At 41.9% G+C, this 144,179-nt stretch overlaps 2 protein-coding genes and 1 long non-coding RNA gene across 11 annotated transcripts; 2 read left to right on the forward strand and 1 right to left on the reverse strand.

Annotated features, from left to right (window-relative positions):
* Window positions 1-2,583: 2,583 nt before the first annotated feature.
* On the reverse strand, window positions 2,584-33,228 carry YES1 (YES proto-oncogene 1, Src family tyrosine kinase). 3 transcript variants are annotated; one of them, XM_083450157.1, is made up of 13 exons: window positions 32,563-33,228; window positions 20,436-20,708; window positions 17,454-17,537; window positions 15,463-15,562; window positions 14,102-14,200; window positions 11,651-11,754; window positions 11,402-11,551; window positions 11,063-11,218; window positions 10,492-10,671; window positions 8,706-8,782; window positions 8,192-8,345; window positions 7,487-7,618; window positions 2,584-6,432 (listed from the first exon to the last, which is right to left on the reverse strand). In XM_083450157.1, the coding sequence occupies exons 2-13, from the start codon at window positions 20,698-20,700 to the stop codon at window positions 6,224-6,226; spliced, it is 1,710 nt and encodes a 569-aa protein (XP_083306283.1). In that variant the 5' UTR covers window positions 20,701-20,708; window positions 32,563-33,228; the 3' UTR covers window positions 2,584-6,223. The 3 variants fall into 3 exon arrangements, with proteins under 3 accessions (XP_083306283.1, XP_083306281.1, XP_083306282.1); XM_083450155.1 differs by lacking the exon at window positions 17,454-17,537 and having other exon boundaries at window positions 32,563-33,224; XM_083450156.1 differs by lacking the exons at window positions 20,436-20,708; window positions 32,563-33,228 and having other exon boundaries at window positions 17,454-17,730.
* LOC310682016 lies at window positions 22,653-26,396 on the forward strand. The gene is made up of 2 exons (XR_014513730.1): window positions 22,653-23,708; window positions 26,207-26,396. It is a non-coding gene; the product is annotated as an uncharacterized lncRNA (long non-coding RNA).
* Window positions 33,229-63,789: 30,561 nt separating the features above from the next.
* ADCYAP1 (adenylate cyclase activating polypeptide 1) lies at window positions 63,790-79,164 on the forward strand. 7 transcript variants are annotated; one of them, XM_083449948.1, is made up of 7 exons: window positions 63,791-64,682; window positions 64,924-65,031; window positions 69,987-70,124; window positions 70,800-70,895; window positions 72,685-72,819; window positions 73,402-73,516; window positions 74,622-75,235. In XM_083449948.1, the coding sequence occupies exons 2-7, from the start codon at window positions 64,931-64,933 to the stop codon at window positions 74,679-74,681; spliced, it is 645 nt and encodes a 214-aa protein (XP_083306074.1). In that variant the 5' UTR covers window positions 63,791-64,682; window positions 64,924-64,930; the 3' UTR covers window positions 74,682-75,235. The 7 variants fall into 7 exon arrangements, with proteins under 7 accessions (XP_083306071.1, XP_083306074.1, XP_083306075.1 ...); XM_083449950.1 differs by lacking the exon at window positions 74,622-75,235 and adding an exon at window positions 77,550-79,164 and having other exon boundaries at window positions 63,795-64,682; XM_083449945.1 differs by lacking the exons at window positions 73,402-73,516; window positions 74,622-75,235 and adding an exon at window positions 77,550-79,164 and having other exon boundaries at window positions 63,790-64,682.
* Window positions 79,165-144,179: the final 65,015 nt, after the last annotated feature.

Genomic DNA, 144,179 nt, shown 5'->3' on the forward strand with positions numbered 1-144,179 from the left:
TGAACAACCCCTTTGATCTGCACCAATTAGCAAGTGATCATGTTTCTCTCTATATTAATGAAAACTTCACTTGCTAATTCTTGCACCCCAAGCTCCTGCTACAGGTGCCAGAGCAGGTAAGGCAGCGATTAAAATGACAGACTGTTAAGTCAACCCCAATGTTAGAACACATCCTGGGAAAAAAACCCAAAACTAGTTATGTTGAAAGAGCATCTGAAAGGCTAACCAGTGCATCAGTTGGGCCTTTGCGATTATCTGGTATTCCTGGTATGCCTTCTGGTGCCTTCTCCTTGGTCTTCCTGTAGTTCCTGTGCTGACATCTTCCCAGCTCTTGTAAACTGCCTTCAGCCCTCAACATTCCCTGTTTCAGTGGGAAGGAATTGTACGTGGTGACAGAAGTCTCAAACCTTTGCTTAAGCCCTTATTTACCACCATCACTGATTGAACAGCTTTTGGCTTGGGATGAAATTGGGCCATTTTGAGAAGGGTTGCACGATACGCTTATATAAAAAAAAGACTGAAATAAGTGGTATTATCCTTATTTAACATGTTTTCCTAAAGAGGCACAACAGGCCCCATGAAACTGCAGAGCTCCTATGATACTGTGTTTGAAGCTGCCTCCACTGTAATGTTTTGCATCCCTGAAATGCTTTATCGGTATTGTCGCCAGACTCTGTAGAACAGCTCAGTACACACTTAGAAGTCTTTGAGAAGTATAATACTTGTGTGTTGCTTCTGAAAAGAGTGCCAATAGATAGAAAAGCAACATGATCATTGCACCATTTAAATGGGAGGGCGTAGAGATCTAGCAGTTGGAAATGACAGTTTTATTTTATTTACGTATTATTTCATAAAATTTATACACTGCTTGATCATAAAAACCCCCCTCAAAGTGGTTTACAAAAGAGTAAACAATAAAATCAAGGAAAAAATTCAAACATACAAAGTTAAAATGCTACAACAGATTAAAACTATCTTAACTTTCTAAGCATCTGGGGTAGTATCCAAGTCATACTGAGAGCAGACTCATTGAAATCAGGACTGAGTACTTTGTAAAGGTGGTGTTTTATGAAAAGTTCCTACTTCTCTGAAATAGTCGAATGAGATCAGTGACTTAGTTGGATGCCAACCTTAGAATTTTTGGAACATGCTAATTGTGGCCACAGTCCAGTTGCCCTGCTCAAAATTAACTGTACAGTATTTGCAAGTCTATGGTTTTGAGGAAATGCTTCTTAAATTCACTAGTCATTTCAAAAACAGAAAAAACTATTAAGTTTGGGTATCTGGGTTTCACACCAGTTTATGTAGACCAAATTAAAAATAAAATAAAATACCTTATGTCAATTATTGGGATAGGCAAACAAATCAGTAAGGAGACATAATTGGCAAGTCAGAAGAGGCTGACGGGTATAAAATGGACTAATGGAGGAAAATGCATAAATTGCTCATAAAAGCACAGTAAAGCCAGGTCACAAAACATATTTAAAATCAGAGAAATAGGAACTGACAATATCATACCTTATAATGTATGTTGTTTGTTACTGATGTGAAAGGCTGTGTGCATTTTCACACTCAAAATAGGCCTCAAGCTGATTTCATACACTTGCTATCTCCCCCTCTCTCTCACACACGGACAGAGAGAAAGAGAGACTGCAAATAGATGGTATAAATAAGACATAGGAACAACCCCGTGGATATTTGTCTCTGCTGAAACTGCACATAGTGCTGCTTGATTAGCAGGAAGCAAAGCTGTGTCTCTTTCCCTTGAGCTGTGTGGGAGTTTGTCTACTGTACTTCTGAAATTAAGGGGTGAGAGTAGAGAAAGATCATCCCTGCATCTCTCTCCAATTTCTAGTAACTGGTTGTAGCACTGTTATCCTGAGATTTTCCCAAGCCTGTGTGTTCTCCGCAAGGAAACTGTTTTTTTTCCTAAGGCTGTTTTATCCTTGACAGTATTTCACTTGCTCTTCATCACAGACAAATGACTGGCCGAGAACAAATGCAGCAGCTGGCCAAGGAGGCAGCAAAACCAGGGGTAAGAGACGTTTGGGAGTTATCAGTGGAAGTAGCAAGTTTCAGGAATGAGCATCTTCCAAAATAGTAGGGAGTTGTTAAGTGGGGACTTTTTGGATCACGGTTCACTACCTCATCTAATAGGATACATATGCAAGATGTTTTGATATAATTTCATAGGAATATGAAGTGCTACTACAAATTACCTTAATGCTATAGCCTACTTCAATAAGATTCAGAGGCAAATAAGTGGCCACTTTCAATAAGTCTAGGTAAAAGTTGATTTAATCCAGGAAACTTGTATGGGGAAGAGTGCCCTGGATATTGTCTGAAAATACAAATTGTCAATGTCACAGCTATTATTTTTTGAACTTTCATATCAGACATTTTTGAGGAAAGGGCTGTGGTTACGAATTGACATACATCTAGCAAAATATGACATTTAACAAATAGACTGTAATATAAATAAGCACCACTGCTGAATAGAGGAATAATGAGTTATGCTTAGATTTCCACAGATGTTAAACCATGGTTTGTTTGTTTTTGTAAACAGTATTCACTACACAATGATTATACTTTAGGAAGTTTAATTATGCAAAAGTAATAAAATATTAAAAATATTTAAGCTTGTGTACACAGCATGATAGGAAAACCAAACCAAAATTTAAAAATGAAAAGTTACCACACAATGTAGCTTCAACAAAACAGATGGGCAAGGTTTGCAATACAGTTTTGATCAGAAATGTTACATAACTGTTTCCATTAAAATATCAAAATCATTCTTAAATGATTGATTACAGTAGCGCAAGTGCTGAAAATACAATAAATGTAGTAGTTGAAAACATGTAAAAAGTTTGCATCGTCGTTTTGTTTTGTTTAGAAAACAGTATACTAGGATTTCTACAGTCATAATATACAGTGGCACTTCTGTACACTGGAGATGTGGGATTGGCTGTACAATATTGAATGAAGAATGAGGTTGTGGAAGAAGACATGGGAAACAATGCACAAAACTAAGCTTTTGTGTCGTTTGCATTAAAAACGAGCTGAGATGGCATGGAAGTAGTGTCTGAGAAATTAAAACCAACAGCACAATCTGTTGGGAACTTTCCCAGCATGGATCCCTTTGAAATGAACAGGAGCAACACAAGGAAATGGTGGCATCCATTCTTTTCAGCTGGGTTTTTGCATAATTTTCTTAGTTAATTATGTTTACCACTCCCAGTCCACTGAGGAGCAAACCACAACCACACACACACACACACACACAAACACACACAAACACACACACACCCCACTCATGCAAGAGGCTGCTGTGGGGTGCAAACTCCCCAACATCTACCAATGCAGCTCACACATGTGGAAGGAAGTGGAGGGGAGAGAATCCTGAGATCCACACACACACATAGCAGTGATACTATTCAATTCATGGTACAGTTCAGTCTCTGATCTATTTGGCAAAGTACTGGAGCAGGGAAGATCCACAAATACTGCTGCAGTCCTGGGACTGTAGCCCAAGAACCGATGCGAAGTATACAAATTAATAACAAAACATTCATAATATCACAAGACGCCTCATCCACATGGAGCAAAGTAGTCGTTAGTGTTTTCTTATCGTTAATTGGTAAGGGGGAACCGTTCAGAGCGTATCTTAGAAGGGTTCACTTGCTCACTGATACGGAAACAGGACCGACAAAATAATTTATGAAAAGTACGTAATTAATATTCTAGGGGGGAGAAATTAAGTAAGCCCTGACATCTGCAAGATATAGTCTATATGGACTGGAGAGAAAAAATGTTTAGAAGAATGCAAAATGAAACGACAACAGAATAGTGATTCTTATAATCCTCTACAGTTCTAAAGCGATGTTCAAATTATTTGTTTGTTTAATTTATTTATTGCATTTATAGGCCGCCCTTTTCAGCGCAAGGTGGCACACATAGCTCTCCCTCATCCCCACAAAAACCCTGTGAGGTAGGTTAGGCTGAGAGGCAGTGCCTGGCCTAAGGACCCCCAGTGAACATGAATCCCAAGTGGGGATTTCCACCCTGCTCTCCTTGGCACTCTAACCCCTGTGTCATACTGGCTTAAGAAAGCAGCTCAGGAACCTATCAGGGTTTTTCTTTTCTTTTTTTAAAAAGATAAGCTGCTATAATTGGGGTGAATTTAATTTAAAATCAATCCTGTTAAAATTAAAAACATACTTTATAAAAATAATTAAATCTTTTAGTGTATTGTATTACTTTTAATAAAAAAAAAGTATGTCAGTGTCAAGTTCTTATTTGCCAAAACAGCTTAATTACATCAAAGATTTGAGGTAAAAGACTTATCACAAAGAAAGTTGTAGATACTGAGGGCATTCTTTTTAAAATACATAATCGTTTTTTATGAACTGGCTCATAAAGTTAAGTGTTTTTTTATTTCCTCACTATACAAATGTTGTTACAATGAATTGTTCCATTTGTTAATAAACATCCAATCAATATCAGAATAATTTACTGTGTTGCATTATTACATAAATGTAATTGCATTACCCATTCTAACATACAGGAAAAATCACAATCCCATAATTTATTTTCTACATAAAACCCTTAGAAAATTTCATAGTTAGGGATGCATAAATGATAAGGGAAAATGCAACATAATTGCACCGTTTTACAAAAAATATTGTAGGAGCAGAATTCAAAACTCCCGATGCAACAAATGTAACCATTAAGAACTAAATCCACACGATTTGTCTGATATGACAATGATGTTGATCATAATTTTCACAGAAAAAGTTTGTTGTGCAGAATTTTTTTTAAAAGTAAAATTGGCAAATTCTAACAATGCCAACGGCACATTATTGCTTGATATGTCAGAGGTTATGTTAACTACTATTACTTCCAAATATAACTAAGGACAATATGCAGGTGGAAGAAGGCTCCTCCACGCTTGCCACTAGCTGAATCTAGTGGAGTGAATATGCAAAGCCCGGGTGGTGGGAATGGTAAATCCTACCAACCACTCCCCCTTCCACACACAGCCACTTATTGGTGGGAGTTTGGCTTTTCTAAACAGCCAATCCATGTGCAAACCCTGCTCTGTATGCATGCTCTGTTTGCTTGGAGCTTGAATATAGTATGCAACAGCTGGGCCAACTAACCATCAATAATTTGCTGTAAATAATCTAATACTAAATATATTGGGCTCCTCAACTTTTCACACTTTTTCCCATAAATACTCTGTTAATGATACATAAGAGTATCTTCTTAAGAAAAGCAGAAGTGCAATTTTGTGAATCCCTGAACTAGCAATGTTTTATAGGAAGCATTTGTAGCTACTGACCACCTCTCCCTCCCTCCCTCCCTCCCTCTCTCTCTCTTTCTCTCTCTCCTGAAAGAAGCTCACAAAGATTGAGGCATGTTTCACAGGGCATTTCTCTCTGAAAGGCTACCTCTTGAAAGAATGATGAGACTTTCTCTTTCCCCCTGATTGCATTAATTCAACTTGTGGTTAACTTTATCATTTATAATTAAAGTATAGCAGGAACGGGGGTGGGGTGGGGGAGATCAACTTGCATATACTAATTTCCAGTTACATTAACATAAAAGTATCTCTACAGTGCATTAATGCTCTTCACTTCCACTACTGAGGTCTACAATTTAATCAAGTTTATCATAAATTGTCTGGTTTTTAAAAGAATACTTTCCTATCCTAATTAAATCAATGTAAAATGGGGCGGGTCTCAAGATCACAACTGTAGTGCTATCTCAGTTTTTGGACACAGGGCATTTTATAAAATTGGAACTGAATTGTTTGGTCCCGTAAACCTCCTTTCTTATTCTCAGAACATTTCCATTCAGAAGTTTATCCAATTGCTGGTGTTCCCTTTGCAGTACAGATAAGACGAGAGAAAAAGAAACAGATTAGCTGTGCCACTCTTATAAACTGTAATGGTAACGCTCATTTTACCACCAATTTTAAGGTATGCTTCTTCTGGACCCTGACAGAATAAGGAAGGAAAATATCACATCATTGGTACATTTGGGTATAACACTTTAAAAAGTGGTTTTGTGCAATTGTATTATGGAATTCCAGTTTGCTAGCCATCAAGAGCATGCAAATGGCAATTTGCTTTCCTCTGAGTCCTTCCAATCAGCAAGGATTTTTTTTTTTTGGAAGTATTTTATATTTGGCAGATTTGTGCAATGAATGTAGGCCAAAGACTTATAAATTATCTCCAGGCTGGTACTGTGGTTCTGTTGCAGTAAAATAGTCTTCTAAGAAAGATTGAATATACTCAAATGTTGGTCTTTCATCAGGATCTTTCTTCCAACACAGTTTCATTAACTCATGGAGAGATTCTGGGCATCCTTGAGGACAAGGCATTCTATAGCCACGTTCCACTTGTTCCAAAACTTCCCGGTTTACCATGCCTAAAATTATACAATATGGATTGAAGTTTATAGTCAAGAACATGGAGAGCTTTTAAGGAGTGGCCAGTGATTTTCTGGCCTTTTGAGAATCTATGAATAACGGATGTATCTGAAACAAGATATTGGCTGGGTTCAGATGTAATGCAAACCCATGATTTATGTCGCTAAGCTATGATTGTCTGAGTTTTCAAACCTGAAGTCAGTCCTAAGTCTTGGTTTGTTTGGGGGGTGACAAACCAAGATCTGAAACGAATAGACACTGTCTTGTTAACTACAGTTTGCAGTTTTGTCTATAGTTAATGTCAAGAGCTGGAGTCAGGGGCAGGTCACAACAAAACAACCAGTGTAAGTGAAGTTAACTCCAAAGAAACCAGAACAGCTCAGGCCTAGTGATCAGAGCAACTTTCCCCGGTAGGTCTTGCCCCAATGAGGCAGTTGCGAGGACTGAGGGTCTTCACCTTCCCACGGCTCTCCTCACCCAGGTTCTTCCCCAGCAACCTGAGGCTCCTTCATCTTCTCTCTCTTTGCAACAACTTTTATATAACCCCAGGCCTATTGATATAATTTTCATATTAGTCTTTGCTGATAGGTTGGTTTTAGCTCTTTTATTTGTGAAATGTTCTGTTTACTGTGATGGGCATTTGTTTTATTTCATGCTGGGACAGCTTTTAGCATTGAATTTATTGTATTATTGTGGTGGTGTAATCTTGTTTCACATATTGCTATGTACACTGTCCAGAGAATTGATTTTCTGAGGTGAACAAAATCAATAATAGTATAATTTGTAGGCTCCAGTCCTTTCATAAAGCAGAACCACCTAACTAAACTAACAAATTAATCTTCAGTACTTTTAGTTTAGTGGTGAACTCTTGTTCACAAGTGAAAACAATGCTGGAGACAAACCAGTTTTGAATACTATTGAATAAAACAAGCTATCTTGCACTGCATAATTTTTTAAGCAAAAAACACAGCAAGAAATAGAACAGTGAGTTGGCTCACACATTCAAGATACCATATAAGCAAACAACAATATTCTTATTCTTTTTTTTTTTACCTGGATATGGCACACGACCCTTTGTTACAAGCTCTGTCAACAAAATTCCAAATGACCAGACATCAGATTTAATTGTAAACCGACCATATAATGCAGCCTCAGGTGCTGTCCACTTAATTGGGAATTTGGCCCCTAAAAGTGGAGAGAAGTATAAAAAATAGTTTTGGTGTAAACTTGCAAGATTGACTCTGGGGAGAGAATTCATAATTTTACAATGAAAAAGGCCAGAAGTATAAACATTTAAATAACCTTATAATGTAAAATGTTTGCAGGCCCATAGATTCATGGGGAGAGGGGACTCAAACACTGATGGGGTAACACCTTTGTTAGGACCAACTCCCCCAAATTGCAAAATAATGACGTTTCTGAACTTCAAGCTAGATTTAATGTTAGATAAATATAGCAATGATAGGGTTCAGGTATTATAGAAAAGCCCCGGTGTAGGACACGGTGTAATTTCAGAAATATAGAAAATGCAATTTCAGAATTGAAATAGACATTTTTATTTCATGGTTCATGAGACTGCAAGGATGGTATGCAACTGTAATATGTGTGTGAGAGAAGCCCATGTTACAAGTGTGTATTGGGCCCCAAACAATTATGCTTAGGCCTTGCTGATCATGAACCCAGATGTGGTTCTAGATTTTAAATCTCTCAAATTAATTCTGTTGGTTAATAAGAAATATAACAAAATAACAGATATACCTTGTCTGGCAGTGTACTCATTGTCCTCTATTAACCTTGCTAAGCCAAAGTCTGCAATCTTGCACACCAGGTTGTCTCCTACAAGGATGTTAGCTGCCCGAAGGTCTCTATGGATGTAGTTCATTCTTTCAATGTAGGCCATGCCATCTGCAATCTTTAAAAAATGGTATATTAACAAAACAGTTCACAGTCTCCCAAATACTTAACATAAACTAATAAACATGTTTGCTCTTGTTTAGCTGCCTACGTTACATTTTACAAACATAACACTGATACTAGATCTTTACCATTTTTAGATTTAAGATTTTTAGACTTAACTATGCATATATTCTATTCAAGCTTGTAGTAATTATTATTTTGCAACAGAATTAAAAGTTCTTCATAAACTGAAAAAAACTATACACTAGTTAAAGCAGACTGTTGTGTTCAACCTTTTCTACATGTTACCCAATACTACCATGTTGTAACAAGATAATAATCTAGCAAAATGACCTCTCTTGATTTAAACAAGTACCTGAGCAGCCATATCCACCAACTGCGGAAGCTTTAAATATTTCCCTTCTCCTTCCTTAAGAAAGTCTAGCAAGCTACCTGCAGAAAGACATTAGTGCATTAATTTAGGTGCAGCTGGAAACTTATATGAGACATTATTAAAGTAATTTACAGGGAATGGTTCTAGGCTGTTTTCTCTGCTATGGAATCTGTTAGCATAGATAATATTCTTTGCAAAACACAGTAGTGTCCAAAACACAATGATTTTGCATAATTTTGCAAGGGACAGTTCAAAATAGGGTTGTCTCAAGCATATTGCACAAACCTAATACTGACAGAATCAAAACGTAGGAAATCGATAGAAGGGACTGCAGTGCTGCTACTGCTGCTAATGCCTTGGGTTTATCCGGATGAGAGGCTCAATGCTGTTAATTTAGAGCCGTTTAAAATTTATTGGTTGAACATGAGACTCCCCAAAAAGAAACCACCTCCATAACTTTGTGAGGCACCAATTTTACATCACATATGCATGAACAAGTGACCTGTGGAAATGGATGCAAATGTAGTATTGATTTATCTGTTAGTCACAGGCAGCGTTCAAGTAGAGCTCTCCCTCTTGCAAAGAGACTGGATTACTAGAATCTGTACAACAGCAGTTTCTACATTTACAGCAAGCAGCTAGGAAAATAATGGAACTGAAGCCAGTTCAAATTTCATCTACTACTGCTATGCACCTGAGTGCATAAGTTTTCACCCACTCATGTGCATCCACATACAGAAGGCAGAATTAATTGACAATTGTTATACTCGCACACAACACTAAGTTAAGTCACATGGTTGAGCACGGCATGGAGAAGCTGGAATGAGATTCTTGTGCCCAATCTTTTTCTCCCATGCTACTAGCATTTTGTTGTTTAAAAATCAAAGATTGTGGTTTATAAGTTTTTAAAACTTTGCATTATGAAACTAGCTTTTAAAACTAGTTCAAATGCAACAACAAGCTGGGATTCTGTGAAAATATAACTAAATGTTGCCAAAATCCTCTTCTGGGCCACGTGGAGGAGACTGAAGAGGGGAAGCACAGGAGCCTGTGTCTTGGCCTCATTTTAGCTGATGCACCAAGTGCTAAATTGGAAACAGAGCAGCATGTCTGCAGAACAAGAACTATCCTTTTGTTTCAGATGCAGAAGACTCTATGAAGTCAGACTGTATCTGACATATAGGCTGAATTTGCACAAAGCACTAAACCGCAGTTTAATGTTATGTTCAGTAGCTTTGTACTTGTGTCTTCTCCCTCACTTTTCCTTCTGCATAGCTACAAGGGGGATATTGGAAGTATTAAGACTGTTAAGACATAATGACAAACAGTGGTTAGTTGAAAATGGAAGCAAATGCTTCCAATTGCCTCATGGTGGCCACAACCAGATAAGAAAGGACAGGGGGATGCGTGAACCTGAGACTTGTGCGTGTAACACTGAATTATTGTTTAGCATTACATACAAAGCAGACCCTGTTTTAGAAAGTCTTATCTGAAATAGTTTTAAATGAATCTTTATTTTATGTATCAATAGGATTGAAGCAAAATATTGATGCCATTCATATATAGGTCCCCAGAAATTTTCCCTAATAGAAAACCAAACAGTTAAGCAGTTAAAACTGTGACAATGTAAGAAAGAAAAAAGAGAATATGTCAGTCTTTTAAAGACCAGCAGATTATTTGCAAGGGAGACCCAGCAAACCAAACAACAGAATTTACAAAATATCTCCATTTCAATCTCTTTTGTATCCATGTAAGAAGAAACAAGTACCTTTTGTCATGAATTCAGTGACTATGTAGATTGGCTCCTCAGAAACAACAGCATAAAGTGGAACAAGTTTATCATGTCTTAATTTCTTCATTATTTGAGCTTCTTGTAGGAAAGCTTCTGGCATCATTGTACCAGGTTTTAGTGTTTTGATTGCTACTTTTGTAGTTCCATTCCATGTTCCTATGGAAGCAGTGCATTATACTGTCAGTTACAGCAGAGAGAGATTTTCAGAATCTAATAAATAAATGGCATTACACTAATCAGTTACCTATAACTGCTTTCTCTTTTTTTTTACTTTGAAAACTATATAGAGAATCATATTAAAATCCCTTTATTCATGCTTCATGAACTGATGAGCAGTGTTAATCTGAATCAGATCAATGGTCCACCTTGTCCAGGGTTGTCTACATTGATTGGCAGTTGCTCTCTAGGGCCTTAAGGCAGAAGTCTTCTTAGCCCTCCTTCCAGGGATCCTTTGCAAATGGGAGGAGCCCGACTGAACCTTGTTTCTTCTGCATGTAGAGCCTATGCTGCACCACTTAACTATGACCCTTCCCTGTGCAATGCTTACCCATCCATACTTCACCAAAGCATCCTTGACCCAGCTTAACCTCTAGCCGCAAAGACTCTCTAGGAATTTCCCAGGCATCTTTTGCTAAACCTTGTGTCTGAGGTTTCACAGTTGGGCACACAGTTGTTAATTTATGACACAGGCCATCAGCATGATCTGGTAATTAGAAGGGGGGGGAAATCCCAGATAGTCACATTTTTCAACAACAAAAAGCCATTTCCATAAATTCTCTCATTAGACCAAAAGTGCTCTTTATACATCTTTTAAGAATATTAAGATCTGATTCTATATATTTTCATTGCTGCAGCTATATATGAAGCTGGAGGATTTAAGACTTACCTGTATAGTGCTTGACCAGCTTTTGCAAAGATTCAAATTGTGCTCTAGTTGTTATGTAATATCCACCATTATCAAGTTTTCTAATTTTGTAGTGTTTCACATTATCACCTCTAACCTCATCCCAGTCACGTATAGAAAGGGAATAAGCACCTTGAAAAAAAGGTAAAAAAGTAAAGTTTTGCTTTTGTCAATGTATTTATAAACAACAATAGTTGTTTGCCCTATGAAATAACAAAATTAATGATATACCTTTTGTGGTTTCACTCTCACGGACTAAGAAAATACCACGTTGGTTCCCAGGATTTAAAAGTAATCTCTCTGCATCTTTCCTGCCCATCTTACCAAAATACCATCTAGATAATTCAAAGGAAAAAATATATGGTCAAATAAGGATTCTCTTGCAACAGTCTGGATAATACTGCCGTGTAAAGAAACCATTTTACAAAAAAAGTCAATTGCATCTCAAGTGATAAGAATATGGCTTTCCACACTGATCCTACTATAAACCTGCAATATTTTCTATTTGAACAGGAAGTATGGTTTCCTTCTTTATGGACTATAGTTTAACAACCATGGAAATTGTCCCAAAGGCCCAATAATAGTCTAAGTCTTTATTCTTATTCTTGAACTCTAGCCACTCTCTCATACCCTATGGCAAACTCTTTTGTGGCCCACAGTTGTGGATTGACATAGGGGGTTAACTGCTCAATTAAAATAGTTAAAAATTCCACTGGACTAATGCAATCACTGGTTTTGCTGAGGCAGTCTTTGGATTGTAGCTTCAATGTAATTTTGTTGTTCCCCTACATTTTTCATTTAAAATTCATTGTTTCATTGTAGTTTTGTGGTATTTTTTAAATGTCAAGCATACCAAACAGTATTTTAAAGCGAGGCAATATTTATAACTATTTATTAATTTGGAAAACACATTATGTTATGTGTGACATATCATTTTGTATCCTATGATATCTTAAACACTCCTGACTTATGCAACTGAATATTTATAGATTAAAAAATAAACTATAGACATGGTTTCTTCTCATTCATACTGAGGTATGCAAAAGAGTCTTCTGCTAGTTCTAGCTTTCCCCATAACCCAGGTGGAAATAAGATAAGACTATAGATGGGAAAGCTTTCTAAAATTGTCCCCAGATTAATTTAGATATTATCCAAGTTCTCCTGGGGGGGAAAACAAATATTTTTCCAAGTCAAACCAAAAGTCCAATAAAAAAATTAGTGTCAGCCTTTGATGGTCCTATCAGTCCACCACACTCAGCACAACTCCTTTTCCCCCTCTTCTCTACATTTACCCAGAAATCTGGTAGCAGCAGTGGAAGTTGTAGAGAGGGAGAAGAGAGGGGTATCTCTTTTCTCCTTCTTTCATTAACAATGCACTGGGTACAAAGGCAGAGTGGTCATGTGCAATTTAGCTCTCCCAAAGGTTGCTGCAACTGCAGTGCCCCACAGGAGACTTTACCTGTCTCATATTTCCCCAGGCTTACTGTCATGTCAGGAAAACAGAAGGAGAGAAGGAACAAAGCCTTTCTGCTTAATTTTCTACCCTTGCCCTATGAATGCTCAGTGCTCCTGCTGCCTCCTTGCAAATGGTAAATGGAATTGCGTTAAGAGGGGAAGCCATTAATTCTTCTCCAAATTTGATTGTGACCTGAGCCAGATAAGAATTTGGGAGTTCTCATCTGATGTGGTGTTTAACAAGTTCCTTAAGTTTGCATCAAAGCCTGGGTGAGGATAACTTCAGCGCCATCATAAGATGCAATTTCACCTATTCCTAAGATCACTATGCATGCCAGAGGACTTAAGAGAGTGGATTGGTGGCAAGACAAAAATTGGTTGTCTAGTACACAAAGCCTTTTTTAAAAAGCACTTTAAAATGCAGCAATACAGAGAGAGAGGCAACTGCTTTCACCCAAGATTTAGATAACAAAGTATGGTTCATAGCAACAAACACTGCATGATAAATAAATTCTTGGAGTATCTATGTCAAAGGACTTGCTAATGCATGAGTCATCAACCACGATTATTCAATTCCACCCACAGCAAGTTAATGGAAGGTTACTTTCATAATCTACAAGTAGCACTCCAGCACTTTCCCAATGGAAGTGTAGCCATCTAATTGTGTTCCATGACCCTGTTGCCCTTAGTAACTTGGATAGAATGTAAAAAATACTGGTAAATATAGAAATCTGTTAAACAACACAAGCATTGTAGAGCATTATTCTATCAGCATTAGATTAAGCATGTGCAATAATCCTTCATATTACATGGGACTTCAGTTCCAAGGGTTGCATGCACATATGAAAATCACAAATAATCAAAACCTTGGAGCCATCTCATGGCTAGCGGGTGAGCATGAGAGAGAGTAGTTGAATCTGGCCCCAAAGCTGTTGTAAATGGTATCTATTAATAATTTAGCTTCTCCCTTACCCAATATCTGCAGGCTGTGATGGGCCAATAATTGCATCAGCAGCTACACATGCAAATACCGTTCCCAAAACTCTGGTGTATGTTATGTAAATATAAGCTAAAATATAAACAATGTTTATTAAGAGATTGGTTTCATTTAGTCCCTCAAGGCACTTGGAATGGGGCAATCTTTCATCTGCCTATAAGTCTTCTGCCCATAATTCTGTTGAAAGGTTATGGGTGAAATGACTGACCAAGGACACAACAATGCCTTACTCTTCTGCTTGAATGGAGTCTGCAGGAGCCACGTAATTGCTAGGAATGTAGCCACTCTTTCCTGTTGCAATTGATCGTGCTTCCCACCAGTCTCCTTCCCTGGGGAAAAAACGGTATTACACTGAATATACATGAACAATAAGTCACTTTGCAAAGTGAAATGACATGAATACATAAACTGATCTTCAGTCCTGGCTTAGCTAATATGGCCTTATTGAAATTTAGGAAAACGGAATCTCAACTAGGTTGCACTAGAAACAAGTAAATTTCCCCCTGTTTAGGGGCAATTGTATGCAGTAGAAAGGTCAATTTCCACCTTGCCTCTAGTAAACCTTTGACCAATAATTGGAAAGGATGAATCTAGAAAACGGATCCTGAAAGGCTCTGGTTTCCCAAGGTTAGGAAGCCCTGAAGGAGACAGAATGTCCTCTCAACTCTGGAAAATAATGGAAAGTCACTTTTAAAAACAACTCTTCAATTAGGGAATAAAATATGATCATCTTCTGAATGTCAAAAAGCAGTTTCATTATTAGAGGAGACTTGGAATCTCAGAAGACTTGGAAGTATCTTACTGCAAGTTCCAATTTGGCAAAAACTTTCATGATATATGCATATTAGATAGATAGATAGATAGATAGATAGATAGATAGCGTGTGCATGCATATATAATTAGATCTACTACCTGCCCCTTTTTTTTTATTTCTTACCCACTCTTCACTATAAGGTCACAGGATGAGTTACAAAGATAAGATTATACAATTATAAAAAACAAATACAACTATTACAATTATAAAGCACATAAAACTATTCCAAATGGATTAGAACAATATGAATTCAGCAAGACTTGGGTCCCACAAAATAAGAAACCTTAACTGTTAAAGGGCACAGAGTAAAGAACTGCAACACTTCTGCAAATGGCATAAACTATGCAATGAAGGGAGTGGCACAATGTAGGGGCTGCCACAGACAAATGCCCTCTTCTAGGCTGCCGCTCTCCACACTTCTGACGGTAGTGCAGCTAACAAGATGATGGTATTGTTTTGGAGATAATCCTGACTCCTAAAATGAACAACGGGTGCAACCCAGTTTCCCTTTGCATCTAACCCCTCCTGCATGCATGGTCTGCATAGAAGTGGCTCCTACCATTGACCACAGAACCATAGGACCACAAGGGCCATCTAGTCTAACTGCCTGTAATGCAGGAATCATATGCCCAATGTGGGGCTCAAAACAACAACCCTGAGATTAAGAGTCCCATGCTCTACCAACTGAGCTATCCCACTCAGTAGCCATCCTGTCAGCGGACAGCTACACATGCCTAACATGTGCAGTCAGGTCCACAGGAAGCTGAAAATACTTACGTGTTATTGATTATCTGGAACCGTTCACCCTTCTTGAATGAAAGGTCATCTGTAGTTCTGGCTTCATAGTCATATAAGGCCACAAAAATAGTAACACCACCTTAGGAAAAGCAAAAATATGAAAATCAGGTCTTTTGCTAAACAGGAGGCATATAAAAGTGTTCTTTCAATTTCATCTTGATGGTAAATTGAATTGGATGAATGGGCTGTATCCAGAAGAGCTTCGTTGCACCTAGGTCCTACTAAAATCCATGTGAAATGTTAGTCATGATATACCATATTGACCCAAATATAAGCCACACCTGAATATTAGCAGCTCCTTTAAAATTCAAGGGGGGGGGGGGAGAGAAAGACAATACCTGAATAGAAGCCGCTCCGTTAAAATTCCATAGGCACTCACACCCATTCCGTTTTACCGTATGTCTGTTTCAGTAGCGATATCATAAAAGCCAATTTTTAGTAAGGTCGTGAATTTAAGCCGCACTTTAACTTTTCACGGTCCGAATTTGGAAAGAAAGTGAGGCTTATATACAGGCCAATACGGTAAGTTCCACTGATTGCAATGGAAACTAAAAGCAATTTTCTTGATCTGGACCTAATGCAATGTCCGTAGGTGTTTTCCAATGGGAACATTGCCCTATTTCAATTTATTTGTTTTAAGAATTCTGGTTAGCTCCTACTGCTTTAATACTCGAGCTGAATTTCACACTATGGTTCTACTACAGGCTGGCTACATTGCATGTTTAAAAACTCAACAAAAATGGCTCTACAATAAATGACTGGGCAAGGGCTCCAGCTGTATGTTTACCATGTGTGTTCAGACCCTCAAATGTCCTTCAAACACTTCAGGAAGAAGAAAAAACAAAATAGCACAGTTGAGCTTTGTAGGAACTCCATATACACACACGTGTGTGTGTGTGATGTGCTTCAATGATTATTTCTTACTCCAACTGCCAATTGGATAGTAGCAAATAAGTTTGAAGAATAAGGAATGCAAGTGACACATATGATAGCACCCTTTCTAACTCAGCAACTCCAATCAGCAGACGTATCTCTTTCCCATTATTCAGCCCCATGTTTTCCTTTCTCCCCATAGGCAACTAAGCTCAGCACACACAGAGGCCATGTTTTTCCAGAGTACACAAGATGCCAGAACTAAACCTCCAGTGTGAATTGCAACTTTCAATAAAAGATGAAAAGAACAAAAGAGTGCTGTGATCACTATAATGGATTGTAAAGAACAATTTAATTGATTTTTCTACAGATGGTAGCTATATATTCTCTCATTGAATTCACTGCTTTGGCACAATGCTTTCAAATGTACATATTTTAATATTGCAGATACATTTACTGCAGTATGCTTTATTTTAAGAGTCTACCACAGTTCATTTCAGGAAAGGCCTCAAACTGGCATTTTGTATAGATCACATTTCAAGAAGAAGCAATTATCAGTTCAACAGAAAATACAGGCAGCAAACTCTGCCCACATACATCCCTTCACTAAAAACAAGCCACCTCTTCAATTTTGCTGGGTTTCTTTAAGAAAATTCCTGAAGTTTGGCACACGCTATGGATAAACTTCTTAGATTTTTGAATCTTTATGGTTGCAGTTTTCACAGAGCCCTCAAAGTACAGTGGTACCTTGGTTCTTGAACTTAATCCATTCCGGGAGTCTGTTTGACTCCCAAAACTGTTCAAAAACCAAGGCGCAGCTTTCAATTGGCTGCAGGAGCTTCCTGCACTCAATCAGAAACCGCAGAAACTGTGTCGGACGTTCGGCTTCCAAAAAACGTTCACAAACTGGAATATTTACTTCTGGGTTTGCTGCGTTCGGGAGCCGATTTGTTCGACAACTAAGCCTATTCAGGAACCAAGGTACCACTGCAAATACCCAATCTCAATTTAGTTTAAGAGATAACTTTTTTTTTTACCCCTCAGTGGTCTAAGGAAAACCATTGTACACACGTATGCATTTCCTCCTAAAGACTTACACTGAGTACAGATGATCATTGTTGTAGACTGATTTCCTGTTACTGCAACCATATTATCCCCTTGATCCAGCAAAACTAACATAACTGTCCAAACATAATGTGTGAGGGTGGGGAAAATTTCAGAAGATTTTTTTTATAGAAAACCCTTTGGGGGCTATTCAGTTTGGATATTTCTTTTTTAAAAAGGTTGGAACATGACAGATATTTGCATAATAATGAATGAATGAAGCATGCATTCTGAAAGGAAATATGCATACTGGAAGTACCCATAAATCCAAATTTGAAAAGAAAGCGGAACTCTAGTCTCCAGACGTTCCATTCCATGTGTGGCTTCGGTTGCTCAGTACTGGAATGTTGGCCTCATTATGAGGTAAATGTGATTGTTATGTGCAAAAAGGTCTTATTTTCAGATTTTTCTAGCATGTCTAGAAATATATATAAAATATCTATACACTTCTGTTTTCTGGATAGCGTAGAAGCAGTGATGTGAGGTTGGAAATTTTCTCCTATATTTTTTGTAGAAGTTTCCCCATTTCTAAAAATGAAGTGGTCCATATAATTAATTAATAAATAGCATAAGGAATGGATGCACCACCAGTCAAAAGAGCCATTTCAAAGTTGTCACTATCCTATGGATGCTCATTTAGCACACAAACAAACACATGCCCTAAATCTTCAGCAGGGTTTGGTTCAGACATATCTCAAGCCAAACTGGGCTGCCAGGGACAGGTCCAGTGCTGTTTAAGGTGAAGCAGGTGTCCTCTGAGGCATCCTAAACGAAGTCAGTGAAGCCTCATGGCTGCTTTGAAGCTTCAGAGGTCCCAGAGAACTTAGAACTGCCTCCTTAAAATTATAACATTTCCTCAAGATCTCCAAAAAGGACAGGAGGAAGGGAGAGTAGAGGGTGCAGTTTTGTGACTGACTAACTGGAAAATAGCTTCCCCAGGGCTCTTCTTTTTCACTTCCAATCATGGTGCTTCTGCGAGGGAGATAAGTGTCAACTAAGCAGAAATAAAAAAGAAAAGCCACAAACTGGTTTTCATCTATCACACTTCCCCTCACCTCTCCTTCTATGCTCCGTGCTGTTTTCTACATACTGACCAAAAACCCCCAGAAGGATAAGTTAGTTCTATTCTGCCAAACACTTTAATAACTGCCCATCCCCTTGTGTACCCCCCACCCCGTGCCTATCCTTATGAAATTCTACATATTATTTTGGCATCCTTTGACAACACCATTTTCAGAGAAATTCTTCAGAAAAGCCACAGGAGGGATATGCAAGTCTGTTCTTTTCCGCCTTTAAAGACATTCCTTGCACAACCTGCCCTGCTCCTATCTGTCTGAATTTTTTTTGGGGGGGAGGTCAACCCAACATAAAATTCCATCCATTTCTGTAATAATAATAATAATAATAATAATAATAATAATAATTATTATTATTATTATTATTATTATTATTTGTACCCCACCCATCTGGCTGGGTTTCCCCAGCCACTCTGGGCGGCTTCCAACAAAGATGAAAAATACACTAAAATGTCACATATTAAAAACTTCTCTGAACAGGGCTGCCTTCAGATGTCTTCTGAATGTCAGGTAGTTGTTTATCGCTTTGACATCTGATGGGAGGGCGTTCCACAGGGCGGGCGCCACTACCGAGAAGGCCCTCTGCCTGGTTCCCTGTAACTTGGCCTCTCGCAGTGAGGGAACCGCCAGAAGGCCCTCGGAGCTGGACCTCAGTGTCCGGGCAGAATGATGGGGGTGGAGACGCTCCTTCAGATATACTGGACTGATGCTGTTTAGGGCTTTAAAGGCCAGCACCAACACTTTGAATTGTGCTCGGAAATGTACTGGGAGCCAATGTAGGTCTTTCAAGACCGGTGTTATATGGTCTCGGCAGCCGCTCCCAGTCACCAGTCTAGATGCCGCGTTCTGGATTAGTTGTAGTTTCCAGGTCACCTTCAAAGGTAGCCCCACGTAGAGCGCATTGCAGTAGTCCAAGAAATAAAGTAAAGAAATAAAAAGTATATGCATCCTCTTAAATAAATTAGCAAAGTTTAATTGAACCTAGTGCAAAAGCCCCTATGCCTATCTCTAAAATTTGGTGGGGTTCATCCACTTAGAAAGTGCTATTATGCCTGCAAGTTCCATCCACTGCTGTCAAATAGTAAAAAAATACAGCCATTTGTTGATATTTTTGTTACAATGAATGGGGCCATATGAAGTATTGGATTTTCCAAGGCGATACAAGGTTTCATTTCTGAGCCAAAGCAGCTCATGTCCAAGGTGGTCCCTGTCTCAGCTCTACTGTCTCCAAGTTGCTGGAAAGTTATTATCTGTGCACAATCTTAAAAACAGAAGGGTTTCCGTATGATTTCTTCATTCAATTCAAGTCCCTGTCTTCCCCTAAGACTCTAAAAGCTGTGCAGGTCTCAACCACTCAACTCTAGCCCATGCCAAAGCACCACCAAACAATTCTGAATTCTGCAGAGAGAGTAAATCAATATGTCATTTTCATTTAAAAGGTAACATTAGATGTTTTATTTCCAATGATTTGAGTTGTAGTCATACAACACCTGCAGATCCACTGGTTCCCTATTCCAGCTCTACTGTCTCCAAGTCATGTTTTTACTTCCAAGGCATGCTTTCCATTAACATTTTCCTCCTGCCATCATTATATTTTTAAGTACAAACTCATAGTTAAGTCAAATTTATTTTTGAAGTAATGCCCATCTGTTAGATCACTAGGCTACACCTGCGTGAAGTAAAGCTGATTTCACTGGGCAGAATTAGTTTAAGCTTTCCCCTACATTGCTTTATAATTTCCAAAGAATACAATACCTTTTTGACCAGAGACCATGGCAGAGATTAGAAAATGAATGGGTAGACACATTATAGACCAAATCACATGCAGCTTTTGGTTTAGTTAATTCACTCCTAAGGGACTCTGCTGGAATCTGGAGTTAGTTTTGAAATGATGCTCACCTGTTAAACCGCTAGGATATGGACATGGCACAGATGAAAATGAGGAAGATGCTCCTCCAAACGGTGTCATCCCAGATGGCCCACCAAAAGGAGTCACGGAATGGCTGTTAAAATTAACTGATGATCCCTTTATTGCAGGTGACTGGTTTGCTTGGGTTGGATCTGTTCCATAATGGCTGGCATGGGAAGTAATGGGTTCTGGAGCATTCTCAGTCCTATATTTCATTGTAGGACTTTTATCTTCCTTACTTTTAATACACCCCATGGTCTTTTCTGTAGAGAGAAAGATAGTATCACTTTGATATGTCAATATTTAAACAAGTATTTAGAACAAATTGGAGATCTAAGTGTCTGAGGCTTAGACGATTCTAAATTCTGAAACTGAATGGCCTTCCTGGTGAATAAAAAGGTGAATTTGTCAACAGCAGAGTTCATAATTTTGAGCCTGGTTGCAATTCTATGGCCTTATTACACTAATAAAGACCCTTCAATCTCTGACATGTTATTTTCAAGCTATTGGACTCACACCAATGCAGAGTTCACCAATGCACTGGCTGGCCCCTGTGAGAACAGGATGAAAGTCTAGATAGGCCATTGGCCTGATCCAGCAGGCTCTTCTTATGTTCTTAAGTACATAGTCACACATTGCAATATTTAGCAGCCCTTTAAGTTAAAAACTGTTATAAAAAGAATACAAAAAAAATAACATTTCATTTTAAGGCATCAAAGCTGGACTATTTTAATAACAACTCTTGCAATTTTATTCTCTAAAAATTAAATAATAATAATAATAATAAACAAATCCACGCTAGTAATTTCACATCTTTAAATTTAACATCTCAGTTGTATAAGCTGCTTCTACTTGCCATTTTTACAGAGGTAATTAAGTTCAAAACTTGCTGCGGAAAAAAGTCCTCAGTACTGATAAACTGGTGAAGGTCTTTGAAGTTAATGCTAATTAGTCTGAGAAAGATAGATAAACTGAAGTAGATGAATCCTGGGCATTGTTGTTGGTACAGCCTGGTCATGTTTCTAGGATATGCTAGGTGCACAGGGTTTTTATTTATTTTTTGTGTTTTTCTTCCCACCCCAGCTAAGCACCTGTAGAATACGGCTGCTGTTTTGCCAATGTAGCAGTGGTGCAGCTCTTCTTTGATGAAATATCAGTATAGGATTGCTCTGTTACTTTAGTTACACAAAGTGTTTAATTCCATTGCCTCTGTAGAAATGGTAAGTAGTTTACAATGATCCACCTCAGATAAGCAATTTTAACAAGGTATGTTATTATTGTTTATTCTTCCAGGTTTCTGAAATATAGACATGATCAGCTATGTGATCTTACATGAATGCTGATGAGTAAATATATTGACTTGTGTATGAAGCATTACATTATTCATACATTTTACTTGCAGGTTAGATACTGTTTCAGCTTTGTTTGGGGTTTTAGCTTTTTGTGTGCAAAATTGGCAAATCAGAATGGGTTCAAGTAAGGTAGGAGATCCATGTGGAGGTCACCCATATGTAGCCTTCCACATCTGCATGTGGGCAACTGAGATCACAAATATATGATGTTTTTTTCAAATTGTTTAGAAAGATTTAACAAACAGTGTGCTGTAAATTATTATATTCACATTTCATTAAATGGGGTACTTATCAATTTAGTGTTTTCATATAGTAAGAACTTATGCCAACATTAACTGACAATGTCTTTTTACTAAACTCTTTCACACTTGTGCAAAGTTAAACCAATTTGGAACTCTCTCTGCTAGCCAATTGTCTCCTTAAAGTATGAGTCCTATTCACTGAGTTGAATTGCTTCATTAAGGGACAGTTGGCTGGCATGGAGAAGACTGAGCAGACTGACAATGTGCTTCAGTTACAAAGAAACTGCAGCAAGATTTTCTAAAAATCACACTGGGTCTCTCAATAAATGAAGCTAGCTGAAGAGCATACAAATAAAGAATGTTTCCAGGAGAGGCTGAAAGTTCTGTGGCCTTCTGACTTAAACCACATTTAAAAACAACAACACAAAATATGTATTTGATTTATTTGAAAATATGCTCATGTATATTAAATATATTTCCTCAAAAAGGGCAGTTATGAGACCCCTAAAAAAGATATCTCTAAACCTCAACATTCTGTATAATTATTGACTAAGGGCCAACGTTCTCTTCTGGGACAAAGAGCCTGATTGGGTGTTTACTCCCATACTCCAGACAAGTCATAGATGAAACATATTTACCCATTTCACTCTGACTTCCAACCTGGTTTTGGAAATTCAACTGCCCTGGTTACCCTGATGAATGACAGATGAGCTGCAACGCTGCTCATTCTCTTAACAGCTTTCAATGACCATATTATCCTTCTGATTATCAACCATCTGGGGTAAGAATTGGAAGCATTGCATTTTGTTGGTTTCACTCCTACCTGATTGATCAGTTCTAGAATGTGGTGTTGGCAGACATTTGCTCTACCCCGAGGTATTTTTGCTGTGGAATTCCACGAGATTCAATCATTTCCAATATTGTTTAACATTTATGTGAAACCACTGGAAAAGGTCATCAGGATATTTGGAGTGAATAAGTATACAGTCCAATCACAACTCATACGCAAAATCAAGCATGGCAAAAAGCAGTCTGAAGCCTTGTGTGGAAGACCTTCCTGTCTCCACTGGCTCCCTAGGTTGCAAGATGAATGGGGAAAGTAGTGAAGACAGAAAGAGGAAGAAGAAATCTGGTTCCCTCAGCTGTGAAAGGGAGGAGAAAGGCAGACAGAGAGAGAGGCAGGCAGAAGCTGTAGCTCCATTCTAGCTGTTTTGTTTTGCTTGTAGCTCTCTCTGTTGGCCTTTCCAGAAGCCAAATTTATTCTTTCTCCATCTACCTCTGTTTCACCACTTGTTTCCAAGCTGCCTCTTACATCAGCGGGAAGGTCATTGCTGCCCTCAGACCAAGTGCATATAATTGAATTTTGTGCAAATAAAGTGTGTGTGTGTGTGTGTGTGTGTGTGTGTGTTGTGATCATACTGTATTGCTGATGCTGAACTCCTTCTTCTCAAATTATGTTCTGAGTAAGTGCACAGAGTAATAAAAAGCTTGAATGAGAGCCAAGAAATGGAATATTTGAGTCTTAGGTGCTGTTGGTTGGTGAGAAACTTGTTAAATGGCTGACATGAAGCAAATCAGATGGCTAGTTTTACAGAAACGAAAATCAATTGATGTACAGCAAATGTGGACACTCATGCAACACACTTAACAACGAGAAGAAATGCGCAAGGTAGGTCTTTTCCCTTCAGCAGGTGCTGATGTGTATGTACCATGCCCAACCTAGAACAATTTTCTTTTTGAAATTTGCAAGAACGGCATTCCATCATAAACAAAGTATTATTCTGAATTCAAAGAGCTTATTGTTCCAGCCATCACACTGCTCCTGCCATAGTATCATTGGTCAGTCAGTTCACTGCCTTTAGGTCCAACAAGCCTAGAAATCTAATAATAAACAACATGATAGACCAGGGAATGAAGTTCAGCTTAGAGAAGATGAAAGAAAGAAGGGAATACGAACTCAAACCAATTCAAAGCCAACAATGAACTTTCATGACTGAAGTATAATACAGAGTTGCCCAAACCCAGGATTTTAACTTAATTTCAAAGAAACCTCAATAGTCTCACAATAGATTATTCAACGTGGAGTTTTTGTGCTACCATTTGATGGATGAATGCTGCTCCCACATGGTCCTATGTCTCAGAACAGTATCAGCATAACTATTAAGAGATTAATGATGTTTCAGTTACAACTGCATATGCCATTCAGGAGGTGGCTCTGCCCATATAAACCAAGCAAGGAAATGAAAGTGACAAGCCTTCCCCAAGTGGTGGAGATGGTATTACTGAAGCAACAATTTGTTGTTGAAAAACAAATTGAAGTCTAAGTGCAAAGATTGGAACTGAGGAACTTTGAGCAGCAAACAAGTTTCCTCAGGCTGCACATACTGTTCCAAGAGGGGTGGTCAAATAGGAATCACAGCTTAGCAACACACTCCCAAGAGAGATGTGCATAATGCAGACTCAGGGATGGCTCATGCTTTGTTGGCCAGGAATGCAAATCGTCAGCTGGGCCTTGTTCCTGCCATTCACCAAGGTGGGGCTTGAATTTACATTTCCTGTTTCCCAGTATTATGCCCTAGATTATGGACATACTCCTGTGAGGGTGCAGGTATGGCTGCCCTTATTGCCAGTCCTAGTGTAGCCTTATTGGAGTTCACCGATTGGGTCTGCGTTGCTCCGGGACAGGAGGAAGGAAGTCAAAATGACGCCGAGTTGGTTCAAAGAAAGAGTTTATTCTGCTCTCCAGATAGCAGAAGGCACTTGCGTGATTAGTCCCCAGCAAGCCCAAAGAAATGACAAGTTTCATGCAATATATATATCCTCCAGGCATCCTCTCCCTCCTTCCAACCACGTCAGCCTATGTATGCAGGTTGACATCACATATGTTCCTGCTCTGGTACTCTCAACCATAAAAGGATCTTCCTTCCTGTACTTCTGACCATAAAAGGATCTTGCTCTTCCTACTCTGGGGAAGAGGTAATAATCTCCGGGAACACGCTCTGGCGTTTGTTCCCGGACCTGGGTTTGTGTGTCAGAGTGTCTCCAGGATGTAAGATAAAGCACAGACGTGTCTTCTCTCTGTTCTACTACTGGTGCAGTGAAGGCCATAGTTGCCGTCACAACTGATAAAGGAGAGGGCTCTCAACACTTGTCTATACAGCCGGGCTTTTGTTTATGCATTGAGCTCAGAGCTCGAGTTAATGGATTTTAGCTAAGGAAAAATAGGGATTTTGGTTCAGTTTCAAACTGCCTGCACAGTCAGTTTTGGGTTTTGGAAACCCATTCCTTCACTAGTTCCTCCCTTCCCATGAAGGCAGAAGGCTCCTTCTCCCCTTCAGTAGGTATAGAGCCATGGGTACTGTGAGATACTGCCATCTTTCCTCCACTTTATGTTGTACATTCGAAGGAGTTGTTACTTTTAATGCAAGAGGCATAAAAATACTGAAATCTCCCATGTGCAATGATTTCTGGTGCTTCAGAGTTGCAGGGATCTTGTTGTTTCCATCACAGTGTAGATTGCTTTTGGGTGCCCGTGTATTAGGCTATGCTTTACATGTGTGCAGTGGAGATGGAAAATGTCATGTGCTTCTATACTGTGTACAGATCGGTTTCATCTATGCCTAACTGACAGGTGTCAATGGCATGATGCACCATGATTGTCTGAGTAATACTGACTGTCACCAATGGGGCCACAACTGTTATAACTTCTGCATTCTGCTTTTGTGCTATTCTTCTTTGCCCTTTCAACTTTTTACTGTGTAAATTTATGATCCTGATTAAGTTGCATCAAGGCCATCTATGCTCACCAAAGTAGGTGTCTGACATTGCAGGTCAATAGGATTGCCTAGTAAGTCTATAAAAGAGTAAGCTCATTGCTGCAGCAGAAGTGACAGATAAAGGATGTTAAGGAATTCTTAATTCTGGACAAGGAATAATTTGTTCATTGATTCAGAGGACATCATTTTACATACCAGATGTTTTGTTCTCAAGAGCTAACTTCCATCAGCTTGACAGATTTTTATATTTAATTGCAAAAGTTGTATGAAGCATTCAAAATGTGCTCATTTGTTAACAGTTTACTAAACTGTATATGGCTTTTGAAACACGCAGCAACAAATAATATAGTAACATCATAACAAAATCTCAGCAAAGCATTTTCACCTCTAGGGAGCAACAGAAACAAAGTCATGACAGGAAGAATAATGTTACCTAATTTCCTCTGTCACATACTACAAGAACAAGAACAGAAAACCAGATACTTGTCTGAGGTTTTTGTGGTTATTGCAGCTTCTCCATTCTCCAACTATATCCCATAACACTATGTAGCAATACAATAAGTAAACTTTTGTTCTGACAATCTGCATGGTCAGACCGTTTGTTCTATAGTGAACCTAAATGTTAAAGATAAGAACTACATAACTCTATTGGCATTCTGGGCATGTGTTAAGACATTTGCCTTGTCTTTTCTTCTTCTTTTTTTTGGAAAGGATATCAATTATTTTTTCATCAGCCCCATGCATTTTTTAAAGTTCTCCACATTATATAGAAATGTATTCAAATCTACACCAAGAAATACAGCCAGAGAATTCTACTTGTGAATGCACGCTATTTTATTCTATATATTACAAAAGTGGGTGACCCAACTGCAAATATGCTGGTTCCCCAGACTGGTTGGGGAGTGGAGGGCAAGATTAATCTCCACCAACAAAGGAACCTCTAGGTGTACAAATGCCCTACACTTTTGAACCCCACTTCCCTTGTGCAGTCCTCCAAACCATCTTAACCCAGAGCTTCCTTCATGACATCATCAAATACTGGTAGCAGACAGAGCACACAGGTACAAACAGACCTTCAGTTTCCAGTGCTGGGAGAAAGGAAAGCAATGGCTTCCTACAGAGGAAGGAAAATGATATAAGTGTATCCTCCATCATAGATACTATGAGGCCAATTGCTTTTAAATGCAGAGCAGAAGGAATGCCCCCTGACTGGGATGTGTTCTTGGGATAGAAGGTGGCCTATCTGAAGATCACCTCCTTATCATAAAATCCATAAGTTAACACAGGGGTCAGCAACCTTTTTCAGCCGTGGGCCGGTCCACTGTCCCTCAGACCATGGGGGTGGGGGGCGGACTATATTTTGGGGAAAAAAATGAACGAATTCCTATGCCCCACAAATAACCCAGAGATGCATTTTAAATAAAAGGACACATTCTGCTCATGTAAAAACACCAAGCAGGCCCCACAAATAACCCAGAAATGCATTTTAAATAAAAGGACACATTCTACTCATGTAAAAACATGCTGCTTCCCCGACCATCGTCGGGCCGGACTGAGAAGGCAAGTGGGCTGCATCCGGCCCACAGACCTTAGGTTGCCTACCCCTGAGTTAACAGAAGTCATCTCCATTTTAGATAGTGACAGGCCTATCTTGGAACAGAGAGGAGCACCAAAAGGAAGGAAGAGGGGAAAAAGAACTATCTCTAGGGGCAAATCTGGGATGGGGTGGGGGTGAGGTACTTGCTTTATTTCCCAAGATCAAGCAGATTTTTAAAAAATAATTTAAAATGCCTAACCATTTTATGTTCAGCTGTTTTCAAGTAGAATAGCATCAAGGGGGACTAGTTGTCTATATACCTCCAGAAACATGAGTACCAGAATACCATCATCTGTATTGTCAGAGACAATGAATACAAAGCAGAGGCAGTGTTTCCAAGACAACAACCTTTTAGCAAAGAATTGTGGTAATCTAAAAGTATTTCTGTCAGCTAAACATGCGCAATAGGTTAAACAACGTATCCCAAGAACTAGATTTTCATAAGACATATACAATAATGGCACAGTGGTCTTGTTGATTTAAGGTGGAAGGAAGAGCATATGGGTATGGAGGATATTTGGTGATATAATCCCATTCCTGAAAATATTTACTTGATATTTTGCTGACATAAATAGAATTCCTTTCAAGCAAAATTAGTTAGGTGGTGTAATGTTGTTCCATCCCATAATAATATACTGTTCTAATAATCCTGTACTAATATACTTGTGTTGCCAATAAATTCTAAGCAGCAAACTTATTTCTAGGAAAACAATGATCTCAGCTCTCTCAGCTCTTTTTCTTAGCTGGCTTTTATCAGAAATCCCAAACATAAGTATACAAGAATGGTCTTGGATGATAGTGAATCTTCTTCAGGGCTGTAGCCAGGTGATCTTGCGCCCCTGGCAGAACCATCCAGATTGCACCCTCTAGCCACGGACAAATAAGCTCTTCTTTCCACCTCCCCTCCAACCCTGCCCCCCTCCACCCATTCAATTCACCCTCTATTTAAAACCATTTCTTATGAGGCATTAATTGATATTTATATTTATGGACATATTTTTAGCAGATTTTGCGCCTCCCCCCATCGCCTGCGCCCCTGGCAGGGGCCCACCTCACCACCCCCTAGCTCCAGTCCTGATCTTCTTTCCCAAAGTAGATAGCTTAAATGCCTCTGAGAAACCAAAAAAAGCACATCATTATGGCAAAAAAAAAAATTCTCCATTGCTTGCTTGCCAGCAGTAGTGATTCCAAGGCATACAACAGAGGTTTTGAACCTAAGGTCTGGGAACTGAGTGTGACAGAACTACTCCCTAGGACAGTCTCCCTAGGAAGATGCCTTAAAGACTGCACAAAATCTTCAGCTGGCTCCAAATGTGGCTGTCAACATAACATGCACGTAGAAGCACAACAATCAGATCATATTGATGCTTTTAATTATGTTTTATAGATATTTATAGACAGATTTTATTGCACATCATATGCTGTAAGCTGACTTGTTAAATTCTATGAAAGCGTGGATTATAAATTTTCAAGTAAAATAAATACAACACCTATTATGAACAGCTTACACCAGCTTACTTTCCAATTTGTTTCCAAGTTAAATTTAAGGTGCTGGTCCAAATCTTTAAACAGCCTGGGGGCTGTTTATCTAAAACAGCCTTGCTCTACCTGGTGTGCTCCATATATTTAGGACTACAGGTCCAATCATCCCTGACTACTGACGGTCTGATGGCAGTTGTTTTCTAAAATATCTGGAAGTCATTAGGTTGGGGGAAAGTGATCTACAGAACTGCCTTTGCTGTTGCACGAATCAAACATTTAAGAGTGCCCCATCACAATCAGCTCTTTGGTATTCATTAAAATCAGACACATTTGAAGGGTACCAGAGACAGGCCCTTTCTTTAGTGATACCAGAATTATGGAAATCCCTCCCTGGGGAAATACAACAAGCCTCTTTCTTTGCACTTTTGAAACGCAATGCACACTGAAAACATCTTCATTCAGGGAGGCATGATTTTATTTTTTTTAAAGACATATGTGATTGCTTTTTATAGATTTTTTTCAAGTAGCCTTGTGATAAGACTTTTTAGAAGGTGGTATATTAATGCATCCATAAGATAATAAAGAGTTATTGCTTAAATATAGAAATGTTCATTTAAGTCTATCAATATATTCATTGTTAGTACCGCAACAGCTTAAAAGCAATCTTGTAACTTGAAACTTTCACCTAGCAATCTTATCAACACTACAACAGCTGGGATCCAAAAAAGCCTTTAGGCTCAGAAAATATCTCCTACATCCTTTATTCATTTCAAGACTCACCCACACCATAGTTCTTAGCACTGCACTGGAGGCTGTACATAATGCTAGTTTTCCAATCTTCTGAAGAATGGGGAAATAGCTAGTTGGTGACAACCTTATGCAGCTTTTGGAAAACTGGAAGTTGTACTGTGCACATCCTCTTGACTTTGCATCTCCACCATCGATATTTGACCCCCAAAGCTATTTTGAACTGCTACATGGTAATGCAATTGTATAGAGATGCAATCCTATAGACTGGTAGTGGGGTTAACCTTGTTGGGGGTCTTTGGGAATCAGGGTTTTTTTTGGGGGGGGGGAGAGATGATCCAGCCCATGGGTTAGGCCCCCCACTTTACCTACTTACTTGGGACTAAGTTCCTTTAAAAATATGTGCAAAGGATTAGGTTATAAATTCAAAACCTCAGGTTTTCACTCACTAGGGTAAAACTAATTTAGATAGTACAGAAAGACCTTGAAAAAAACCCAACTGTTGAAACAATTAATGCAAGTCTGACATATTTCAAGTAGTTTGATTAAAAACTAGCATATGAAAACCATGAAACATTATCAGAAATCACTTGCTCTTTGAAGACTGTATGGGTTATATTTGATCTGCAACTCTATGCTTTGCCTTTATAGTAAATATTGTCTTAACACTTGACCCTGCTAAGCAGATGAGATCTGCTTGGCATTATGCATTTCACCTCGGGGGCTGGGCTTTTTTTGTTTTTGTTTTGCAGTCAGATGTACAACAGTTGTACTGCTTAACCAAGGAAAAAAATTTTAGTCAACTAAAAATGTGCCTCTGAGTAACCTTACAGCAGCTTTAAAAAAAATTAACAGATTTACTTATAAAAAGTTCATCATCTTAAAAGAGGCATTCCATCTTTTCTCACATGTAGGAAGAAATGCCTGCTATGGTATGTGTATGGTATCTAAAACATACGCTTCTTGCTTTCTAGGTATTTTATACACATACAGCCTGCATAATCCTATGTTTGTTCTTAGATGTAGTGAGTTCGTTGATACTTATTGTCAGGTAAATGTGTATAGAATTGCAGCCTAGGGATGATATCTCATTAAGTCAGAGAAGATCCACTGGAATAAATGGAGCTACTTTGAATAGGACTAACATTGGATACAACTCAAAGTGATTCATTGATAAACTTATATGCTTGTTTGATTAAAATTTCTTTCAACGCTAAAATTTCTTTGGAACACTAAAAGTTGCATGTGTTCTTAACTAGAGAACAAGGCCTTCAATGTTGATTCTTTTATTATTGCATAAGAAGTGCTTTCCTCCTTTAAAACTACTTTTAACTATATCATTTACTCCACTGGTTTTCAAAATAAAAATTAAAACAAAATGCTATTCTGCTGCAAAGTAGTTTCAGTCTGTTTTACTCCAAGACACTTCAGTTAATATCTGAACTTGAAATGGTTTTTATTTGACAATGCAACTTTAATATTCCCCAAGTACTGACAACAAATCATTACAGTCCCTCCCTAATCAGCATACTTTAAAAATTACATAACATAGTATCAGAAAATGTGATGGGTGGACTCACAGTAAATATTATATTAACTGTTAAGAGTGAAACTGCTCATGATTAATTTAAGGTTTAAACATGCTCAGTGCATATGTAGTGTGAACATATTCATTTCAAAGAGAAATTTGTTTGTTTAGGACCTAACATTTAATAAATTGTTTTGATTGTAAATTCAAGTAAATACTAATTACACTTCAAAATGATGTAGCCTATGGATACATAGATATAATAACTGAAATGTGCCATTATCCTATACATTTTGTATACTGCCTTGTTAACTTAAACAAGTTCATTATGTCTTCATGTCATGACGTTTCTAAAGGAAGTTACTCCCCCCCCCCCCAGTGGGAAAATAAAAACCCCAAATGCTTGAAGGAAACCACAGTTGTATTTTGTTCTGTAATAAAAGCTTAATGATCCTTAGGAGTAATGATCTCTGGTATCATTGTTTGGAAAACAATATACCATATATTGGGACCAAAGTGCAGATGAGAAATCAGCTTTTAGTTTCTGAATTCGTTCTGACCCACAACAACGCAGTTGCAGTTTTGGGGGCTGAGAAACGGACTACTGACTACTAAGAACTGTGCTAAATCCTTTAAACGACGTTGACACTCAAGAGAACAAATGGTCCCGGCTTACTTTATTAGCAACATACAACATATGCTTGAGGGGACTACAAAGAGAGACTTCATCAACTCACTTCGAGACATATTCCAGGAGTTTAAAAGTTGAGAAGCCTGGAAAGGGCGCTTGTGAAGGTTGGAAAGCATAACTTGGTACAGTACTTGAGTTTCCTCTCCTATTTCCTCTCCTCCCCTTGCCAAAACAAACAAAACAAAGCCTAACCAGGAAACTTGTTGGGATCGTCAATCAAAGCAAGCGAGGGCGAAGAGGACCCCTTCTGTTGGGAACAGTTGTTATCTGGCTTTCAGGAGCAAACACAAGCAGAAGGCGCGTCTCCTGCCAGGCTGCCACCTCTACACACGAGAAGGGGAGGGAGCGGGGAAGAAGAAAGGGGGGGGGCATACATCCAAACGCCCACCACACCCTGGAAATGAAACTTTTAAAGGCAGCGTTTTTGAAATATTCCCACACTGTTGCGTGACAGACAGGCGCAAACTCTCCTAAACGAAAGGGGGGAACCCATATGGGCGGAAGGAGTTGCTTAAAAACTCTGGAAGTGGGGAGGAAAGAAGGAAGAGCTTACACCCCCCGCTACCATAAGAAGCCGAGCACTCCCGAAGGGGTCGGGGGGGACGACGGGTGAGGAGAAGCACGCGGGGCCTAGCGCTCTGCAGGCGCCTCCGCCTCCAGGGAGAGAGCGGGGAAGGCGACGGAAGCGCTCGGGACGCTCACCTGCTTTTTCCTGGGCCCGCTCCGGGAGAAAGCGCCGAGTCCTCCTCTGGGACTGAGGGCGTGAGGGCGCCCTCGCTTCCGCCTCAGGGCAGGAGGCACCTCCGGCCCGTCGAGTAAAGGGGAGCTGGAGAGCGTGAGGGGGAGGGGGAGGCAGGAAGGGGGCGCCCGACGCGACGCCCCCACCGCGCAGGTGCCGCCCGGAGCCTTCAGCCCCTCGGCATCAGCCCCGGCCTAGGGTTCCCCGGGCTGAGAGAGATATCTGGGCGGCCGCTTGGCGAGGCGGCGGCGGCGGCGGCACGCGAGCCCAGGCCGTGGGGAGAGGGAGGAGCCGGGAAGCCAGGGCCCTCGCTCGCTCGCTCTCCTTCCACGCGCACCAGGGAGGAGGCGGAGGCGGAGGAGGCGCCGGGTCCCCCTCAGCAAAGCCCGAGTTCACCATCCCGACCTAACATGGCGGCCGGCGGAGACCCGGCGAGGGAGGAGGAAGGGGGCAGCAGCTGTTGCTGAGGAGGGGAAAGTCGGGCTCCCTCGACGGAAGGCGGCGGGCTCTCCCACAGCGCCCCCTGACTCTCTCCCGCTGAGCCTCTTTGGCTTGGCGCCGCCAGGCCCAGGCCGCTCCCTGGGAATCCTGGGCTGGCGGTGCCTCCGGGAGAAGGGAGGCGGCGGCAAGGGAAGCTTTGAGAGCGGGACTCGGGAACCTGCTGGGAAGAGCAGCCCTGGGGTGGGGCAGGGCTTGTTTCGCAAGTTTATTCCATAATGACGACGACGGTGTTGTGAATGCAATGTTAATATAGGAAACTTTAAGCGCTGCCGTCCATCCTCACGACGCGCCTGGTGTCCCGTGGCCAATCCGTGTTTGCGCCGCGTCAGAAAACAAATCGGGGCTGCTTCCTCAAAAAGCAGTCGACGCGGCAGAGGGCTGTTTCTGTCAGCAGAATTGGCTTCCACTTAAAAAGTCTTGGGGTTGTTGTTATATTGTGTTCAGAGTCGTGGCTTCAGCTAAACTGAATTTTTAAAAGTCCTTGGAGACTATACAGTAAATTAAAACGTTTTAAGTGAACCATTGGTATAACAACCCTAGAAAATGCTCCAGGTCTGACCTGGCAGCGCAAGGGTCCAAATTAGTCCTGGATGTATAGGGAGGCTTTTATAATAATTGCTCTTGAGCCCTGCAAGAGTGTCTTAAGCTTGCAAGAGTTGATCTGCTTAGCAATGGTCCAGGAAAATATCATGCTCTATCACTAAAAACGAATGTTTTGTAAAATTGAATTCTGTTTGTGAAACAAAGCCAACTGATAATGCATTTTGAAACTTATTGCAGTGTGTCAGTATAATGCTTCTGTTGCAACTTAGTCTTTAAAGTCCTGAATGAAGCATTTCCCAAAGTTGCTTGAAGTTCTGTGCTCAAGTTCTAAAATTCAGTACTTGATTTTCACTTAGGCTGAGCTATGTGAAGGCTTAACGTTAGTCCATATTTAGTCCATTCATATTGAATACAAATTTTTATTCTTAATAAAAGTATATTCTTACTAAAAGTAGAGCTTAAGAAACCAAACTTTCTACTTTTATGTGTCTGTGTATAGTTATTTGCAATGCAGAAACAGAACAGAACAAGCATGCTTGCTTCTTGGTATCATTTGAGGTTATAAACATGTCAACTATCAGTAAAATCAACTTTCCCTTAAAATTATATTGTAAATTATATAAGCTATACTATATATAACTATAAAACTGTTTTATGTAAATTACTGACATAAAATCTGAGGCAACCATACCAAAAAGGGAGGGGGGGAAATGACAAAAATATATAAGAAATTGTCCAGGAGTGTATAAAGTAACCACAACTAGAAATCATTGTATTTTCATTGGAAATATTTTATTTAATACACACAAAACTACCAACAGTGTTTGCTTGTGTCATACACAGAGATACATTGTATTTTGGTCAACATTTCACCTGGTAAAAGGCCCATAAATACCTTCCCCCTTGTTAACTGTAATGGAAATGATAGGAAAGGAAGGCACAGAAAGGCAGGTTTGGTACCTCTGTTATATCAGCAGTCATTTGCCCAGTGCACACAGTTATTTTCATCATTGGAAACGCTTAATACTGATCAACAAGGAGATACTAGGCATCACATTCTAGCAATTAGAAAAGTTGCATAGCAACCAAAATACCTCCTGTTACACTAAGGATGTTACACTAAGGAAAGTGACTACATGACAAGCCTGGAAGTAGAAGAGAAAAATGAACGTTGATATGCAGAAACAAGCAACAGTTAGCACAGCCAATTGCATACAGTTGCATGAGACTTCTGAACTTTGGGAACTGGGTCTCCAGGAATTTTACAAAACAAATCTTTTTTAAAAAGGTTTTCTAAGTACTTACCTGTCCGTGGTCATGCTTTCATATGTACTGCTACCTAGGTGCACTTCTTGCATATGTAGTTAACAGAAAGTGCCAAGGTAGATTGTGCATTTTGGAAACACAAGGGAGGGAAAGCATGTTAGCAATTGCTGACCTATTGCCTGTAAATGTGAAAACTGCAAATTATATAACTTATTATCAGCTGTAGGCAAGCAGTTCTAATAAGGACCAAATCAAATTGGAATATACCACCTAGATGCTAAATCATTATTCAAACGTATCAGTTTCAGACTGTGATTGCAGCACATGAACTCAAAACGAGTGTAAGATCATATTTGTGACAGTAGGCAGATCCACACCAAATATTTAAAGCACATCCAGTGCACATTTACAGTACATACCCAAGGAACCTGGGAATTGTAGCTTTCCTCTCACAGCATCCTCTCACTTTCCTCTCACAGCATCCTTAACAAACTACAGTTCACATATAAAGAAGTCTCAGTGATCATCGTTGGACTTATTTGAAATGTGCCCATAGTCACTTTTTAGAGCTCTATTTAAAATGAGAGCTATTAGGATCAGAGTTCTACATTTCTAAAATTAGCTGTTTTAGCTCATATTAAGCTGTTTTTATGAAGTTTCTGTAAATTACTCTGAGATGTGTATGAATGGTGGTTCATAAATAAACAGATAATACATATTTAATGGCTGCTCTTCTAGTAATCTGTATGAAAGACAACAGATTAATAAATACACTTTCCTTAAGCATCTGTTGACTGTTTATTTGCTCCATGAGGTAAACAAAGCCTACATGTGGACTTGGTAAAGATTGCATTTTCATTTTGTTTCTAAGAAAACACTTGTTTAAAAAAATAAAAGCAAAATAGACTACTTTTTGAGTGACCCAAATTGTTCACTACTGAAAAGCATGTGCAAACATCGTATTAACAATTCTAGGTCTTTGCTGTTCAGAAATGTTTGTGTCAGAAACAGTTACAGCAGACAAACCGGATTACACTATATAAAGCAAACCGTATTGCTGTTCACTAATCTTTATCTCTTTATATCCTGTCTCCATTTGTTGACACATGAGTGTTGCTTATGGCTGCTTAAAATAACCACTTCCTTGTTCGCCTCTCCAGGGCATTGTGTATCTCACACTTTGATTCTTTGCTTGTTACAGCAGGATTGTATCCATTGTCAGTCTGTAATATTTTTTTTCATTTGAAATGTGTTCTTAAACCTTTTAAATGTTTAAATAAAACACTTGAATTTCATGTGGTTCTATTGCTTTTTAGTCAGATTATGTGTCCTATGAAGCAGGTAGAATTTTACAGTTTTTCAAAAACAAGATTTACAAAAACAAGAATGAAAATATTAAATAAAAATAGTTTGTAACTCTGGCCAGGCATTTCACTTTCAAGTTAATGATGAGCTTCCAATATTTAATGGATGGGAACAATTGCCATTCATGTGAGGAACTTGTATAACCAGTGCAATGATTTGGAACAAGGAAACTGGGTTACTCTTGAATTTTAAATAGATGACAGGATTTATCTCTTAATTAACAAAATAAACATAAACATGCATACGATTTAAATCTACTTAATTTGTTGTGTGAGGTCTCTCATTAGATGAGAAATCTTTTAAATTAAAGGTGACTGCTTACTTTTACATTTTGGAATCCTGTACTCCATAAGGAATGAACTCACTGGAACTTGTGTTTGAGTAGATACAAGATGTTGTAAGCTGCAATCCTAAGTGTACTTACTTGGCAATAAGGCCCATAACTCTGTGGAACTGCTTGTGAGTTTTACATGTATAGGGCTGCAATATTAAAGGATGCACATGGTTTGACATCATTCACTAGCATAGTCCCAAACTCATTTTAATTTAGCGTATGTCTAGAACAGGCATAGGCAAACTCGGCCCGCCAGATGTTTTGGGACTACAACTCCCATCATCCCTGACCACTGGTCCTGTTAGCTAGGGATCATGGGAGTTGTAGTCCCAAAACACTTGGAGGGCCGAGTTTGCCTATGCCTGGTCTAGAACATAGCAAGCTAAACAAGCAAAAGAGAAAATGCCTTTTTATAATCTATTAAAAATACATGATTTTTGTGGTCCTTAAAACTAGCAGGGGCATAGCACCATCTGCTGAACTGAAGCTGAAATTAAACTCAAGTTTGACCTAATTGTTAATTTCCAGATGAGTAGCCATGTTACTCTGTTGCAGCAAAAACAACAGTGTTGTGCCTCTTAAATATTAACAAATTTATTACTGTGGACTACCATCCACTTCATCAGAAGTTTGAAGTGTTGTCATGAGTTGCAGGCATAGATGCATGTGATGGCGGCAAAGAATTACACACAGCAAGGTGAAAAGGAAAATTAGTGCTAATTATGTTATTAACAGTGGCCATTCATACAAAATGTTAGTAATGCAGATAACCTGGCATTGGAAGGCAATGAACTCATGCAGCACAACTGAAATTTATCCTGATTCAGTATACATCAGGGGTTGCCAACTCCCAAGAGACTATGATCTACTTACAGAGTTAAAAACTGGCAGTGATCTACCCCAGTGCTTCAGGGGTGCAGGGCAAAGTTGTTGAGCTTTTTTTAGGGGAGCCAAAGTTGTTGAGCTGCTTTGGGGGGAGCCAGTGATCTCTACCAATGATCTACAGGTAGATCATGATCTACCTCTTGGACATGCCTGGTATACATGATAGCATTGAACCTCTTTATGAATTATAATTTAGCAGTTTCATATTGCAGCCTGTCTCTGAGATTTCTTTGTTCATAAATGGTCATCTTAAGGTCAGCTACAGGATGTCATGGGGTGCTGAAATGTTCCCATGCCAGTTTTTGGATGTTGCAGTTTCTGATGTCAGATTCATGCCTATTTATTATTTAGCCCGTTCTATGTAGAAAACACTGGTGGGACGCGGGTGGCGCTGTGGGTTAAAGCCTTAGTGCCTAGGGCTTGCCGATCGAAAGGTTGGCGGTTCGAATCCCCGCAGCGAGGTGCGCTCCTGCTGTTCGGTTCCCAGCGCCTGCCAACCTAGCAGTTCGAAAGCACCCCTGGGTGCAAGTAGATAAATAGGGACCGCTTACTAGTGGGAAGGTAAACAGTGTTTCCGTGTGCGGCTCTGGCTCGCCAGAGCAGCGATGTCACGCTGGCCACGTGACCCGGAAGTGTCTTCAGACAGCGCTGGCCCTTGGCCTCTTTGAGTGAGGTGGGCGCACAACCCTAGAGTCTGTCAAGACTGGCCCGTACGGGCAGGGGTACCTTTACCTTTATGTAGAAAACATATTTTTCAGTTTTGTACTGAGGTCATACTCTGTCTATAGTAACTATCTCTCCCTCCACACACACACGTTTGTGTAGACATGTGCAGTTAGAACTCTGAATAGATAAATTACATTTCCTGTTCAGGGATTTCCACATGTACAAAGCTCTTCTTGATCAAACCTGGCAGTTTTGTTCCAGTGCCTCATATCGTAGCTCAGGTTTTTTTGAGTCAGTGCTTATGCATTTGGAAGGCAGAAACATAGCCACATTAGCTCATTCCCTTGACTCCTATAGTTACAGTGGTACCTCAGGTTACATATGCTTCAGGTTACAGACTCCGCTAACCCAGAAATAGTGCTTCAGGTTAAGAACTTTGCTTCAGGATGAGAACAGAAATCGTGCTCCGGCGGCGCGGCGGCAGCAGGAGGCCCCATTAGCTAAAGTGGTGCTTCAGGTTAAGAACAGTTTCAGGTTAAGTATGGACCTCCGGAATGAATTAAGTACTTAACCTGAGGTACCATTGTACTACCACATTAGGTCAATTCATACAAAACATACCCCTCAGTGCAATACATTGGAATGGCACTTTCAACTTCAATGTGCTTCTATGAGCAGGTTAGTGATGTTGAGTCTCAGGACAACCAACCTGGTCATGTAACATGGGGACATAGATTTTCTCAGAATTACTTCAGTGTCTCTTTGTATTAGCAAATACTGCTAGAAGAACTTGGTTATTTCGGTGGAGGGGGTTACTGAAATATTTTCAAGAAAAAGATGTAACAGTGAAAAAGATGTGTGCAGGGTTGGGCGCAGGAATGAATACTGAGGTATCATCACTCTAGACTTCTTTTTCACTTAAAAAAGAAGGCACCAGAAAAGCATTTTAGATCCATTATTCTAGCAATATCAAAAAGATTGATTAAAAAAACAAAACTGATGAAATGGTGTCCACCGTAAGGATTATGCAGTAGTGGATCAGTAAAAGGTAACGGGACCCCTGACCATTAGGACCAGTCATGGCCAACTCTGGGGTTGCGGCGCTCATCTCGCTTTACTGGCCGAGGGAGCTGGCATACAGCTTCCGGGTCATGTGGCCAGCATGGCTAAGCCGCTTCTGGCGAACCAGAGCAGCACACAGAAACGCTGTTTACCTTCCCGCCGGAGCGGTACCTATTTATCTACTTGCACTTTGAGGTGCTTTCGAATTGCTAGGCTGGCAGGAGCAGGGACCGAGCAACGGGAGCTCACCCCGTCACAGGGATTCGAACCGCCGACCTTCTGATGGCAAATCCTAGGCTCTGTGGTTTAACCCACAGCGCCACCCGGATAAGTACTGAGCTTCAAATGGCCCAAGCACAGCAGCTCATTGTGCTCTCTGATGTGGATGGAACTCGGAAGGACATACACAAAGAAAAAACATGTTGCTCCTGATATTGTGGGAAATCCGCTGCAATTTTTACGGTAAGCTTACAGTGGCAGAGCTACTTGTTGGTAAGCAGCCCCAGTCTTGGCAACTTGCCTTGCTGCTTATGGACTGTGACCTGCCTTGGATAGTGCTATTGTTCCTGGTCCATCTGATCTTCAGTTGCCAGTTTTAGATTTGCCTGTCTTTCCCCATGCGACTCTTCTCCCCACCCCCACCAGAACAACTGGGAGCCATCTGGATCTGGAGATATGACCACCTGGCATGCAACCCCAACACACCCTGACAGTACCTACCTACATAAGCATATAGAAATACAGTGGTACATAGGTTCTCAAACTTAATCCGTTCCGGAAGTCCATTCCAAAACCAAAGCGTTCCAAAACCAAGGCGTGCTTTCCAATAGAAAGTAATGCAAAACGGATTAATCCGTTCCAGAATTTTAAAAACAACCTCTATCTGAAGAAGTGTGCATGCACATGAAAACTCATACCAACAACAAACTTAGTTGGTCTCTAAGGTGCTACTGAAAGGATTTTTAAAAATTATTTTGTTTCGAACATCTAAATCAGCAATTCAACATGAATGTTACTATCTAATGAGACCATTGATCCATAAAATGAAAGCAATAATCAATTTACTGTATTATAAAATAAATAAGACTGTATTGTAAATGATAAATTAAAAAAAAATAAATAGGGGAGCTACCTGCACTGAAGATAGTAATTGTTTGGATGGGAGGCTTTTATCCATTTCCGCAGTACACTATCATCAATCAATCAATCAATCAGTAGCTGGAATGGGTTCCACACAGTCAGAAAAACAAATTAACTCAAAAGCCTAAAAAATAAATAGCAAAAACAAAAGCGCTAAACTTAATCTGCTCCGGAAGTCCATCTGACTTCTGAAATGTTCAAAAACCAAGGTGCAGCTTCTGATTGGTGTAGGCGCCCTGGAAACAATAGCCGACAACCACACTGGACATTCGGCTTCCTAAAAACATTCAAAAACCGGAACACTTACTTCCGGGTTTTCGGCATTTGGGAGCAAACGTGTTTGAGAACCAAGGCGTTTGAGAACCAAGGTACCACTGTATAACCTGCAGACATACAACTCTAAAAATGTGTATTGATCTGAAGGTCTTAAATTCCTGGTCTCATTTCTCAGGACAAATGCTGGTGTTATTCAGAATATTAGAGAAAATGACTCAAAATATTTTTCTGTATTTTTCACTCATATACTTCTTGGATGATCTTATGAGAAAGCCAAGGTTTTTCTGAGAACCCAAAGATGTTTGAACAGTAAATACACAGATCATCTTATCCTTCCTTTCAATGACCTGTGCATTAGATATATAATTATTCTTTTACAGCAGCTGTTAGGACTCATTAATCACTTCTGAAAGGAAGCATATGACTCAGAGCAAGCATGCAGACAGAATAATAGGTGAGTCTTTGATGCCTAATGATGGCTGACTTGTGCTCTTGTCCCAGTTGGCTAACAAGCTAGTCTGGACCAGATGGTGCCATGACTGGAGGAACTTCTTTCAGGAGTGTTGACAGTTAAACCCACTGAAAGGCAGATGAGAATGGCAAACTGTCCAGAGTCTTTTGTGACAGAGGGCTAAAATAGATTGAACAGATTTGCTTCCCCTTCCCCTTGCTTTGCAGTCTACCTCAAAAGGTTCAAACATCCTTTTTGGGTCTGTTTTTTCTGCTTCTGTAAACTCGCCACTACCGATCCAAGCACTACAGGTGTACCTGCCCTTTTGCCCGATGCATCACTGCACTCTAGGTGCCTCTGTTGTCCTCTTTTTGGCAGCGGCTTAAAACATTTTGGTTTAGGCATGTACTGTAAATACATACCGTATTTTTTGCTCTATAAGATGCACCTGACCATAAGACGCACCTAGTTTTTGGAGGAGGAAAACAAGAAAAAAAAAAATCTGAATCTCAGAAGCCAGAACAGCAAGAGGGATCGCTGCGCAGCTAAAGCAGCAATCCTTCTTGCTGTTCTGACTTCTGGGATAGCTGCGCAGCCTGCATTCGCTCCGTAAGACGCACACACATTTCCCCTTACTTTTTAGGAGGGAAAAAGTGAGTCTTATAGAGCAAAAAATACGGTATACTGTATTTACTCAAATCTAATGTTCACCTTTTTGGGCCAAATTACGTTGTGAAAATTAAGGTGTGCATTAGTTTTGATGGCGCATTAGACTCAAGTAAATATGGTATTCTGTAATGCTTTAATCTTTTTTTACTATTAATTTTAATTATTTTAAAATGTTTTAAACTGTTTTTCTTGACAGCATTAATATTTTTGCAAATCACTTACAGGTTTTACTACAATCAAGTAGTATATACACTTTGTCAAATATATAAAACATATTGGAAAATGAGCAGCTTTGGGGCTTCAGACCAGAAGGGATTCAGCTGCTTCTGGTCCTGAAAACAGCAGAGCCATCAACTCTTTTCATCTAGTCCAGTTCTCTGCTGTGCTTCTAGTTTCAAAATCCATGGATGGCATACTTATTGTATTGCTCTGTGTGAAAAGCATGTCCCAGAAAACTTCTGACACCATATGTTCTTTTCAACTGTTTATGCAGAAACTCACGACAAGCTGAGTTAATGGTTAACAAACATTATTTCTAAAGAGGCCTGGGAGCCTTCCTAAAGTAGTGGCAAACTTCTACAGCCAGTTTTGAGTCCGCTCTCCAGGACATCTCTTCAGTTGTTTCTCTTAAAGGGTAAGTGTGCTAGATACTACACTGAGTTGATAATACATACATTACATTGGCTGGGGCGGGAAGAAAGCTGTTTAAATGTGCTTTAGATGTCTGGTGTGTACACAGCCTGCTCCTTTTTTAGGAGTCTATACATACACAGTGGTGATATTAAAAAAGAATAAAACTTTGGAATATGTGCGCTCTGTGTGTGTGTGCACGTGCATGCACACTTTAACTTGCTCATAATGATTAATTTGGCAATGCTGAGTAGAAAAATCTAATCACCGCACGCCATTTGAACAGCCCTTTACAAATGATTTTACACAAATAGCTCAAATGGCATTCTGGGATATCGAGTTAACCTTTTGTGTATAATTGAAAGAGAATGGCAAGTAAGGGCCTGAAGTAAAACAATTGTGCTGGGCATTACACAGGATCTTAAGTTGGGATTGTACAAGGGGGCTAAGAAGTGGTTTATTATCTCAAAAGACAGGGGGAAGGAGTAAATTCCACATTTCTCCCAATTGTAAACAAATGTACTGGCCTCTATCTTTTTCTCTCTTTCCACCTGATTCTTCAATCTTTTATTTAAAAGTCAATTTATAGTTTGCAGAGGCTTCATTCCTGCTTGCCAGCTGGCACCATCTCCCTGTGCATCCATCCACTCCTAGATTCCTAGTATTACTGTAATTGGTCAGTGTCCACAGCAAATGATTTATTGGTTTATTCTTGTAGGACTCTATAAAATGCCTGTTTTAACAGACTTTGGGCTGTTTTAAGCAGAGCACAGTCAAAGTCGAAGGTCCTTTGTGGTTTATGAGGAAAGACGCATGGAGGCTAAATATTTATAGTAACAATGTGATTGTCTACATCAGGGATTGCCAAACTGGCTCCTGTACGTGCCAAGTTGGCATAGCTGTCAACTTTTCCCTTTTCTTGCGAGGAATCCTATTCGGAATAAGGGGATTTCCCTTAAAAAAAGGGACAGCTATGCAAGTTGGTGGCCTTCACATGCCAGGTTGGTGTTTGAGAGTGGAGCAGAAGGGAAAGCGTGTCTGTTTGTGTGGTCTGAGAGAGAATGAGAGCTGCATATGGTGTGGGGGGTAGACAGGTGTGTGTGTTGACTGCTTGTGTGACAGAGGGAGAGATGAATGTGTGGCTGTGAATATGTGGAGTGTATGTGTGCAGTGTGATCTGTGCTGTGTGTATGAGGGACCATACACACCGCAACTGAAAATTCATGTTTCCCCTATTCTATTTGTCCTCTCTTGCCCTCTGTGGTTCTGTACGTGACCACTTTGTATACAAATCATGCCGGTTTTCCAGTTCAGAGTTTCAAGGACCATACATTGCAAATTTGCTTATTTCGATTTTTCAGCTCTCTGCCCCTGTGTCAGCCCTTAGACCCACCCCTCCTATTTTCAACAGTGCATATACATCCAGCCCCCCCCCCAGTGCATCCAGAAATGAACGTGTTTCCTTGGAAACAAGCAGGAAGGCATTGGAAACCCTCTCCTTCCTGCCCTCCCCCAACTCAATTTTAAATTAAAAAAATATTTATTTGTGAAAAAATCTGATTGCTGCTCAGTATCGCTGGCTGCTTATAGACCTCTGCCACACCAAACCAGTGATTGCTTTATACGTCTGACAATGCTTTTAATAGACATCTGACTTCAGTGTGGATATAAACAAGTGAGAACATTTACTTCCTTCAAAAAATTATGGGATAACAGATACAAGAACTGTTAATTTCAGGAATTCATGTGGCTGTGAATTTTGATGCTATACATCTTTCTATAAAGGATAGCAATTTCCTCCCAAAATTGTCCAAAGGGCATCCCAGGTTTTGTTAAAATACGTAGGTTCCAAGTGCCATCTTGTGTTCAGAGCGATAATTTCAATCCTTCTGGGCCCCAGACATGATTCATTATGAATCACTGAGAGCAAGTGTAATTTGTTGCCTATCAGACCAGAATATGATTCCAGCAGCCTGGAAATAAGTGAGCTGAGATGCGTTCATCCTTCTGAGAAGGAGTTTTGCAGAGGTAGACTGGTGCATTGGGCACACAGCCGCAGCCTGCCTGTTTAATGATCCTGTGGTTTGGATTTAGCTGTAACAGGGGCCATTTGTATCATAGCAACTAAAGCAGTGGCCTATACAAAGTGAGTACAGACATTATATTGATATCTCAGACAGAAGGGTTGTCCCTTTGTTATAGAGGAGATGCTTTTACATATAGTTTCATCAGTGATTCCACTTCTAGAGATGATAAATGCCTAAGGGGTCATTGCTAAACCCAACCTCTCTTCCTTGAAAGAATCTTATGCAACTGTATTCTCCGTGGAAAAGGAAAGAATGCAGGTGTAATAGTGTGTGGATGGTGACTTTTGTGCATGTGCCTTTGTTGGGGTCAGTTTCTGGCACCACAACAAAGGAACATCCTGCTCTCTTGCCCCACTACTTGAACCTGAACACTAAGTCCTGTATGCTGAATCAACTCTATGAACTCCTGCCACAAGTAGAGTTAAAGATTGCCAATCTATCAGAGCTTTTGGCTAACTTGACCCCTCCTTGGACTGAGTCTGGATTCAAAGAAAGGAAAAGCCACATTTTTTTTCTAGACTCCAGTTCTCTCTCCCACCTCATGGCTAATTTTATTATTTAGGAAATTAGTTTATTTTGCACAGCTTTGTGTTGCACAGGTAAGGCTGGTCTTAATACTAGACAGGGTGAGGCAAATGCTTCATGCAGCAGGTGCCGAGGAACTGTGATGAATGTTGGAAGACAGCCACACAGCTTGTCTAGTGCCGGCAAAGTTAGCTTGCTAACCTCAGGTTCAGTGGAGGACGCTGACCCATCACCAGTGTTGGAAATCCTCTCAGCAATGAGAGAAGATGCTGTCTTGTCCTTTGCCTCAGGCAGCAAAACGTCTTGTGTCACCTCTGAGTGCCCACATGTATCCTGGGTAAGGGGAAGCAGGTGAGAAACTGGTTTGTGTGTTTTGTTCGCATTTGCAGTGGTGTGTGCATAACCTTCAAAAGAGCCGAGTTGCCTCCTTTCAGCAGCAGCCTCTCTCAAGAATCGGTGCCAGATCCTAGGAATGTAGAAGAAAGTTCTGGGCTCAGCCTCACCAGGCCAAGACTTCTCTTCCAAGTTCCTACCTGAGAAGGTTAAGCCAAAGGGGGACCATGTGGGAATGAAGGGATCCCTTGCTGGCTTTTGCATGTCCCCTGGACTGCTGAGCATAGCCCACCTTGTCACTAGCCCACCCAGCACTGGTGCTCCTGAGTCCCAGCTGCTGTGGCGGCTGCTGGCATGGGTTGGGTAGTAACTGGTAGCAAGTCTGATTGGGTAGTGGCAGTCTTGCTCAAGTCATCCCATTCATGAACAGGGTAGTGGTGGCAGACATGATTGGTGGCAGCTGCAAGGGCTGAAGGCAACGATGGGAAACCAGGGGTTCTCCACATGTTGTTGGACTTCATCTCCCATCAGCCCCAGCCAGCAAGGCCAATGGTTAAGGATTGTAGGAACTGTAGGAACAACATCTAGAGGAAACTTGGGAGGGACAAGGTGGGTAAAAGAAAACATTGGATCTTCTGCTTTTGAATTAGGGTGCTGGAGGAGACTCTTGAGAGTCCCATGGACTGCAAGAAGATCAAACCTCTCCATTCTGAAGGAAATCAGCCCTGAGTGTTCACTGGAAGGACAGATCCTGAAGCTGAGACTCCAATACTGTGGCTACCTCATGAGAAGAGAAGACTCCCTGGAAAAGACCCTGATGTTGGGAAAGATGGAGGGCACAAGGAGAAGGGGACGACAGAGGACGAGATGGTTGGACAGTGTTCTCAAAGCTACCAGCATGAGTTTGACCAAACTGCAGGAGGCAGTGGAAGACAGGAGTGCCTGGCATGCTCTGGTCCATGGGGTCACGAAGAGTCGGACACGACTAAATGACTAAACAACAACAACAAGCTAATCTGTACACCACGGGAATGGTGACACTGTTGGGCCCATGGCTCCTTTACCAACTTTGGGACTCCAGCAAATGCTTGACACAGTACCTCCATTTTCAGTCAGCCCTTTCTTCTTCCTCCTACTCTTTCTCAAAGTCACCACAGTATTGAAAGGACCCCAGAATTAAGGAAACTGCCAATTAGGCAGAATAGAACATATTAACTTTTGTATGTGTGAAAGACTGTGCATGCACCGCTCCTGATTTAATGCAACTTCACAAGTTAGGATCATCATTAGTACTGCTTGCTTATAAATATTGGGGGGTGGAATAGAAGAAATGTCAGAACCTGAACTCGATGGAGTGGGAGCAATCTTGTATTATGCACATACTGAAAAGTCACTTGGTTAGTGGCATTTCACCTTGAGCAGTGGCTGCTGAGGGACTAATTTCCAGTCAGATCAAATAAGGTTTCGCTAGGTTTGACCCCTACAGATCTATTTGCTGTTTTCATAAACTAAATACCACATCTGATATAGAACCTTCCCATAGGAAATCCATTCTCTTCTACCCACATGTCATTACCTAAAATGAGATGAAGATTTGCATAGACAGCTTGTGGAAGGTAGGGAATGAGCTGGTATTATGCTACCCCTGGGAATAATACCTTCCCCCGTATAATTCTTCTTACAAGAAAAAAAAGACACCCTAGCCTTAAGTTATTCAGTTTCAGGAAACAAGATGTCTGACTTCCCATTTCCTTTTCTCAGAATCATTCTTAAATTGGAAAGGAATAACAATGAAATGTGTCTTTGATGGGAAAGGTTATTTTCGGTTTGGCAGTTTTAGACATAGAACTCTGCCAGTGTGATTCATGCACTTGGATGAAGAGAAGTGATATTAATGAATCTTTAATATTCTAATTACTGGATCAATAGGCACTGCAGAGTTGTCTGAAAGGAACAGGTGAGTAAATTATCCCCACTAATATCTAGGTGAAAAGGTACATAGGTGGGTTTATATATTGGTAAATTGGCCGATATACGGAGGGAATAAACAAAAGAAGCAATATGTGAATCAGGCAACCTATTGTCAGGAGTGGCAGTCTGGGGCAGAACAGCAATAACTCACAAGACACCAGTGAATTTAACTCTTTAGTCAAAGAAACCAAAACCACACAGGCCTAGTGAACACAGCAACTCTTCCTAGTCGGTCTTGCCCCAATGAGGCAGCTGTGAGGAATGATGTTTCCTGCCTTCCCACCACTCTCCAAGACTCCTCCCCCAGGTCCTTTCCCAGCAATCTGAAGCTCCTTTGTCTTGCCTCTCTGTGTTCCCTCTTCGTTCCTCTTCATGTTCTGGGAGACTGGAGGGAGGGGAGCTGGTCACAGCAGAATTGGAAGACTCCCTGGCCTCTTCAGCAGTCCGCCTCATCTCTGCCTCTTGCCCCCCTCCTCTCCAGCTTCTGCTTCTGCCTCTGATTCTGGACTGCTCTCTGCCCCAGCCTCTTCCTGCTCACCTAAACCCTATTATGTCTTCAGCTTGCAACATGTCTTCCTCCCAGTCTGCTCTCTCTTCTCCCTCTGACCACTCAGCACCATCCAACCACCAACCCTCTGGCTCTGAGACTTCTTCCCCTGGGGGTTCCCTAGGGAGCTCCCCAGCTGGGGAATTGGGAATATTATGCATCTGCTATATGCCTGTACTGCTTGAACCACCCACTGCTTCTTATGTAAAATTGAGTTCCTTTTCAATTGCCTTGTAGGTACCGGTAACTAGGGGCAACAGAGCCAATAATCTGTTTGGTGGTAGGAGAGGTGCTACCCCTTGCTTTCATCCTTGCTAAAGGTTATGAGCAGTAGGCAAACAGAATTTATATTAGGAGTTGCTCTGCATATCAGCATTTGTCTAACAGAATAAGAGCTGCTTATTGAAAAACCAGACTTGTCTTTTTTAGAGCAGGGGTGAACAGACATCAGGCTTGCAGGATATAATCCATTTCTGTTACTAAATCCTCAGATCCACCACACAAAGTTTAGGAGCAAAAGACATATAATTGAATAATAGCAAGTTCAGGATTTTGTTCTGAGTACCAGAACTGGAGCTCACGGTGGTTCTTCAGTCTTGGTTATCCTTTCCCTCATCTGCCAGCTTTCTTCATTTCAGCAGGTTAATTTAGGGGAGAGTTGTTTTTTTTGTTGCCATTGTTAAACAATTGGGAGTCAGAAATCATTAATGACCTACTGCAAATCACCAAGAAATCTGCCAGTTGATTCTCATCTATGTTGCTGTTGTTAACTTCATTTATGAAATGTGATGAGCCATTAATAATAATAATAATAATAATAATTTATTATTTATACCCTGCCCATCTGGCTGGGTTTCCCTAGCCACTCTGGGTGGCTTCCAACAAAACACTAAAATAAAATATTATAAATAAATAAATATTAAAATACAATAAAATACAAAAAGAACATTGGAAAGGCGATGGGCCATTAAGAGAGAGGGGGCATCATGCCTAATGGCAAATGTGTGGTTTCCCTCCTCTAGCTCTCAGATAGCTAGAAGGACAAAGCCTGAGTGTTGAGGGCAGAGTTGGCTGTGATGTGACGTAGAGAAAAATGCTACAGGCTGGAAAGACACACACACACACACACACACACACAGAGAGAGAGAGAGAGAGAGAGAGAGTGCCATGGCTGTTTTCTGCTTGAATCCAAGGATACAGCTATGAGATAAACAAGACCTTCTTGTTGTTAACCCCTCCATAGTAGGCTCAGGTTGTGTATATGTATAAATAAACCATATATCATAAAGACACCCATGTCTCCACTGGACTTCATTCCCAAAAGGACAGATGGATCTGAAACCCCTGGAATCTCTGCTGGGTTGGTGTGCAACAAAATCCTTTTTTTTTTAAAGCAAAGTTTTGGGTTGGCAAACTGCATTGCAAAATTGGGAAAATTTCAAAAGGTTTGTGTAATGTTTTTGGAAGTATGAATTAGGACCAAAATTCTCCCCCGTACCTAATAGCTTCCCACTATTATTTGTCATGGTATGTAAAACTAAACTAGAAATGAACTAAAGTTCTTACTGTTATGCATGTACTGCTCTGGGAGTCCATATGTTCTTCTTATGAACTGCTGTATCACAGCACTGAAGAGGTATTGCACAAAGAAAACTTACCAGAAGTGCCATTTTCTTTCCTGGAACCATGATAATCACTGAAAAGCAAATGTGGGAAATATTTGTCATATGTTCTTTGTTCTATAAATAACAATTGAGTTTTGGACATACTATCCAATCTTGCGGCTTTCTTTTCCCATGCTCGGAATGAGTTCATTAAATGGTGATTAAAACAGGGCAAAAAAAATTACATCTTTTTATTGCTGTGAAAAAAGGAAGACAAATAGATCTTGTGAAAAAGGAGAGAGTGATTTACAACTGGAAGCGAATGAATGCACAAAGCACTTTTTTCATCTGATAAATTCTACTTCTGCTCTGTCTCAAATACACTGAAACTTTACATCTCCCCAAAGACTTTATTTAGGACTGTGATGGATTCAACATTGCTCATCAAGTTGCTTCAACTTCCAGAGTCTTTTATGACCTCTGGGTTATAAAACCTTTAGGTATCTTTTCTTCCATATGCATGAAGAAAAGTTAGATGGGCGATTTTACAGCAACCTTTCTAGGAGGAGAAAAGAAAAATCCTATTAAATAGTTATGCTAGGGCTAGGCTATACCCATATGGTTGCAGATAAATAAAAGGAAAATGCTTTCCAAAGGTCAAAACATTACTGAATGCACCCATTTCTATTTTACAACAGTTCATGGGAACTTTAGTTCCCACTAACAGGGCTACAATTCACAGCACCCTTAACAAGCTATGTTTCCCAGCATTCTTTGGAGAAGTCATGTGCTTTGAATGTGAGTTCGGTGTGCTTTAAATGTTTGGTGTAGATCTGCCCTAGCTGGAACATGACTGAGATATCTTGCTAAACTTAAAAGACCTCAAGTCTATCTCTAACTTTCTCTCCTCCAATTCCAGGAAATCTGCATTGAGATGGGCAACTTGACTAGAACTGGGCAGAGAGTGTCTGCGGATGTAATGGATGTGAGAAACAATTAAACCTGGCATTTTATGCAAATCTGTTTTCTTGGAGAGCACAGTACACACACAGTGAATTGGGCACAGGAACACCTGTCGGAATCCCGACCAATTCCCCATCCCTGTCCAGCCATTGGTACACATACTGTTAATTTAGAATCATGGGTACACTCAGGATTTTGGTTGGGGGGAAAGGCTTTTGTTAGGTGGGAGTGGAACCTCATCTTTGTATTTTTTATTTTTTTTACTGATTGGGGAGCAGCTCCCCCTGCCCCCCCTCTTGGCTACACCCATATTCAGAATAGCACTTCATACATCTGATGACGTGTGCTCTATTCCATGAAAGCTTATGCTAAAATCGTCTTTAAGGCACTACAAGATGATTGTCACCCCCCACTCCCTTTCTCCCTGCAACAGACTAACATGGCAGGCATTTTGGATATTGTTGTTACCAAATGACACTTGCAGGGAAGGAGACAGGAGAACGTCTTGAAATTCCAACGCAACTACAGTATTTAACACAGAAAGTAAAACTGTGACCTTTACGTCTATCAGGATTCCTCTGAGGCTTCATTATGTACTGGATCTGAAAACTGGAAATAGCATACTTTTCTGTGTACTTCTGTCTAGTTCAATAAAGGCTACTTGGTATCTTCCTATCACTGCAACAGGCAAACTCAAAGGGCAGGGAGAATAATCTCCAAGGTAGATGGCAACTTCAGATGTTGAAGTCAGCCTATATATTTGGCAAGAGTTAAACAAATTTGTTGAGGAGAGTGATAAATGTTTTTATTTTAGAGCTTCCATCTACCTTTTCAGTGATGTCTGAGCATATTGTGGGGAGTAGAGGGGAAATGGAACTGTTTAGGATATTACACAACCCCACTACTCTTGAATGTCAGCTGTAACACTAGCATCCAAAAGCAAGAGTCTTTTGTGCTGGAATCCACCATTCATCACTGCATTTTCCAGAATGCTATACCTGAACACAGCTGTGTGGATTCCTAATTAACAAATTGCCCCGGAGGTACTGACCCACACTGAACTCATCTATCTCCTTGTGAAATGACTAAGCCCTGTCCTGCATTAAAGATGTAAAAGGCCACAAATTACTTTCACAGTCTGTCTAGCGAGGGGAGAAAGAGAAAAGAAAAAGGCACCACTGCTTGGTGAATAACAATTTTGGTACTTGGGGGAAAATGTTCGGTGTTAAAGGTTACTTAACTTTTAAATTCCGTTACAACTGAAAGACCTTATGGGACCATTCATTCATTCATTTATCCATGCATGCAATGCATTCATTCATCACACTGGTAGCCTCCTGTTGTTGTTGTTTAGTCGTTCAGTCGTGTCCGACTCTTCTTGACCCCATGGACCAGAGCACGCCAGGCACTCCTGTCTTCTACTGCCACCCGCAGTTTGGTCAGATTCATGTTTGTAGCTTCGAGAACACTGTCTAACCATCTCATCCTCTGTCGTCCCCTTCTCCTTGCACCCTCCATCTTTCCCAACATCAGGGTCTTTTCCAGGGAGTCTTCTCTTCTCATGAGGTGGCCAAAGTATTGGAGCCTCAGCTTCACGATCTGTCCTTCCAGTGAGCACTCAGGGCTGATTTCCTTAAGAATGGATGCGTTTGATCTTCTTGCAGTCCATGGGACTCTCAAGAGTCTCCTCCAGCACCATAATTCAAAAGCGTCAATTCTTCGGCGATCAGCCTTCTTTATGGTCCACCCCTTCATGGATCACTGCCTTGCCGTGGCGAAGGGGCTTGAAGAACTCAGAGAAGCTATGAACTATGCCGAGCAGGGCACCCAAGATGAACAGGTCATAGTGGAGAGTTTGGACCAAACGTGATCCACCTGGAGCAGGAACCGGCAAGCCACTCCAGTATCCCTGCCAAGAAAACTCCATGGACAAAGACAACAGGTAGCCTCCTAGATCCAAGTAAAAATTGGTTGCTTCCTATGCAAAGTACTAAATGCCTAAAGAAGACCCTATAGCATTTTTTTCAACAGCCAAATCCAAAGGTAGGAGGAATTTCTAGACAATCCCAAACTGTTGAAGACTAAACAGCACTGGATAGCTACATAGGTCTAGTTGTCATATTAAATCTCGAGGTAGGATAACTCTGAAGCATTGTGGGAAATTAAGATGGCATCTTGACTCAGTCACCTGGTGCTACTTGTAGGGGAACTCAAAGTTCTGCTGCCACAGCTAAGCCCTGTGGGGCCCCAGCAGAGATAATTTTACCCTCGTCATCCTCAAACCTGGAGACAGCTTTGATAAAGTAGATGCAACTGCCTCATACATTTCCTGTTTGTTCTCATGAGGTTTGTTCAAGTCAATTTCTTGGTGGGCTGTGCTTTGTAAGAATGCTGATTACAAATGATTTTGTAGAAAGCTATTGAAAAAGGGCTAGAGGACCTTGCCTGAGCTGGCTTTTCAGAGTTGCTTCATGCATGATATTTTTACGGACCTTGGTGTAGGGCAAAGAATGTCACCAATTGGTGCTACATGCAAACATAATACAATGGACTATTTTGCCATGTTAAGAAGCTTGCTGCAGGCTTTCACATTACTCTTGCTGCAGAAATCTCCACAAAATATGCATCTTTTTTGGGGAGGGGATGGAAGGGCTTGAACTAAAAAACAGGAGCAGCAAAGGTAAGCAAAGAACTGAAGCGGAGCACACATAAATCAGATGTGATGATAGTGTGCAGTCCAGTTGATCCAGGCAGGATCATACTTTCTTTAATAGAGCAATGTTTGCAATGGCTGCTCTCTTTGGTTTAGTCTTGCTACTTGATGCTCAGGTAATTAGGCTGGCTAGAGGTGCTTTGAGAAATAAAACCAGCTCCATCTGACATGTCATCTTGAGAATAGGGATCTTACCATTGTCTGCCAAGATGATCCAGCCCAGCTGAAAATAATGTTAATGTCTGTTGGCTTCACTGAAAGGTATGTAATCCCCATACCTTGCCTGTTGAAATAAATGGTGCTTGATGTCCTCTTAATTCCAGGAGCTCCTAGAGCCAGAACCAGTAATCTATATCACTATTCAGATGTTCTATGTAGTAAGACACTAGGATTACAGGTAAGAGCTACAGAACAGCGAGAGAGTGGGGGAGGGTGTCTGAGTCTAGAGTTGCCTCACTGGAAAAGTGAGGGCCTAAGCTATGGTTGGGGAACCTATGACCCTTCAGATGTTGCTTGACTAGAACTCCCATTATCTCTGGCCATTGGCCATGCTAACTGGGGCTAACTGGAGTCCAACAACATTTGCAGGGCTATGAGCTTCCCACTCCTGCTCTCAGTAGTAAAGGTTTCTGGTGGCAAGGAGTGATTTTACTTGCTCAGAATGGCCATTTGTTCTCCTCATTGGTAAGGGATACCATTCCTGTTCAGGGTGGAACTTTATCTAGGCAGTTATAGAGTTAAAGTATTTATAGGCTCTGGGTCTGAATTTAGGTCTGGTTTCTGGTTTCCGGATGACAGGTGCCTACAATTTAGTTCTGCACCAACTGTATTTAAATTTAGTTTCATTTCAACATAAACATTTGTGCATATATTAAAAGATGTATATATAAAAATATGGTAAGTTAAATAAAACATGCCAAAGTATGCTTTGCATGGAAACATGTTCGCATTAAAATATATCTATTTGCATTTATGTATTTGGTGTAATTCAGCATGAATGGGTCTTCATTAAAGTTGCTCTTTAACAAATTGAGACTTCACTTTCTGACACGAACATGGATCCTGCATTATTAGAAGACCAGACAAGGGCTTCCATGGATGACATGATGGCTGATTTCTTGGAACTGAAATGTATTTATTTTCCAGAAAGCACCTTATCTTAACCTTTTCACCTTCCCACTGATGCTGACGTAGAATGAAAGGATAAAATGATAAATAAAAGTTCAAGGAAATGTTTTTTCAGGCGTTGAAAGTTCTGAAACATTTGAAACATTCCCTGTCAGACTTCTTGATGTCCGTTTGAAAGACATTGTGGTGTAAAATGATCCTCTTAGTGGCTTTCAGAAAGCAATTATGTAAAAGAACAAGAAAACATTTTTTCTCTCCACCAGCCACTGAGTTTCCCTAGGCCTTTAATAAACAAACTGAAATGAGGCTTTGTATAACACTGAGGGTTTAGGAAAATTTGTGCTTCTGTATATGAAACTCATCACATCCCATTCAGCCTGGTAGCCCAGGAAAAAGATGTTTTTGTACGGGAATTTTATAATGGAGAATTTCCTGGATGCCAAGATCCAGATTGGTGAGATAACCCCAGCAGAGATTTAAAATCACAAAATATGCAGCAAAGTGTGGAAATATGGACTGTTAGACCTTTAAAATATGCCCTTCTAAGTTCCTTCCAAAGTTCCCCTTTTCCACTAGCATAGAAGAAGACCACACATTTAGTAAGTTAATAATTGGTTTACTTACAAACTCTTCAAAAGTCAAGTTCATGTGCTTTTCCTACATCAGTCAGAAAACACAGGGAGTAAAATTTGGCTTAATTGCAGTGGTGAAAGTTTCTAAATGATTGGTATAGGAACTCAAGAGAGGCTGGAACAACCAGCTCAGACTTCTTTGCACACTGAGCTTCTAAGGTAGACTAGGAGAGAACAATAGGCTCGATTACCTTCCTCTCAAGGTGAGGGGGAGTGACCTAGCTAAGCCTGGCAGGACAGCTTACTCTATGGTCTTAACCCCTTCATGTGTTAATTAGACTTAAGCATGTTGGTTATATGAGACTGGTTATCCCACAAAATATGTCCTTCCATCCTTCAGTTCACCAGCCAACTTTCTAGTGTCCATGAGAAACATAGAAACCTTTTCTATGTACTGACTATGGGAAATCGCTTTAGGAAGCATAGGGACATAGAAAGCTGTTTTATACCAAGTCAGACCATTGGACCATCTAGATTGGGGCCCTTCAGATTCACTGGACTACAACTCATTATAACCCTGACCATTGCCCATGCTGACTGGAGTTGATGGGAGTTGTAGTGCAATAACATTTGAAAGACCACAGGTTTCCTACCCATGATCTTGCTCCATGTTATCTACACAGACAGGGGTCCATCTCAGCCCTATCTTGAGATGCCAGAGAGCAAAGCAGATGTTCTATCAGCCCTTTGATTTTCACAGTGCACTTTCCCTTGTTGTAATAAGGATGATATGAATCACTGTGTATTGCTCAGTGCCATGGTCATGTCCGGAATCTGCTTGCTTTTGGCATTGCCTTGGTGCATTGTCATCAGCCCTTTTGAGAAAACTGTGTTGCTATACCCTTTAGTCCCAAGAATGTTTTCTAAAACCTCTCATGCAGATCCTCATTCTGGAAAACACTGCCTTATGATGACAATACCAGAAGAACATTCCAGTGAGATGACATTATGGCTTTCAGGAGTGTCAACCATGAACCCTAAATGAAAATGAATGATTTTGTTCAGTAGAATAGAAATATATCTACAGGACTGAATCACTCAAATCCTGTGTCCCAACTCACTTGTAGGACACAAGTTCACAGCTGAGTGGAATGACAAACCCGGCCATGAATCAACACTGAAAAGAGGAAGGAAGTAAAAGCACATTCAGGTGAAGGGCATCTTTACATATAGCTGAGAACTCTTTTCAATTATTCCATCCTGTATGGATGAGTAATGCAGTTTTCAATAATATTTTGTTTACCTCAATGCTATGAGATTAATCATGTTCCACAAAAAAAGTACCAATGGCTGTAAAATGTTGTGTGGAATTTCTGCTGTTCTGCATTCAAAACTTTCCCTCTCACTCATAGTGACAGGAAGTACATCTTTTGGGAAGGGCATCATTCATTGTCTGCTTTCTTAGCGACTAGGTAGCTGCTCGTCTTTAGCAACATTTCATAATGTGGGATCCAAAGGTGATGCTAACACCAGTCCATACAAGGAACTCCATGGGTTTATAGGACAACATGTTTAAGAGCTGCTTATTGGTGGAATCTGTTGAAAGAAACATGTGGATACTTGAAGGCGCTTCTGCCACTCATCCAAATGTCCTGTCACCATAGTTTGGTCCTCCCATCCTTACGAAATGTTGGGAGCTGGTAGAAGTTGATTGGCTTACCCAGACATGAAATATGGGGTATTCATCAAAGTCATCTCACTTATTGTTATGGGTAATGTAGGGTTGAAATATTAGCAAAGCTGCTATCAAAAGCACTAGGCTTTCTATGATGGCTTTATTTGTTTGAAGGAAGTATTTTATAGTCTTATAGAATGATGATTTTTGGTATCTTAGGTTGAAAACCCAGAAATGCACAATTTCACTGTAAAAAAACCCCACACGGTTTATATTCACATGGTTCAAAAAAAAAAAAAAGTGTAGTTCAGGCTATAACAATCAAATTATGTATGGTTATTCCCACATAGGTGCTTTAACCTAGTAGGAAATTCCTCTGAAAATTGCCAAGGGCTCTTATAACATCTTGTTTAGTAGCCTGCTTGAATGAATTGAGTATTTCCCAAGGTATTCTTAATACGGTTCTAAAATACAGTATAGGAAGAAGCAAATAACAGAAACCTCCATCTCAGTTTAGAACCAGGCCCCTTGAGAGAATGTTTGAACCATGGGAAACAGATGTTCACAGGGCTGTTCTCCCTGCCCCCTCCTCAAAATGAAGACCACATCTTGTTTGGTTCTGAATTTCTATTTCTGCACTGGACTGAATGTAGCTGCCATTTTTTTCTGGATTGCAGTATATGGAAAATTACGAGCTCAACCCAACCTCCAGTTTAAACAAAAAATGACAAAGTTTCCTTGGTCAATGACTGGGACAAGGGTTGACATTTTTCAAAATGGTTTGTTTTAAATAAATACCAAGTTTGCTTCACATCCAGTGGATCACACACAAAATAAGATGGGAATGATTCTGTAGCAACAGGGATTGGTTTAAACAAGAAGCTTTAATCTAGGAGGCAATATGTGGATTCAAACATCCCTCTTTTGACTTTAAAACAAGGTACTTTTATTTTAAGCATCTATCCAAAATTTTATTCAAAACTAGTAAGAAAGACTATCACACAGTTTCCCCTTGGCACTGTTCTTACTGTTATGAACCTTGTCCTGAAAACTCTAGTCCTAATTTAAATTGCATAGAGAGGCTATGGAATTTCTGCCTTCCCGGTTTGCTATAATATTTTTGGAGTGGCATCTCCTAGGTAAGTTTCAAATATCCAGTTATATATGTGTGTGTGTTTCTGTGTGCATGTGCTCTTAAGATCATGTTAATTTTGGGGATCTTTCAGGTGTACTTCTCAGTTCTTCTGCATACCTCCAGCTGGAGATAGCTTTATTTCTTTATTCCAGTAGTGAGTGGTGGTAGTGAGTGGGGAAACCAGAAGGTAAATTGTGGTTCATTGGTGGACCATAGAGCTTTTTGTGGTCTGGCTGATTGCTGGTATTCTTGCAGAGTATGTTGGACCAGGTGGACCTGATCCTGAAAGATGCGTTTACGTTCTTAAGCAATATTGTATAGTCAGGATCACTTAGCACACATGAAAAGATCCTGATTTTGCATCTTGTTCTTGCATCTTGTTGTATAATTTCAAACCACATCTTTAGACCAAGAGGATTATAGTTTTAAAAAGCACCACAATAAACCAAGCAAGACTGAATGCAGCCCTGCTTTGCATTAACCTCAACCCAGTCGTTCTAGAAGTCTGTTAAACCCATCTGACAAAAAATCCTTAGCAAAAAGTCAAGGATTTTACTATGGGGGTTTTTATCAATCCCATCTAAAATCAATGCAGAGCGACAAAAGTTTCTGCAATCAAAACAAGGACACTTTGACCCTTCGACATCTCTTTAAGTGATACCACAAGAAAAACAGAGTAAATGGTTATCCTGCTAATGATGCGTAATGCATTTTGGAGCAAGAAACCAGGGATGTCTTTTATTCACTTATCTTCTCTCCTCTGGTGAGATGAAATGGCCTTTTGATTAATTATTAAGAATTTGGCCTATTTGCTTCTCTGTGCTTATGTTTGACATTACGTATTCCACTAAGTTATACCTCAGAAATACAAATATCTCTTTTAAAGAGGTGCATCAAAACCCCCACAATCGCATAAAATGTCACTTAATTATAAATCCAATGTTCTGTTGGCACAGTTATTGGCAGATAACATTCCCATTAGTTTGCATGACATTATACAGAATCTTATATGGGAAGATCATTTTTGGGGATATATATAAATCAGAGAAGCTAAAAAAAAAAGTCTTTCGCCTTTCTTTTTAACCCAATGAGACAAACACTCTTGTGTTGTTTTTGGGATTAGCAACAGTCACTTGTGTGCCTACTTGCTGCTCATGTGCTGAACCTGAAAATTGGCTAACATTACAAAAGCAAAAAACACAACTCCCCAGTTTGCTCTCCTCATGGGAAAATGCCCCCTGTATATGCTTGCAGACCACAGGAATATGTGGTGGTTGCCATGGGAATTCTTGAGACTGGAGGTGCCAGTGAGTTGGAGAAGAATGGCCAGCACAGCCGTCTGCATGTCTACTCAGAGGTAAGTCATGCTGAGTTCAACGGGACTTCCTCTCAGGATTGCAGCCTCAGGTAGTAGGAAATGTTGTAAAAAACCAGTATGGTGTAATGGTTCAAGTTCTGGACTAAGATAAGGGGGACCCAAGTTCAAATGAAGACAGCTGGGTGACCTTGAGTCATTCACAGTCTCCCAGTCTAACTTGGCTCACAGGATTGTTATGAGGATACCAAGTAGCAGGGAAACCATGGATGGTTCTTTTAAGGGAGGAAAGAATGGAGAGAAATGGAATGATTACATGATATGGGATGAGATACTATGCATGAAAAGAAGAGAAAAATGAAGGGAAGGGACTAGGGATGAGATTAGGCTACAGAACCACTAATCACTGTGTGTACATCGCTCCGTGTCATTTCCCCCTTTGAGGGGTGATTTTATATGCCCCCTCCCACATGTCTTTCAGCATGTTACCTCTCATTTATAAAACAGAGATTATAATTTGTCACGTTACGGTCAGTGGATATGCAAGGCTGAAACAGAAATTAAAAGTGTCTGTTCTGATGGACAAGCTTTTTCATTTCATTCCATATGTGGACATAGCAGTAGAAAAATAGCTTACCAAAAATGGCTCTACTTGGGTCATTCTTTATGTGTATATCTGAGTCATCCTACCTAAAAGGCATCTGCGTAGAAGACATGGAGCATTTTGCATCATACCAGGCATCTGCACATGGACGCTGCTTTAATTGGCACCTAAGCTGGAAACAAACTTTTATTGTGAGGTCAGGCTGAAGTCTTTTGCCTGAATCCGAAAAACTGTGAAGCTAGTTCTGTGTGTCCAAGGACGCCCTGGATTTGTGAAACTTAAAAAGCTCCCTGCTTTTGTGAACTCCATCATACATGACAAACTATGTTGAAACAGATAGAAGTCTTTCTGCTTTTCAAGGTAACAAAATTACCAGACTTTAAATTCTCACTGGCTGTGCACAAGTCTTTATGTTCATTTTAACAGCACCATTCATGCTTACTCAATAGTAAGTCCCATTGTATTCACTTTGGCTTTCTCCCAAGTAAGTGCATTTAGGATTTTGGCCTTCATCCTATTCTGCCATTCATTGTTATATTCTATTGAATTTTTTGTATAATACAGTTCATACTGATCTCGACTATCCCATTTTGCTTTTTTTCTAACTATCACTATGGATACTTTATTTTATTTGTTGCATTAAAGATATTTATATCCCACCTTTTCATGGACAGCTAACAGCAAGAGATAAAAGCTATGACAGGCAAAATAGCAAATTCAAAAGCATTAGCCAATCAAAACATAATGAAGAACAGATGAAATATAAACAAATAAAATATGAACAATGTAAATAATAATGAGAACACACAAAAAATAATCTGTCTAAACACCATTGAGGGGGATAGAGGTGGGTAGCCATGTCTGGAAACACCTATCCACTTCTGAATGATTAAATCATGAGTTACTTTTTATTCTGGTCAGTAGAACAGCAAAAGATTCATAAAATGAATTATGAATAATGCAAGTCAAGAATCTGGTTGACATTGATTTACACATACTCAAGACCCAACGTCTTTCTAATATCCTATGTGGGTATAGTACTATTTCTGGGTAGGAAATACTATACAGTATTTGACATTTCTTGTGATGATTGCACATAGTGTCTATTCTACGTATGCCTCATACATGTAGTGTAAGTGCACTGGACGTCTGGGGCTAATAGGCACATGTATAAACACATGAGATATGTGTCAATTATTTCCTTGGGCAGACAACAGTTTCCTGCCCCACCATGTTAATTAGCATAACAACACAAAGGATAATAGTGTTATCACCGATTTCTGCTGTCATGAATGGTCACTTTGCATAACAGATACATCACATAGCATTTCCATAGACTATATATTTTTTTGCATTTCATTGCCGCTTGGCACAAATATACATTTGGCAGCCGAGGATAACACTTCATGCATCCAGCAAAGTGGACTCTGGTCCACAAAAGCTTATGCTAGAAACCATCTGTTAGTTCCTGAGTTTATTTGCATGTCATCTCCTAGAATAAAGTTCTTTGTAGGATTTTTATTTTTGTTTTAAAAAATGTATTTCTTCTCCTGAATTCCACTGGTCACAACAGAAAGAAGGAAATATAGGCAACAAACACTAGAGAGCTACTAGACCAGACGCTGCACATCTGGAATTATGAAAAAGTACTTCTAGGTAGGAGGATGTGCCTTTGGGGATCGTTGAGCCCCAGCACCTCTGTGTTATAAAGATTCAGCACAGCCTGCAGAACACATGACAGAGGGTTCCTTGCACATTAATCATTGTGTGAGCAGGGGGCCTGGAGTGCAGTTAACAATGCAAGATTGGAAAAGAGGTTATTTAAGAGAAAGTGCCCTATCTTTCCTAGTGAAATTCCACTTTTTCTCACTTGTACACTATTCGGAGCATAGAAATATACCATGTGGCCATGAGTGAAGATCAATGAGTGTTTGTCTACCACCGAGTAGACCAATGAGTGTGCTGCTTTCAGACTTTTGTCCAAGTAATAGATTTGGGATCAAGATGTTGGAATCATAGACTCCTAATATCACAGGCTTTGGTTGTTGTTGTTTAGTCAGTTAGTCTTTTAGTTGTGTCCGACTCTTCGTGACCCCATGGACCAGAGCACGCCAGGCACTCCTGTCTTCCACTGCCTCCTGCAGTTTGGTCAAACTCATGCTGGTAGCTTTGAGAACCATCACAGGCTTTTAATTCTGTGCTTTTCTTTCTCTTTTAGTTATGGAGGGAAAGCAACTATTTAGAAAACAGCAACAAACCCAGACACGAGAGAAACCATTTCAGATGGGCTGATTTGATTCCCCAGCGCCTTCAGCTACAGTAAAAGTATAGTAAAATGCAGGGCTGTGAAGCTTTCGTCTTGTGATACTTCATTCCCAAGTCCCTGTACAGAAGATAGCTCTGAACGCGAGTTTGAGTCACGCACCTTTTAAACTTTCCACAAGGTGGCGAACGCTGCTTGCAACAGGTTTTCTGTAGTGAAACGCATCAGAAGGTTTCAGTGATTTTTTTTTTAAGTCCATAAATTAGTTATTTGAAGAAGGGAGAAAATAAACTTTATTTGTATCAGCTCACACGAATTATAGTGGAAGTTAAAAAAGCACAAGCGAATAGTGTTCCTCGATGGCAACAGATTCTATCAGAAAAACAAACATTATTTACCCAATAAATATTATTTTCTTGCTACATGCTCAAGGAGAAAGTCTAATATTTCTACCTCTTTATAAAAAGCTAAAACACAATTAAAATTAATCGACAAAATCTGATTAAAACTATCGTAAACATTGTGTGTTCTTCAGCTGTGGAAAGCAGTGGAGCTTATTTTCTGTTAAATTATATAAACATTTTGAGTTTTGAGAACTCGATGTTTCAAAGCGCTCCTGCGTGCATGTTCAAGCCAAATAACTGAATCAGGAAGTTAAAAAAAAATCATTGTGGTTCCGCTTCTTCCTGCTTTTTTTGCTCATCAGCTTAATAATTAACATGCACGGCAGTGGCTCCATCAGTCTGCATTTCTTGAGACAATTTTCTGAAATGGATCTGGACTTCTACCTTCAAGAAGGAAACAAGAAGCCAGTAATACCAAATTACTTGAAACGGAGACCAGACGTGATCTTTTCCCCATCGCCCCTCTTCCTCTACATCATTTTCAGGAAAGTAATGCTCATGGATTGTGAATTCCCAAGGAGGGATTCCCTTAAGAATTCCCTTGCATATGAAGTTTTAATGGAAACCCTCCCCGCCTGCGTGTGCTTCCCTGCCAAGTCCAAGCTGCTTGGGTTTAGAAGGGGGAAAAGGGGAGATGGGAGGAAGAAGATACAAAAATAACTTTCCCATAATTATCAATTTCTAATCATTTCCTTGCGTCTCATTGCCTGGGCGTTTGTGTTATTTGTTGTTGAAATTTTCAGGTGGCGTCTAAAACCGAGATCTGTCCACAATTTTTTAAAAAAAGCATACAACCCCTTTCCACATTCAGAGAATAAATATGCGTATGTTCATTACACTTTCAAAATGGGCAAATAAATCACAGTGAATATGGTATGACAACAAGCCACCATCACCGTATGAATAAAACGATGACATTTCTAATTTTGCCCTGCCAGCATGGGAGCTCTGTAAATATGGAGCAATCTTGGGGGCAACATTCTTCCAAGTTCTTTGTGCAGTTGCCAAAGCCATTCAGCACCACAGTGTTTGGACAGCTCCGGTGGGAAAGCAACTGTTCGCCCAGCGGGTAATCAATCCACCCGACTGTCAATTGCCATCTCTAATTAGAAAATTATAGAGAATCCTCTAAGACTTCAAACAGCTTTGGAGGGGAAATTAATAGTAATGTAATGACGACGGCAACAAAAACAGAGATTGAAATATTTAATTGCACTGGTTAAAGAAGCACATGCCCAAGATTTCTTGGCTTCGTAAACAAATAGCAAGTCTTCTGTTTGAAAAATGACCGGAGTCCACTTACTTGGAAGCAATTTCCATTGAAATCAGTGGGGATTATTTCCAAGCAAGACGTTTAGGAAGAGGAGAAAAAAGTATATGTGAAGGACAGACTTTCTACAAGAGACATGCAATCGAACGACCCGTCTCTGAAATATAGGGGAAATGTGAAATTTGAAAATTAGCCACCTCAGTGAGAGTTTTGGTTGGGAAGGGGCGGGGGGGGAGGAGGTGTAAGTTAAAGTGCTTATGAGAAGCTTATGACTCCTGCTCGCATCATCTTGAAGTTGGGATTGTTCTGTTCCTTGAGGAATTGGGGTGGTGACGTCTTTTCTGATACCGATTATTACGTGACTGCAACAACAACAATAAAAAAAAGTCATTGGCAAATAAAAATCCGAACGCCACATCAACAGAGAAACAAAACAAGCCAGACACCCGGCAAGGCAACAAGGCAGAGAGACTGAGAGAAAGAGAGGGAGAGAGAGAGACCCCCTGTTTACAACAGAGAGCTGGGAACAGAAAGCAAAGAGAGTGCAAAAGATCTGGTAGCTAAGGTGGGAGCCGGGGCTGTCAGCATCCAGCAGCCAAAGCTGGTCAGCTTGGAAGGCACAGAAGGGGGAAGAAAGGAGAAGAAAGGAGGAGGTAGAGAAGCAAAAGGAGACAAATCGACGCTGAAGCCAGGAGCTGCTCAGGGAAGGGGAAAAGAACCGCTCTGTAGCATTTGCTATAACGCAGCCAGTTTCCACTTTCTCCCTTTCTGATTCCTTCTTCCTTCCTGCAAGGATTTCCCCTTCTTCCTCTCCTCACCCTCTCTCTCTTTCCCCTTGTCTCTTGCCTGCCTGGCAGACTCCACTTTACACCTGCAACTTTTAAAAAAATTGAGCTGAGCAACCCCCCCCCCCCAAGCTAGGCAGCTAACAAGTCGATCTGCTTGTCTGTCCCACGCCCCCTCCCTTTCTGCGGTTTCCCTCTTTGCCCATCAGAGGAAGAAAGCAAGAGACACACAGAGGGAAACCGAGAGAGAGGCGATGCTTCAGGAGGATTAACTATCCCCACCAAAACTTCCTGGAAGGAAGAGAGCAAGAGAAGGAGGAGAACATCAACATCAACAACAAGAAGGGAGAAATCCTCCTTGATTCAGATCCAGTCTTGCGCCTGGTTTCCAGAGTTGAATGGTAAGGCGAATGAGCGGAATCGGGGCGGGGGAGAGGGGCATGGCAGTGCCGGGAGGGGAGGAGGGGGGCGGGTGGGAGAGGTTGTGCCTGGGTTGGTGAAAAGTCCCACAGGCGGGTTCCCCAGCATCTGATAGCTTCAAGGTGACAAGAGCTGATTCTTTACTGGACAAAGCTGGGGAAGGGGACAGGGAGCCCCCTAGGAGCCCCTTGTGACCGCGGTTTCTCTTTCCCACCCTCCTAGAGTGGCAATGTGTAACAAAGCGCTTCTCGCCCTGCTGGTCTATGGGATAATCATGCACTGCAGCGTCTACTGCTCGCCTGCTGCTGGACTCCAATACCCCGCGCTGAGGTGAGTGAATGCCCGGCTCTCCCCACCCGACTGGGAGCCAGGGCTTGGCTTATTATACTGCATGGGATTTCTTTCCCCCACCCTTCTCTCGCCACTGCTAACCGGGTTCAGACGCTTCGCTGGGAGCTGTCCAGCTCAGATTCAGCCTTCTAGCCTCCAGCTAGAGACAAATTGTCCCTTTCCTTGTCAAGAAGGAAAACTCCCCAAGAATTCCCTCATTTTCTAACCTTGGGGAACCCACACAGCTCAAGGTTCCAAGTCCGGGATAGGTCACTTGCTTAGAGACATTGATAGCTGATGCTCTAAGGAACCCTCCAGGTTAGAAACACAGGCTGCCGTCCTTAGCGCAGCAGTGAAATTGACTACCGAGCAACTGTGCAAGTTGCGTTTGGTGTGTGTCTCTCTCTCTCTGTGTGAAAGAGAGTGCGCGTGCGTGCTGGTGCGCGCGCCTGAAAATTACTTAATTAAACGCTCGTAGGAAATCGCGATAGCCTACAATATATTCGTCTCCGTAATGTATACAATTTCATTTCACCCTCCTCCGCTTTCTCCAATATAAGCAATGCTTATCTTGGGGTTCCCATTCGCTTTCTTTTCTGTGGTATGAATTCTACACCACCATTCCATGGGACTGGGTCTGAAGCATAAACCAAAATATAAAGCCACTCATTGACATGCCAGGCTGCTATCCTAAATCTTCCTGGGCTATTAACTCCAAGTTATGCGTTTAGAAGCAGGGTGTGGGTGTGTGAAGCTTATGCGTGTTTATCTGCAACAGTTGTGAGATATGTGGAGTTTCTTTCCAGATAATCAGAGTGCCAAACATTGAGAAATACAGGCAGATTATGATAGACCAGCCATTCTGATATCTAAAACGTTGACTCCGAAATAAATGTACCTGTAGCCCAATTCTATGCACATTTATCCTGGAACAAACCCTTTTATGATCTTAGATTGTGTGCATAGGTGCATCCCTGGGCTCACAACGAAAGTATGTTTATATCTAGGACATAGGTATACCTGTATACATGTAGACGTCTAATCCCGAATTTGGCTGCCTATTACCTGCTGCGTTTGTCTGGCAGGTACTGAACCTGTAGGCAAATTGTTAGAGGAAGGCTTTGGGTTATAGCTAAGGACTCTGCTATGTTTCTGGCGGTACGGATCACAGGTAGGAAATTACATCTAGTGAGTAATATATTACAGCAGAAGTGTTACGGTATGTATGATGGGCGACGCGATCCACACATGATGCATTGATACGATTACATCCTACAGTACTTGGACCCGTTGAACTCGGTAGGACTAATGAATGTACCTGGCGGAGGCCCCGCTAATTTCAATGGCGCCTGCTGCTTAAACAGCCGTGCTTAGAAGGAAGGTGCGCATCTAGGGAAGGCAGCTTAAAGTGAATCGCCGTGGCCCAGACTGAAGCTACCATTAATGTATACGCGTGAAGTGTGTAGGGTTGGCCCCATCCGTGAAATTCTATTGGCTGGCGCAGTTTGTCATTTCGATCTTCATATTTCTCTGTAAGATTTTAAAGCTTCGATGGTGCGGGTCTTCTAAATGGAAACACTGTAGGATTGAGCCTTACTAAATTGATTTCCCGCAAGTATAACTTTTATCGAAAGGAAAATGTGAATGGACTGCTAAGATCGCTCAACTAAATGCCATTCAACTGGTATTCTTACCAAAAGGTTTGCTTCTGGAATAACCATACTGAATCTAATGAGCAGGCCTGTACCTTAAGGTTACAAACCCAAATGCATTCCTCAGGAAGTTAAATTCCAATGAATTTTTAAAAAAATCTAGGCTGTTTAAACTGCATCCCTCAGTCAACTGTCTCATACCAGGAACCTGAGCACGTTTCTTTAGCAATAAGCTCCATAGCGATTTATAGTAGATTGTTTTAGAAGACAATATCGACGAGTATAGACTATGGATTGATGATAGCAACTTTACTTTTAGGATGGCAGGACAAGCCTGTAACACCACCCGGGAGCATTTCCTTGTTATCATTAGCAGTATCGACAGACGGTCGGTAGTAGAGATTGGCTGCCTTGTTGCTTCCAAAATTACCCAAAAGGGAGCCTGAGCCGACCAGGAGTCTATAACCTTTAGTACGCCACAAGGCTCCTTCCGCATAACCAAAGCTGGTTGTATCGACTTTATACCCCTTTGTTCCAAATTTCCTCTTATTAAAAGTGGAGCCTCCTTGATCAGGAGCAGCCGATCTGTAACGAACGGCTGCTTGTGAACTTCCCAAACGCTTAGGGCAAACCACTCTAGAGGACAGAAGGCAGAGCAAGATGGGATTTTTGAGCCAGCAAGACAAATATTGCGCTTTTTCGAAAATCCCTCCAAGGTGGCCCAGCGGAGACCGCTTGCGGAGAGGTGCTGAGGACTTCCGTCAGGGTGCTGAGTTCGGGAAGGCTGCTGCGCCCAAACCAACAGGGTGCTTTTCCCCAGCGTTCTCTCCCCCCCTCCTCTTTAAGAGGGACAGAAGCCAAGAACGCTACTGACCCCTATTGGTTTCTACATCAGAAGAATTGGGAGGAGGAGGGGCGGATTCTTGTGATCTGCCACCAATCTTGGGGAAGCACGAGGCTTTCCCTGCCCCCGGGGAGGAGGCACTGAGAATGAAAGCGGCTCAGTCCTGGCGACAGAGTGCCTAACGCGCCGGGACGCTCCTGCCCAGGCTCTGAGGTTGTCCTGAGACGAACCAGCCTCTCCACCCTCTTGGAAGACTGTTGTCCTAGGTTCCCCCAGGACTTTCAGCCCTCTTTGCCAACCCAGACCTGGGAGTTGGTGGGGCTGGGTGGCGGGGGGGTGGGAGCAGCTGTCAGTCCCGGGGAGGGGGACCTTCCTTCCCCCAGCAGTGGATGTAGCGGGGGCGGCTCTTGGCTCCATTCAAGCGCCTGAATTAGCAGCCGCGAAACACTTGAGGAGCATCCATTATTGATAGCTCCTGCCAGAGCTCCGCAGACGAAAATAGCTGCCGGAGAGACGCGCAGTGACCTAAATCCGGCAGCAGGGAGACCACGACGGAGATCAGGCTAGGTGGGAAGCGGGGAGGGGTGGGGAACCGTTATAAGACGCAGAAAAGAGAGTGGAGAGCGTGTTGTCTGCTTGCGCAGAGGAAAGATGGAAGGGGAGAAACGCAAACTCATGCCCCGAGTCCAGATCCGCTCCATCCCTGCAATTTTAGAGACGTCTCCTCCCCAGGGGGTCTCCTCCTACTTCTCAGGAGTAGGGACACCCTGAGGCCTTGGGAGAAGGTGGGAAGAAAACCCAGCCCACAGGAAGCTGCCTTAAACCGAGCCACAGCATTGCAGTCAGTTTAGGATTTCTAATGTTCTTCAGTCTTGGAGCTCCATATACTATTAGACTACAACTCCCATCATGCCCCGGCCAGTTTAGCCAATGGTCAGGGATGACGGGCGTTGTGATCCGGAAAGATCTGGGACCCAAGGCTGAGGAGAACTGGTCGATACTGGGTTTCAGACAGAGGCTTTTCCAGTCCTACCAGGAGATGCAAGGGGTTAAATCTTATGCATTGTAAAAGTGTGTCTTACCAGAGCCCTTTCAAATATGTGAAGAAAATATCTGGGCATTAAAAATATAGCCATAATAAAAACCCTATTGCTTATTTTTCACACGCTGATTCTGGCCTGCTTCCCAGACACTGCGTGTGAATGGCGTGTGTTGGGTGTATAAAGATCATTTCATCTCCCAATCGTTTTTACACCGTTCCCTGGTTAGATTCTGCGTTGCCCACAGGCCTGGATTAAGGGTGCAAGGGATCTCAGGCTAATAGGAGGGAACTGTAGGTTGACGAGGGAGAGAAGCATTAATTCATCAAACGAATTATCTTAAATTAATATGTATTGAAATAAGAATAGAAATAGATAAATATCGGAACACTAATTTCTTTAAAGGGAAATCCCTCTTCTACCCTATAGCTGTGGCAAAGTCACGAGTGATGTAGTTCATGCCTACATACAGAGATTCTCATTTCACAACAACCCTGTGAGGAAGACAAGGCTACAAGAAAGTGGTGGGTCCGAGGTCGCCCATTGAGCTTAACTGAGAAACAGAGGGCCTAACTCAGGAGACTCTCCGGTTGTTGTCTCAACATCCAGCCTAACTGGGGTTGATGGAGTCCGCTAACACCCGGAGGTCCACAGGTTCCCATCAGTGGCCTGAACCCTAGCAATGTAATGGTTAATTCGTCCCTACGCGCCCAAGGTCTCCTCCCAACAAGTGACATGGCCAAGCGAGGATTTCAACCCAATCTCCCAGCCTCCATGCATGCTCTGATCCACTCCACTTCCACTGCCTCTGAACTGTCCGAGACACCGAAATAAAATCGAAACGAAACCGATTTGCAGAAAGGCAGAAAGGATTCCGGGGTGGGGAGGTCTTGAGTTCAAGATCCCCTCCCCCTTTGTCCCACTGGGTCAACTGGGAGCGCGAAAAGCCTTTGGCTTGAATGAGAAAAGATGGGCGAAGACCTTTGAACGCTACCTGGGAACGGAGAACTGGGCGTGGACCCCTGGATTGAAGGTGTAATAGAGGGACACAACAGGCGGCTGGCGAGCAGGAGGAATTGTTGCAGAGATGTCTGCCCCTCCTCCTCTTCCCTCCTCTCGTTTTGGCAGCCTGTGGGGCTCTTTCTTTCCCTTTTTTTGGGGGGGGGGCTCCCTTAGCTGGCTGGCAGTCTTCTTCCTCGCGGCTAAGGGGGCAGACCAAGCGTAGGGGAAGCGAAGTGGTGGGAAAGGGAGCGAGCCTCGGGCGCCATGGGTGCATCTGAGGGGGGGGGGGGAGGGTGCCTCCTGGTCCCAGCCAGTGCCGCCTCCCCCTCCTCCCACCGCCGCCCCCTCGACGTGCCCACCCACCCCGCTCCCGCCGCGATCCCGCACTCAAGGCGCGGCGCCTGTCTCCCTCTACAGCAGGATGGAAGATGAAGCGTACGACGAAGACGGCAACACCCTGCCCGACTACGCCTTCGACAGCGAGCCCCTCGGGATAGCCGACCCTTCCTCCATGCTGGACGACGTGTACACCTTGTATTACCCACCGGAAAAGAGGTGATTAAGCCACAGATAGATAGAGTTCAAAGCAGGCTGCGATCCTGGCCACCCTGACCTGGACTGGACGCGCCCCTTGCGCCGGAGCAGCTGCGCAATGGACCGCGCGGTGGGTGTGGCGGGCCAGTGGGGGTGGGGTGGGAAGAGAGGGGGTTTCCCAGCCTTCCTCCGCTTTGTCTTTGGAAGAGGGTGAGGAGGAGAAGCACCCCTCTCAAGCCGAGGACCCTCCTCTGCAAGGTTTCCGCGTCAGACCGAGAACAGACGGGGTAGGGAAGAAGGAGGCGAGCAATCCGACTTACCTCTCTCCGGGAAAAAAAAGCCAGTTTCTGAGCAGCGCGCCGCGCGCCCCATCCGAGAAAATAACCTGAGTTGCCCCGACAGCTGCCAGCTGGGGGTGGGGGTGGGAAGAGGGATGGGAGCGCGCGCGCGCTCAAGACTCCGCTGCCCAGGCAGGCGCGGCCCGAGGTCCCTGGGGGACCCAAGCAGAGGCCGACCCCCAGATCCCCCCCCCCTTGCTGAGGTTTTCCTGCAGGATGAGCTCTGGGTAGTACTAGGTCCCTCCATCAGCTTGCTGGTCGTGGCTTGTTGCCTGTTTTATTTTGATCTCTGTGTGTCTCCCTCCTCCTCCCTCCCTCTCTCCACCGCTTCCCTCCCCCCTTCGTTTCTTCTTTCTAGGCATGCGGACGGGATCTTTAATAAAGCCTACAGGAAAGTCTTGGGCCAGTTATCGGCGAGGAAGTACCTTCATTCTCTGATGGCCAAGCGGGTGGGGTAAGACGGTCTTCCTTGTTTGGGTGGGGTGGGGAGGGAGTGTGGGTGTGTAAGGGGTGGGGGAGAATCTAAGGAACAAATCTTAATGGAGCATCCCATGGGGTTAGAATGCATTAAATGGCACTGGGCATGTTATTCTGTAGAGCTCAGCGGATCTGTCATCTCTGCACAAACGATAGAAATGCATGCAAACCTGGATCACAGTTCGATTCACAGTTCTGGATCAAACTGTCCCAGGGTGCGTGGAAGACCAACAAGCATAGCTGTCAACTTTTCCCTTTTCTTGCGAGGAATCCTATTCGGAGTAAGGGAATTTCCCTTTAAAAAAGGGAAACGTTGACAGCTATGCCAACAAGTCTGTCTCTAAGTCAACGCGTTTAGGGAACGTGGGTGCCAGTCGGGTCATCGCCGTTAAGTTGGGCTGTTGATCAAACTACGGGTGGAATGTCATCCAGAGAAGAGTATTATTAAACAGAACTGGGCTGAACTCCCGGAGAGGTGGGCTTTCCCGGTTTACAACCTTCAGAGGATTGAGCTATATTGTTAAATAGGGTTGCTAATCCTCCACGCTCCCTCGAATGTGACACAACCGGCCTTCCTCCCCGCCCCATTCAGCCTGACGGGATGAAAAGGTGCGGCGACAAGCTCAGCTGATAAAGACCTTGTCAGTTGCACAGTTGGCTCCTCTGCAGAGTCTGGCCGACCCCCTCCAACCCGCTGGGGATGATTAAATAAATACTCGAGGCTCCTTTGGGAGGAAGAGGGCATCATTTCCATAGATCCAGGCGCAGACTGACCACAGAACGTGCGGAAAAGAAATAAAATGGGAAGTAAAAACAAAGCAGCCCCTCCCTCCTTCTCTCCCCCCCCGTCCCCGACCTCTGCTTTGAAATCAACCCTCCTAGCCGGATGCCAGCCCGCGCGTGTATCGGCAGAAGGCAACATTTTAATAAAGCCCAGGGGGAAATGGATTACACCATTTCAGGATGAATAATTCATGCCAGGAAGAGATTGTCTCCCGACTGTCGACTTGTATTATGATCACACTTCAACTTCCGCAGCGTGGTTAGAGAAAGCCTTTGTTTCTTGGCGCCGGGGAAAGAACCTGCCCTTTATTGCTCCGGCCCCTGCTCTACGTGTTGCTCGCGCTGCTTGAAAGGAGCAACCCCCATCTTTTAAGAAACAAAACAAAACCCCGATCCCTGCACACTCCACCGCCAGATCCTTCCCTAGACCAAATGTTTTCGGATAGCTCTGTGATAAAAAGGATGATGATAATGAGGATGATATAAAGGGGGAAACACACACACACACACACACAAGCTTCGAATTGTTGAAAGGATGAAGGTTAATCGGGGCAGATCGCGAGGGGCTTATTGTTTGGCATGGGGGGCATTGGCCTGTGGAGCAAGCCTGGGTAGGAAAGAAAAGGGAAAGCTGGAAACCCCCCGAAACACACACACACACACACACACAGCAGACAGCAATACAATGGAAGATAAAGGAGAACAGAAAGTGACTCCTTCCTCTTGTTTATGAACATGATGCGCAATAAGAGTCTACACTGAGTCTATCCAGCAAACGCCCATTGGCAGTGAAACTGACCAGCCTTCTGGGCGTTAAGGTGGCCTGCCTGCGCATTTTGGGCGCAATTTCCCGACCCCTTTCCCTTTTCTGCTTCCGAAAGACGTAGCTCCTGCGGCAGGGTTGGCGCTTTCCGATTTTGCAACCACGTTTCGCTTTGCCTTCTTCTTTTTCTCTCCTCCTCTCTTTCCCCTACTCCTTGCAGCGGAGCGAGCGGCCTGGAGGATGACTCGGAACCGCTTTCCAAAAGGCACTCGGACGGCATATTCACAGACAGCTACAGCCGCTATCGAAAACAAATGGCTGTCAAGAAATACTTGGCAGCAGTCCTGGGGAAAAGGTATAAACAAAGAGTTAGAAACAAAGGACGCCGAGTAGCCTATTTGTAGCGATGAGTTTCCCAATCGCTCCTGTGTATACAAAAGCCCCGGGGGAAAAAAAATCCGAGAGAGGACCCCCCCCAACCCGCCCCCGTCCCTAAAAAGTCATTTCCAAACTGACTGATCAATCACCGCTCCTGTGTTATCTAAACATGTATTTATGTATGAAGTAAAGCCATTAAATGAATATTTTGATAATAATATTGTTTTTCTTTTGTACCAAAATAATATTTAAGAATAAGCACTAGAGAAAACGCACAGATCTACTTTGTGGACCAATCCTTAAACTAACTAACTAAATGTTAAGATTAGAATCTATAGACCTGCTAGAGCTAGCTCGATAGACTAGGGAATTAGAGAGGACCAATTGATGCTGCAGTGGTTAGCATTTGCACAAGAGACCGAGGACATTCGCCTGAGCTGTTTTATGTTTTTATATTTAAAAAAAAGAAGAGAAAAAATGGAGAAGACAATCATTGTTTTGAATATTGCTCCTATTTTTGTAATGGAAATTAAAAGGAGAGTATTTTTATCCATGACAGGGTTGAAGAAATTACTATTCTCCATTTGCTACTGTACATAGACAAAGATGCCCTGCTACAAGGGGAATATGAGGCTATTGATTTGGGAGAATTACTGACGCAGTTCCTTGCCCCGGTGAGTCTCCTGTCAGGCTCCTTTGACACGTCCTTCCTCCTTCCCCCTCCCCTCCCCCCGCCCTTGCTAGAAATGACATTTCCCTGCCTTACTCTGACTGCCCTTTTTTCTATGTATCTGGATCTGCTCTGAGACCAAGTGAAGAACCGAGCCTGCAAGACCGTTTAAGGTGCATCGGCCGCCCCTCGCCCCAGAACCCCTCTCTCCTGGCCACTCCTCTCAATAGGAGGGGGTGCAAAGGAGCGCCTCTCCCTGCCTGTACGAGGGGAGAGGGGGTGAAGGGTCATGCCGATCCGCCTTAGCGCTTGTGAGCAGAGAGGACCAGGGTCCGGTAGTTTAAGAGACGATTGTAGTTCAGCAGGATGCAAATTGTCGAAATAAATAGTTGCGCCCCAATGAGAAATCCTGGAAGAGTTGTTTTTTTCTGGTTTCTGGGATAGCAGACTAAGAAGGGGGCCTGTTCCCATATGCAGGTGTGTGTATACACATATAGATACACAATGCACTGTGTATAAATATATACACAGTGTGTATAAATATATATATCTCACACTGTGCATATGTAGGGTCCAGACTTAGCCATGCTCAGAATAGATTGATGCGTCAACTCTAAGAACGCCAAAGTCTGGATCCAACCCTGAGGTAGCCTCAGAAGTAATAAGTTCGATCCGTTAGGAAGTTCGGAGTTCAGATCTAGGGCGGAATAGAGAAGAAACGACCCCCCTACCCCATCCCTTTGGGTTTTGGACTTGGCACAGTGTAGGTTCTAGGAGTTAAAGATAACCTGCCCCATCAGGCCGGATCTATCCATGCAGCAGACGGAGGTGAAACTCGTGATGGCAAAGTGGACAATAGCACTTCAGAAAGAAAGAAAGAAAGAAAGAAAGAAAGAAAGAAAGAGTCCTGCCAGTAGAAAACTGGAAGGAAGATTCTAGTACAGTCCCATTCCTCCATTCCCAACGCCAGAAGTTAATAAGATACAGAAATAATTAAAGGGAGCATTTTTTAAAAATTAAAAAAGTGCACCTGTAATCTGAAATGGTATATTCCACTCTGCAACCTTAAGCAACTCTACCACCTTCCGTTTCCACCTATTCTGCTGCAGGTGTGGATCCCGCCTCAAAGAGATCCATCGGCCTACGAGCTGTTTGGTATCGGATCTTGATGCAAAGTATTCACGTGTAACTCTCCAGTGCTGTCCATCCTTCTTCTCATCTTGTGATATATTGGCTAGCGTTCTCTCTTGATAATCGCCCCCCGCCCCGCCCGCCCGCCCGGTGGGAGTCACTTTCACTCTCCCTCCCTCCCCGCGCCCCCAGTTCATGGTTCCCTGATAGAACTTTCGCTTCTCCGCCCTCGATGGCCTCTCTCGCAAATGTTGTGTTTTCCATCGGGGCCACTTTCGTTTCTTTTTTCCCTCGAAAGCAACAACCAACAATTATATTGTGAACGCCTCAGGCACTTTTGGTTTTGTTATGATGCAAGCTCTTAATTGTCAGACTGTCTTAGGCCCCTCCCCCCCTGCTGTAGCGCCTATATCTATATATCTCTCTATATATTCCACCACTAAAGAATTATGCACTATGACGAAAAAGTTTTTTTCCTTTCTTTTTCCTTTCCTTTTCGGTTCCTTGTTGATTTATTGAGTTTGGAGGTTTAAAATGTATTTTTCTACATTATGGCTTTAACCGCTTAGTAAAATTTATTTCATACAATCAACTTTGGTCATGCTAGAATGTGTAGTGTTCCCTTGCGCTTCAGTTTCTAAGACCTGATCAAGCATCTTTCTGTGGGGACGGGGACCTTGAAATGTGAGTGCCTGTGCGCCTGCGCGTGCGTTTGTGTTTGTGTGTGAAGTGTGTGGAGGGCATTGAAATAATCCCTTGGATTGTGTGCAGTGGGTATTGAAATAGTCCCAACTCAGAAGGGACTAGTTTCCCCCCTCTTTCCTCCAGAGAATTAACTGTCAAATGTAAATAGGGTGGTTCGAAGCCGATCTAGTTCTGCTGAACTCAATGGGGCTGAAGGTTGCAGTTCCAAACCGTCCATTCTCGTTGATGGTCTTTGTCCTGCCTTCTGTTCATTCACACTTATTTGGGTTGCGCCTGCGCACGGCGCCAGTCACAGGTATGAATGAGCGGAAGCTGCTCAAAGAACAAGCAACACCCCGCCCCCCCTCTGTTCCCACTGAAATCACGGGAACTTGGCATTTTTAAGTCAGCAGACTTATCCAGAAGGACGTCCCATTCATTTCAATGGAAAACACATTTGTTGAGGGTTCTCTTAACACAGTGGTGCAGTACGGTCATTTTACCCTGGGTTGAATAGCCTTAGCGGCTCTCCCGCTCCCCTTCTGATGGTAAACCAGCCCTACTGTATTTAGGGACCCAGGTCTTTCTTCCCAGGGTTCTGTCTCGACGGCACCATTGCTTTAACGAGCTGAGTACCTTTTGGGATGTCGTCTGTCGGCTGCAATACGCCTTAAAGGATCAGGGTGTCAATCAGCTTCAATCATAGGGTGGCATCGGATTAATTGGGTCTCCCGCAGCTCAGACTCGACCAAACGGGCGGGCGTCTTATTTCTAGAACCCTCAGATCTCCTTGTTGAGTTGTAGGACTTGGATCTAAATCCATTTAGGTTGCCACCTTTCATTCATGTGCAGTGGCGTAGAGTGGGGGGTGCAGGGGGGGCCGGCCGCAACATCTGGGGGGGAGGGCTCGCACTCGTAGCTCTCTGCCCCTACTAAAATCCACGGGTTAGGGGGCGCAAATTACTTGCCTTGCCCCGGGTGCTGACAACCCAAGCTACGACACTGTTCATGTGTTGGAAAGAAATCTCTTTTTTTAGCAGTGGGAATTTGCTTGACTGTTCAATTGAAGTCAACGGGGTGAAAACCTAACCTCGATGCAAAACGCATCTCCCAAGTTAAAAAGTTGCCCAGGTTTCCAACTCCGTGTGATTCTTCCTCCTGTAATTTACCTGTATTTGACCCCTCTAGTTAGTCAAGTTAAAAGCAGGACAAATATGACCATACTAAGGGACAGTCTCCTTTGCTTCAAAAAATTAAACAGAAGAGGGGAGAAGGCAACCTTTTTCCCCTGTGTTGATGACATTGCTTCTAGTTATTATGGGGGAAATGAAAGAGTACCCGCAACAAATAGCTGCGCTGCACATTGAAAGCAGCATCGCACCCCGCAGAGAATCCCGATAGCTGTAGTTTGTTAAGGGTGCTGAGCCTTGTTAGGAGCCGCACTATTCCCCTCACAGAGCTACGATTGCCAGAGTGGTTTAACAACCAGCTCCTCTCCTCAGAGAGCTCTGGCAACTGCAACTCTTTGAGGGGAATAACAGGGGTCTCTCCTAGCAACTCAGCACTCTTAAGAAACTACGGTCCCCAGAATTCTTTGAGGGAAGCCGCGACCGTTTCAAGGGGTAGGAGACTGCTTTAAAATGCGCAGCGCGCATGGAGTTCTTCTGTGCCCGCCCCGTAACTTTAACGTAGAATTATCCTTCGTGTCTGAAACGACAGCCCTGTTATGAATGGCCCTTGTTTTTCCGAGTAAAGGGCATTTTTAGCCTGTGAAAATCGTCAGCAGGATTCCCAGCTCTTCAGCTACTGAAAACCGGTGGTGGGGAGATCTGGAAGCTCTTGAGAGATTGTCACTCTGATCCCGATGGCAGTTTAGCAGCCGGCTCCCCGTTGAAATGAATGGAACGCGTCTCCTAAGGGCAAAGCCGGGGCGGAGGTGCACGCCAGAGCCCCCTAGAGCCCAGTGCCTCGTCTTGCTTTACGAGCCACTCAGCCGTCGAGCAGAGAAAAGGCGCCCGTCTCACCCGTCAGACTCTCCCCCCCCCCCCCCGTCTGATCCGGGCCCCGAGTAATCCATCACAGCAAACCCAATCGAGTTTGCATGCAGGTCCCAGGCGGGCTACGGCTGCAGCCAGCGGTAGCGCAGCCGTCGAGGGCCTTCGATCTGATGCCTGAGTGGTGTGTATGAGATCAATCTTACTTGAATTTTGCATTCTCTTCAGGCCATGTGACGCAGGATGCCGTTTGCAGCTTTTCGTGCCTTCCCTTCGCCTTTTAAATCGCCACGAGTTCACAGATGGCTATTTAGTGGCCCTACAATGCTGCAACACATCAGCTTGCATTTCTTTCTTTTCGCTTCCCTCCCCCTTCCCTTTCCTTCTTTTGGTGTTAAGTCTCCAAGCCTCGCGAGTTGTTCCTTTGACGAGGACAACGGGCAGGACCTCTTGCTGTGTGTTTGTGTCCCATGTTTGGTGCGATGACGCGACGGCGACCTCTAGGGGCTCCCTTTTGACGTGCTAGTCGTGCTCAGCTTCGCCTTGCTAGTCCAGTGGGCTAGTCAGTTTCAGTCAGTCTGCCAGCGTAACGTTTCTCCACACAGCCCGTGGTCGCCTGTCTAGGATAGCTATCCTCTGTCGCCAAGAGCCTTAAATCCCATGGATCCAATTGGAAATCCAGTGATCACTGAGGTTAGATGTCAGTATTTTGGAGATATCTATCTATATCTATATATTTTTTCTTCCTTCTGTGTAGCAACTTGAGTATCAAAAAAGCACTACAGCAAAAAGTAAAACACCCGTGGTTTCCATCAATAGGACTTTGAGAACTGTTATTTCAAAGTGTGTAAAGTTTGTATTAATAAATTTTTGTAAACAATGCCATTTTGTCTAATGTTTGGGGGAGACAGTGCAAATGGATTTCCACCAGGAAATAACCTCTTAAATTATGATTCTGATTATTTTATTTTTAACGAAATCTATAACATTTTATTTTAACCTGTAGGGTTTCTTCTTCCCCCCACCTTTCTTATTTGATGCTTCTACAATACAACCAAGTAGGAAATTATTGGAACTGCAACTTCAGACACAAAGGAGAGAAGGAACCAAAAGCAAAAGCCGCCCCAACCAACTCAATCAAAATAATCAGGTTTTTTTAAAAAAAGAAATAAAGCTTTACTTTCTCCCACTTGTTATAGGGATCCTCTAATCACTTTGAGAGCCAGCTCTTATGTGCACTCCAATGAATTTGTTGCAGCTGCTCTTGAAGCAATGGCTTAAGTCTCTCAGCTATCTGACTTTAGAGCAGGAATGGGGAACCTGTGGCTTGCCAGATGTTGTTGGACTGGTCCTGCCCCATCAGCCCCACCTAGCGTGGTCAGGAATGATGGAAACTGTAGTCCAGCAACATCTGGAGGGGCACAGTTTAGCCACACCTGCTTTAGAAAGTCAAGTCGAACAGATGTGGGGCAACTATCCGAAGAACGTTACCATCCATGTTTAAATGTCATTGAAATTGATAGGATGTGCAGTGTGATCCTACACACTTTGAGGAAACCTCAAGGGGACTTTCTTCAGAGTAAACAGGATCATGCTGTTCAACTCTTCGCTGGGCCCTCTTGTACAACTGAATTCTGTAGGAATTAGGCACGGATATTTCTGGATTGTGTTCAAGAGCTGCACTTTTGAAACCAGGCTTACTAACTGGGGAGTAAATCTCATTAAAAACGTGATGGGATTTATTTTGGAGTAAACATAGACTGTCTCCTGGAGGTGAATCCGTGATCAGGCCTGCAGCTCTATTCCATGCATGTTTTCTGTGAAATAAACCCCAGCAAATTCAGCAGGTCTGTCTCTTTAGTACTTTCTTTAGGACTTTCCACGGGCCCCTCCAGACTGGTGTTTTTTTGTGGGTGTTTTCTGCAACTTGTCATTAACACAATAAGAGTGCACGAGTGGGGGATTTACACTGGGCTGTGTGCACATCCTGCTGCTTTCTTAGCTATTCTGTCACGAGTGTTACTGCATTCTCACCATCTGGAGGAGCACTCTTGCACTATAGTGCAACAGAAGTGGCACATGCCCTCCTCCCTGCAAACATCTGTGATATGAAAAGTTACGGGATTTTAGTAGGAAACCATGGGACATGCACTGAAACGAAGCAAGAAATACTGTCCCCAAACCTTAGAAGGCACAAACAAAACAGCAGGAATGCATCTAACCACCCTGATACCATCATGGACACAAAATCATGACACATACTCCATAAAAAGGACATTTTGTGGGGCCCTAAGAAACATGGTTAAGAATGAGCAGTAATAGACAGCCCAGGAATTCCCAGTAGTGCAATATTTATTAAAATACAGAGGATGTGCTAAACTAAAGCATGGGTGGTTAACTTGTGGTCCTCCAAATGTTTTGGAACACAACTCCCAGCAGCCTCTGGCTGGGGCTGATGTGTCACACAGTACAAAATATCTAGAGGGCACCAGACTGGGGGAGACTGTGCTAAATAATAGGTTTTGCACAAAACGTTTTGATACATTTAAAAACATTCCATCTCTCCAATGCTAACAATGCTCTAAGCACTTCAAGTTACACCTGTTTGTACTCAGGTACAAAGTAATAGCAGTAGGACCACTCAGTCAAAAACACGGCTCCACTACTCTAAAAAGTGTTGCTTCAAGTCCCATCCACCAGCGTGTGGAGAGTTAAGGGGCTCCTTTGAGAACGGTGCCTGCTACCTGGGAACCAGGTTGAGCTGACAGCATAAGGATTGATAGTAGGGTATTCTAAGGGGAAGCCTTCAGTTAAATGTGTGGGAAATAATTGGAAATACTCCAGATCCTTGTTATGCTTGTGATTACCATCATTCCAGCAGATTAGAAACTGTTCTTAGCTAGAGTGTAAAAAGCTCCTCCACATTTAAATTAAAGAAAGAAAAACAATCCTCCTATGCTTCTTTGTTCAGTACCAGAAATAATCAAACCACTCCAAGATGGCAAAACTAGGATGTCGTAGAAACAGCAGCAGCAGCAGGAGCAACAGGCCCACTCCAAGATGATGTGCTGCTGCTGCTTCAGTAAAAACCTGAGCTTGGAAAAAGTTGCCTTAACACCGTGATACTTGGAAGAGAGACCCACTGGTACAGAAGGAAAAGTTACAGAACTTGAGTTAGTTGCATTCAAGCCAGTGAGAGGCTAGGCTCTTAGGGGACAATTACCTGACCTCCAATGAGCAGATTTCATGAGGTTAACATCTAGTTAACAGCAAACAAAATCATTGATTGTATGGATTGCTCTGGGCTGGTGTGCATGTCATGATCCAGTCTATTTCTGCTCCTTTATAGCTGGGAGATCTTTTCTCCTGGCAGGAGGATATTAAGTGAACAGTGATTTGCATCCTAAGAGGACTTCTATGATACACTGATTTTTCTGGCACACACAAAGGAACTTATTAGTGCCTGAAGGCAACAGCCATGCCAGCTACTCTTCCTTACTTCCTTCCACCCGACACATTAACACAATATTATGCTGAGCAACCATAAAGTTGTTTTGATGTTTGTGGGTAGATATCATGACTGATATCAGCCCAATAGATCCCATCTGTCCTGTGCAGTTCTTCCCTAGAACGTTAAATTTCAGAGTGAGACATATACTTCCCTCCATCCTGGACAATGCCAAATGTAGGTTTCTAGTCATTTCCTTTTGAGCTCAGCTTAAGTCACTAGGGCCAACCCCCTCCCAACTATGCATGGTATAAATGCATTTGATAATAAAATATGCCTCCACCAATGTGCTCCAAAACCAGGACTTGTTCTTTCAATAGCTTCAAATCATCCCAGCACCGCTGAATCCAACCATACTGAAAAACAGTTGGCAGGAGACAGTCCCAAGTCATGCCATGCTGACCTGTCTCCCTATCACATGGTCAGCCACTGGCTAAGGCCATGTTGTGTTCTAGCCCTTGTGTTTGCTGCTTTGTGGCTGATCCGGAACACCCTACTATGGCCACAAATAACAACCCGCCCTCATTCCTTCCTTTTCCAGCAACCTGTTGACAAATAAAACACCAACAAGGGAAAAGCACCAACTCTTTCCTTCCACGGGATGCCCATAACCATTAAAAGCTGCAGAATGCCACCTCCTTCTCAACTTACCATGCTCTTCTGGGAGGCCCGAATATCTCTGCAGCCAGTTGTTATATTGGATGCTCTGTTGCTTGGACTAGAAAGCCAGGTCTGACATGAGTAGGGAGAGTGCTGTTGTGTTCAAATCTTGCTTTCAGGCTTCCCATAGGCATCTGGTTGGCCACTATGAGAATGCTGGACTAGGTGGGTCATTAGCCTGATCCAGCGGTCTCTTCTTATCTTCTAAAGTTTTTAACCTAGAACATATCACACCCTGCCATGGCCATAAAATGGAAATCATCAAGGTAGTTCACCAGGGTCTTGAAAGCTGTCCAGTTCCTTAAGGCCAACTAAAAGATAATGCACTGAATTTTTCAAACATCGCAAATAAGAATTCTATACATATACAATTTTCCCTGGAAGGAAAGTTGCAAAAATGTAGCAGCATTCACCGATTAAAAGGTGGTATCCAGCGGGGGGGCACCAGGTGGCGCATTGGAAGATGGCCGACAATAACATCTCTCCGACCCACACGAGGTAATTAAGAGGCTGCTATGGGAAGTATGCAGTCTTCCCGCCCCCCCCCGAGGAAATGGGGGGGGGGGACTGCCTTGCGAGCTGTGTCCATAACGCACCCCCGGATTCGAAAGAAGGGGGTGCTGCTCACTTGGCACAAGCCCTCGATGAGGTCGGCTCTTCCTGACGCTGTCTCCAATCAGCGCGTGCTGGTTGGCTTTAGCTCGAAAATATAATTGGAAACATATAATTGGAAAGAAGCTAAAGCACATACATCAAGCAAAGTTCGGGAGATAAGACTGCTGATTAATGGATCTCTGTGACCGGAGCAACGGATGGGACAAATAAATCAAGTGATGAACCACCATTAAGAGACTGGTATGTTTGGAGTGAAACAGAAGGGGGGTGGAGGAAAAAATGTTTCTTTGCCTTATGTGAATATTAATAACCCTCCACCCCAGAAAGAAGATCATTGCATTTTATTAACCACAAGCAGGAATTCAAGAACTGTGTGGAGTGGATTATAGATTAAAGAGATGACTGGTAAACAACGGAGAATGGAGGAAAATTTTATGACGCAGCTTTAAATGGCGTCTCGCTAAGACAGGCTTGTCTAAGAAAGACGGGGGGGGGGAGGAGGATCAGGATAATCGGAATGTGAATGATGATTGGAATGTGATCTTAACCTGACAGAGCCCTCCTGATATACTTGGCAAGCCTGAGAAAATTAAAGGACAGACCGAAGATAAATTTTTTATGGAAGTATGGAATGGCTGTCCCTAAGTGATATGATCTTTGGAGAGTGTAAAACCCACACAGAGGATGTCTGTTTCCAACCCGCTTGTGAAGATTATCAGAGATCGCAAAGAAAGGAATATATGATAACAACAAGAAGATGAAGAAAATAATAAATAGACTATCTGGACAGAACTGGATAGAACTGTTTAATTAAAGCAGCAATAGAAGTGATGCTTGGACCCCCATTCGGAGCTTGATGTATGGGTACCCCCAACAAATTTTAAAAATCTGGCTGTATAATTTGGAACTAATGTGATTTGGAAATAATGTGATTTGGTTGGCCTGTTAATAAAAATTACTTTAAAAAAAAAGGTGGTATCCAGCAGCTATTTATCTAGCACATTTAATTTTCTTCAATGCATCTTCCTCTCATAGCAACCATGTGGGGTAGACTACTATTGTTCCCATATTGTGGGTAGTACTTTTGAGGCTGTGAGCAAATGACATGCACAAGAAAGTCCGTACGGTGAGCACATGACAGGTGATCAGGAAGGACTTAAATCCAAAGCACATATGCTCTGTCTGCAAGACTTCCCTGTTCTACTGCATTATCCTGATGTCGTGGCAAATCATGCCACAGAATAGTGCCACACAGGCCTCAAACTTTTAAAAGGTCACCAGCTTTATAAATTACATTGTTTTTATAAAACCACAGTGAAGAATTACACCATTTGTGTGTCTCTAGACCTAGAATTGTAGCCTTTCAGACCTTTCCCATTGGTTGGGTCTGCGTTGCTCCCAGGAGGGAGGAAGGAGTCAAGAGACACTGAGGGTTGATTCAGAGAAAGAGTTTATTCCTGCTTTCCAGATAGCAGAAAGGCACTGTGTGATCAGTTCACAGCAAGCACACTAAAAGAGCAGATACATACAGCTTATATCCCCTTCAGGTCCCCTTTCCTCCCTCCCCAGGAATCCAGGAGTCATGAGTTTATACACGCAAGTTTACGTCCTTGAGCATGAACAGATATTCCTGTTCCTGTACTCTTTTCTTGGGGTAAGAAGGTCACTTAACTATAGGAGTGCTCCTGTTGCCATCCCCGGGTGCGGAGGCTGACAGGCCTGCCTTGCAAGGTCTGTGCGTCAGCGTACTCAGGATATTTACAGCCTATAAGATAAGACCCAGATCTGCCATCCCGTCTCCACTCGGAACTGACAAGGCCATCCATTAAGCCTTCATGGACTGATAAAAGGATAAGGCTTTGTTTATACAGCTGGGGTTGAGTTATACAGCTCAAATTAATGGATTTTAGCTAATGGATCCTTGAAGAAGGAATTTGGGAATTTTGGGGCCCGGTTCGGGTGACGGCACAGTCAGATTTGGGTAACCTGTTCCTTCAGAATTATGGGTAGGGAGGGACCAGTTTGAACAAGGATGACGTAGCAGACAATGTGAAAAACAGTGTCCAAGACTTGCATAGCTGCTGCCATTCACAGTCTGGATAACTGGATAACTGGTCTGAACTAGTATTAGGCAACTACCTGTTTCCCTTGTGTGTGTGGAAACGCCCCGTAGAGGCGACTGTCTTCTTCTGTTGGCTCAGCTGTGGCTTTGACCCACTTGCCAGTAGGGAGGTACAGGATGCACTGACAAGAGGCCTCCCCTACCACCCCAAAACTCTTGGTGGGGTATATTGGAGAACATGACCACTGGCTGTGGCTCTCAAGAGTGCTCCACAGTCAAAAAAATGCACATAGCAGATAGTTTGTACAGAATTCTTTATTGCAAAAAATAACACAATTGTTTCTGGCCCTAACTGTTTCCCTATAAAAAAATTCACCGTATGCCACTGAGCCAACCTGTCTATGGCCCTGATTTGAGTAACAGTTTAATGGCAGAATGCTACCAGGAGGGCTCAAGAATTGCCTTTTTTTTTTTTTAGACAAGCAACACCTCAAAGCCAGAGAGAATGAACATTGTGTGGGCTGTGCTGGAATGAAACAACCTTGAACATGGTTAAAGTTGTAATCAATTGTGGGCTGTTACGTCAAAAACCTAAGAATAAAAGAGTCAATCTATAAAACAGCACATTAAAATGACCCATAAAACTGCACATTAAAATTTCTTTTCCTTTATAAACAAGCTTTTCAGATGAAAAGGAGATAGGAATTCATGAAAGTTAAAATATTTATACTCTGGGCAGCGTAGCTAAACTTAGAGACAACATTTAATTTTCTGTGACGTATTTCTTTAACAAGTTTTCTAAGACGGATGATTTAAATCCAAGGAAGTCGAGTGAGTCATCTGTACGGTTGGACCAGTGGCAGAGCTAAGTTTAGAATCAAGGAGAACGGAAGATCTCTGGGTTTTAAGGGTATACTATTCTGCTCTCTTCCTCTCACTCATATACAGACACTGTTATTTTGGGCTTTTACAGAGAAAACAGTATGCCACAGGATATTTTGTGGTTCTTCACTATAGCCCCCCCCCTCCAAAATGACATACAAAAGCCAACCCTGTGTCCCTCCCCCCATACTTTATCAGTTCATGCTCCCCATAGTCTTCTAAAACCAAAGGTAAGGGGGCTGTCACAAAGATAAGCAATTTGAGCATCGGCTAATTGGCACTTTCATCTGATATGGTAAGTCAGGGAATTGTGGGTTCAACCCAATCACAGTATTTTTCAAGTGTTTTCATGTATTAATTGAAAATAGCCCAAAACATAGTTTTTTGACTGGCTGGTTGGATCCAGAAATGTCCTAAAGTGGGTCACACCACAGTGCCACTATGGTTTTTAAAAGAGGGAAAGGGAAAAGTTTATGAAAAAACAATGAAGATTATAATGAGACACCTAACCAAATGGGTGCATAGTGCACATCAGAGTGAACCAGTGGTGCTGGCTGTAAAAAAAAGTGAAGCTACTGTTCTAACCCACTTTGGTGCTGTTTCTAACTTACACATCCCAAAACAGTTTGGATCAAACACATGTTGGAGGTCACCTCCTCCTTGAGACCCCATTGGAACAAGGGTAGTGTCCTTTTAGGCAAGTTATTGCTAATTTCTTGCTGGAATCCTGTTAGGCTGCAGAGCAATAGTCTTAGTGGCTTCCCTTCCACTCTGGGCCTTTGGTTGTCTTCTGGATGCTCAGCAAAGAGACTGTCTTTTCAAAGCATCACAGGGGTCTGTCATTTTACACACTTTAATTGCCCAGTTGCAATAGCCTTGCAACCTTCTCCTGAGCAGGCTCTCATTTGACTTTGACAACCGCAGGGCAGGCATGCCTTCAATGGGTCAGGTTTCATTGCTTCTCTATGCTGGCGAAAACTTCAGCTGCTACAAGCACAGGAGCCTTCTAAGAAGAAACAAAGAAGGCAAGCTTAGTTGCACTGAAACAGAATACAGGTTTTCAAGGCATTATAGGTTGGGTGCGTATGGAGCTATGCTTGGATGGTAGATCGCTTCTCATCTATATTCATGACCAGCATTACTTTACACTGCTGTTTGAAGAGGTCTGGGAGGCAAGTATCTAGGGCAGAGATAGGGAATCTATGGCCCTCCAGATTTTGCTGGAGTGCAACTCCCATCACCCCTCATCATCAACCATGCTGGCAAGGGCTGGTGAGAGATGGAGTGCAATAGCACCTGTTCCTCATTCCTGATGTGAGGTTTCTGACCATGATGCTGGGCTGAATCTTTCTTGGGTGAGGCTCCATGATAGAGGTTGCTTCACATTAGTACTCTTTCAAAGATATTAGAGTAATAACCTATACAGCCAATGATTTGTTTACTTGTGGGGGGCTAAGAAAAGGTGCCCGTACTCTCTAGCCTCACTAGATTCAAATCAAGGAACTGAGGGAAGGGGCTGGGGTCCATTCTCTATGATGAACTTTTGGAAATTTGCACAGGCTCTTGATTACTATCCCAAGCTCTTTTGATATACAGATGACTGAAACTGAAAAGAGGTGGAATAACCTTTCGTTAACTAGACCAGTGGTTCACAATTAGTGGTCCACAGACCTCAGGGGGTCCACGTAACCCATGCAGGGGGTCCATGGCACCATTCACATAACAAAAACTACCAAACTTATCTGTCTGCACCAAGGAAAGAAATTTGTGTCTCTTAAACAACCTCTGTATCAATATCTCTGGCACATCAAATATTGTAATAATTGCACTGCTCCTTTTATTGTTGTCCTACACTGTTCATATATTTTTTGCATATTTGTGCTTATAAATAAAATAATTAAAAACAACAACAACAAGGCAAATTATGCCTTTCTGGTGCCCTACAAATGCAGCTGGAAGTCTGTATATATCCTTTTGTTAAAATATAATCACAGCATTTCTTGTTGTCTGTAATTGCGTTTAATAGCAATTCAGTCTATATTTGTAACTTTACTGAGGACATTTAGTACAGTAAGTGCTATGGAATGCAAACTGGAGTGTTATGATGAGCTTTGTTAAAACTGGCCACCAGTTAGCCATTGGCAGCTTGAATGGATTTCTATCTACAGGATGGCTAAATTGGAGTGAATTGGTTCACAGAACCCAGCACAGAAGCTGCTCATTTCAAATGGCCAATTTTCTTTTTCCACATGACATTGAGCTGGCTTGTGTTATTGTAAAGCACTCAAAGCTTCAGTGTATTAGTACCCTCCATCACAAATAAATCTAATGAGTAGTAAAGGTCCAGATGGATGCATTCAAACAAGTCTAGGGGGAAAATCCCCCCCCCTTGCAATGAGCTGAACACTGGAGCTGCTTCCACAGCCAATGTTCATGCCAGCTCAGAGCTAGAACCAGCCGCAGCACAGCTGAGTGAAACTGAGTCCGTTAGAGAATCATTCTTATGGTGAGTTTTGGATTAAAAACCTGGAATCTCAGTTTACCCTAATCAGTGTATAAGATACACTTTTTCTGGGACTTATTCAGGTGCCTCTGTGATAGATGTGTTAACAAAAAACAACTGTGTTTAAAATATTGGATGAGTCCACACAGAGTAATGACCATGGGTAGGAATAGCTAATCACTTTCTTCAACCAGGATTGAAGTAAAAATGGCCACACTCTTTCTGATATCTTTGGGCAATGGACTGTCATGTAAGAGATGCTTTCAGCTCCCTGTCCCTGGGCCCCTGTCTTGGAAGAGATCTGCACATTTGATTCTTTGTGTTCTGAAAATCCATTTGTTGCTTGTTTGGACAAAATACTTTTGCAGCAGAAAGCCCAGCAAGGTCTTCTGGGAGACAAGGAGTCAGAACTGAGACAGCACTGGATTAAGGAGAAAACACCAGTCCTATGGGCAGCTAGATTCTCTCTCCTCTTTGTTTAGGTGGTTCTGTTTTGGCTATATAAGCCATCACAGCTTGGAGAGTTACAGCAGAGGGAATTAGGGCCTCTGATTTGTCTTGTCTTCTTTCAAAATTGTTTTTCTTGTAGCTCTCCCCTGGAATTTAGATTTGAGATTCTGCAGGCACACAGATCCAAAATACAGTGCAAGACATGCTTCCCACACATCTGCATAAAAACAGAAGGGCAAACAATACTTTAAAATGTGAGATAAAGCTATACAATGTTATGAACATAGTTCAGAGGGAACTGTTAAGCAAAGGATACGCTAATCAGAAATCAACAGTCAAGCCAATTAATGGGGTGGGTGGGGAAGAATACACTCATATTGCATGGATGTACATTTTACATGCATTTTCTCAGTTTACATACATTTGCTAACCTATGTTCTGATGGATGTGTTCCAAAGTTTTCTAAAACATGGGGTTGTCTCCAACGCTAGTCCAGCTCTGAGAAGACCCATTGAAGTTAGTGAATATGATGACCTTGGAGCCAGTGTGGTGTAGCGGTTAAGAGCGGTAGACTCGTAATCTGGTGAACCGGGTTCGCATCTCCGCTTCTCCACATGCAGCTGCTGCGTGACCTTGGGCTAGTCACACTTCTCTGAAGTCTCTCAGCCCCACTCACATCACAGAGTGTTTGTTGTGGGGGAGGAAGGGAAAGGAGAATGTTAGCCACTTTGAGACTCCTTAGGGTAGTGATAAAGCGGGATATCAAATCCAAACTCCTCTTCTTCTTCATTAACTTCAATGTGTCTACTCTGAGTAGGACTAGCATTGGCTACAACCCATAGATTCTTTTTATCAGCTAGAACTCATAGCTCTTTCCTTGACAAATAACCCTGTTTTGCAATTTTCTCTTGTGCTCAATGCTTTGCTCTGACAGACGACAACCAAATGTCACCACTTGTGATGGTGACAACAATGGTAAAATAAAGCAAAATAAAAAGAAGACTTGATTGGCCTTGGATGAATATTTCTGCCCACAATTCAATAGTGGCTTGCAAATTAAAAGCAACAAGACAAAAATTAAGTGCACAATGCTAAACAAAACAAACCAGTGAACCCTCCTAATACACATTCATTAAAAGAGCAAAATAAATACCAGTACAACAACAAAATGAGTGAAAGCATCCAGCAAAGAGGAAAATAACAAGACCTAGGGCCAAGGTAGAATGTGACCTTAAATGTGTGAATGCAGTTAATGTACATGTTTTTGTTGTGTAAGCAGCAGCCACAAAGAAACTTTGGGGTCATGCGGGTGAGAAAAAGAGTTTAACTCTTTCTCTCTCTGCCATGATCCCATCAAAAACCGGTTATCAGAAGCCAGGGATGCCAATGGATGCTTCCCTTGAAATGAAAATAGTAGCATATGATAAGCATTTCTCCCCAGGACTGTGGCAGAGAGAGAAAAACCTGAGTTGTCTTCTCCACCTACCTCCAATAGTTCCTAGGCTGCTTAGACTTCCCTGCAGCCATTTACAAAGCTAAAAACATGCATACTGTCAGGGGTTCAGGAGCAGAGGCACAGGAAAGGGAGGAAATAGAGAGCGAGGGGGAGGAGTCCGAAGGAAATGTTAGCGATGACAGCGGTCCAAGGTCTCTGAGTCTTTCCAGCGAATCGGAAGATTCACAGAAAGGGGCTCCCATGGTCAGGGCAAGGGGGGTGCCTAGGGGGACACCCCAGGAAGAAGGGGCCAGAGGGGACTCAGAGAGCAGCAGTTGGAAATCAGGACCAGCGTCCACACCAGAGTGCAGTAGGGGGGAGGAGTCCCAGGCATCGGGATCAGGCGGCGCACTGCCAGCGGGAGGACATGAGTCAGGATGGGCCACGCCTCCATCGGGGAGCGAGGAAACGGTCGAGAGGAAGGTTGAAGGCTGGGCGCGCGCGCCAAGTTCAAATGTACAGGAGGGCGGCACAGTTGGCAGCCCGGATAGGGAGCCAGGTCCCAAAGCCCGCCGAAAAGAGCGGGAGGAGTCAGGGGGGTCAACGTCAGCGTCAGAAGAATCCAGGAAGGAAGGGACCCCGGGGGGTAGCAGAACCCAGAGGAGAAAGGAGAGACGGAAGAGGTGGAGTAAGGCTAGGATCTTAAACTGGTGTACAGGGGGCGGAGATTCAGATGGAGCTTCGCCGATCTAACCCTAGACGTAGAGCTGGGGCGCTGCGGATTGAAAATGGAAACTGTACTTCAATAAAGACTTTTGCACATTACTACCGGCTAGCGTTGGTCCTCTGTGAGCTGGGACCTGGAGCCAGCTCTGACACATACTAACTGCATTTCTATAACAGGTTGATGCGAAAGCTGGGTAAGAACCCAGGAAGCTGGATAGGAACCTTCTACTGAGTCAGACCATTTCCCCATCTTGCTCAGGGTTGCCTAAACTGACTGGAAGTGTGTCTCCAAGGTTTCAGGCAGGAGGACTGAACTTGGGACGTTCTGCGTACAATGCAGATGCTCTACCACTGAGCCTCGGCCCTTCCCACAGCCATTAACCTCCTGGATGACCCCAATATTTTTACGTAGATGTTAAACAGTATAGAGGATAAAATGGAAACCAGTGGAACTGAATAGCACAAATACCGGGTTGCAGAGAAATAATCCCAAAGGATGACATTTAGCAATCTGATTCTCACTCTAATCAGATATCCAGAACGCCATGGTTTATGGTAGCTAAATAGGGGAAATAAGACATTTACAGAAGATGGGAAGAAATATACGAACTATTTGAAGAGCAACTGTAATCAACAAATTACGCTAGTAGGATAATAATAATAATAATAATAATAATAATAATTTATACCCTGCCCATCTGTCTGGGTTTTCCCAGCCACTCTGGGTGGCTTCCAAAAGAATATTAAAATACTGTGATACATCAAACATTAAAAGCTTCCCTAAATAAGTTTTGTAAGGAGGAATATATGAAATATTGTAAAGAAGAGAATGGAGAGATATTAGTTATGATATTTAAATGTAATAATGAAAGTAATAAATGTAAATTAAGTGAAAAAGATTGGAAAAATTTCAGACGTGATTGTATAAGATATAAAAGTATGTTTAATAATTGTTGAAAATGTTATGCTAAAAAAACCAAATAAATAAATAAATAGGAGAAATAAAACAGCAGCAGCAGCAACGACATCAACAAAAGGCATGGGAAATGGGTATTCAGAAGCTGAACTCAAGGAAAGAGCAAAACTGAGAGTTTTGAGCTGCCACCAACCATTTGACTTCACGCACAATGAGGGAACCATTGAAACTACCAAGTCCTTGCCATGATACTGCTGTAAAGTCATACAAAAATGTATCACCAAAGGCAACTACTTCCGAGTAAGGAGTGTGGACAAGCAAACAAATAAACCAGAGAAGAAGTCTTTTTCTTTCAGTCAATCATGTATTAGTAGAAACAACATCAACTCGTAAACCAACACCCACGAAGGGGCTTAATCATTGAGCTGTACAATGGAGTCTACTCTAGACAATATACAATCAATAGGTTTTTTTAGACAAATGGGCAAATCTGTCCCTCTGTGCATTTCTCCCATAGGAAGAAGAGAAAGAGGCTATGCAGCCTTCTTTTTGTCAGCCTTCGTTTCATGACGCATGATACAGCTGTGTCATGAAAATCCTTTGTTGCAGGGTTCCCGAGGAGGTGGAGCTCTCACTCCCAAATATAGCCCCTTCATTCAATACTTACAAACTTCCCCATCCTTTACTTTGGTGGTAGACATGAATGCGCTCAAAAAATGGAAAGTCTCTTTCCTTAGCCGCTTCATTAAGTTGGAACACATTAGTTTGTAATAAGGCAACCTTTCTTTGTTCAGTTACAGTGGGTGATGTCATGTTCGGCTAATGTTATTGACTAATATCACATATTTGCCTCCATCATGCATAATACATTATGAACTCATTTTAACAGCCTTTCTATAATGCAGTCTTCTTAATGCAATGGGTAGCATATACTTGGTTATATTTTATAAGCTTCTTAAAACATAAAAACATTGAATTTACTGGAACATGAACTAATCTAGATCATTAGTGTACGACTAGAGAGTCATGGAAGTTTTTAAGAAAATCAATGCCGACTGGACACAATCCAACATACAGTTCAGTCTAATTCTATGCTGGATTGTGTCTGTTATGTATGTCAGGTTTCTTCTTTACCAGAATTCCTGCATAAATCATTTCAAATCCTATAAAAATGAAAATGCATTTTAAAATTAGAGATATGCCTCATATTTTTGTTAATGTTTTGATTTCATCAGGGAAGCCCTTGGAAATGTTCTTAAATCACATGGCAAGAATTGACTGGGCTGAAACTTGGCCATTTTCACCCAGGGCCAGCTCTGCCATTAGGTAGAATGAGGCGATCGCCCTGGCAGATGCTGGGCAAAGCGGAGTGGTGGTGAGGTGCTGGAGAACACAACTGCATGATTTGTGCAGACTGCTATGCACCCACTAGGCTAGTCTCCTGCCCTCAGGACATTGTTGTGAGTCGAGGACCCTCCACCCACATAGAATTATAATAAGACGCACAGACACGTTATTTTAGGTTAATGGGCAAAATTAGGCCACAACTTTTATTGGTTACAGCATGCGAGTAGTATTGGCTTAGGCATTGGATGAAACAGCAATACAAGACTCCACCACACACAGCCAGGAGTCATATCAGGGTTAACAACCAATGGGAGGAGCTTGTTGATGCAAATACAACTGGAAGCAACCCCATGACGTCATCGGGGGTCGTGCCATGGCCCTAGCCACTAACAGGGCATTGGACAGGATCCACGACCGCCGGATTCCTTTAATGGAATACCCCAAAGAGGAGGAGTAGATGATGGTGCATACCCAATCCTCCAACACAGCACACATATTCCAATGCCTAACCGCCAATACCAGAAAGTTGTGACGAATTGCTACGAGGTAGGCGAAAGAAGCCAAGAGGCTGGTGCCAATTTGCCAAATGGATAAAAAAGTCCTAGCAGGCCCCTTGGGCAACCAAGGCAACCAACCAAAGTCCATAGCAAGGTCAATATGCAAAAGAAGCTGACCTAAGAGGGAGGGAGGGTGGGAGATCTGAAGGAAGCAGGAACAGACTGAGAGAAGAGGGCTGCTGTGGCTGTTTAAACGCATTTAGCCCCGCCCACCAGCCAGCCCTATTGGTTGGCTGAGAAGCTTGGCCGCGGCAGCAGAACCAATCAGGAGCAGGGAGCCGAATTCGGGAGCTGCTCCTGCTCACAACCCCTCCCCTCTGGGAGGAGGAGAGGCTTTGTCTCCACCATTGTTGAAATAAGATTCAAATGCCATCCTGATAAACCTCTGCATGTGAATGGGTGGCGGCAGACGTTTTTCTTCACCTTGGGCTAAATTCTAAGCGTGTGAGGTGGCCCCAGGAGTTACTTTGTATTGGTATTTGAAACTTTTAAATTTTTTTTCCATGTTCTTAAGTCACTCTGTCCTCCCTCAGATTTGATCATGTTTTAGGTTCTGAACCACTCTGTATGAAATGAAACCCTGCTTCCCTCCATTCACTATAATGAGAAATCTAAAAATGGTTATAACTCTCACCCCTTTTGGTTGAAGCTGATGAAATTTAGAGGAACAAGTGCCCCTTCAGAGTGGATTACACTTACCAAGTTGCCGACAAGTAAATCCATGACATTTACTTTATAAGTAGAAAGGATTCATTATTCTCCCTTAAGGGTGCGAGCAGGGGTTTTCCTCTCTTGCTGTTTGTTATCTTAAAATAAGTAGTGTCTGAGTGGCGTGCATTCTTGCACCCTGCATGCTTTAAAAAACTTTGCAGCTTCACACTGGCCTTTCTTTCCAGTGGTTGTTTTTATCTTCTTACGCCATGCAATTTGGGCAATCTAGAATGCTGCCCGCAGGATTCGAAAGAGCTCGGGGTTTGTTTGTTTTTTGTTGAAAGCTTAAACGAAGCTTCTAGCTTTTAAAAAATAAACAGCCACTATGTTTTAACAAATAACCATCCAGGTGCTCTTCAGTGCTTCAGAGACAGCATTTTGGGCAGCCTCACTTTTTGCAAAGCCCATGAGCCTAGAGAAACACACACACACACACACACACACACACGAGTATATTGTACAGAAAAGTACAGAATCAGAATTACAGAGCGACAAGAGGCTTTGTGGGGTCCTCACTTTGACTTAGGGTGTTACTGACATCATGCTTCAATGCCAGACCACATCATCATATCCCAGCCACCACAGAGCCAATGAAAACCTCTTCAAAATACAGGTGAGGGGCTGTCTCACATGATGGATCTTAAATCTCCTTTCCTTGTGAGACAGACCCTAACAATCTACTCCATGTACTCTTTGTTATAAGAAAAAATCAGAGAAGCTCTACCGTGAGGCAATCAATCAGGGAACACATGCTTAAGACAATATCAAAGAGCAAGCTACAAGAAAGGAGATTGCCAGGTTTTTATCTGGAAGATTTGTGCTGTAAAGTGGAATAGTGGGTGGTGAGCCAGGGGGATTAGCGGGGATGGGGTTGGGCATTTAAAGCACCCCACAAGGATTCTGGGAACTGTAGTTTGTCAAGGGGGCTGGAAATTGCAACTCTATGAGATTACAGGATTTGGTGTGTGTGTGTAGATGGAATGAGGCATTGCTCCATTGAAATGTATGGGATTTAAGCACCCAGTTAAATATAAGAGTGAGACTTGGCTGCATCTAATATTCTTGGATTGTGCCTTTATGAGGCATGAATCACTACTTTACAGTGTGTAATCCAAGACCCTTATGATACAATTAAGTTTTTTTGGTTAATATTTACAGTGAAGTTAAAAACACACACATACTGCAGACATCTGTGCCAAATATTCTGTGGATGTTATTGCTAATTGGATGCAAGTAATTTGGATATCCACATGAATAATGCATTTCTCACACATAGTTTCATTCTGGCTCCTCCAAAGAGGTTTCCTGGATGACAATCCTGTACACTTTTTGGCTGCTTAAGTCCTCCTGAAAGAAATGAAATTGAAGCAGACTAACTGGGAGTTGGATTGCAGTCTTTGTGCTTCCTGAGGAAGCTCCCAAACACAAATCTAATAGGAGAAAAACCCTTAAATATTTTTATTTATCTCTCTGTCTATAACCCTTTACCAGCATTGTCCCCAGAGAGAAGATAAGCATTATAAATATAGGGATAGGAAAAGCATTGTTATTGGCAGCCATTTCCTTTTGACAGAATTAGATATTTGTCTTTGCAAGAGATCCATGGGGTATCTGCCTGCTTGACAGAAGGTTTTGGAGCATGGAAAAATGACTAGTACTAAAATTCAAAAGATTGCCAGCTTCAAATGCTTTTTGTGACAAAGTGTGATTTGAAGCAAGATTCAATTGGCACACAGGATGGTGCAAATTGCTGCAGTAACAGTCCTCCTGATGTAACAACTCTTGCCTACCAGAACTGACCTGGCTCGCCTGCTTAGGACATAATGGTTCAACTCAAAACAATTTCATGTTTCCTCTAAGGCTGAGCACAGGTGTTCGTTTGTTTTAAGGAAGAGAAGCATCTTCTTGATGGTTGTTCAAACCAGCTATAGGCAAGACAGCCTTGCTGTAAGGGAATTTATTTTTTGGCCTGAACTGTGTGGAAAGTATGTGCCGTGCAGAGCAATATTGCATATGCCAACTCAGAAGCAAAGCCCACTGAGCTCAGTGGGACATACTCCCAGGTAAGTGTGTATAGAACTGCAGCCTTTGTGTCCAAGAGAAAAAAACAAAACCAGAAAGACAAAATGGTTCTTCATACTTTGTATGCTTTGCACACTCACAGGAGGTGCATAGTCTCCAACAGAAAGAAATAACCTTGCTTCTGCTTACCAAGTCTTCCTTTTAAAGGGCTAAATTACTGCTAATACAATTCAGGAGGATCCATTCACTCTCGAAGCACCTTCTCCTCCACTTCTGATTCCATGGGACACCAGCTGTGGGAGATAAGTCCTAATTGCTCTGTTTAAAGAATGAGGCAATAGGCATGCCAGACTGAAGAAGGATCAGGGATTCTTCATTAAGCCTTGGAACACAGTTTACCCAATTAACATTGAATCAGTTCCAATCTATTATCATGCTATTTGTTTAAGCCCTTTATAACAAGATACTGGGATAATGTGTGATGGCAAGATAAGTGTAGAATCTCAAGTAGTATTTTTCTGGGTTCTTCTCCGCAAAGAGTACAAAACTTCTGTTATTCTATGAGGATGAAAATTCTATAGCTCAAACGGAAAGAGAATTAGGAAGAGAAAGTGAACTGGAATCTAGGGCTTTTGACAAAAGGTCCTTTTGTGAGGGCCTGGGAGTTGGAGTGACTCACTGTTTCGTTGAGAAGAGTGAGGAAGGGGAGAGAGAGATCACTGCCTCCTTCTGTCATGCCCCATTCTTCCATTCTTCTGCCCTAGGAGTCTTCATAAAGGGAGCTACTGATAGAAAAATTGTGAGGGGATTTCTGGTCTTTTGAGTCTAGGTACAAAAAAGGCTGTGGCTTTCTAGTTATTACTGTCTGTAGCTTTAGGGCTCTTTTGGTCAAGAAAGTGATACATTTACAAAGCTGTGCTCCAAATGAGGAACTGGCTTCAGGATGGTAGTCGAAGGGACAGATAATGCATTCAGAATAATGGGGGCTCCATTTGTAAAATTTCATGGGTCTTTCGCCACTAAAATTGCCATATCTACTTAAACATTATATAAACAGTATAAGCAAAAGTATGTACAGTAGTCACCAGCATATTCAGTTCTGTCCACATGCTATAGATTAAATTGCTTAATTTTGATTGCCTGAAATTACTAAGCATGAATGTTATGTGTGAGTCAGACCTTGAGGACAATAAAACCAAACCAATGCATCACTGCTCTTTTCTCAGACATAAATTTCATGCTAATTGAAGTTTCGAGCTACTCAGCTGAAGCCAAGGTCTCAAAGTGGCTGGTGAAGTCAATCATTATAAAGCTTGTTAGTACGGTGGCCCTCTGGGTATTGTTTAACTGGAATCAAAACATAAATGTACAAACCCCCAGCAGTGTCTGCCTCGTGGTGCTTAAATCTCTCCTGCGTTCTTGCTATTTGGCATCTGATGGTAGCCAACCAAGCAGCAAGAGAAAATCCTCAATGCTCCATAGTCAGAACACAGGTTCTCTTGAGGCAAGTGGGGAATGTCAAACTGTGAAGAAATGGTTAAGTTTCTCAAGAAATCCACATATCAATGTTGCCAGAATTGGCTAATGGAATCAGATAGATAGATAGATAGATAGATAGATAGATAGATAGATGATAGATAGTTAGATAGTGTACCCAGCCAAGGAAGCTCTTGCATAATTTACAGGGCCAGGCAATCCACTTTCTCAGAAGTCCTACCAACTTCAATGGAGCTTACTTCCAGGTAAGTGGGGTTAAAATTGTAGCCTTAACCATACATGGATGTAGAGCAATAGGAATAAATGGGAGTTATCTGGCCCGCCAGATGCTGCTGGATTACAACTCCCATCATCCCTGACCGTTGGCCATACTGGCTGGGGCTGTTGGGAGTTAGTAGCCCCAAAACATCTGGAGGCTTAGCCTACTCCAAAAAAGGTCTGGAGGGAAACATGGGAAAAAGCATATATGATGTTTTCATTTTGTGTTTTTATGTTGTGCACCACCCTGTGATATTCGGAGGAAGGATGGTATACCAGTTTAATAAAGAATAATAGTACATAATATCATTCTGCAGTCTATAGAAATAAACCACAGAAAAAGTTCGTATTAGCAGCCCTCTTTACATAATAGGCATCTGTTTTGGATTTAATATGGCAGTCAACACTTACTTTTTCTTCGTAAGTGCAATTTGTATACGGAGATTTTTATATATTTAGATGTGATATTTACTTCGAATTCCAAGTCCTCCAGCAAGCTTCTAATGGCACATGACTCTGAAGAGTAATTTAAGCTACCGATTACAAAGAAGAGGTTCAGTTAATAAGTAGCTCTCATTTTGGTACACCTGTGAACATTATTCCCTGTCACTTTATCCCATCGTTATTTCCTTTCCAATATTACAAACATCTGTTCATGCCATCCCATTGAATCCAAACTGTCTCTAAAGCAGAGCTTTTCGGAATTACAGCCCAGAACAAATGAAAAGAGAAAAAGGAGTGTGCAGATATTTGACTGCCATTTGTTACTGAACTCCTTGTAAAACGAGACAAGTATCGCATACCGTAAATCAAAGCAAAAACAGAAACAATGAAATATTTAAATGCTGCACCATCTGTGCTAAAGCAGCAGGGAATATCATGAAATGGCACGGACTCCAAAGGCAGCGATACACTGCAAATAGTTCCACACTATGCATGTAGGTTGGAGTTGACGGAGGGTGTTGAAGAGCAATTCTGCTCTCATAACTGGGGTTGACCGCTGTAAAACCCCTACTGCTGTTGGAACATCATGCCAAACATGGGCATAGTCAGGATTTAAGTGTGTGTGGGAGGGAGGTAGCCAAGATTTATGTTAGTGGAGCAGGACATCCCACATGTCATCATCCTCTGTCTGGCTCTGTCTAGCAGATTTGGAATGAAATGTCTCAATAATAGTTTTTAAAATTACTTTCTTTTGACCCCAAGTGCTCAGAAAAATCTGTCACAATCTTTCTACAATTTCTACTTTTAGTTAAGCATTTTTATTTATTTACTTGATGGGGTGGGCAGCTGCCTCCGTTGCCCCCTGGCTATGCCCATGATGCCAAAGTGGTTAAACACACACACACAGGATTTTGATGTGGCAATTCGTTTGTGGATGGAGGAAGACTGATAACTGGTGTAGCATAGTGGCTAAGGGAATGAGCTCCTGATCTGGAAGTCCCTGGTTTGAATCTCTCATCTGCCACAAACTCACCTTCTGACCTTGCGGAAGCCTCAGTCCTTCATGTGGGAATGTGGGGAAAGTAGCATAGACTTGCTTTACAGAATTTTAAGCATCACACACACATGAAGCACATTGATATATAAATATTATGTACTCCACCCGCTGCCACTGCCCCATGCCAGTTTGAGGAAAAGTAGAAGACTCAATTGATTACTTGTTATTCATATAAGAATTCCAAGTTCTACCTCATTTCTCCTCCAAAAACCAGGTACCAATAGATCAGGCAGGGGAGGGAAGAGGGAGGTACCCCCCAACTCCTGTGATTTATGACTAAGCAGGGATCCAAACATGGCTCAGGCTAATGGGATTTGGAGTCCAACAAGATCTGGAGGCTACCTAGCTGACTACCATTCAATGGGCTAAAATGCATATGCATAGAAAAGTGCAGTCCAAAGGTAGGCAACATGGTGCCCTCCAGATTTTAAGGGATACAACTCAATCAGCCCCATCTAGTAGAGCAATGGTAAGGGATGCTGGGAGTTCTAATTCAGCAACATCTGGAGGGCATCCTCTTGCCTACCCCTCAAGAACTGGTGAGTAGACCGTAAGCTGTTTTTGTATGCAATGACAGCAGCAAGAATATTATTGGCACAACAATGGAAGCAAGAAGAATTACCGACGAAAGAAGATTGGAGCATGAAATTAATGGACTATGCAGAATTAGACAAACTAATGGGAAGAATTCGAAACCGGTGGGACCAGAGATTCACAGAAGATTGGTGTAAATTTATGGATTATTTGAAAAGTAGTTGTGATGACCAGATTACATTTGTAGGTTTGCAAGGGGAACAATTTGAACTATTGCATTATTGAACAAAAAGGATGATGTTAGTTATGATAATTAAAGGCAATATGAATTTAAGAAATGCAGAAGAAATTATAAAAATGGAAGATCACCAGGGGTGCTGAGGGAAGTCCAAAAAGATTGTATAAGAGATGAAATTTTGTGGAACGTATGACAATTTTTTATGTTTTAAAATTAATAAAAAATAATTAAAAAAAATAAATTGTGAGTAGAAATTCTTCAAGCCACCTCCAGTTTCCTGCACTCTCTCACCCAGAGGCATGAATCAGATAACATAACTGGCTGTAAAACAGTTATTGAAACTTTAAATTAGAGTTGGATTATAATTGGATCCAATTAGAATTGGACTGACTGATAAAAACTAATTGATTTTTGAGAACGTTTGAATTAACTTCTATTTAATTGTTTTGATTTTTTTATTACTAATGTGGCTAAATTGTGAGCAAGTGCTCTGAATGTTGTAATCTGAGGACCTCTTGCAGTTTTCATAAATATTAGTGGCGTTGCTGTAAAAGACAGTTATGCGGCGGCAGAGATTGTGATAGCAGTAGACGTAAATAATAACATCCTGAAGCATCATGCAAATCTTGGATTTTTGTTGGTGCCCTGCTTGACTGAATGGAAAGGGCTTAGTTTTTCCTGTGATAGCTTAACTTTATAATCCTAAAAGACAAATGAGACTGATACAACCTCCTTTAGTAGCAGTAAGAATAACAATCTGTACATGGGCCCTGAGCTGATGGTGCTTAATGCTCTCTGTTCTTTCAAACTCTCAGGCACCCTCTTTGTCTTTCTCTAGGGTAATTCCTGATACAGTGATACCCCAGGTTGCATACGCTTCAGATTACCTACGCTTCAGGTTACACACTCCGCTAACCCAGAAATAGTGCTTCAGGTTAAGAACTTCGCTTCAGGATAAGAACAGAAATCGGGCTCCGGCGGCACGGCAGCAGTGGGAGGCCCCATTAGCTAAAGTGGTGCTTCAGGTTAAGAACAGTTTCAGGTTAAGAACGGACCTCCAGAACGAATTAAGTACTTAACCCAAGGTACCACTATGTAAGGGTTGAAAAATGATCATGGAGGTTTTATACTGTCACCACCACAGTCGTACTTGTAGTAGATCCATTGGAATCAAATCCATTGATTTCAATGGGTCTTCCCTCTGTATTCTCTGTATATATACAGTGCGGTGGAGTGGTTAGAGAGCTGGACTAGGACCTGAGAGTTCAAATCCCCATGCAGCCATGAAGCTCACATGGTGACGTTGGGCCTGTCACTGCGTCTCAGCCTAACCTACCTCACAGGGTTATTGTGAGGATAAAAAGGATAGGAGGAAAAGTGTGTATGTCACCTTGCGCTCTTTCGAGAGAAGGTGGAATATCAATGTTATAATAAATAAAAAGTGAATTACTGTTATGCTGCTTGGCTATTCTTACTAATTCCACTGACTGCTTTTATCTTTATTTGTGGTGGTTTTGTGGGCAATCCTATGCCAAGATCTGCTGGGATGGGCAGTTTAGGATACTGGAAAATGCCTCATCAGCCTGCTGATTCCTCGCTCAGCCAGGGTTATGTCCCCAACCCCAGCTTAGCCAAAGATGTGCCTGGGTAACTTGCTCAGCTGGGGATCAGCTGGCTGAGCCGAGGTTACTGTAAGTCTCCCTAAAAGGGGCATTCTGGGGGCGTAGAAGTGGCAGGACTAGGGGAGGGGGACTTTGCCTGGATCCTATGTCTGTATAGCCTGGCAACTAGGCATAGAACACTCCTTGAAAGGCTTGTTTTCCTTGCCAGGCTTAGGAAGAGCAGCAGCAGTAACCCCAGTGCTGAATGGGACTTATGTTTATTATTATTTTTCTGTGCACCATAATCAAAGATGGGAAGCTAAATTCCTACTGAGAGCAAAGAACCCACTGAACCTGCCCTTAGAATGTGCCATAAAGGTAAAGGGACCCCTGACCATTAGGTCCAGTCGTGGCCAACTCTGGGGTTGCGGCGCTCATCTCGCTTTATTGGCCGAGGCAGCCGGTGTACAGCTTCTGGGTCATGTGGCCAGCATGACTAAGATGCTTCTGGCGAACCAGAGCAGCGCACGGAAACGCCATTTACCTTCCTGCCGGAGCGGTACCTATTTATCTACTTGCACTTTGACGTGCTTTCGAACTGATAGGTTGGCAGGAGCAGGGACCGAGCAACGGGAGCTCACTCCGGCACGGGGATTTGAACCACTGACCTTCTGATCGGTAAGTCCCAGGCTCTGTGGTTTAACCCATAGCACCACCCACGTCCCAGAATGTGCCACAGGCCTTTACTTATTAAGTAGCCCTGGATTGTGATACTGTAACACTTGAGTTAAGCCTATGAGGAAAAGTATCTTAGCACAGGAAATTCTCTCGGTTTTCACACATTTCCAGGCTTTTCAATTTATATCACACTTGATGATGTGTTTTTGTTGCCTCCCCGCCTCCAATGTTAAATATAAATGGAGGGGTAGGGAGCCTTGCTAGCTTTGTCAGTCCGGTGGACTTGCCTGAAGATGATAGATTTCCCTGGCTTAACCTCTAAGATTTATCTAAATACCTATTACTGAAATGTTTAAACCTCTCCAATCAGCATCAGTCGAAATATCATGGCTCTGCCAACTATGGGAAGCTGCAGGTCTAGGTCCACAGATGGCATAAGTTGGCATGGCGCCACCAATTTAGGTGATTTGCATAAGCTGACCTCGTGCATAATTGTGACTTGTCACAGGCAAGTCTCAGATGGTTAGAGGTTTGTGAGATAGACCGGAATGGGATTGAACTTTGTCATGGAATACATTGCTACCATATGCCGCTCAGTGATGAAACATTGGATCTGAAGTCCCCCTGTTTAAGTGAACACAAAAGTAGTCTATTATGCTTCTATTGCAGAAATATATCCACCTTGTGGAGAAGCAGATGCAGTCCAGAAATCAAAGCAATTTAGAAAAAGGCACCTTTCCATTCACCTGATTTGAAACACATGTTATTTTACTATACCTTTATGTATGGCTTATTTGGTAGGTCTTTTCTGCTGAGCGACATCTGCAAAAACATATAAATAGACTTATGTTTTAGGTACTAATGCCCAAAGTGCAAATTCCTGAGATTAAAGGTGTGTGAGTATAACTGTTTGACCTGGATTATTGACAGCATTGCTACAATTATAGTAGCAGATGTTTTGAAAATACAATTTTAAAATTGCTTTCCTCAGTTCAGTCTGGAAAATATCTGAGATCAGGGCTTTGAAGCAGGATACTAAATGGTGCTCCTCTCTGTTGGTGAAGTAGATTTGCAGGAAGGATAGGTATGGGGAGGTTTGTATTTTGTGTAAATCATCGGTTTGGTACCCAGGTCTGCATCTGCATTGATTTCATCCAGACTTTGGGACCATAGTCTTCCCAACAGAAGTTCAGAGAGAAGCAAAATGACTTTGTTATTGTATAAAGTGTGCAATTGTAGCTCCTCCTTCTGACAGGAGATTTGTTGCAAGAAGATCAAAGCAGAGGGAGAAACTTTTTGGCAAAGAGGGAAGTAGACTTGAGTTTCTTTCAAATATGCAAAAAGTGTCCATCCATTTAGTAATTGGATGCATGGGGTTGCAGTTGCATTTTGCAGTTTTGAATAGCTGTGAAGCTGGGCTTGTAGTTCATCTGGAGACTGACATTATTTACATTCTTCTGCAGGGATTACCGAGGACAGGTAAAGGTTGTTGAAGTTCTTCTTCTTCTTCCTCTTCCTCCTCCTCCTCCTCCTCCCCCCCCTCCTCCTCCTCCTCCTCTTCTTCTTCTTCTTCTTCTTCTTCTTCTTCTTCTTCTTCTTCTTCTTCTTCTTCTAAAGTCTGTGTAAGAAATAGAGGGTGAACACTGAATGCAGTTACTGTGAGTTAAATCTGTTTTCATTTCTATGGGAAATAGAAAGGGACCTGCCCTTTACTGGAATGTGACCCTCAACAACTCTTCACTGGGGTAATGTGGCCCTTTCCCTAATACAGCTTGCCTTTCCCTGGTGTAAATGCTTCTTGTAATAAGAATGCAGTTCAGTATGAGGACTGATTTATACCATACTGCTGAAATTTCAGGATGTATGTTCAGCTGAGTAGCTATGTTGTTACTGTATGTTGGTAAGGCTTGAGGATGTGGACAAGGTGCAATTTACCATGGTATCAATATGGCTTTCAGAGCAGTGTTTACTCCATGGAGTGTCCAAAGGGAACCAATAGCTGGAACAAATAGCTGGAGCTCACAGCATGGTGTAGGCAGGGACATCTGGTAAGACAGAAATAGTACTTAGTGGGTGAGCTTGCCTTATATATGTGTCAGCACATTTTAGACATTGTTTTTTTGGCCAGCAACTAGACCTCCTTTGCCAGTAATGTAGGTCAGCAAATGAAGCTTGGAAAGTTGAGTAATGACTAGTGAAATTATGTTCTAGCTTTGTTGTCTTAGAAAGGATATTATGCCTTCTAAGACACTGAAGATCACCAAATTTGCAAAGGCCAGGAGTCCACAAATAGAGTGTTGCCACTAGGATTTTCCTGGGAGGATCAGGAACAATATGCTTTAAAACATGTGCTCCAAAGGTGAGCCCCCGTTGCTCTGTCCCAGCTTCTGACAACCTATCAGTTTGAAAGCATACCAGTGCAAGTAGATAAATAGGTACCTCTGCAGTGGGAAGGTAAATGGTGTTTCCATGAGCTCTGGTTTCTGGCACAGTGTTCTGTTGCGCCAGAAGCGGTTTAGTCATGCTGGCCACATGACCTGGAAAGCTGTCTGTGGACAAATGCTGGCTCCCTCGGCCTGAAAGAGAGATGAGCACCCCAACCACATAGTCGCCTTTGACTGGACTTAACCGTCCAGGGGTCCTTTACCTTTTACCTTTTTTTTTAACCCACAATGCTAAAATACCACACCTGTTCATTTTGTATTGTATTTGGTTTTGTTCTGGGTGTCTGGAAATTTCTGGCTAGTTCTGGTAATTATCACTGCCTTGGAAAACAGCTATAGTTGGTGCAGCGGGGAGGTCGGTACACCAAAAGGAATGCTGTACTGCCCCTATTTCTCAACTTACAGAACATGCACTCAGAAAACTGGGTCTTTCCAATAGGATGCCTGGTGCAAACTAACGACTTCCTAAAAATCACTGCAACCCCCCCTCCCTGCCCACATGACCTGGGTTGCTCTGGGTAAGCGAAACCTGGTGGACAAGCAGCGGCAAGAACAGGCCCATCTGCTTCATCCAACCAAGTCTCTGTCACACATGCCAGGTCAAGTCCTCCATCCACAATCAGGTCGTGGATGGCAGTGGTCTTATTCATCATTGACCTGGCATTGCACATGTGGGTTTCCCTTGCTGATTCCAGTATCCTTCCAGTCAGGATGAGACCCGGAGGCAGGGACAGTCCTCAAACAACGACTAAGCCTGCCTCCTCGGCAATGACATGGTCTGGTCTTAGTGTAACTCCTCATCCTACTCATAATCGCCGAGATCAGATGTCCCGGTGCTTCCGCCCCTGTGGAACCTTCCCCGGCCATTCTGTTGGCTGTGGGCCACCTCCAGGCAGCCCTGACCCTTTCCCCTTATAAAGCAAAATACAAACTATACAATAACCTAACAAAATAGTAAAAGTAGAAACAAAGCAAAAAACAATTATGCTAAAATTAACTGAACATTTGTCCCACCCCAAACAGAGAGGGGGAAAAATTAAATTATTATTATTATTATTTGAGGCCCACTAGAGATACTACGGACTGATTCTGAAATGTCAAGTGCCAGGAGCCTCACAACACTGTCAAGATCAGGTTTGGGTTGTCAGGCTCTGATGGAGTAGAGGAATGAAATGGTGTGGAGCAGGGGCTAAACTGTGGGAGCCTGAGTTGGAGGATAGGGTAGCAGGGATGGCAGCTCTCCACTCTGACCTTCCTGTATTGAGTGGGGAGGTCTGAATGGGGCTTCTAACTGCATTCAGCTGAGCATGTCTATCACAATCAGGGATCAGGCTTCCCAATTCCACGGAGAGGGTGGGCTGGGGACTTTGGGAGCAGCACTGATGCCTGCATGTCCACTTCCCCCCATACTTTGTGATTAAAGAACAAATAAGCAGTGCAAATTATACCTTAGCATTTCATATTTGACAGTGCTTTGCCACCTTTGAATATTTTCATACCTGGGATTTGTTTGATCTGCAGGTAGGAAGGCTAAAATAAACCTTATTTATATTTTGTTTATCTTCAGTTATCCATCCCTGAAACAACCACACTTTGATCCTAGATGCAGGTACTTAGGATTAAAGCTGAGCAAGCAAGAGAGAAGTATTGTTGCTGATTCACTCAATGCTGTTGAATTAAATTCATATAAGGGGGCAAATTTTATCTTGGTTAAACATGACTTTTTTAGTGGGGTAGTATGAAGCAGATTTATGCACAGGTCTTCTCGGTAGTGGTGCCCTCTCTGTGGAATGCCATCCCCTCAGATGTCAAGGAAATAAACAACTATCTGACTTTCAGAAGACACCTGAAGGCAGCCCTGTTTAGGGAAAATTTTAATGTTTGATGTTTTTATCATGGTTTTACTATGCTGATGGGAGCCACCCAGAGTGGCTGAGGAAACCTAGCCAGATGGGCAGGGTATTATTATTATTATTATTATTATTATTATTATTTCAATGAGACTTGCTCCTAGTTACAGTACTTAGGAGCTTTGATGTGAGGTGAAAATCACAGGGCAGTTGACTATAAAAACACAAAACCACATACCCCCACTTGCCCTTTTTTTACTGGATGACAAGGAACCATTCATGAGCACTCTTTGGGTTCAGTCAGTCAACTAGCTACAAATCCACCTAACAGTTATCTCATCCAGCTCACATTTTACCAGCTTTTCTGCAATGTCATTGGGGGTGCCTAAAGGTATGTAGCAAAGGTGCCAGGTGAGCCTCCTTGGGGAGGGCATTCAACAAGCGGGGAGCCATCGCAGAAAAGGCTGGATGGAATAAGAGAGGGCACCATTTTGACCAGGCTTTGCCTACCTGCTGCCCTCCATATGTTTTTAACTGCAACTCCCTCCAGCCGCAGACAGCGAAGCTGTGCTAATTGGCAAAAGCCGATCTTGTCCTATGCCTCAGGCAGCAAAATGTATCTGGGGTCAGCCTCGTTAAAGAAAATTCTGTTCTTTTGAATCTCATTTAAAGAAAGAAAGAAACATGAGCAGAGAGGAGAAACGTGAAATATCACATTCACTTCATTTGGGGCAAGTTAATGAACAGAACAAGTTATTGGCACCTCTTCCCCTCCCAAAGCAATCAGTAATAATTTGCAACTAGAGTAATCAATACTCAGGAGCAGCTGTTGTTGACACAACTAATAACATTGATTTTCTGACCTTTGTTAACTTGGCTCAATTTTTCAGAGCAGAGTAGTTGTTTTCTAACATAAAAGGTACACACGCGCACAGACACACACCCACACCCTCTAAAGTGTCATGCTGCTATAGGCAGTGTGCCTTTCTGTGCTCCACCCATTTTCATGAAACAGCACTGGCAGCAGCAAGACTGAAAGGGATGCTCCACGCAATCTGTGGATACTGTAGTCTATGCAGTGCAGCACACATCACACAGAGCAGGAATAGGCAACTTACTGAATTTGGACTGGTCTGGAAAACCATGTCATGGGGCTCAATTTTACCAGGTTAAAACATCAATTTCTCGTTCACACTTTGCTTGCCCTGTGCTTTCTAGGCACAAGTCCGAACAGTTTTCTATTTGCCCTGCTGCTTTCCCTGGGAAAGCCCACTTTTTATCACCGAATCAGAGCAAATATCTATCCATGGAAAACCTGATTGATGGTTGTTCTGATTCAGTAGTAAAGACCAGGTTTTCCCTGGAGAAAGCAGCTGGAGAAGCAGAAATGTGGATGAGCCCCTGGTTCATTTATATGCCACCTTTCCAAATAAGTGCTGGGTTAAACAGAGCTGAGAGGTAGTCTCCTCTGATGCTGTAGCAGGAAGTGGAGCACTGCTGCTAATGAGTTGGACAGGTAGTTTTGTTTGATGGTGGTGCTAACAATGGTAAATGTCAAGGCAGTCACTTTCTTGCAGGACCAGAACTTACAGCTGGATGGTGTCTTGGCATCTTGAGCAGCCTTTCTTAGTCAAAGGACTGTCATTCCAGGGCAGATGGAAAGAGCCAATCCCCTCCTCCCAGCAGCTTGACAAGGAAGAGTCAATGCTAAAATGCTAAAACCCTCAATATATTGACAGGGAGCAGCACCTGCAAGCTATGACGAATTTGCAGCCATTCATTTTTCAGCCCTCACTTCTTTGTCACGGTAGTCCAAATCTGTAGGGTAACCAGCCTCATACAAATAGCATGCTTGAGTGGAATGAATGTATGAAGGGGTTAATGTCATAGAGTAAACTGTCCTGCCAGGCTTAACCTATACCACTTCCCCTCACCTTGGGAGGAAATGGGAAACCAAGTCTTTTGCTGTACTCAGTCTACATGTGAACTCAGTATGTGAGGAGCTCTGAACTTGTTGCTCCAGCTCAGCTGCATGATTTCAACCAGCCTCTTTTGTATCTGACAATAATGGAGCCTGAAATTAGTGTTTTTGTAAACTGTTTAGGAACTCTTAACATTTTGTAACCAAGCAATGTTTTACTGAATGTGCAACTTTTTCTGACTGCTGCATGGAAAGCACATGAATTTGACCTAAGAATTTTATCATTTTAGAATTTACATCATTTTATAACTTACCAAATGTGCAGTCACTCTGTATGCTAGGGAAGAGGAACATTTTAAAATTTACTGAAAGGGCACATTTTAAAGGTTTTACAGCCTGTATTTCCATGCTTATTTTTTTCTCTGCTGGGCTTCCCTCACCAAAGAGTATTTGCCCCAAACTTGGGTCTTAGCTTCCAGGATTCCAACAGAATCCTGAAAACTGTCCTGGCTTCTATAATTACATAACAATTAGGGAAAGTTTGTGAAGTCACCTGTTTGATTATAGTGGATATGTAGCTTAACAAATGGGAATAGCTTGTGAACTTTTTTTTTTATTTTTAAAAAAGCCTGGTATTGAGGGTCTGGGAAAGATAATACATATTATAAATGTGTGTGCACTGGCAGAAACCAGAGCTTGAGTCCAGAGCAATAATTCTGTTTGGTAGTATAAAGCTAAGCTTCATGTTAACAAACAGAAGCACTGGTGGTACAGAAACAGCTGTGAATAATTTCATGGCTGCTTTAGTAGCATCCCATTTTTCCCTATCTACCAAACTTTCACTACTTCTGTTGCAATATTCATGCCCCCTTTTGACTTTATTATTACTGTTAACAGAGTTATTTATTTATTTCCCTGGAAAGACAATTACAGGGTTTCATACACAGGTAATGCCAAGGAAGGTTTTTATATTTCATATTTTAGGAAACTGAATTTGTTTGAACAGATGAATGAGCACAAAAGTGCAACTAGATACTTGTCTACTCAGAAGTAAGTCTGTGTAAGCACTGGTTGCTGGTGGCTGGTTTGAACTATGTACTTAAGAATATTGCAATTTGGGCATGCAAGTTAATGAAGTTACTGCCCATGTCAAATCATTTGCTGTCTGGCATTGTCATTTTTGCGGGGAGATGGAGCATGCTTCCTCCTCCTGAATCCTAACAGCTTGCTGCTGTGCAGGATCATTTCCCCTGACTTCCAATATAGCACAGTGATGCCATACGAGGACAGTTGTGCTCTATTGCAAAGAGCACTGAGTAGGCACAGATTTCAAACCATTACACTAAGGTTCTGGTGAAGCAGAAGCCATGATTACTGTTCTGTATTTGGTGGGTCTGGTCTACCATGGAGAGTCCAATAGTCCCGCCTGCTTATGAGACCAGATCACGGTAATAGCTGCAGCAACTGGAATTAACAGCTGTTCTCTAAAAGTGAGCAGTGAATACATCTATTCTTCTGGAATTCACTTCCTGCAGTTTATTTCCTTTAAGCAACTCTCCGATAAGGGGTTGGCTCAGCTCTAGGAATACACATCATCTTTCATTCAATAAAGAGCCTTACAGGGCAGGATCACAGACTGAGAAACAGCAAGCATTTGCTTTCAGTCCAGCTTTCAATTCTTTCTCTAATAAAGAAGAAAACTGCAAGGGGGAAGAACAAAGGTATTCATGAGAGAACACATTAATATATTCCCTCAGCACTGGCTGTGTCAGCTCTGTGAACAAAGTCCCAGTTTTAGCATCATACAGGAAAAAAATGGAGAAGCCCTGGTATATTGGTAGCATTACAAAGGCACTGTTAAGATTTCATAGCTACATCCACTGTACCCATAGTAGCATTATCCGATTCATGAATGATCACCCCTGAAAATGAATCCCAAGTAACTCCACTACCTTAGATTTGCACCAGAAATTTATTTGACCAGCTAAGGAATAAAGGTAAAGGGACCCCTGACCATTAGGTCCAGTCGTGGCCGACTCTGGGGTTGCGGCGCTCATTTTGCTTTATTGGCCGAGGGAGCCGGCCTATAGCTTCTGGGTCATGTGGCCAGCATGACTAAGCTGCTTCTGGCGAACCAGAGCAGCACACGGAAACACCGTTTACCTTCCCACCGGAGCGGTACCTATTTATCTACGTGCACTGGCATGCTTACAAACTGCTAGGCTGGCAGGAGCAGGGACTGAGCAATGGGAGCTCACCCGTTGTGGGGATTCAAACTGCCAACCTTCTGATTGGCAAGTCCTAGGCTCTGTGGTTTAACCCACAGCGCCACCCACATCCCTAGCTAAGGAATACATGGGTTCAATTATATGGGAATTTTCTTGACCAATGATTTTCAAAGTCCTCATTCTTGCAAACTCTTTGTATGTCAGACCATTACAGAAGATTCTGGTGAGATTCCATGGATGTTTTTCTCAGCGCACATAAATTAACATTTGGGCCCTACAAACCTGTGATAGGCTTGCTCTCACACCGTACCCTAGAAGTTAAAAGGTAAAGGTTCCCCTGCCCGTACGGGCCAGTCGAGTCCGACTCTAGGGTTGTGTGCCCATCTCACTTAAGAGGCCGGGGGCCAGCGCTGTCCGGAGACACTTCTGGGTCACGTGGCCAGCGTGATGAAGCTGCTCTGGCGAGCCTGCACCAGCGCAGCACACGGAAACGCCGTTTTCCTTTCCCGCTAGAAAGCGGTACCTATTTATCTACTTGCACTTTAGGGGTGCTTTCGAACTGCTAGGTGGTCAGGAGCTGGGACCGAAGATGGGAGCTCACCCCGCCGTGGGGATTCGAATCACCAACCATGCGATTGGCAAGCCCTAGGTGCTGAGGTTTTACCCACAGCGCCACCCGCGTCCCACCCTAGAAGTTAAGTTCAACTAAACTTGGATGTAATCCTAAGGATACAACTAACCCAGTGTGCTAGTGGGCACGAGCACAAAGATTCCTGCCTTCCCCACCCCACCCTCAATCCACTCTGGAGGATCAAGAGAAGACACAGAACAACACATGTAAGGCTAAGAGGGAGATAATTTCATCTGGCAAGCAGAAATGCTTCCACTGATGGAATGATCAAGTGATGTCGAATTCTACCCTTACGTAGGAGTAAGCTCCATTGAATTCAATAGGACAGGAGTGGACCTTGGTAATATGGTGCCCTGTGCAAGGCCCATATTTGATCTCCCCAGCCCCTGTGGTGCCTTCCCCAAAACCAGGTAAGGGAAGCACAGGGCATTGGGAAGAAAGTGTAAGGCACTGGCAGGGTCCTATAGCCCTCCCACCTCCTTTCCCAAGCTGGGCAAGTGCTAACTAGACTTTGGGATGGAAGAAGGGGGCCTCTGGGACCCTGTCAAACCCCTTACGCCTCCTTCCCACTTACTAGGCTTTGGGAGGGCGCCCCCTTGGCCCCTGTGCTGAGGAATCAGTTGTGCTGCCCTAAATCCACCTCTACAGATGGCCTTACCCTTGAGTAGGCGCGGTTAGGATTGCAGTCTTAGTCTGAATCCTTTAGAGGGTGTTTCTATTCTTAAGAGTAAGCATTATAAATAAGTGGGTAAAATCAAAACAAATTACTGGAAACTTGTTGGAATCACATATGGAATTCTTACCTCAATGGGACTTAATGTGTTTATTACATGTTTCAGAATACCAGTCGATGAAACTCACTCGCCGTTTCGTATTTGTTATCTGGTTTGACAATGATGAAAATGACTACTTTTCACGACTGGCATAAAATGAATAATTTACTTTTAATCATTTTTCATTTTTATCAATTTTCCAGTTATATTAATCATGCATTCCACTTAATGACTTATGGCTAGTATATTAAATATTCTTCATATAAATATACTAGCTTGCCCCACTATAAATTAGATTTCCATTTTAAATTTTATAGGTCTTTCTTTCCTACCTCGGTATGTGTGATTTATAACTTGCTTAATTGGTTCAATGAAATTATCCTCTGCTAATTAGGAACTGGAGTATTTGTTCTTGACATTAGGATGATATATAGCTACAAACAAACCCCACTGTTCATAGGTGCACTTTCTGGCATTTGAGTTTTTGGCATCTTAAATATTTTGTTAAAACAGATTTAATCTTTGTGCAGTCTTGATGAGTTTGTAGCAGATGGTGCTGTGGGTTAAACCACTGAGCCTAGGGCTTGCCGATCAGAAGCTCGGCGGTTCAAATCCCCGCAATGGGGTGAGCTCCCGTTGCTCGGTCCCTGCTCCTGCCAACCTAGCAGGAAAGCACCTCGAAGTGCAAGTAGATAAATAGGTACCGCTCCGGCAGGAAGGTAAACGGCGTTTCTGTGCACAGCTCTGGTTCGCCAGAAGCGGCTTAGTCATACTGGCCACATGACCCGGAAGCTATACGCCGGCTCCCTCGGCCAATAAAGCGAGATGAGCGCTGCAACCCCAGAGTCGGTCACAACTGGACCTAATGGTCAGGGGTCCCTTTACCTTTTACATATCATTGAATTGCTGACTGATTTATCACAAGTACCTTAAAAAGATATAATTGTGTCAGAACTAAAACTATTTAGGGTTGTCTCCAACGCTGGTGCTAATCAAAGCAAACTCACTGAAATAAATGGACATGGCTGCCTTAGCTCCATTAATTTGAATATAGGTGAAACTTGGAAAATTAGAATATTGTGGAAAAGTTCATTTATTTCAGTAATTCAACTTAAAAGGTGAAACTAATATATGAGATAGATGCATGACATGCAAAGTGAGATATGTCAAGCTTTTATTTGTGATAATTGTGATGATCATGGCGTACTGCTGATGAAAACCCCAAATTAACAATCTCAGAAAATTAGAATATTAATTGAAATCAGCAAAACAAGGACTGCAAATATAGGAATATTGGACCTCTGAGAAGTAGAAGCATGCATATGTACTCAGTACTTAGTTTGGCACTGCTGAGGTGTTATGGAAGACCAGGATGCTTCAGTAGCAGCCTTCAGCTCTTCTGCATTGCTCGGTCTCATGTCTCTCATCTTTCTCTTGGCAATGCCCCATAGATTCTCTATGGGGTTCAGGTCAGGCGAGTTTGCTGGCCAATCAAGCACAGTAATCCCATGGGCATTGAACCAGGTTTTGGTACTTTTGGCAGTGTGGGCAGGTGCCAAAGTCCTGCTGGAAAATGAAGTCAGCATCCCCATAAAGCTTGTCTGCGGAAGGAAGCATGAAGTGCTCCAAAATCTCCTGGTAGACGGTTGCGTTGACCCTGAAGCACAGTGGACCAACACCAGCTGATGACATGGCTCCCCAAATCTCTTTTCTGATGAGAGCAGCTTTTGCATCTCATCTGGAAACCAAGGACCCAGAGTCTGTAGGAAGAATGGGGAGGCACACAATGCCAGATGCTTGAAGTGCAGTGTGAAGTTTCCACAGTCTGTGTTGAATTGGGGAGCCATGTCATAAGCTTTCTTATTAAATTTTATCATCTTTCCACATCCCTCCATTTCTTCTTCTTCTGGTACCTTTCACAGAATCACAGAACTGGGACCACAAGGGCCATTTACTGTAATCCTCTGCAATGAAGGAAACTGTTGCTCAATGTGGGCCTTGAAGCCATGACTCCCGAGAATAAGAGTCTCATGCTTTACCGACTCAGCCAGCCTCTCCTGTGGAATTGTGTTCCCTGATTATCCATCTATGCCAGGCATATTTACCAGTTTTTGCCAAACATCTCCAGATATTTTGGACTGCAATTCTCATGAAGCCCGCTCAACAGTGCTATGAAAGGTGTTGTAGTCCAAAACATAGAAGGGCATCAGGCTCCTGAAGACTGACCTATAGCACCTTCAACGTTCTCCACATGCCACATCTCTCATCAAAATAAATAAAACGTTTTTATTCTCTGCTCTCACTTAGTTGGCTAGCCTTTAATGTCTTATTTTCAGTTACTACCTCATGAACCCCTTTCTCATTTTCTTTAGGTGTTATGTCATCTTTTAACATTGTGGACATCCAAAGAAGCTGAGTGTTTTTATATCAATTTTATATATAGCTATATAGATTTTTATATATTTATTTCTTGGATAGTGTCTGTTTGGTTTTGTCATGGTCTTTGGCTAGTACAATAAAGCTTATCTACATCCCTGGTTTCATAGAGCTTTTTATGCAAGTACCTGGGAGGGAAAGAATAACTATATGTGTGTCTTACAGATGGTCACCAAATCAGATAATTGGTGTATGATTCTGTCTGCTCGCATGCTTTTCTTAATCGGCAGAAAGAAGAGGAGTTTTCATTTGTGGCTGACTTTTTGCTGTAGGAAAAGCCATAAGGTAGGCTGTTAATAGGCTTCTGAGTATAACTGTTTTGTGAGTGACAGTGAATTGTGTGAATCGTCAGTGCGGAATTTGTGTGGAGTGATTAACTGAGCATTCACAACACAAGATATGTCAATGTGGCTAACACAAATATTCCACATTTGGATTTATTCCCCCACCCCCAGTTCTGAGACTGGCAAATATATTTCTTATCTGCCCAACACAATGACTCTATCTGTCTAATAAAACAACAAAGTGGCAGAGCCAAGTTCTGTATGGCTGAATGGAATGCCTGGTAAATCAACTTTCATTGCAGCATATTACGTTGAACTATTCTGCATTTTACAGCACCAATCAAAACCTTTGTAGTTCATGGGATTTTATCAGACTCAGAAACTTCTGTTTTGTATTTTTAGCCCCTTTGGGTACCTAGAAAGTGGGAACCAAACATATGGTGGCACGGCCCAAATTGGGTACATAAATAAATTAATAAAAACCAGTAATCTGAAGGCAAAATGGTAGATCATAAAAAATTAGTATTATGTCAAATCACATTGTTTTGAGGACAATTTCAGGATTTTCAGGATTCACCCATTTAACAACATATCACAGTGTCAGGGACTTAGAAACTGCTTTATTCCCAGTTCCTTCCCTGAGGTCCTCAAATTACAGAAACAGGACTACTAGCTCCACATTGGAAGAAGGGGATCCCTGGACTCAGGGTGGGACTCAGGTGGGAATCTTCATGGGTGGGAGCCTTTTCAGATGGCAAAAGGGAGTTGGACCAGATGACCATTGGGTTCTCTTACAATTCTACAATTCATGTGTGTGTGTGTTTTACAATATATCCCCAATAATAGCCAAATTAAAGATCCCATTAAATGGAAAAACTCTGATTCTTAAAGGCGGCGTAGGAGGGTTTTCGCCAGGCAAAGTGCTTTTGCCTCCCTGCTTCCCACATTCCATGGCGGAGCGAGAGCCAGGTACTGAGACGAACTGCGAGTGAAGCCCATTCCTGCCCCCACCCGTCACTGGGGGGAATTTGCAAGGATGATTTACCCTCTCTCATCCTTGTTTTTCGTTTGCTGACGATCCCCCACTGTCATGGGGGCTGCTTCCATTAAGGCAGGTGGGACCGGAAGCCCCCAATTCTACAATTCTACAAAAGTGCAGCATTATGTGTGGAGTCTGCTGATGGGTTGGATGTAGGAAATCGCCCAGCCATGGCACCATATTTATGTTAATGTGGCAATCAGTCTCATATTTGCACAAATGTTACATAGTTGCTGAAGACAGATTACGAATCTTGGATCCGTGTGCATTTTGTGCCAATACTCTCTGATATGCACCTCATGCAAATTAATCACAATCCTCTATCTTGCACCATATTTCCACGATGCAGCACAAGACGCTCCATTCTACTGCATCTAAATTACTGCCAATCTCAAGTATCAATTGCTTTCAGTTTTCTGTATAAAGATTTCATTGCACAGTGGTGCCTTAATGAAACCTATAATCCCTTGAATAATTTCTGATCCAAAACCACATTATTAATTATAAATGAAATCTGACATTTTTTTGCTTTACATATATTTCCCAGGTATCTCTATTTTTTTATTCCATGAATAGTTAATAGGATTTTTTTTTTACAATAAAATGGTAATCTTGGGAATTATTTGTCCTCCTCATATGCCAAATATAAACTGAGGTTGAGTGGAATCACAAGACATAAATGCTATTGACTTCACAGTATTGCAATGCAAAGGACAAAGGTGCCCTCAGTATCTGATTTCAATGTTATTTTTATATTTTCAGATAATTGTCGTGGGCAATGTCTGTTAAGCACTTTGAGCCTGAAAGAAAATTTGGCACCAGTCAAGAGGGATATAGCTATCAAGGATATTTTCAAGATGTACTTTTACATTTCCTTTCCTCAATTGCAATACAAGTAGCCTTGGCTGTTTACATTGGAAGAAAGTCAACTGCTAATTAAAACATCCAAGGAGATGGCTTGAACATCAAACAAATTAAATCTACCACATACATAGAGAGGGTACTTTGACTTATCTTGTGGGTTTGTTTGCTTGTTGTGAAGGATCAGTTTGGAGGGTGAAAGTGACAGCAGAAAACCCATCTCATTGTGTCCCCGTTGTTTTTCTGTGAGCATTTGCGCTGTAGATTTTTACTTTTAGGGAGAAATATATCAAAAAATTTGCTCTTTATTCTGTTTAAAGGGCAACATTACCTGGGACACAGGCAGGAACTGCGACTCAGAAGCACACCCTTGTCTTTTAAAAAAGCAAATAATTGTTGATAGCCTGTCCAAAGGTGGTTCAAGCTGACAGCACATTTGTATTGGTTTGTATGCATTTCGTGACACCAAGCTGCCCAAATTCTGGGATGCAGTCATATTCTCAACCCCTTCTCTCCCCTCCTGATAATTAACCCCAAATTATTAATTTTGATATTAATCCATTCCGAATGTTCTTATTCTGTAGGCAATAGTACTTACTATTGCACCTAGTCTGTCTATTTCCCTTAGTTAAATATTGTGTTGATCAGTACATAAATTCAATAAATAAAAATAATAATGCATGCCAGATGATGGAGTATGTGGAAATTATACACAATACACGTATGGTTATACACTTTGTTGTTGTTTAGTCATTTAGTCGTGTCCGACTCTTCGTGACCCCATGGACCAGAGCACGCCAGGCACCTCTGTCTTCCACTGCCTCCCGCAGTTTGGTCAAACTCATGCTGGTAGCTTCGAGAACACTGTCCAACCATCTCGTCCTCTGTCATCCCCTTCTCCTTGTGCCCTCCATCTTTCCCAACATCAGGGTCTTTCCCAGGGAGTCTTCTCTTCTCATGAGGTGGCCAAAGTATTGGAGCCTCAGCTTCAGGATCTGTCCTTCCAGTGAGCACTCAGGGCTGATTTCCTTAAGAACAGATAGATTTGATCTTCTTGCAGTCCATAGGACTCTCAAGAGTCCCGGCTGTAATTTTCTGGCTAGTATAATAATCAGCTGTATTAACCGGAAGTATTCCAGTGGCATTATGTAAACATGCTGAAGCTGATTTTAGAATACAATGCAAACCATGCATATATCTGGTCATATCCACACCTAAGGGATATCACAGAGCTGGAAGAGGAGCAGAAAAAGGCAACTAACAGTGCAATCTTACGCAGGTCTACCCAGAAGCAAACCCCACTGAGTTCAATTGAAATTGCTCCCAGGAAAGTATGTATAGAACTGCAACATAAAATGAGGAAATACTTAGGGCATCATGCCTTTGAGAAGGCTAAGGACCTTGGAGATTTTTTAGAGGGCTGAGGGTCAAAGTGGATATGAGTAGCATTTCCCATGAGGTGGGATGGCTGGGTAGGAATTCAGATCAAGAATGAAACAGTGTGGTGGTGGGTGGGTGGGTGTTTGTGTATCACTCCGACCAGTGCTGCTTTTCCAAGTATAAACAATCCTCATGAAGCTGTTATTTACCCATGCAATTATTATGTGGGGACCTATTTCTTTCCCCCATGGGTTAGTGTCACTGCTATGATCTGGATCATCTGCTAAGAACTTTTAAGAAAGCCAGGAGATCTTATCCACATATTTCCTGCATCATGCCTACGTTTGTCCCATGGGGGGAAATGATCTTGTCCCCTGGCTGCCCCTCTACCCCAGTTTCTATTTTGTAGCATTGGAACTGCCTGCTGTTTCTATTCAGGTTGTTTGATTGTAGTTCTAACATTTTTTTTTAAATTAATAATAAAAAAGAATTTCATTGTAATCTGTTCAGGGGACTGTAGTGATTCAAGATGCAAGGTATAACTGTACCCAATCAACTAAATAGAGGCTTCAATATTTTGAACAGTGTACAGATATTGGAAAACTGTCTGTGTTCGTAATATAAGAATAAAATAGGCAGTAGGTTTAGGACAGATAAAAACACCACTTGTTCACACAAAGCATGATTAAGGGTTTTATTTTACCAAGTCCTACCCAGAGCAGACTCAATGAAATTAATGCACCTAAGTTAGTCATGTCTACAGCCTTCAATAGGTCCATTCTCAGTAACAGTAGCATTGAGGTAAAGGTAAAGGGACCCTGACCATTAGGTCCAGTCATGACCGACTCTGGGGTTGCGGCGCTCATCTTGCTTTATTGGCCGAGGGAGCCGGCATACAGCTTCTGGGTCATGTGGCCAGCATGACTAAGCCACTTCTGGCAAACCAGAGCAGCGCACGGAAACGCCATTTACCTTCCTGCCAGAGTGGTACCTATTTATCTACTTGCACTTTGACGTGCTTTCGAACTGCTAGGTTGGCAGGAGCAGGGACTGAACAATGGGAGTTCACCCTGTTGCGGGGATTCGAACTGCTGACCTTCTGATCAGCAAGCCCTAGGCTCTGTGGTTTAGACCACAGTGCCACCCACGAATTGAACACCACCCTTCATTTCCAGAATTTATGTGCTCAAGACATGCCAAATGCCACCCATTTAAATAGTCTTACAAAGTTTCTGGATTTCAGCACACTTCAGAATCCAACCTTATCTTAATTTTTTTAATGTTCACGTTTAATTTTTGTTTACACATAATAGGAATAAATGTCCTAAACTGCCTGTCAAAACCAAATACCGGGTAGGTTTAAAATTTGTTGTGATCCTTCAGTTTATTTATCTGTTTGAAAAAGTCCCTTGGATCCCTGGATATGCAATATTTAGAACTGAAGGGATTTCCTCTTTTGTTAACATAAAGACAAAGCAGATTAAAAAAAGCTAATTTGAACAAAACGTTTTGAAGTTTGTCCTATAATTATGTATCTGCTTTTAATTTGATGGTAACAATGTTTTGAAAATAAAACTATCAGATTCTGTAAAAAATAAATAAATTCTGTTATTGTTATTTTATGTAATGCAATTCACAGTTTAATCTAAGTGCCTCTGTAAAGGTGAAAACACAGATAAAATCTCCCACGTTAATATATTTTCAAATTTTCTCTTTACTTAGTGTTTACAGCAAGTGAATTGTCATGTGCAGGATGGTAAATACTTTCTCCAAATTTGTTGCCATCTGGAAAATAATTTTCCAAGATAGCATCCATTAAAATGTACATATTTCCTATCCAAAAAAGTTGAATTCTATTTATTACCATCTTGGTTTTTCTCAGTTAAATGGATTGATAGGTTTGCTGTAGTATTTTATCTCCTGCTTATTAGAAACTTTGTTGAATATGAACAAGCTGCAGTTGCTTTACTCTGTCTAGGAAAAAGACATGAATTGGTTTAGCACTATGTGAAGTGAGGTGTAATTTTTGTCGAGTCACCCATGCAAAGCAAGGGTCAGAATATCAAGGGCCTTAAATTGCCCTTAGAAAAAAAGTGACTTGAGTTGAACAGAATAATTAACACCTCAGCTACCTGTTACCTTCTGTGAAAACTGAATGGGCAAACTGAATAATAAGTGTCCTGAGCTGCTAAAGAGCTGCAAATGAAATAATTGTGAGTTGACACATAAGGAGCCAAATTCCTCAGTACTCTTCTGACTACCATTCGAGTTAACCAACCTTGAAGTGGAGCCTGATGAAAAATTACTCACAATTTCCACTAATTTTGTCATAAGGACAGGGCAGTAAACATCACTTCCACCTTTCCAAGGACTCATACCATTACCTCCTAGGGCACCCATGAAAGGTGCCCCCCTCAAAAACCCAAATGCACAAAGCTCTTCCTACTCAGTTCCTGTCTGCACTGACTAAGCCTTTCCTACACTCCAACAAAACATGCCCATCTTTCACTGGGTGCCAGAATTAGATGTCCACCCTGTTTTCCATTCTGAATTGAGAGCTGCAAAGAGCTTTTCTCTGTGAAGGAGTGCAGGGGTGAGTGTTTTTAGTGCCATTTCGTCATTGATGGGTGTTGGCTGAACCATTTTGCGGCCCTGTCTCTTTTTCTGTTCTTTTAGATGTGGGAATCATGTTGTGTGATGGCACACCCAAGGCAGCCATTTTGTATTGCGCCACCCTCGCCCATGGCTGCCATTTTGAGACTGGTGACTCATGACTTTCTCAAAATTCAGAATGTGTACACTGGCCCCCAAATGTTGGTGACCCTACTGTAAAGGATGCCCTGTCTCTATTTTATGGGATGGTAGGATGAACTTGTACTCACAATCCAGTGTGAAGTAAAGGCATTCCACATGAAGTGAGAGTTAGAGCAATTCTCTCCCATGCCGTTCAGCTACCACCTGCTCTGTGTACCTTGGATCAGCAGAACCTGGGAGAGGTCAGCTATAGAGAAAGAAGCACACACACACTGAAGTCTCTCATGTGGCAGCATATGAAATGGTGAAATGGGATTAATTTACACAGCCTCATGCAGCATGCAGGAGTGGCCAGTGAGGTGCCCTTCAGCTGTTGTGGACTACATCAGCCTCTGTCAGCATAGCCAATAGTCAGGGAAAGCACTTTTGATTGATTCTAATAGGTATACACCCAATCCCAAATAAGTGTGCATAGAATTGTAATCCAAAGCGCTAAGTGGGGCTGTGAGAACATTCAGATGTGCTGAAATATGTGCACTTAATTTATCCAAGTCTCTAGCAGGTTGGTAATTATTTTGAAGGCTTTCTGAACCAAATTGAGATATTCAGAACACCATGTAGGCAAGTCCCTATATATAGGTCCCCCCCCCCCCCCGCTTTTTATGGCTGAGCTTTGAATATGTGATTTTACTATGAATTTATTTTAATTGGGTGTTATTTTTGTCCAGGACTGTCACAGCATGCCATCATGCCATGCATTGATGAGTAGCTGTTGGAATTTATCCCAGAAGGAGCTGTGGTAAGTCTCAGCAAGCAATGAAGTCATTATCTCCTTGAAGGAGTGAAATCTTGAATCCACTATAAGGTGGAAGTTAAAGGTATGCTAGTTTATTTCTTACACTTAGGACATCTATTTTCAGGCCTGAATGTTTCTGAAGACAGTCAATTTACTATATAAAAGAGCAAGGAGGTCATGAAAACACACATCATTTCTAGTTCCGAAGAGCACATCATGTATTCTTGCATGCGCTGGACCTGTGGGAGGTTGGTGAAGTGGGGCAGATGCAGAAGCCCACACACAGCTGTCACAGAGTGATAACAAGGACAGGAGGAAATTGTGTTAAAATATTTTTGTAGGTTGCTCTCAGTGAGTAGGATGTTCACTCTGGTAAACTCTGTCCTGACAGCTCTGGCTTTGATTGGATCAGAAAACTCATCAGATAAGCTTTAAAATGCTCTCTGGGAAAAGTATTTGAGATCCTCTCAGGGAGAAATATTAAATGCAAACTAAAAACAAAAGGACTCATGAGACCAAGCTTTTTGTTCACACAGTAAAGGCAACCCATAATCTAGGTTTTCTTTTGGATACCAGTGTTGATTGCTTTACTGTGTGTGACCCCATGTCAGTGATGGCTGCTGTTAGATTCAAATGAGAGGAAGAGCAAACACAGTTCCCATAATCTAGAAATGATGTGTAAAGTTGAGAAATCAAGTCGCCTGCATATTCACCTAGCCTTGTTCCAGAAGTCAAGCAACCTGCAAACTTCCAAAGGTGCTTAAGAGCTCCTAAGGAGGTGTGGGAACAAAATATTTAGACTGAGGGATTAAGCCGGGACTGCCCAACTTTTCATACCTAGTGGCAGGGACGGAGGAAGGGGATGCGGGTGCGATGGGGGCGGTCCGTCCCGGGTGTCACCACTGAGGGGTGGTGACAAAATGCGATGTGGCACTCACCATGGGGCCTGCAAACAGTCCGCCTCCCCCTCCACCGCTGCCTAGTGGGCTGTAAGAGTACTTTGACATGGAACTCATGGGTCGTACACTGCTTTGTCATGGGGGGGGAGTGACCCCCAAATTTAACAGCCCCCCCAGCCCTCATGCTGCCCTCCCGAAGCTGGCTAAGCTAGGTGCCTGGCTTTGGGAAAGAGACAGGGTCTTCGAGCCCTCCCCTCTCCTTCCCAAAGCTGGAAAAATGCTAACTAAGCTTTGGGAAGGAGGTGGGAGGACTCAAGGAGCCCCCAGGCCTCTTTTCCCATCTTGCTTTCCTAGCTTTGGGAAGGCAGCGCAATGACTGGGAGGAGGTGTCAGATGTTGCCGAGGGCTGCCAAAAATGTCTTGAGGGCCGTGCATTGGACCACCACAGATTAAGAATCTGGTGGGAAATTTCTGGATAACAACTCAGTATGTTCTTAACATGCAGACGCAGGAGTGAGATGGTGGCATTTTCTGAGTGGTTTTGTGTGGAGGGTGGAGGGCTGCACTTGTTGCCCATGGCTGCAGAGACCATGTCGAGTATATTTATTTATTAAACAAATGAGATGCCAAAACTATGAAAGGGTCAGAAAGGAGGAGCCTGTGAAAATAAGCCACTTTCATGGTTTTATCTTGTTGGACCTCCAGTGCAGTGTTCTCTCCTGCATTGTTCCAAATTAAACATGTCTAAGTACACAGCGGGTGGTGCTGTGGTGTAAACCACAGAGCCTAGGGCTTGCTGATTGGAAGGTCGGTAGTTCGAATCCCCACGACGGAGTGAGCTCCCATTGTTCAGTCCCAGCTCCTGCCAACCTAGCAGTTCAAAAGCACGTCAAAGTGCAAGTAGATAAATAGGTACCACTCCGGCGGGAAGGTAAACGGCGTTTTTGTGCGCTGCTCTGGTTCACCAAAAGCGGCTTGGTCATGCTGGCCACATGACCCGGAAGCTGTCTGTGGACAAATGCCGGCTACCTCAGCCTATAGAGCGACCCCAAAGTCGTCCGCGACTGGACCTAACGGCCAGGGGTACCTTTACCTTTAAAAAGACATAAAATGTTGGGGGTAGAATTCATTCAATCTGCTTGGCTTAGTCTTGGCCTCAGAAGTGCAAAGATAAAGGACAGTAGGCTAGTGATACCATGCCCTTAATACTAACACCTGTATGTTTGACAACTACAATGCTATTACTTTGGTTAATGATTGTGAGTTTTGTTGAATTGCTGTCCTGTATACAGTAGACAAATGAAAACAAAACCCCACCCAAAGTCAGAAGGGCTTCCTGATTTTACTGGAGCTATATAGACAGAAATCAGTCTTGGGGTTCTAAATATATGGTTAGGGGTTTGGGGGTGAGTCTGAATGATCTCTCAGGATTCCTCCCCAATTATAAACATTTAATGAAAGAGGAGTAAGGTATGAAACAATAGAAAGAAAAAGTTAAATCTTCCTGAATGTTCTGATGCTAATTTTCATAAGCAGTAGTTAAAGAAAGAGGGTGCAATGCATTGCAGGATCTCCAATCATTTTAATAAGGCCTGAACAAACTGTATTGCTGATATAATGGAATGACTCATTCGGCTTATTTTAGATTCCATTCTGTTTAATATACGTAATATATATAAGTGTACAAACACGACAGAAATCTTTGCCCCAGGCTAATGACTCAGGAAGTTGCAAATCTTGGATCCACTAAAATTCTCTGCCCAGGGGACTATGAACAAAGCTGAGAAATACATTTGGTGGAATAGTTAGAAGCAATTGTTTTGAGCAATGATTTGACAAACGTACTGATTATAATCATACCAACCGGAATCTAAAAATCTGGAAAAGTTGTCATTTAAAACACATTTACATTTCCTGGATTTTTCATTCCAGAGCTTTCCAATAAAACTCAAAAGAGTTTTGTGGCACCTTAAAGAAATGTATTATGGCGTAAGATTTTGTGGGCTGAAGGCCACTTTGTCTGATGCATGGTGAAATTTTCGCTGGCACATATACGACGGAGAAAATGGTAAGGTGGGTGTAGAATAGTTATGAGATGCAAAAACCACACCCCGTGATAAATAGAACTTAAAATATATGTTAAGCAGGCTCACGTTTGAGTTTTTACAGTAGCAGATTGCTGATAATTGCTGATTGTATTGATACCTGAAGTGGGGCAGGGAAATATTTCCAAGAAGCAGTTATAGAAAGCATAGATATCCTGGCATGTACCTGACAGAGAAATAGAAAGTGGTCACAGGGAATGATGGTTTTGCTGATGACATTTTAAAGTGACTGAGGAGACGGAAAGGAACGAAGTTCTTGCAGTAGTTTAGGTGAGATGAGAGCCAACACAGACATGTAATAAATGCTTCAGAACTAGGCAACAAGAGAAAATTCTTAATAAGTATTCATGGAGGGAAAAACAACAATGCATTTATCATATTTGTACATGAAACTTGCACAATGCAGTGTTCTATAACTGCTTTATTTATACAGTGGTACCTCGGGTTACAGACGCTTCAGGTTACAGACGCTTCAGATTACAGACTCCACTAACCCAGAAACAGTACCTCAGGTTAAGAACTTTGCTTCAGGATGAGAACAGAAACCGCGCGGCAGCTGCAGTGGGAGGCCCCATTAGCTAAAGTGGTACCTCAGGTTAAGAACAGTTTCAGGTTAAGAACGAACCTCCAATACGAATTAAGTTCTTAACCTGAGGTACCACTGTACCTGTCTTCAAGCCACTAATGGAAAGAGTTTACTTTCCCTAAAATCAATAGAACTCTTAAGACATCTCATGATCACTGAACGGAACAGCAATCAAAATGAATTCTCATTAAATTGCTGCATTTAAGCAGTTCAGACAAAGATGCAGACCCTGCTGATTATTTTATTATGTGTCGAAACTGGCTAATGAAAGCAAACTAACTGGTAAAGGAAACAGATAATTTGTTAGCTTGTATTGACCCTGCTTCTGTGCTTGCAATTATTTTCAGAAATCTTTTTTTGCCACAAAGATAGGCAATATGCTGTGTGATCCTAACCAGGTTTTATTCAGAAGTCAAGCAGGAGTGCAGTGGGACCAAGTTTATGCTAATTTCTCAAGCCCAACCCTGTAAACTAGAGCACTCTGGTACCCCAAACCATCATGCTGCAAGCAGAAATGGCTACATGAACTAAAAAGAGGAATGACTCATCTTATCTAGGATCCTGTTTTCTCAGTCCACAAACAGATGCCTATGGGTGGCACAGTTGGTCATGAATTGAGGCGCCCCCAATTGGGTGTGGCATGTTGAACCACTTGGGAACAGAGACCAAATGCCGTCAGATTCAATAAATACGTAAATAAGCCAATTGCCATGGAAATTCAGCATGGTTTCTTTTGACCTCAAAGGTTTAAACTTGCCCACAATGTAGGGGTTGGTAAAAGGAAGTTGAAAGGCAAAGTCAAGTGAGCCAAATCACTTCCAAATACTTGGGAGTTTTTAAAACCACATTATTTGAAGTTCAGCAATTCCACCCCCTGGTAAGGAGAGGATACCACTGAAATCTGCAGATTGTAGCTTTAAAAGCCGTAAACAATTAAAAGTTATCCAAACAATGGGTACACAGCAAAAGAGCTGAGCAACATAGCTGGGTGAAAAAAGGTTAAAGGGGTATACCCTCAAGATCTTGAGTAGCTCTTTCACTCTTAACTTGGTAACCCCAGGGAGTCAGGAAGCATGCCAGTTGTCTCAATGCCTTAGATTTAGCACTGGCTCTGAACCAGGACGCGGGTGGCGCTGTGCGTTAAACCACAGAGCTTAGGACTTGCTGATCAGAAGGTCAGCGGTTCGAATCCCTGCGACAGGGTGTGCTCCCGTTGCTTGGTCCCAGCTCCTGCCAACCTAGCAGTTCGAAAGCACGTCAAAGTGCAAGTAGATAAATAGGTACCACTCTGGTGGGAAGGTAAACGGCGTTTCCGTGTGCTGCTCTGGTTCACCAGAAGCGGCTTAGTCATGCTGGCCACATGACCCGGAAGCTGTACGCCGGCTCCCTCGGCCAATAAAGTGAGATGAGTGCCGCAACCCCAGAGTTGTCCATGACTGGACCTAATGGTCAGGGGTCCCTTTACCTTTACTGAACCAGGAGTGTTGAATCATTTTCAGCCTGAGGGCCACATTTTCTAATGATAAAACTTCCGGTGGCCACATGTTATTGTGGTTGGTGGATAAAAGGGAAAAGAAGGGGATGGGACAACAGATGAGTAGCCTGCATTCCAGCCATGCAAAAGCCAGAGGATTCATCACATAAAGACACCTGTCTATTCCTGCATTGCAGGGGGTTGGACTAATGACCCATTAAGCTCCCTTCCAACTCTAGAATTCTAGGATTCTATGGGAAACCAGAGGCATTTCCACCACTCACCGACACAAGGTCCGACAAAAGAAACAAAAGAAGGGGACAAAAGAAACTGAAGAAGAAAAACCTACAGTTTGGAATACATACTACGTCTAATTCTCCCCTTAAAGCCTCTTCTGTAAATTTTGGGTCTAACCTTCCCATCAGTTCCAACTAACAAGAAGAAAGCAGTTAATCTTTTATTTACTCTTGTACTGCTGTGATATCCTTTTAATGTTACACTTTGCAACTGGTGTTTTGTAATTAAAAAAAAAATTTTTTTTTAAAGCAAACAGAAATAGAAGCACATGCTCACAGTGCATAATTTTTGGGAGAAACAAAAGCAGTTTAAAATGTACATTTCACACTAGCTTTGGGATTAGTGTTGAAGTGCTTGCTCTAGTTCATGAAATCCATTAATAGTCCAAATTATAAATAACCTGATGTTAGCACGTTCCATTAATAAATTAGGACTGGAACGCAATTTTTGAGACGGTATGTGGGAATATAAATAGACATGTGATAAAGAAGCATGAACAAATGATAGGTCACATTTATTTCACCTGATCCTCCCCCTCCCCCCGCCCCTGGTCAAGTTCCACCCCATTCCCAGTTCTTGTTCCATTATTCTTTACCTTTTGCCTTTTTCTCTACTCAAGAGCCTTGGTCTTAGAAACAAGCAAGTGATGTCACCATAGTAGACACAGAGGTTCCGTTCACACAGTAACATGAACCTACTTAATCTATACTCCTTGAGCCAATATGTGAACTAGAACACAGAAATTTCTTTGGATCCTCCAAATTTTGTGATGCAGTGCTTCAACAAAAAAATATTTACAAAAAGGCATATATTTGCAGAAAGTGTGCATAAAAGTGTTTATATTAGTGACCGCAACACACAAAAATGCACCACGTTGTGCAAAATTGCTGGTCAAAAATGTGTACATTAAGACAAACACACACAAAGATGCATATGAGTGTCCACACAAAGTGATGCGGAAGTGATGTGAATTGAATTTAAAAATGGACAGGTTCATCCATCCCTGCACTGTCACCTGTCACCTCAACATTTCTAAATTTGAGGGTTGGTCTTCACTTTGTTATCTCATGTCTGCCAAGGTTCTGAGATTTAAAAGATATGAGCAAGTTAGGAGCAATGTGGAAAGCATGAGGGTTGATCCACACATCCACTCCTCATTAATGGTTTGATCTGACTCTGGAAGCAGGTGAGCACCTGCCCTGGATCACCAAAAATCACCTTGCTATTTGGACTGTGAATAGAGCCAGTGCACACCCCTGTCATTTATTACATCCTTATCCTGCTCTTCCTCTAAGATCTCAAGGAAGTGTACATATCTGCCTTCTACCCCTTTTACACTCACAACAATTCTGTAGGTTAGAATGAGTAAGAATGATTGTCCTAATTGACAGGCTCCCCTAGCCCTTCTCTATCTCACTAGATACTAGGTTTTCAGAACACACAGAATTTATACTCATGCTGCGAGGTTGCTCTCAGATTAATAATGAGAACTGGTCTGCTTTGAAAGATCAATAGGTTTATTGGGGCCTAAAATTATGTGGATTTTGAATGTAGAAGAAGTGGGTTCTAGTCATCCATAGCTCAAGCCATAGATAGGAAACCTGCAGCTCTTCAGATGTTGTACTACAGTCCACATCATCCTGGGTGATTGGTTGTTCTAGAAGGCTGCAGGGTTCTCATTCCTGGGCGAGACTATGCCACAATAAATCTGTTAGACTTTAAGGAACCACAATACTTCATTTTGTTTGTTTTTGTAACAGGCCACTACAGTTATTCCAATTCGCTCTACCTTGGTTGTGCATTATTATCTTTAAGCCTCCAGTGTAAAAAGGTAAAGGTAAAGGGACCCCTGACCATTAGGTCCAGTCGTGGCAGATTCTGGGGTTGCAGCGCTCATCTCGCTTTATTGGCCAAGGGAGCCGGCGTACAGCTTCTGGGTGAGTGACCTACCCTTAATTCTGGGAGCACAGCAATGCTACAGTCCATATTTTTTATTTCCAGTGTTGCAGAATTAACTTGATTAGCTCAGACATTTTATTTGAACAAGTGCTTATAAAATAAAAAATATCGCAAACTTTATCCCAGTGAACTTCCTTAAATGAAGGCCAAAATGTTTGGACTTCTAAATGATTAACAAAGTGAAGACGGCAGGAAGGGAATACAGCATGATCACCTTACTGTGTAAAAACACAGATCCCAATTCAGCAATTACAACAGAGGTGCAGAAACATATTTATCGTCACACAAAATAGTGTGTGCACATACACAGGTAAAGAGCATGTAGAACAGGGATGGGGACCCTGTGGCCTTTCAGATCTTGTTGGACGACAACTCCCAGCATCCCTGACTGGCTGATGCTGATGGGAGTTGGAGCCCAGAAACATTTGGAGGAACTCGAGTACAGGTTTCCTGATCTCTGACCTAGAATCTGGGTGTAATGCCCTCTGATTGATGCTGTCAACTCTAAGAATGTTGATCATATGTCTGGGCAAAGAGGCCGACTTTCCCATCACTTTCTCGCAACTACAATATCAAATCAGACTTGAACCACCAGTCTGGTTTAATAGCTTCCCTATGCAGCAGTGAGTATGGCAGGTAATTAGGCCTAATAAATGGCTTTTTCCCAGGGAGTAGGATAGGATCTTGGAAAAGCATTTCATATCAACATACGACAAATTGTCCAAAATATATTGGAGACTAGGATTTTCCTTTACAAGCCACAAGGGGGAAAACACAGGCAGAATATTGAAACAGAAAGCAGATCACAGTTAGCAAAGGAAAACTCCTTTTTCTTGGCTGTGTCTGATAAAATAAAAATAAAAATAAAAATAAATAGTTACTCTGGGTGGCTTCCAGCAGAATATAAAAACATAACAAAACGTCAAACATTAAAATGTGATATCCTTACTATAGTTGTTCCTTGGTCCTGGGGCTCCCAAACCGTGGTCCATTCAGGTGGTCTGTATGTCTGTAAAAGACACAATGAAAACTATTACCCTGGTTAGCATGGTGCATTACAATTGCTACAACAGGCAGAGAAATCCTTAAGGGATCCTCCAAGGTCCTCAGCAATTTTCAAGTAATCTGTGGGGCAGGGGGAGCTCAGTTTCAAAACTCTTAATATTATCTGCGCAGAAATGGCCTGCACAACTGCACTATACAACTTTGGTAGTAAACTAGGAGTAGACCACAATGAAACAATGTAGTACAGGAGATTCCTGCCCCTCAACTTGCCACACATGCTTGTTTTGCAATTAACTCCCCACCACACATTTATTTACAGAGTTTTGAGTACAAGTATTACAGGGAAGTAATAGCGTGGATACAAAAACAAATTTAAGTACACTCAATAATCATAACATGTCAGGAACCACTTGATATGTGTAGTTTGAGAAAAGGAAACATGTATGTCATGCTAAGGATCTCAAATAAGAATGGGAAAAATGTTTATGATGGTCTTGTCATCAGCTGCACTGAGCTGGAAGAGCCCTTAAAAATGCCATCAGGAACAGAACAGCAGATGGTTTTTAATTTCGCCTCTTAAATGGTTAAATTCTCCCCCTTTATTCTCTATTTTCTGAATCAAATTGTATCTAGCTAATGAAAAAGCCACAGCAGAGTTAACAACTGGCACTCAGTTGATTGGCAATTTCCTGTATTGTCACTTTTGAATGCTGAGAAACGGCCTTTTTTTTTATCCAAATAGGGCTTGTGGGGAAAGTGGTAGGGATGAGAGGTTGTAATATTTGAATATGATGGATCAGTTTTTACCCACCCTCTCTATCAGGGAATGGTGGTGTCAGGACTGCACAAAATTCTCAACTACCGTCTCATTAAGCCATCATACTTTTCTTCCACAATTTTCAAGTGAGAGCAAGATGTGTAGCCTGATGACAAATATGTACTGATTCATTCATCATGCCTGCGCAGCCCCACAGATCAAGGCCAGTTCAGCAAGGAAAATAATTGCATTTAGCTCAACACGGAAAGGATATTGATGTACAATTGTTATTTTGAGAACACCCTTCCTGTTCCCTGAGTAACACGGAGATGGATTTTGCGTATGTGGCAGAGTTAAGAGGACACTGAAGCATCATTTTATAAGCATATTTATGTGCTGGTTGCTTCAGGAAAACTGAAGTGTAAATGCGTATAATGTACATATAATATTATGTGTATAATCATGCATATAACATAAGAGAATTGTTCATATTTTAAGCGGAACTGGGCAGGGGTCTGAATCTCCTGCTTTTAATTGCTGTATTGCTTTAATAGTACTGTTTTATTGTGTATTTCAATTATGTATATTTATATTTTAATTGTTTGACTTGGTTTCTGTACTTTTATATGACACTTTTATACTTTATAGAAGCCTGAAAGAAAATGCTTTATAGAAGAAAGAAAGAAAATGCTTCCTTCTCAGCATGGGTTACCAATCTGTTGATTCTCTGAACAAAAGTTAAGTGGCAGGCCTATTGCTTGGATTTTCATTATACTAGTCCATTGCCAAATTTCAGTTTGGAGAAAAGGAGCTTTGAAGCAGACTTAAGGCATGAAGATGAAAGCTTGTCACAATAAAGCCTACATTATTAACTGACCTGGTGTTAACAGACCTGAAGAAATCTTCGCCTTTAATGTCAGTGATGGCTCTTCAATGAAAAATTTTCCAACAGTAAATACAAAGCAAAAATGGTTATAGTTACATTTTCTTTTTAATAAAATATTTGCCTTTTGACAACGAGGATTTCCTTTCTTCTAAAAATATTGTACAAGTAGTGATTTTAGCAGATTTTTAGCAGATGAATATGTATGAAAGTATTTAGGAAAAAGTGCAAAGGGATTACAGCATTTTGAGCTGAGCACCAGGAGCGGGAAAAGGGAGATTGATTTTATTTGTGGGTTTATTTCGGGCTGCCTTTGTGATCCAATCATTTCACTAGGGACTGAAGTATCATATTATGAGGAGGGTCATGATCTGTAAAACGGTGGTGGCGTGACCCCCCCAAAAAAATCTCGACATATTTGATAGAGTATTTTGAAGCCACACTGAGTTATATGTGGCTCTAGAATGAGGATAACTGAATTACCAATTGAACACCTCATGACTGGTTACTCCAAGGCTTTTCCTGGTTATTATTCTCAATAACTTGAGTGCCAGCTAACTAGGATGGAATAAGGAAGTAATGGGACACAGCACATACACTCATAGTCTCACAATTATTATTTCTGTATGAAGGAAACCATGCTTGCAATCTGAGACATTATTCTAAGAAGAAACATTTAAGAAGGAGTCATGAGGCATGTGATGTGGCTACCAGTAAGAGCTTGGGAGAAATGCTGCTAATTAGTTTGACAGCATTACACAGGAGATTAGCCTGGGGGCATCTAAATGGACAGCCAATTTAATAGCCTTCCCTATAAAACGTCATATAGAGAATTTTAAAAAGACTGAAACTCTGAAGAATATGCAACTGACATCACGTAGGAAGCTTGAATTTGCCCTGGTCCAAAGCATCTCCATTAAGTAGCATTTAAGCTGATTCTATCCCAATTAAATGGCAGTCAGTGCCATTCAGTTACAGTAAATTTACTCCCTTGATTGCACAAATGGTTGTTGTCTTGACTACTTATATTCTAGTTAAACCAAATATTTTATACTGCAAGTCATTTGAGTGAGCTTATAAAACATAGGTGTTATGGGTTTGCAGGGGGCAAGGATCCTCTAAAATTCCTGGGTGCTCCAGACCTCTGGATAATCCTACTCAGAAGTTTCATGTAGATGTTAAACAACATAGGGGATAAAATCAAACCCCGAGGAACCCTACATTGAGGTCTGTGTGGGGCTGAAGAGCACTCCCCAAGGATCACCATCTGGAAATGATCACACAAGTAGGACTGGAAGCATTGTGGTGCCACCAACCCCTAACTAAGACAACTACTCCAGAAGGATACCATGGTTGATGGTATTGAAAGCTGCTGAGAGGTCAAGGAGAATTAACAGGGTCACATTGCCCCTGTCTCTCTCCCGGCAGAGGTCATCATAAAGGGCAATCCAAGCAGTTTCTGTGCCAAAACGGGGACCTAAACCTCAGCTGAAATGGATATAGAAAATCACTTTCTTCCAAGAGTGCCAGGCCTCAAATCCCTGAAATACCAGCTCCTTCCCTAAAGACCTTCTTCGTGGATAAGATCAGCAGAGGTTACACTACCCTCAGGTATGGTGGCTCAGGAGAGGGCATTCTCTGTGATAGCCCCTAAGTTGTGGATCTTCCTCCTCACAGAGGCGTGCTTGCACCTTAACTATGTGGGATAAATCAGCTTCATATACCAACATGCTTAGCTCTAGTTAATGCATGAAGAGGTTAAAACCATAAAGTAAGCTGTTTTCCTAGACTTAACTAGATCACACTCTGTCACCTTGGATGGAAGGAAGTCAAGTTTCTTTGTTTCTTTTCTCTTTCTCTTTCCCCCACTATGTAACCAACTAGGCAGGACCTCTGTGGAGATAGTTTCAAGCCTAGAGGGCCATGTGGCTTTCGGAAAGCCATTTATGTGTTTCTGATCAAATAATCTGGAAACACCTCGTCTACCATATGAACTCTGTGCGTAATGGAGGTCTGAACCTGGTTGCTCTGGTCTTAGACCACGAGCATGGCCTACAAGCCATGTTTGTGTTTCTAGACCAATAATTTAGGAACATTTTACCAGTTTTTGTAACCTAAGTTTTTCTGCTTGTGTTTTTTGACTGTGTAGTCTTTTCTATGCTAAAGAGGAAGAAAGGGGAAGCTTTGGAAGTGACTTAAATGGGGATATTTTAAAGGTCTACAACCCATATTTCCATGCTTTACTTTGCTGCATGTTTTATGATTTTAAAGCTCTGTTGGGGCTCTCTCACCAAGAGAAGATTTCCACTCGCATCCCGAGGCAAAGTTCTCAACCAGGAGCAGCTACTTCTGGGTTAGTGGAGCAACCAGAAGCGTTCGCAACCAGAGGTACTACTACTAGTAGTAATAGTAATAGTAATAGTAGGTAATAGTAGTAGGTAATAGTAGTATATAGGTAATAGTAGTAGTAGTAGTAATATGCAGCACCAAAATTTTCCCTGTGTGTCACATACTTCTAATTTATGCAGATTTTTTTCTCAGTTGTGAATACTTCCAGCAAGTGATCATGCAAACCATACAACTGAAATTCTTTTCAAGCGATTCAACTGGAACAAACCTCACTGTTTACAGCAGAAGCAGAGTCCGTACAGCCCACTAAGGATGAGCCTACCTCTTTACACACACAGAGAGGAAACATGTATAATTTGCTAGCAGACAAATGTAATGTTTACAAATATGGATTTTCTGAGTAAAATTCATATAGCCTGAGCAGAGGTAGGATTAACAGAAACCATGCACTGATGCTTTAACCTAGAGGGAGAGACTGCATCTCCAGTGCCAGAAATGATGGCTTGTTTGATAGGGGCCATTAAATGTAGGATCTCATGTAGAGAATAATGATGAGAAAGCCAATTACTGTGGTATTTTTGTGTGTGATGCGGACATGTGTTCCCTGGAAAGTCAGCTAAGTCCACCAAATTAATTTTAGACACCACATCATTTTTTTTCCCTCTCAGAAGAATGCTTGGAAGAGAAGCGGGGATGGGAATGAAGTATGCAGCTGGCTCTCGAAGCCACAAAATCTTAAACCATAATGGAAGATAGTTTGAATTGTCTTGTTTGTATTATCTTGCATCTTTTTCTTCCTTTAAGCTGCAGTTCTATACATGCCTGGCACTATACACTGAAGTCAATGAGGCTTACTTGGTAATGCCATGTATCTAAAACATACACTTCATTACACTTGTTTTTGTAAATCCAGACTAGATTTACTAAATTAAATCTAACTTAATCTAGTTAGTTTATCCTTGCTCTTTTGAGAAATTAATTGGCTGCAGTCCTAACCCCATTTAGGTAAAGGTAAAGATAAAGGACCCCTGGACGGTTAAGTCCAGTCACCCGGGTCCCAATCCCAGAAAAAACACCCACCCGAAAGCACCTGTGTATGTCTAAGGGACATGGGTAGTGCTGTGGTCTAAACCACTGAGCCTCTTGGGCTTGCAGTTCGAATCCCCGTGACGGAGTGAGCTCCCATTGCTCTGTCCCAGCTCCTCCCAACTTAGCAGTTCGAAAGCACGCCAGTGCAAGTAGATGAATAGGTACTGCTGTGGCAGGAAGGTAAACGGCGTTTCCATGCACTCTGGTTTCTGTCATGGTGTTCTGTTGCGTCATAAGTAGTTTAGTCATGCTGGCCACATGACCCAGAAAGCTGTCTGTGGACAAATGCCGGCTCCCTTGGACTGCAAGTGAGATGAGCGCTGCAACCCCATACTCGCCTTTGACGGGACTTAACTGTCCAGGGGTCCTTTACCTAACCTCACTTACCTAGAAGTAATCCCAGGGCCAGCCCACCAACGAGGCAGGGTGAGGCAGCTGCTTCTGGCGGCCTCTGACAGAAACAGCATCAAGTAGGAAGAGGAAACTGCCAACCCACTGCTGCTTGACATGGCAGGGTCACCACAGCTGCTGCGTAAAGTTGCAGCGGCTTCTCTTCATCTTCCTTCCCCTCCTCCAGGTGCCTCCCCTCTGTGGCTGGCCTTGGCGAATAGGCTTACAGCTCTCATAGCCTTATGTATGCGTGTAGTCCACCCCTTTCCTATTCCATGCTTCTGGTGATTCTTTAGGAGCACCTGTATTTATGGATCTCTGCTGATTCTGTCATGGGTAGATTTGGAATCTGAAATGATCTCTGTATAGTTAAAATGAGAGTGACTGGTATTACGTGTGTGAATAAAAGTGTCAACAGTACTATAAAGAATAAGAAAAGTCAGATAATGCTCTTAAGATGAATGGGAGGAACTGTCAGTGTGAGTTCTCTTTTCCCCAGTCTTAAATTCAGCTCTCCACATTTCACAGCAATTTGTTGTTGTTTAGTCCTTTAGCCGTGTCTGACTCTTCGTGACCCCATGGACCAGAGCACGCCAGGCACTCGTGTCTTCCACTGTCTCCTGCAGTTTGGTCAAACTCATGCTGGTAGCTTCGAGAACACTGTCCAACCATCTCATCCTCTGTCGTCCCCTTCTCCTTGTGCCCTCCATCTTTCCCAACATCAGGGTCTTTTCCAGGGAGTCTTCTCTTCTCATGAGGTGGCCACAGTATTGGAGTCTCAGCTTCAGGATCTGTCCTTCCAGTGAGCACTCAGGGCTGATTTCCTTCAGAATGGAGAGGTTTGATCTTCTTGCAGTCCATGGGACTCTCAAGAGTCTCCTCCAGCACTATAATTCAAAAGCATCAATTCTTTGGCGATTAATTCACAGCAATTAGCAATTTCTAATGGAAAAAAAATTCTCAAGAAAATTCATCCTCATTTGGGTGTAGATTTCTTCTATTGAACACAATTTTATATGCAATCTGGCTGATGTACAAGCAATTTTCCCTATTACAATGCATTTTGGTATGTTATTTTAATTTTTATGCACACTTTCCCATATCATGTGCATTTTTGTAAACATTGGTAGCAAAATTTGGATAAGTGCAAAATTTGAAGAATAGTTATGTTTTTGTTTCATATAGTTTTGGAAAGTACAAATTTGACAGAGTCAGCTTTAAATGTGTGCTGAATTGAATTTCTCCTCCATCCCTAACTCTTATTAAATTGCGAGTGGATGTTTTTTCTTTTTGCAATTTAAACGTAACTATACCAAAGTGTGACCTTTTGGAGCTTGCTTTCTCTTCCTTAGATAATAGTAGCAAATCAAATTATTTATCAGAATCTTTGGTCTTGATTAGTATTTTGGACTGAATTGAAAAGTTGCATAATCATTTCACTTGGTTGAATTTGCTAGTATCTGTGCATCAAAACCAAACCAAACCAAACCAAACCAAACCAAAAACACCCCCTTTTCTAATCTCTGTTTTAAAATATGCTCAGAAATAATGGATATGTTCCAGATTTGCCTAAACATTTTTAAGCACCCAAATGTTAAGATTTTTGGTAGGCAAAAATCATTAAAAAATACTGGTAAGTGTGTCTGGTTCTCTCCCCGTCCGCCCCTCCCCCCCAGAATAGACAAGTTATATTTCTATTTTAAAGGCCTGCTGAATACATGGCAAGGCTTTTTGCAGTTTTTGCTACAACCAACTAACAGAGCTTCCCTTCTGGATATTTTGCTGAAATTACTGAATGTAAAGATAATACTTCAAGATAGGCCCTTGAACTAGCATCTAAATGAAAACAGATTGCACACTTGTGAATTCTTAATTAGGGAAATAAGTCCTCAGTTTCATTTCTAATTGCATTTCATCCACTTTGTAGACAAGACTTTTAACCCTGACCACATTAAACAGGAAGCAACTGGTAGTATTTTTTAATAAAATAACAGGCACACTATGTAAGTACCATAGAAACAGCTTTAAAAATAAGATAAATGCCATTAGGATACATTCAGAGAAATGGCAAAAAGGAGGTTGGGCCTTCATTCCAAACTCGGTTTTGCTCCAATTACATAATGAACCTCAGCTTTGTGGCTGAGCTTCCCAGAATATCTGGATTTACTACAGCGTGGTGAAAAGCATAAAATATTATAATTACTTACAGTAATTACTCCTTAAAGTCATCTTCTGTGAGAGTGGTTTCTTCAATCAACTTCCATTATTTTAAGTAAGCAAATCCTGTTGCATTTTTTATGTCTTTTCCTGCAGCTACCAAGAACACCTCAGTATATAGAAAGCACTCCTTTTTACTGCCTTTTTTCAGCAGCAATGCTTTATGGAAAGAAGCAGTGCTAAAATGTATTACGAGTTACCAGTCCTACTAAAATGATAGCAGTTTCACAACAGTTTTAAGATTCATAAAATATTGCACACACTTTAAATTCTACTATTACTACTGTTAAGTGGGTCATTGAGATATTGTAAATGGGTAATAGGCAACAGGTTTTTGAAAACTCAACAGATTTCAAATGAAAAGGATGAATCTGGATGAAATGGCCTGGCATTTGATGATGAAATGTGGATGCTGTAAATAAGCTTGTATGCGTGAGGTAAAAAAAAGTAAAGGTAAAGTCCCCTAGATGGTTAAGTCCAGTCAAAGGCGACTATGGGGTGCAGCAAGGGAGCCAACATTTGCCCACAGACAGCTTTCTGGGTCATGTGGCCAGCATGACTAAACCGCTTCTGGTGCAATGGAACACCATGATGGAAACCAGAGTGCACAGAAACACCGTTTACCTTCCCACTGCAGTGGTACCTATTTGTCTACTTGCACTGGTGTGCTTTCGAACTGCTAGGTTGGCAGGAGCTGGGACCGAGCAACGGGAACTCACCCCATTGCACAGATTTGCACTGCCAACCTTCCGATTGGCAAGCCCAAGAGGCTCAGTGGTTTAGACCACAGCGCCACCCACGTCCCTCTATGCATGAGGAACAGCAACCCCAGGAAAAAACCACCCATCTGGATGCACCTGTGTATGTCCAGAGGGGGTTTCCCCCAGCCCCTGGGCTGAGTGATCTTAATGTACACAACTATTTAAAGCATGGATGCAGAAGCACTGACTGTGCCTTCAGTCATGGGATGACAGCAAGGCACATTCCTCAATACAAAATGCAGATGGCTGAAGCTCTTTGATCTTTAGAGCTCTAACAGAGGGTCTATTAGTGCCTGTTGCAGAGTAGGGATTTTGTTTCATTTCAAGGAAGACAAACTCTGCAACAGTTTATGGGCACAGAAAGCTAAGTGGGCTTCGTGAGTTGTGAGTTTTGTTTCCTTTTCCCTCCTTGTTTCTTATGAAACCCAATAATGGCTGATGGTTCTAGGTAATGGACCAGTTTAAAACCTTATAGCTGCAGCAGTCTTCCTTGAGGTGAGATTAAAAACTTGCTCCATAACAGTGCTTCTAAGAAGGTTCTGCTGAAGATGGCATGATGAACCCTTCCAACTGAATGCCCATGCATAGTCCTTTACACATGTATCCTGGAGCAAGTCCCTCCCTTACTGGTAGTATACAAAATGATATTCATCTGTGTCTTCTTCATAACACAAATATGGAGGAAATAAACTATATAGCGAGCTGTGTTTATTTATGATGGTTGTGAATGTGGAGGCTGTTGAAATTATGCACCCATTTTGTGAATCATCCTTGGTATCATTTAAAGAGGAAAGTAAAAATGTTATATTTCTCCAGTGAATCACTTCAACATTGTTGCACCAGCAAGATTCTTTATTGAGGTCGCGATGTGAGCTTCGTAACAATGGAAAATGTGAAGAATACTAATTTCTTCTTAGCCTCCTGAATAACCAGAGTTCTCCCTATTGTCATCAAATGCCTGTAAACTTTGAAAGTCAAGTTCCTACTCAGAATACTAACTAGCAGCTGTGCCGAAGTTAGAATCAGATTTATTTTTATCCATAAAGATAAATCAAAAAGTGATACTTACCATAAGCAATATTCATTCTTTAATATCAGATTTAAAGGTGATAAGGGGACTTTATTTCTGAGATGAATCTGAAGAGCATCCTCCTTCCCCAAACCCCTGTGATGAAATCCTTTATTTTTGTGTGCACTAATTCTTGACAGATTACCCTGCAAAGTAATCTAATGTCAAAAGATTGAGTTCTGCTGCTGAAACTGGGCAACCCTATGCAAACTGCCTGGATGAGTAATCAGCCTGGGTTGATATGCTCTGCTTGGAAGAAGTCTGGGGTTCAAATGTAATAAATAAATATACTCAAGATTGCAATATGCACAACAGTGCAAATAACCAGAAAAAGAAGGCAATTCTGAGAAACCTAAGCAACAAATTCTAAGAATTGCATTAATATATTGGTTGGTTTGCAAAGGGCATTAACATAGGATTTTCACTCTTCCTTTTCCTACCTGGGTGTGATTTATGCTGTGAAGACCACAGCTTCTCAAGGAGGATGTCAGCATTATGTACAGTGCTTTTTTCCAGGGGGTACTCAGGGATACACAATACCGGCACCTCTCTCTTGGTTAAAAAGTGTGACACTTACTGTAACAACTTCATGGTGAGTACCAGCAGCCTGAAATCTTTATAATGTGAACCCCGAGTGGACATTCCTTCTGCCTCTGGTATGCAATAAGGCCAGCAGTGAAGGACAGCAATGAAGGCCTCAGTAAGGTCTGAAGCGTGTCTGCACTGTTGCTTACCAGTGGATGTTTTTATTACCTCTGAATCAGAGGTATCATGCCTCTGAACTTGTTACTGGGGAGAGTGCTATCGTTCTCAGGCTCTGCCACTGTGGGAACAGAATGCTGAACTGGATGGGCCTTCGGTCTGATCCAGGATCTTAGTAGGGTCTTGTGTTAGAAATTAGTTCCTGGTTTTGCTCAGCTCTTCCTTTTTTCTTTTTGAACCACGGCATTTTGGTTTATCCAGGAAAGGAAAAAAATGGGAGATTGTTGTTGTTGGCATCTATGAATATTGTAAAAATTATGGTAAGTCTATGTGATTTATTAGATGTGTTTAAAATGAGGACTTCTTTTCTTTTTCTTAGCTGTCTCAGTTAATATCAAGATTCATGTGTCAAATGCTGTTATATGAGCTTATTCGCTGGGAAGGGCTGTCATGTTCAAATGACAAATCTTTATGAAGCAATCACATGCCTAATGAAATACAGAGCTTGGTAGATATCAGGTGTATTTATTTACAGCACAAGAAATCTTGGCCAACTTCTCAGTTTCTTCCTTTATTTCAATGTATAATCCCATATAGACCCACAGGGGTCGTGGTTAAGGAAATCTGAAACCAGAATATGATTATTACATATACATAATGACTGTTGATTCGGGGCATGGCTAAAAAACAGACTAAAAGAAAAAGTGCAGAATTCACTATATGACTGTAAGGAAAGATGTTGCTATTGCTGCAGCAAAGCAAAGCAAACCAACTATGCCAAATTTTATCATTGAATGTGATTTAAGGTTGGTTTTTTTTTTAAGTGTTATAAATTTTTTATGAAATGAATAAATTTATGTGATGGTCATTCTGTCTCCACTATGTAAATTTTATGAAATAAATTGCACTGGGCAATGGACATACATAGAGATGACATCCTGGGAAAGACTATGGAAAACAACGACGAATTTCTCAGCATGTTACACCTTAAAAGAAAATCTATTAAAGATGATGTACAGATGACACCTGCTTCCTAGCAAGCTCGTCAAGATCAAAACTATGTTGGAAGTGTCAAAAGATAGAAGGTACCTTCTTCCACAGGTGGTGGACGTATAAGCTAGCCAAAAAATACTGGGAAATGATCTATGGATAATTGAAAAAGATATTTAAGTCAACATACACCCCCAAAACTGAAGCTTCACTATTAAGAATAACAAACATCAACATCCCTAAGAAGATACTCAACCTCTTCCTCTACACAACTACAGCTGCAATAATTTTGCAAAAGTTGTAATATATATATATATATATATATATATATATATATATATGTTTGTGTTTGTGTGAAAAAATTTATGTGATGGTCATTCCGTCTGCACTATCAATTGCAGAATTATTGCTATTGATTAAAACAGAAACAGGTTATAGCACTAACAGATTCTCACAGAAAGTACTTCAAGGTAGGGTTGCAAAACGTAGTGGCCCAAACCCAGAAATAATTAGTTGTGCTTAAATCCTGCTGACATCAATAGGACATGCCAGTTGGCCATTGGCTTTCTGTGTCTTTGGATCAATGAAATAATTCACAATTTTGATTGACTAAAAATGTATCCCCAATTAATTTCCAATTATGCTGTTGTAGCAGCTTTATACCAGCTTTAATCTTTGTACTATTTTGTAAGTCGCTTTGAGTTACTTTTTTATGTAGGAGAAATTCATCATCAACAACATATAGCAGATTTTTAATTTTTAAAACCTTTTTGAATCAAGAACTAAAGCATACTGCTGATGGCAGGAATCATTTTAAGACACTCTTCTGAGAGAAAGAATATTGCCTCTTTGAAGATTATGTCTGCTAGGGTGGCCATGTATTCTACTGTACTGAAGAGACAGCCCTCGATTTGCAGGGCTTTCCAGTCAGGCTGTTTTAAAGATAAAGAACCAGAAGGAAAGACAATAAGGGTTTTGAAGCTGCCCATCAACAGCAGATTGAGCAAGCCCACAGACTCAGCAGCCACCTGACCACAGTCTTCCTCCCCAGGAAAAGATGCGTAATATTCCTATTTAAATTGTAGCAATGATTTCTAAATCTACATCTATACATATAAATTAGTAGGTGCAAGTACTATTAAAATCTGTGCCAACTTTTGTTCTCTTTTCTCGAGATGCTTGAATGACCACCTTAATTCAGCCCAACAGCACCCCAGTTCTCTCCATGTGTTGTAGGCTAGGAATGTGAAACCAAGGGTCTGTGGTCCATACAGGATCTCTAATATCAATGAACTTTAAATCCTGCTGCAACATTGTCACCATAATATTAAACGCCAACTCCATTTCTGTTTTACAATTAGCTCTCATACATTGCCTCACCATGTTCTATTATAACTGTGTTCCTAGTGCCAAGAGTTGGATATTCTGGGATACTTTAGCTGCAAGTAAAAAAACCCTGAAAATGGATACTATACTTTTACATTTAAAGTCATCTCAAATTGCCTTGATTAAAGTAGAAATGTGATCGTTCAAGAATCTTCCAATTTTCCATTATGTGGCCAGTCACCTAAGTCAAATGGCTATCAAGTAGAAGAGAATCTAGGTTTGGTTTTAGTCATTTTCAGAAACAACTGAGCTTTTCTAGGGAAGCTCAAAAATATAATGAACATTTTTCAGGGAAAGAAAAATTAAATGGAATGCTCAAAAGTGTCTGTGCAAGAAGTCCTCTTCCTGTGTCTTGATCCTGTTAATTTAGCCCATCATGTTTCCTCTCTAAAGGAAGTCAATATATTTGCAGTGTGTTTGCTTCTCTTAGTCACCTGCTCTGGTTTCCATGCCACTTGTGAAGCTTGGTAAATGGAAGTTTAAGCCTCTGGCTGCTGAAACTTTTTATGGCTTCAATAAACCAAAATGAACAAAGTTAGCACCACAGAAACGGCATGCTATTGCAAACAGGATGCTGGAGCTTGTGGCTTACCATGGGAAATCATATTTTATTTTGCATCCAGGGTCAGAAGTGAGGCGATTACATTTTCACTGTAACCACCTTCAAAGTGGTTTTGTTGGGTGTTTTGCAGCTGTTGCTGCTGCGATCTAAAATTTCATGACCAAGGCTTGAGATGGAGGAAAGTTTAGTGCAATGCTGAAGCTGCTCTATTGAATCAGATGCCCATGGGGGATGCTCCTGTGTATATGGGTGTCAGCTTAAGAGTTGGTCAGAAGGGTTTCTAAAAAATATCTCATTTCAGCTGATGGTGTTAAAAGTGGCAGGTCATTCTAGGGGTTGGAACCAGCACTAGGGAGGAAAAACATACTGTACTCTCAAACTGGAATTGAAATCAGATAAACAGCGAGAGTGACTAACAGGGAGATATAGGGAGAAAAAGAATGAGTGTTTTGAAAACGACAAGTCAAACCAAACTAGAGGCTGGTGGCTGCATTTTCATTTATTTTTGACCTATAATTTTCTCTGCTACAGTGACTTAAGGCCAGGGATATCCATTCTATATTGATATATATATATATAGTAGATCTAAATATTTTAGGTGCTGTGTGAGCAGAAAATAATAAAACTGACTTTCCAGGCTTAAACTGTGCTTGCCTCACAATGCGGACAGCCTGACCCTCCAATGCCTGGGTACACTTTGACAGGGCTCAGATGTCATATAAACCTTTCCCTTGGTGCCAATATAGCATCCAGAATAATCAGATCTGCACATTCCAGGCCTTACCAGGCACTATAAATATGGAAATGCAACGTATGAGAGTGAGGGCATGGGCTTATACTCCCGCATACCCCATCACCATTCCATTTAGACAGCAGCTGAATGTGGTGGTGATAAGGTCAAGGTTTTGGTTAGAACACACTATTCTGGATGTGGTTGCACTCCTTTTGAAGGAGGAGGTTTGCAATTTAGGGGTGCTTCTAGAACCATTATTCTCACTTGAGGCCCAGGTGACGTCAGTAGCTAGCAGTGTCTATACCCGGCTTCAGCTGGTGCAACAACCACAGCCTTTTCTGGACAAGGATAGCCTGGTTACAGTAAGCTATGTTCTGGTAGCCTACAGGATGGACTACTGTGATGTATTTTACAAAGGGCTGCCCTTGGAAGTAGCAACTATTGCAGAAGTCATCGGTCAGGGTCTTGATAGGAACAGTGGTCACATGTAATTCCTCAGACAGCTATAATGATGGCCAGGTATTCTCTGGGCTCAATTCAAGGTGCT

Source organism: Podarcis tiliguerta (genome assembly GCF_965153285.1).
Source record: "Podarcis tiliguerta genome assembly, chromosome: 7".
Taxonomy (NCBI): domain Eukaryota; kingdom Metazoa; phylum Chordata; class Lepidosauria; order Squamata; family Lacertidae; genus Podarcis; species Podarcis tiliguerta.

Bases quoted from the DNA above. Each gene is read 5' to 3' on its own strand.
- YES1 (XM_083450157.1), bottom strand. From the start codon at position 20,700: ATGGGGTGTATTAAAAGTAAGGAAGATAAAAGTCCTACAATGAAATAT. The intron at 8,783-10,491 runs GTACTTGTTTCT...GTCTTTCTGCAG, and splicing joins CACTGAATTCATGACAAAAG to GTAGCTTGCTAGACTTTCTT. The intron at 8,346-8,705 runs GTACTTGTTTAA...CATTTTTTAAAG, and splicing joins TGGTGGATATGGCTGCTCAG to ATTGCAGATGGCATGGCCTA.
- ADCYAP1 (XM_083449945.1), top strand. From the start codon at position 64,931: ATGTGTAACAAAGCGCTTCTCGCCCTGCTGGTCTATGGGATAATCATG. The intron at 70,125-70,799 runs GTGATTAAGCCA...TCTTCTTTCTAG, and splicing joins TATTACCCACCGGAAAAGAG to GCATGCGGACGGGATCTTTA. The intron at 70,896-72,684 runs GTAAGACGGTCT...TACTCCTTGCAG, and splicing joins CTGATGGCCAAGCGGGTGGG to CGGAGCGAGCGGCCTGGAGG.